We start from the raw sequence: 122,433 nt of genomic DNA, 5'->3' as shown, positions 1-122,433 counted from the left end.
AGGGGCGTCTGCCATTGGGCTAAGGGGCAACAAGGAATGGGCCGGCAAAGGTCTCTGAAGAGAGGGGCCAGCAGCACACAGGCCCCACCTGTCTAGTGGGGCTGTGTGGGGACAGAAACGGGGCAGCGGGGCGGGGCAAGAGCAGCAAGCTAGAAAGTGGGGTAATCAAGCAGGCAGGGTCTGCAGCCCTGGGCAGCAGCAGGACAGGCCCCATAAGCTCTGAGAAAGCTTTGGCCTCAGTGAAGAGCAGGTGGCAGAAGGACCCACTGGCAGCGCTGTGATCCTGCTAGGGGACGGGCAGGGGGAAGCAGTGGGGAAGTGGACGTGACTGGGTTCCAAGGCCCTTGCCAAGATGGACAAGCTCCTAACAGCTGTCCCAGGGAGGGCTCCACATTGCCACCCTGTGGCCTCCCCTGGGCCTCGGTGCCTCCTCCCACTGCAAACGTCCCCCAGTCCCTGGCTTCCACGGACTGGCCAGATGCCCGGGACCGGGTTGGGGCGAGGGTGCTGGGCTGGGACTTAGACGTGGAGTGTGACCCAGGGTCCTGCACAGACCCCGCCTCTTCTCTGGAGTGCAGCCTTTTTTCCAATGGGGAACGCACGTCTGGAGAATGAGCTGGTTGAAGGGCCATCACAGACATTTTAATGAGTGCTACTTACACCAGGTGCTGGTTTTGTGGGTTGACATTTTGTTTTTTCTTTTTCCTTTCACAAACCTACATCTGTGTGCCAATGATTGCTGCACAAGATAGACAAGGCCTTGGGGGAGGGAGGCAGATAAGTAAAGGATGCTGTAGCTCATGAGAAAAGGAAATCAGGGGAGGGGGGAGGGAGGAGGCGGTGGGGCGGGACGGGGCTTGGGTGCCGGGGTGGCAGCAGCAAGGAGGCGGGCATGGAGGCGAGCCTGGGAGATAGTCGAAGAGGTCAGCAGGTAACAGAGGACCCTGCAAGGGGCAGCCAGCTCTGCTTTGCCTTTGCAAGCATGGCCTGGCTGCCTCTCCATTGTAAGGGGGGAGAGGGGACAAAGGGTGGGCCAGCCAGGGAGCGTGGGAGGAAAGATGGCGAGGTGGCCAGTGGTATTCCCCTCCCACGCCCCCACCCCGGCGGCACGGGGACAGTAGAGCAGGTTTCAGGTTGCCCAGGAAATTGGGGTGGCTGCGAACTCGCTCTTGACTAGAAGCCGGACGGCGGTGGTGCGGGTTGGAATTCAGGATCCCTTACAGCGGACAGGCGCGGGTACTGGGTATGGGGCAGAAATGAGGCACCTGGAGTCTCACAGAGGCAGCTCCTGGGCGGGTCTCTTCTCATTCATTCAACAAATATTTATTGAGGGCCTACTATGTGCCAGGCCCTTTTTGCAGCAGTAGGTGAGCCACGATCCAGTGGGGGTGACCAGGCGTACAGGGACATCATTTCAGAAAGACGTGAGAATAAGCAAAAGTGCTGGGAATGCTGGGAGGCAGCTCCCGGGGTGGGGGACGCAGCACAGCCTTGGCCCTGGCTTCCCTGGCCCGCTCCCACCCCAATCCCACACATTGTCTCCCCAAATTGAGGCCTCTGGCACCAATGCACAAGGCAGGTCTTGGAGGATGTTTGCTGTGTTTGTCAGGTTATGCCCTGGAGCCTGGGGACCCTGACCTCATCCTATGCATCCCCCCACCGCCTGCCCCATTCTGCAGATGGGGGGCGTGTTCACATGAGGAATCTGCTGCAAAGCCAAACTTGGGGGAAAAGCCCCTCAGCAAGGGGCTTCCAGGGCAGGAATGGAGGCCGGGCCAGCAGCGGGGCCTCTCTCTGAGGAGGGCGTTGGGGGGAGACTCTGTTACTTAGAAGAAGGCTCTGGGCCAGCCCCTAAATGAGCACCCCACGGCTGCTCTCTTCTCGATGTCCCCACCCAGGGGAACATGGAGCTTTCCCAGCACAGACCCAAGTGGAAAGTCAAGACTAGAGTCTCTCCTGCCTGGGAGGGGCTATGGTTCCCTCTGGGCACCCGGGCTGGAGCCCCAGGAAGCAGAGGGCAAGGCGGCTGGGTACGGGGTGGGGGGTGGGGGCGGCGGATTCAGCAGACTGGCCAGAGGCAGGCAGGAGCATGGAGCCCGGGCTCTCCAGAGCCCTGGGAAGCCCAGTGGGCGTCCTAGCCCAGAGGGCTGGGGTTTGCTCGAGCCTGGGGGGCAGGAACCCTAGGAGAGGGAGCCAGGCTGCTCAGGGCAGTAACTTGAAATGCCCCACCCCGCCCCAGGCAACTGGGATAGGGAAGAGAGCCCAGGCTCACATGGGCGTGGCATGGGCATGACACATCCATCAAGGGGGCAGCGCCCCAGCTGCCAGGCAGTCACTCAAAAGAGTAAAGTGGAGCTGGGCATTTGGAGCAGTGGTTAAGACTCCACTTGGGACATCCACATCCCACATCTGAGTGCCCAGGTTCGAGTCCAGGCTCCGCTTCACTTTCAGCTTCTACCAGCGCCGACCCTGGGAGGCAGTGGCCATAGCTCAGGTGTTTGGGTTTCTGGCACCCACTGGGTTCCTGGTTCCTGGCTTCAGGCTGGCCCAGCCATGATGTTTTGGGCATTTTGGGGGTGAACCGGGGGATGGAAGATTTCTGTGTTTCAATTAAAATTGAAAATAACTTTTAGAAGTATTTCCAATATCCTGAGGTGATGGCTATGCCAATCACCCTTTTCTGATGAATACACACTCACACTGTGCCCCACAAACATGTACAAGTGTGCCAATTAAAATCGTTTAATTAAAACAAGATAAGTTTGGAAAAAAACAATTGAGATCAGAGACATAAATTTAGATTAAGTGATCACAATGTAGTATGAGACAAAAATAGATTAAAAAATATAATCAGCATAGCTGTACACCGAGCAATTTTTTAAAAATAAAAAGGATCCAGTTTTTAAAGGTATTTTAAATAGATGAGGGGGGCCGGCACTGCAGTTCACTAGGCTAATCCTCCACCTGCGGCGCTGGCACCCCAGGTTCTAGTCCCGAGGTGCCGGATTCTGGCCCGGTTGCCCCTCTTCCAGTCCAGCTCTCTGCTGTGGCCTGGGAGTGCAATGAAGGATGGCCCAGGTCCTTGGGTCCTGCACCCACATGGGAGACCAGAAGAAGCACCTGGCTCCTGGCTTCGGATCAGCGAGGTACGCTGGCCGCAGCGCGCTGCTGGAATGGCCATTGAGGGGTGAACCAACGGAAAAGGAAGAAGTTTCTCCCTGTCTCTCTCTCTCTCACTGTCCACTCTGCCTGTCAAAAAAAAAAAAAAAAAATAGATGAGGGGAAAGCCGCTGCCCAGCTGCCAGCCTGGAGTGGGGAACCTCCCCCTCCCCTTCCTCCCAGGCCCCAGCGCAGCTGCTGAACCAAGAAATCAGAGAGCAGGTGAAAAGCAGTTTTATTTGGATGCAGAATAGATTTGCTAGAGACAGAAGGCGGCGGCACCAACTCCCCGCCAAGGTCTGGCGTTTTCCTACCGCGTGGGTCTGTGTGGCCGAGCATTCTCCGGAGTGATAGGAAGAGTTGAGGGCATGGTGGCAAACTTCTCAGACCTGCAAGTGGCCCCTTTCTCAGCTTTCGCAAGCTCGTGTCAGATTCCTGGAAACTGCTCCCCACAGTAAGATCTCCAGAATAGGATTCTTGCTCTCTTTAACCATTCTGTAGCCATTTTGATTGTTCTGTTATCACAGAGGGAGCTATTAAATCCCACTTGGAGACTGCAGCTGGTTCAGTTCCTGGGCCCCGCAATCTTGGGCGTGGGTCTCTCCTGGTCCCCAAGGTGGAACCCTGGCAGGAGGCTGATGGCCAGCAGAGGCACAGCCTCAAACACATCAGGACCCTTCGGGGCTGCAGCTTTGATGGGGGCCCCGGTCAGCAGCTAGACTGCAACTTGTGGTGGTAACCTTTGATGCCAGGTGCACTCCCTAGCTTCCGGGGGCCCACAGCCGAGCCCAGCCCAGCCACGGGAGGGGGGGCAGGAGGGGCCAAGCCCCCAACAAAGTCCCCATTCAGGGCTTCAGGATCCACATTTGCATCTTAAAGGCAGCCTGCCCCACACCCTCTAGCCGTGTTCCCCTTTGTTTCCCCTTCAAGGCTGAAAAACAGTGCATGGGCCCCTACTGACCTGTTCATCCCAAACCTGGGCTCCGGCCTAGGCTGGAGCCAAGGCTTTGGTTTAAAGCACTTTAGCCCTTCCCAAATGTTAACCCTCCGGCCAGCTTCCCTCCTCAGAACTGGGGGGCTGGCAGCAGGACCTGGGGCCCCATTTCCTCCTCCCCTCAGCCCTCCACTACCCCCCCTCCACCCGCCCAGGCCACCCGTGCTCCTGTGCATACGCCCCTTCTGCCGATGGCAACACTGAGGCCCACAGAGGCTCAGGAGCCAGTTCAGAGCCCAAAGCTTGGGCATCCCAGTCCTGGACTTCCCACCCTGCCAGGCTTTCCTCCAGCCAGGCTGGGCCCCGGGTTGTCTGCGGGCCGGCTTCCTCTGCTCAGGTGCTCAGAATCAGCGCTGAAGTGTCACTCAAACTCCATACATCCAGCCCTTGCACAAGTTGGGAAACTGAGACTGGGCATCCCAGCTCCACACCTGGAGCCCCCTTCTGGGGAACTTTACAAATGGAGGGTGGGCAGTTGAGAAAGGGACTGGATCACCCAGTGGCTTGTAGAGGGTGCAGAGGCCCAGCAAGCCAAGGAGCAACCAAGCAAACAGAGGGTCAGCCTGGGGGTGAGCGTCAGGCACAGAGGTGGAGACCCCGCATATCATATATGAGTACGGAGTGGGAGTGGAGCTGCTACCCTGTACTGTGGGAGGCTTGGCCACTGGCTGCAGCCTGGCCCAGTTCCAGCTGTTGAGGGCATTTGAGGAGTGAACCAGCAGATGGAAATTCTCTTTTCAATAAATATTTTAAACAAAAAATGAAAACCAAAAGGAGTTAGGTGAGGATATTGGTAGCTTTGGGATCCACAAGGAGGGAAGGCCTATACTTCCGGGAATGGAGAGTCCCTACCCGCACTTCTGGGGAAGAAAAGTCCTTGTCAAGGTCCCCACAGGTGCCTAAAGGTCAACCAATGAGGATCAGACCCGCCTCAACCTTTAACCCCCAAGCCCTGTATCTATAAAAGGAGCCCTCCCAGCCTCTGTTGGGACCGGGGAACCTTGCCCGAGAGCGGAATACCAATAAAAGCTTGTGAATTAATTGATTCGTCTGCCTGGGAAGATTTGTTACGTGCTGGACACCTTGCACTGCTGCCCACGGCAGGGACAGGACAGGAGCGGGCACCGGCAGAGGCAGCCCCCTGGGCAGGACAGTGCATAGCGTCTGGAGCCCCAGGACTGGACAAGCTCGCCTTGGGGCAGAGGACCCAGCGACAGCCAGGCAGCCAGACGCTATGCAGAGCAGGCCCAGGGCCCCATCTGCCAGGCGGCCACTTCCCATGCCCCCCACACCTTTGTTTTGCCATTGTTGGCTACATGGCTACATGGAGCCCCGGGGTTCCTTGGTGGGGGAGGGACAGCAGCAGTGCCGGTTGGGAGGCATCCTTGAAGGGCAGACTCCTGTCCAGCTGGGCAAAGCCACAAACCTCCTCCCACAGGCCTCAGTGCCTCCTCTGTATACTGAGAGCAGAGGGTGCCACCCACCTTCCCAAGCTGAGCCCTGCTCCACAAGCATTAACCTCTGGGCAAAAGCACACCGGCACTTGGAGCTGTGCGGAGCCCCATCTCCTGTGTCCTCCTTCATGCTTCGGGCCACCTGCCTGTGCCCCCTCCGCCAGTCATGGCCAGGCCTTGTCCCCAGGGCAGGAGAGCCCTCCTGCCCCTCACTGAGCAGGTGCTGGGGGTGTTGGGTGCAGGCCCCTGCCTCCTCGACAAACCCTCACATGTCCCATGGGGAAACGTGAAACCTGGTCTGCATTTTTTCCCTCAGTCACATGGACTTGCGGGGGCCTTGGCTAGGCTTTGGTGGCCCGATCGATACCCGGTGCCTGTCCAGCTCTGCCACCTCTGTGAGAGCCAGGGGCCATGTGACCAGCCCTTCTTTCTTGAAACTCTCTCCTCGTCAGCTTCCCCCAGGACACCTGGCTCCCTCCTTGCTCTCTGACTCTTCCTCCTGTGCCCACCGAGCACCTGCCCTTCCCTGCTCCAGGAGCCCCGTGCACCCTGGCTACCGCTGCTGGACTCCATCAGGGCGGCACCCTCTTCCCACGCCCTCTGCCTGGCACAGAGCCCACCTAGTTCCCAGGGGGCTCTCTTCTGGGTCTCCCTCTTCCCATCCCATCTCTATGTGTGCTGGCCCAGGCCCGCCCCAGAGTGGCCACACCCCCCTTGCGTCCCTGGGAGGTGCTGTTCTGGGGAGCCCTCCCAGACTGGGCCACTTACACCACTTTGGCTCCGCGGGCAGGGGTGGGCAGTGGGGTGGCCTTTCAGAAACCTGTTCCCCAGGGTACAGGAAATGGGGATGAGATGGTCTTGGGTCTGTGGTCCAAGGCCCTCAAGGCTGTCCACTTGGCGGGCCTTCCTTTGCAGGGGTCTGGGCTGTCACCCACCTTCTCTTCTCTGTGCACCTATCACCCTGGGGCCTGAAGTTCATTCCTGGCTTTAAGACCCTGACACCCACCCCCAGCCCCACAAGAGGCTCAATCTGTCCAGCCTCAGCTTTCCCCACCAGCCTCGGCTCCCTCATCTCCAGGGCCTTCCTTACCAGTTTGTCAAGCGTGCAGAATGGGAGGGGTCTGTGACAGGGGTCAGCCAGAGAACCAGGCCTGACAGGGCTCCAACACACGCACCCACCCCCAACCTTCGGATCTCAGGGCTCCCAGCTTTCCTCACATGAAAATGCCCCTCTTTCGCCCTTGGCACCCCAGGTGGCTGGCGTGCTGCGCTCCTCATGGCCTTCTGCGTGCTGGGGTCTGCGGCGTCCACGGCCTGCACTCCAGATCACTCATTGCCCTCTCCAGCGTCTCCCCCACTCTCTGCCTTACCTAGGCGTTTTTGACCTTTTGGGGCACCTTCTGCACCCCCCAAGCGGGACTCGACAGAGCTTGGGACCGCAGACTTGCAGGAGCTTCCCCTGGAGGAATTCGCCGGTTGCCCCAAGACAGCGGCGCCCCAACGCGAGGGAAGCCCCTGCACAGGACCCACGCCCCTGCGCCCCTCCGCTGAGCTCCCTCCACAGGTTCCTTCCCGGATGGGAGATCAGCTCTCCCCCCCATCCCCACCCCCGTCTCCCGGGAACTCCTGGGTGGGGGGTCTCCACCACGCCCTGGCCCGCCCGCCACCCCCCGCTGTCGCGTGGCTCTGGGGAGCCCCGCAGCGTCTACGTTGCGAATCACTGGGAGCGTCGGCTGGAGGGGTGCGTCCAGACCACGTCCCCGCAGGAGCCCGGGCCGTCGTCCCGTTGCGCCCCGTGTGGTGCCCAGGTCCCCAGAGCACAAGAAGAGTTGCAGGCAGGGGCGAGAGGACGCCTCCCACCCTCCGTCCCCTGTGGGTCGGGCGGAGACCCCCTCGGGGACGTCCTGGGCGCTCCTCGCTGCCCCGGCCGACCGCGTGAGGGCGTGCCCTGTGTTAGTTGGGACAAATTAAAGCTCGTCCTGCGGCCAGGCCTGGGGCCCCTGGGCCGGGCCAGGGCTTGGGTGCCCGTGGCACACTCTTGGCTGCCGCCTGCAAAGCTCGTGTCGGTGCGGCCTCGCCCGGGGCCTGTGCTATTCGCTCCCAAAAGGGGTGCCCCCCTCCTCGCGCGCTCCCGCAGCCCGGGGTGCGCCGCTCCGTCCCCTTCTGCCGAGCCCTCCCTGGGCGCAGGACGCCTCTGCCGGGCGCCGTGGGCTCGGGCCCCGTCCGGGGCGCACCGCCGAGCGCATCACGGGGCCGTGGAGGCGCAGTCCGGGAAGCCAGTGGCCGAGAAAGGGGCTCGAAGAAGCACAAGTTGGCGCTGGCTCCGGACCAGGCTGTTGTTGTTCTCAACGTGGTCCGCCAGCGAGCTATAAAAGCGGAGCAGAGCGCCCTCGTCGCCAGAGCGCAGCGCGCGCGCCTGGCGAGCTCCTCCAGCGGCAGCAGCAGCGGCTCGGCGCCTTCCATCTTCGGCTCGGCGACCCTCTCCGGCCCCAGCTCGGACCCTCACCCCGGCCCCAGGCTCGCCCCCCCCCCCCCCGGCTCGCCCCGCTCCGCATCGCTCCGGCCCGGCCCGGCCCCCACCCCAGCCCTGCCGCCCGGCCCCAGGCCCGGCCGCGGCCGCTCCCGCCTGGAGCCGCCGCGCGCCCCCAGCCCCCCGGCGCCCCCTCGGCCCCTCGCCTTCCTCTTCCCGGCGCGGCCCCCCGGCTTCCGCGCCCCGCCCGCCACCAACCCGCTCGCCACCATGTCCGTGGAGCTAGAGGAGGCCCTGCCGCCCACGACCGCCGAGGGGGCGGCCAAGAAGGCGGCCAAGGCCGGCGGCTCGGCGGCGCTGTCCCCGTCGAAGAAGAGGAAGAACAGCAAGAAGAAGAACCAGCCGGGCAAGTACAGCCAGCTGGTGGTGGAGACGATCCGCAGGCTGGGCGAGCGCAACGGCTCGTCGCTGGCCAGGATCTACGCCGAGGCCAAGAAGGTGCCGTGGTTCGACCAGCAGAACGGGCGCACCTACCTCAAGTACTCGATCAAGGCGCTGGTGCAGAACGACACGCTGCTGCAGGTGAAGGGCACGGGCGCCAACGGCTCGTTCAAGCTGAACCGCAAGAAGCTGGAGGGCAGCGGGGAGCGGCGCGGGGCCGCGGCCGGGGCCCCGCCGCCCGCCGCGCACAAGGCCAAGAAGGCGGCCGCGGGCGCCGCAGCCCCGCGGCGCGCGGACAGGAAGCCCGCCAAGGGCGCCAAGCCGGAGAAGCGCTCGCACAAGAAGGGCGCCGCCTCCAAGCAGGACAAAGGCAGCAAGGCCAAGAAGGCGGCGGCCGCCGCGGGCAAGAAGGTGAAGAAGGCGGCCAAGCCCAGCGTCCCCAAAGTGCCCAAGGGCCGCAAGTGAGCGCGCCCCTCTAGCCCGCCAGCGGCCGCTGCAGCCCGGCCCGGCCCGGGCCGCTCCATCTCGGCCCCGGGCCTCCCCTCCCCCACCGGCGTAGCGGTTTTTTTTTTTTTTTCCGTTGTTTGCTTTAGGTTTTTGAAACAGCCCTGGCGACGCCCCCATTGGCTCTCGCCCTTGGCAACGGCCGTCGTTATGGTTACCGGCCCCTGGGCGCCAATGGCCGCGGCCGCCGCCCTCCCGCTCGGGCGCAAGCGCTGGGCGGCCCGGGCCGGGCTCGCTGGGCGGCGGCGCGCGCCCCGGCTGCCTGCGCCCCCGCCTGCGGGTGCGGCGGGCGGGCGGTGGCCAGCGGCTCGGGGCTGCGCGGCGCCTCTCGTCCCCGGGGGCCTTTTTGCGGGGCACAATAAATTGTCTGAACCTTTGAGCCACGCTCGTTTTCTTGCAGTGTGTGTGTTGGGGGGGTCGCACCCCGCGTGCTGCGTGACGTGGGACCCGGGGGGCGAGGGGCGGGCTCGCGGGACGATGCGGAAGGTCCCGGCAGCCCCGGGCCGACGCTGGGGTGGACGCCAGGGTGTGGGCGGCCTCGGGAGGCGCGGCGCGCAGGGCGGTTGGCCTCGGCCTCTCCGCGCACTCCAGCCCGCGTTCACCCTCTGGCTGGCTTTCGGTTGTTGGTCTGAGATGGGCAGAGACGCCCTGGCGTCCATTACAGGAGCTGGTGGTCTTTCCAGTGGACATTAGGCGGAGGTCTCTTCTGCAGCCGGCCAGCCAGCCCTGGGGTCAGTGGGAGCAGGGGAAGGTTCTCTCCTGGTGGGGTCGCTCTTGTCCAGGCCGGGCAAGTCTGGGTGAAAGGCTGCCTGCTTGCTGGTGCCCCTCACCTGCCCCTGGCCTAAGTGTGGTCCCAAGACAGACCTCTCAGCCACCTGGGCAAGGGGTCACTGCCCTCCAGACAGACGTCACACCCGGCTGGGGGCTGCTTCCTCTCGGCAATGCACGGCTGGGCACCAAGCCCGCAGCAGTGGGGGACAACCTTGCCCTGGAGATGGGCTTCCAGAGAGCTGCTTGAGAGCCAGCTGGGACCCTGGAGCCTGACAGGGGCGGGAGACACCAGCAAGAAGGCACAGCTACACTGGGCAGCGGCCATTTGGGGTCTGAGGGCTTCTGGGTACCCAGGAGAGAGGCCTAGGTTGGAGCCAGGCTGTTTCCTGCCAGCCCCATCTGCTTGCAGTTCTGACGGGGCGGCAGTGGGCCTGGTATCTTCCTGCGGGTGCTGAGCCAGTCCAAGCTCTTTGGGGCGAGGCAGTAGGAGCAGCAGCTAGTGGGTACGAGAGGCCTTGGCCTACACAGGATTCTGTGGGAATGGTGCTACTGACCAGCCCAATGTGATGCCTCAGATTACATCTTCCAGCCCTAAACCAGAAGCACTTGGAGACTTTGTTCCAATCCCAACTAGGCTCACCCCAGTTGTCGGCACTCTGGGGCTGGGGCCTGGGAATTGGCTTTGTGAGCAGCTCCACAAGTGGTTCTGAGAGAGACAGACTTGGGGAGCGCCACTTGCCGCAGCCAGCCTTCTGACCACACACTGTCAGTGGCCACTGCTTCCTGCCCGGGTGTTCACTGGACACTCAGGGACCACTTAGCCTCATGCCTGCTTCTCTGCGTACTCCCAGAACTCCTTCCCCAGACCAAAGCCCCCCACCCTGTTGATCATCTGTCCTTTGGGAACATTCCGGTGCACTCCAGGGCCCCAAGGTGCCCTGCAGGCTGTCCTTATTCCTAACTGCCTTTCCACATTTCTCACTGAATTACCCCTCGCTGTTGGCGTCATCTGCCTGCACCGCTGGCCTCTCGATCTGAAGCCGCTGCCTCCCTGCCGCCTGCTGCCCTCTCTCCCCCAGCTGGCCGACTTCTCCCCAGGAGCCTGGCGTGCTTCCTGAGCACCTGAGAACGAAGCAGACCAGGCCTGCCCTTCTGCTAACAGCACTGTACTGTTTGTTCCTCTGGGCATCCAGTCTCAGGCCACAGCACAGGGCTCTGAGGATCTGGCTTCTCCAGCCCCAGGGTCTGCTGTGGGACCAGAGTGAGTGTTCACTCAGGAGTCCACTCGGCCACGGAGAGTGGGTCACTGCAGGGACTTTTCCCCAGAACTGCTGAGAAACAGGTGCCCTTTCCTCCAGGCCACTAAACGGAGGGGCCCGGGGCCAGGAGCTTCCCGGGAGCCGGGGAATGGACAGGTGCCCGAGAACAAAACAGAGCTTCTGGATGCAGCCATTCCTGAAGCTCGGGCCTGACGGCCATGTGTTCTGACACCTGCTGTCAGGCTCGTTTGAATTGGGGGGCTCTCTGGCTTTATGTAAACCTCCGGGGGGTGGAGATAGGGTGGGTTCCATGTCCCTGAGGGGTGTCCCAGGCTGCAGCCTTGTTGACTCTACCGTCACCCATGAGCAGGTGCTCTGCAAGAGACTGCGTGGGCCTCATCTCAGCCTCGCAGGGGATGTCACAAGGCAATGTTGAGTGGCTGCCAGGAGAACCAGGTCAGGCTCTTCTGCCTGGACGCCATACTCTGGGCTGCAGGGTCCAGGACTCTGGATCTGACCTCAGGGAGCCTCAGCTGCAGCTGACCAAAGAGGGCCCCTGAGCCTGTGCCCTGAGGGGGCACAGAACTCGCCTGTGACACAGCCCCAGCCTCAGCGCCTCTCTGCACTCTGCATCCCCCCCCCCACCTCATCGCCACCCCGCGGATGGGGTGGAGATTCTGGGCCCAGGTCCATTGTGGTCTTTTGGTCTGGGGCAAGACTGTTCTCGCCTCACACCTCAGTTTCCTCATCTGTAAATGGAGCCAAGGAGGATGCCTTTGACTCACCCAGCGGCTGGCCAGGCTGCCCAGCACCCCTCCTCATCCCTGCGGGGAGCACTCTCCATGTCACCAGGCTCGCTCTCCTGACACCCCCTGCCCCGGGCAGCTGCCCTGCCAGGTGGGAGACAGCAAAGAGGTCCTGCTTCTTGGCATGGCAACTACTGGCATGTGCAGAATGGGGGCAGTGGAACACGTTAAGGTCTTGTCCATGGTCTTTCATAGCACCCACTGGCTGGGCCAGCCTGAGGCCAGGCGCGCCGAGGTAGGGAAAGGTGCTAGGTCCTGCGTGGAAGGAGACAGAAAGCAGCAGCTTCGATTCAGCACTAGCACAGCCCTGGCGCCCGGAAGACGTTTGGAGAATGGAGAGAACAGCAGGTGACTGACAGAGGCCAGTGTTGCCAGGGCTGACACAGAGAAGCAGAGCCAGAGAGGACCCAGGAGGCACGTACAGGATGCGGCGGTTTGCTCTGCCATGGAGAATGGGCCCACGTCGCCACCGCACCGAGGAAGCCGTTCCTGGGGGCTGTATCGCCCTGACTGGTAGAGCTTCAAGTCCACGGGCAGGTGTTCAGCAGGGAGGCTCCCAAGAAAGGCTGACCACCTCCCGGCACTGAGGACAGATCGAAACCCATGTCTGCTCTTGCTGTCCGCAGGAGCTGAGCTCCAGCCACGGAGCTCAACAGGTACACGCCTGACCCCTATGTCAGAGAAACCGAAGCAAGGTGCTGCTTCCCAAGGCAGTGAGGCAGGCGGTCAGCTTCCTTCTTGGTCTGGCAGGAACCGGCCTTGTGGAAGCACACAGGTAAATGAGACCTGGGAAATGTAGTTTTGCCTGGCCACCCCAGATCCCTAGGTAGAAAAGGTGTGTGGGGGCGGGGTGTGTGTGTGTGTGAAGAAGGCCAGGTGTCTCCAACACACACCCACAGCTGTCAGGCCAACCAGAAGGCACAAATCCCTCCTGAAGAGGGGTCGCAGCTACCCAGATTCTGCCGCTGATCTGCTGAATCGCAACACAGCCAAACTTAGGCCATGTCGGAAGCACTGGGCTGAGTGTTTGGCACAGTGGTTAAGTTACTGGTTGGGACCCCCAACCACTGCATGGTTTCTTTTACATGAGGTACCTGGAGGAGTCCAAACTGCAGATGAAAAGGGACAGGTGCTTGGTGTAGCGGTTAAGATGCTGCGTGGAGTGCCTGATCCAAGTCCCAGCTGCTTTCTGATGTAGCTTCCTGCTGAAGTGCACCCTGGGAGGCAGTGGTGTTGGCGCTAGTAATTTGGTCCTTGCTACCCACATGGGAGACCCGGATTGAGTTCCTGGCTCCTAGCTCTGGCCAGTCTCAGATGTTGCAGGCATCTGGGGAATGGACCAGTGGACAGGAGTGCTCTCTCTGACCCTTCGAAGTAAGTAGAATGGCCGTTGTCAAGGGCTGAGCGGAGGGGAAATGGGACCTGCTTCTTAGGTGTTTGGCAAGATGAAAAAATTCCAGAGACTGCACAGCCATGTGAACAAACACTATTGAATTGTACAATTAAAAGTGGCTAAGATGGCAAATATTATGTGTATTTCTCCACAATTATAATATCACACAGGCAAAAATCAACGTTTTAGCTGAATGCGGTCTACAGTTCCCCACCTTTGTGATTCTTCAACTCAGTCTCCTATGTGGACCCTTCCAGCCACTTGACAAGAAGCCACACGTGGCAGTGTCCTGGAGGAGACTGAGCCAAAGGAAGCCATAAGCCAGTGGAACCCAGGGTGCACCTGCTGGGGTGCAGTGTCTGTACTTCTCACTAGGATTCGAGAGCTCTGCCCAGTGCACTTCCCAAGGGGTCCCTTTTCTGCCAACTTCTTTCCTCCTGCAGCCCCCATTCTTCTAGTGTCTTAGGGCCTAGAAATGTGGGATTGGACCCAGCCCCAACCTGGCTGCCCTCTAAAACCTCCTGAGGTGGACACTGTGGCACAGCCGTTTAAGCCATGGCTTATAACATCCACATCCCATATTGGAGCACACATTGGAGTTCAGCTGCTCCATTTACAATTCACCTCCCTGCTGATGTATCCTGGGAAGCAGTGGATACTGGCTGGAGTATTGGGTATCTGCCACCCATGTGGGAGACCTGCCTGTTGTAGGCATTTGGGAAGTGCACCAGCGGTTGGAAGACCCCTCTCTGTCACTTTGCCTTTCAAGCAGATGAAAATATTTTTTAAAAAATGAAACCACCTGCCGGTGCCGTGGCTCAACAGGCTAATCCTCCGCCTAGCGGCGCCAGCACACCGGGTTCTAGTCCCAGTCGAGGCACCGGATTCTGTCCTGGTTGCCCCTCTTCCAGGCCAGCTCTCTGCTGTGGCCAGGGAGTACAGAGGAGGATGGCCCAAGTGCTTGGGCCCTGCACCCCATGGGAGACCAGGAGAAGCACCTGGCTCCTGCCTTTGGATCAGTGCGGTACGCCGGCCGCAGCGCGCCAGCCGCGGCGGCCATTGGAGGGTGAACCAACGGCAAAAAGGAAGACCTTTCTCTCTCTCTCTCTCTCTCACTGTCCACTCTGCCTGTCAAAAAAAAAAAACCACCTGTGTTATGCAGTTTGATTTCCAACCCTTTCACTGATGCCCCAGTTCCTTCAGTCCTGTGGCTTCTGTTGCCCACTGGGAATGCTGCCTGCTAGAGCCTAAAAGCAAGCTTTTCCTTTTTGGAACCCTAGGATGGAAGCACACCAAGCAGAGATCCACGTCCACACAAGGAACACCAGGACAGGGGTGGGTCTTAGGTTCCCCTGAATAACCAGCATGTGCTGCCCGGGGCTCCTCGGTGTTTGAGTGTGAGCACCCACCCTCTTGATTGAGAGACAGCCAGACCAAGTCCCAGAGAGGATGCAATCATTTGGCATGTTCTGACTCTGCAGGGGTACGGGGTTCTTCCCTTTGCATCCCTCCCTGCTCACGCTGGCTGAGACAGAGGGAGGATGTGCAGGCTCAAGTGGGAATCTTGGGGACTGAGGCTTCTCCTACAGTCTCTAGTTCCCACCAAAACACCCGTCCTCCATGCCCTTATTGGCAACAGCAGGATCTTGTCCAAAATCTCCAAGCTGAGCCACTCCTCCCAGGATGGGAGTCCCTCACATGTTTTCCCAACTTCCTGTTCTGAAGAGTGTGCTCTCAGCCAGCTTTGTCCCTTGCCTGGGTCTGTTTCAGTCCCAACACAAGGCAGAGCTGGGGTTCAAACACAACAGCAGCATGTGGCAGTGGATCCAGGTGCACTGGAGCCAGGACTGGGGCAGTCACCTGCAGTGATCAGAACCATGCATCCCTGAGCCCTCAGCTGCCTCTAAGCTGCAGGGCAGGGAAGCCCACAAGCCCTGGAGCCCAGCCTGGCCACTGACAGAGGTTGCCAAGGACAGGGAGGGCTGCCATCTGAGAGCCCAGGGGGCTAGACAGCCACACTCTAGGGCTGTCCTCACTGGCACCAGAGAATTCGGGCCTGGCTGTACCTGGCCACACCCAGACAGGCAGGTGAGGGCAAGCTGGTCCCTGAGATTTAGTTACAAACCAAGGACAGAAGATGCTCTCCTGCTCCATCAGGTGGATTAAGTACTGGTGGAGAGGTAGGGAAAACAGGGATTTAGAAACCCCTGAAGTGTCCATGGCCAATTAGGCTGATGACTCAGAAAAAAAGATGGAGAATGAAATGCCCAATAAAAACCATTTATGAAAGCGTGCAACACAAAACGTAGTTCTCAGATATCAACACATGCTCTTAACATCACGTTTATAAGACAGTTCAAAAACTTGAAATGGAAAGGATACACGTCCATGCAGTGTCTTTTACAGACATGAAAAGAACCCACCAAGCTCACCTGCAACCAAGGAACAGCAGGAGGTGCCAATGAGAAGCAGAGAATTTTGTCATTACTGAAGTTGAAGCAAACACAACACCCAGGGTGCACTGTGACAGGAAACTACCTCAAGTTACAGCACTGAACATTCCTAGAAACTTATCTGAATTAAAAAAAATTACTTAACAACCAAACCTACACAAACCGGCCCCAAACCGGAAGGCCTCCGCCTTCACGGCGGCGCTCCAGTGCGTCACCAGCACGACCCTGTCCCACCCTTGCACCGGGAACACAGGGCGCTGGAAAGCGGAATGCAGACCAGATTGGCGGCTGGGCCCCGCGAGCTGCCAGCCCCCCACCTCTCCCAAGACCGGCGCAGCTCATGCCTATTAGCAGCCCCGGGGTCGAAGCTTCACTCTGATTGGCGGAAATTCCGATCCCTAATTTGCGTAGGGCTTGGGGCCAGTACCCGCGCAAGCACAGCTTCATGGGAACCTGTGGCCAGCGCGGCTTGAGGGTCCCAGTTCCCAGCGCCTCCCAGTCCTCTCCCTGTCGTCCAGCCGGCTCCCTTCCGGGCGCCTGGGGCAGCGTCTTGCGGACCCCTTCTTCCTGGACGTCCCGAAGAGGCCAGAGCAGAACCGGCCTGGTGTTCAGACTCTTCCGCTCCGCCCCCCACCCCGCCCCCAGCCTTTCGGTGGCGGCGGCAGCAGTCCCGGCCCCGGGCCCCGGGCCGGAAGGGGTGCGGGAGCGGCACTGCGGGGCAGTCCCAGCTGCTACAGTTCTGGGCCACTTTGCAGGACACAAAAGTACTTAATTGCGTGTTGTGGTGCCTGGCAATTAACGTGTCAGACCCTGCTGTAGCAAAGGACTGGGCACACAGGAAGTGTTCAAATCCATGGAACAAAGAATTTTTTTTGGAAAAGATTTATTTATTTGAAAGGCAGAGTTAGAGAAGGAGAGAGAAGAGACAAAGAGGTCTTCCATCTGCTGGTTCACTCCCCAAGTGGTCCCAAGGAGCGGGGTTGGGCCAGGCCAAAGCCAGAGCCCGGGGCACCTTCCGGGTTTCCCACGTTGGTGTGAGGGCCCAGGGACTTGGGGTACCTTCCACTGCTTTCCCAGGCCATCAGCAGGGAGCTGGATGGGAAATGGGGCAGCCAGGACTGGAACCAGCCCCATATGGGATGCTAGTGCTGTAGATGGCAGCTTCACTCGCTGTGCCACAGCGCTGGACCCATGTAACAAATATTTGCACACCAATTATTAACACTGGGGGAAAACGGCAAAAAGGCAGTTCTTGATTTCATGGAACTAATGGTCCAGATGGGATGAGGGACAACAGAAGAGAAAATAAGTACCGAATTAGCCGTAAAGTGCCTCTGCGTCCAGAGGAAAGACAGGGGAGCCCGCAGAGCAGTCGCTGGGGCTCTGGCCAGGCTGGAGCAGGTGGGCAGTTTCTCCCACAGCCTCAGATCCTCGTCCTCAGAATGCAGCCCCCTGTTCCCTATGCCAAGGAGGTCTTGGCCTCTGTGTGACAGGCACTCAACTCGGGCTGGTTTTCAGCTAAAGGATTCAGACAACTTCCAAGTATTAAGAGAGAAGAGACCCAACAAGAACCCTCCCCAAAGCTTCTTTTTTATTTTTATTTTTTGACAGACAGAGTGGACAGTGAGAGAGACAGAAAGGTCTTCCTTTGCCGTTGGTTCACCCCACAATGGCTGCTGCAGCCAGCGCACCACGCTGATCCGAAGGCAGGAGCCAGGTGCTTCTCCTGGTCTCCCATGCGGGTGCAGGGCCCAAGCACTTGGGCCATCCTCCACTGCTCTCCCGGGCCACAGCACCCAAAGCTTCTTTAGTTTTATTCCTCACCAAGCCCCAGTGTACCATGTGTGAAAGAATCTATTCCTTAAGACTTATGCCAGAAGACTGGGTAAGATCTGGAACTCGACCCGCTCGCCCGCCAGCATCATTTTCCATAATGTAGGTAGAGGTTTACCAAATAGAATTTATTCTGATAAAAACATTTCAAGAACTTAATTGTAGAACACAGAGAGAGACCAGAGGCTGAGCAGAGAACAGCCTGCTGCTAGAGGCCCCAGACGAGGGCTAAGCACCCCGAAAGAGACCTGCTTGGAGGAAGGCTCTGCTAGCCCTAGCAGGAAAAGGCAGCCCAGGGGGCCCAGAGGTTCAGTGATGGCAGCTGCCCAACAGCCTCCCTGGGGTGCCTCGTCACAGCCAGGTTAGCCACTTCCTCATGAGCCCACAACCATCAATTAACACAAAGAAGCACACAATGCAAGAACCTGTTACCAGCAGTAGTATTTAGTGCTGGCTATGAGGCCGCTTAGCCACGGGCTGCTCCTCCTCCTCCTGCTTCAGCCATCGCTCCAGGGCCCCTGCACCGTCTCTCCTGAGGGGGAATGAGGACTTTGCTGCTCTGCCTCTCTTGGTGGGGAATGAGGCCTTTGGTAGGAACTGGCTGGACCACTGGGGCACCTCCGATTCCTCCTTTTCAGGTGTTTTTGGTTCTTCCTTTTTGGGTGAATTTGAGGCCAGCCACTGCAACATCTTCTGGCTGTTGCCTTTGGCCTTGATCTCCTAGGAAAAGTGGAAAAGACTCAGCTAAACTTTTAGAAAAAGCCCACTCAAAGGGAAGAACCTGGGGAAGAGGTACCAGCTGCTGGCCCTGGGCTGGAAGATGCAGCCAAGCGCCAACTGGGCCCTGCAACACGAGTGGGCAGCAGGGAGTGTGCTTTAAGGGCAGGGAGCAGTTCCAAAAAGCAAGCAAAGAAGGCAGTTCAGGAAGAATGCTAGCAAGTAAGGCTGCAGGTGTGCGAGAGCTTCCAACAGCCACCGACCATGACAGGGATTTGCTGGCTTATGGTCTCCTCTTTGGTCTGTCTGTACAACTGTCCACTGCTACTCCCTCTCGTGGCTTTCCTTACACCTGTACCTCCACGCTGAACTGAAGGGTCCTCAGTGTACTGACACCTCTCCAGAACACTACTTCCCCACGTAAGGACCATGGTGGAAATAGGGCAATAGCTCGTGTAGAAGGAACATAGTCACATGTCTAGGCATGTAATGAAAAAAAAATATTAAGAGTTGCAGGAGTTTGTGGAAAACTAAGACAAAAGAAACAAAAGGAAAACTGAGACAAAAAGACACCGACTACAGACATGGAAAGCAAAGAAAACTGAGGCACGGGATGGCTGCTCTTGCAATCACCCTCACTGACATGCTCAGGCATCATTTGATGCCTATTCTTGGAACACTGTGAGCATGTCCTATTTCACATCCTTCCAAGCCACCAGTGCTAGCTGCCAACAACCCCTACTCCTAAACCCTTACCCCAGAATGTCCGTGGGGGCCAGCCTCCCCACTGCAGACCTTTTGCCTGTTCACCCTCCCTTCAAATCACACCCTATAGATCCTTGCCAATTCTAAGAAACTAGTTTGTGACAAGAACGTTGTCAAGCCCTTCTAAAGAGACAGAGGACTGGCATGCCTCCAACATACAGCTGGGAAAACGGAGGTACCGAAAGTTACCATCCAACATCATGGCTGGTTAGGAGCAGAGATACAATACCGTCAAGAGCTCCTTTGTCTTGGCCGGCGCTGCGGCTCAATAGGCTAATCCTCTGGCTGCGGTGCTGGTACCCCGGGGTCTAGTCCCAGTCAGGGCGCCAGATTCTGTCCCGGTCACTCCTCTTCTAGGCCAGCTCTCTGCTGTGGCCAGGGAGTGCAGTGGAGGATGGCCCAAGTCCTTGGGCCCTGCACCCCATGGGAGACAAGGAGAAGCACCTGGCTCCTGGCTTTGGATCAGCGCAGTGCACTGGCCGCAGCGGCCATTGTGGGGTGAACTAACGGAAAAGGAAGACCTTTCTCTCTGTCTCTCTCTCTCTCTCACTGTCCACTCTGTCAAAAAAAAAAAAAAAAGAACTCCTTTGTCTCATCCTCACCCTCTAGATAAGGAGTCCTCCAAATGGCTTATCAGGTTCACCAACAAAGTTCCCACTGTAAAAGGTCGGATCCTACAAGCAGGGGCCACCCTGACAGAGTTGGAAAGGACTGTAATAGTCCCAGGTCCCTACCTTTTTCATCACCAAGTGGAGAGGAGCCAGACACTCGGGAGTGTTGTTCCGTGAGTTGCTGACCACAGAAGACACTGGATGGAAGGTGATGTTCTCTGTTGGATGGATTAACTTCAGAGCTTCCTCAGTTGAGACCTCACCAAAGTCAAGCCATTTAGAGACTGCTTCGTCCCCGTCCAATATAGCTGGCATCCTAGCGGGAAATGGAGATAGAGGTTGGGAGAGGTAGAGAGAGGGGAAGGAGAGAAGCAGGAAGAGATATGAGCCAGCTGATGGCTCAAATCAGCACAAGGAGCAGCTCCCTCTTTATCTGCACCTGCCATGTATATGTTCCCTGAACAAGACTTGGTAAGGATGCTAGATTCAGTACTTGGAAAGCCATGTTATAATGTTTTGTGGCAAAGGTAGTTAGGGGTGAGTGCTGTGTATGGATCTAGTATAGTACGCTCCAGTATATCCTCTAGCCAATGTTCAATTTTCCATAATGGCACAAACTACAATTAAACATAAAACAGATTTGGAAAACTTGTCTGCCAACAATGTCCAGCCTCAACCACTGGTGAAAGGCTTAATGGAAGAAACCACTAGTCACCTTATTGTGAACACAGGAAACTAAGCCTTAGAAAAGCAGAGGCTACCAAAGATGTTGGGAAAAGACTATATGTCTACTGTCACTTTTGTGTCCTATGCCAATGCACAACATGATACATACTTCATCAGTGTATGGTACAACTGATTTCAGGAAACAAAAGTGTGAACTTCTATATGAATGGTTTAATTCTATTCAACAAATAAAACATGTATTTTAAAAATATTTTAAGGGAAGGTATTGTGGCACAGTAGGTTGAGCTGCCTTCTTAGGACACTGCATTCCATGTCAGAATCCCTGGTTCAAATCTCAGCTGCTCCATTCTATTTCTGCTTCATCTGGGGAGTGAACCAGCAGATGGAAGACCTCTCTTTCTCTACCTCTGCCTCTCTGTAACTTTGCCTTTCAAATAAAAAAAATTTTTTTTTTTTTAAAAGTCCTAGCTGCTCTGCTTCTGTTTCTGGGTAGAAGATGATGGCTCAAGTGCTTGGGACCCTGCCACCCATGTAAGAGACCTAGATGGAGTTCTGAGTACCTTTTCAGCCTGGTCTAGCTCTAGCTGTTTAATGTATATGAGGAGTCAACCAGCACATAGAGGGTCTTGGTGTATGTCACTCTGCCTTACAAGTAGATGAAAAACAGAAATATTTAAAGGTTCACAGAAAACGTGTACTATGGGGATTGGTGTAGTGGTATAGCAGGTTAAGTCACTGCCTGTGTCTCAGCTGGTCTGTTTCTGATCCAGCTACCTGCTAATGCACCTGGGATAGCAGTGGAAGATGGTCCAAGTACTGTCATCCACATGGGAAACTCATAAATAAATCTTTTTTAAAAAATAAAATGAAACAAAATATGTAGGAGAAAAGTGTGCATGAATTTCAAAAATCTTTTTTCACAAAAACAAACTTATCTTTTAATTCCATTTTTCATGAAATTTTTGAAGCTCCTCATAGTTTAATTGGCCATAATTCACAGAGCTTTACCTAACAACAGATAAAATAACAGTACATTTTAAAATTAGTAGTGTTTTAGATGATCTAAGATAGAGGAATTTATTTTCAGATTAACTAGCAACTAACTAACTTTCATGTATCACATGAAAGCATATTTTCCCAGATACAGCTTAGGAGAAAGCTAAATAAAGTGGGTAATTCTGATAGGTATAGTACTACATTCTTTTCAGTAGAACACCAAAAAAGTCACTTCAGAGTATGCTTATGCAGCAAAAACTGTGAAGGTGTTAAACAAGTACAGTCAGTTCTGCTAATGCTTGTTTTAAAAATATTTGTTCCAATGCGACTGATACATCAGAGAGCAACTGGAGCATAACAAAAATTCTGTGCTTGCTTTGCACAATTTCATCTGTAAGAGCCAGGAGGATGGACACAGACAACTGCCCCCTGCTGCTCGGAGCCATGTAGGAATACACACAATGTACATCTGCACCCACCTTGAATGCTGACAGCTACCTTGACTCATGGCACATTATCCTACAAAACTGGGTTTTACTCTTCGTTTGCACTTGTGAATTTTTCTATATATAGTAAAATAACACATGTTTAAGCCCCCTGGTTCAAAAAATGGCAGGCAATACATGAAAACGGAAATGTTTTAAACACTGAAGAGCTTGAAACAATACAGCATCTTGAAAGAAAAATGAGAATGTGGTTATCCTGAGCAGCAACATTTATAAAGGATTCCACATCAGTGACATGCTGCAAAAATAAAACGTCCATGGTTGAAACAAAGTCAAAAAGTGCCATGAAGCCAATACCAACCAGACCTAAAACAACAGAGGCAATGGAAAGATGGTTAGGAGCCAGTGCTGTGGCGCAGTAGGTAAAGCTGTTGCCATGGTGCCGGCATCTCTTATGGGTACCAATTTGAGTCCTGGTTGCTCCATTTTTTTTTTAATTTATTTGAAAGAGTTACACAGAAAGGAGGAGAGAGAGAAAGAGAGGTCTTCCATCCACTGGTTCATTCCCCAAATGGTGGCAATGGCCGTAGCTGTGCCAATCCGAAGCCAGGAGGAAGTCTTCCATGCGGGTGCAGGGACCCAAGGGCTTGGGCCATCATCCACTGCTTTCCCAGGCCATAGCAGAGAGTTGGATTGGAAGTAGAGTGGCCAGGTCTCGAACTGGTGCCCATATGGGATGCTGGCACTGCAGATGGCAGCTTTACCTGCTATGCCACAGCACCAGCCCTTTTTAGTACTAGTAGCAGGTAGTGGTTTTGTATGTTGCTACAACTTGCAAAGCTTTCTCCTGTCAGAAGAAGCCCGACAGAAGAAAATGCTGCCGAAAGAACTTACAGCAATGATACAGACGTTAACTGAGAGAAGCAGCAAAATATTGGATCAAATGCTCAATTTGATTACACAGGCAACTGTTATAAACACTTGCTTCAAAGGAACAACTTTTTCAAAGACTGAAAAACATGCCTCAGGACTTCAGAATTCAAGATCACAAACTGTGTATAACCTCCCTCCTGACACTACATAGTAACTCATGAGTTATTGTTCTGCCTTTTTTTTTTTTTAACGATTTAATTTATTTGAAAGGCAGAGTTAGGGAGAGGTGAGAGGTGAGAGGAGAGAGAGGCGAGAGGGAGAGAAAATCTTCAATCTGCTGGTTCACTCCCCAAATGGCCACAATGGCTGGTGCTGGGCCAGGCCAAGCCAGGAGCTGAGAATTCCATCCAGGCTGCCCAAGTGGGTGGCAGGGATCCAAGTATTTGGACCATCTACTGCTGCTTTCCCAGGCACATTAGCAGGGATGCTGGAAATGAAATGGACCAGGTAGGACTTGAACTAGCGCCCATATGGGATCACAGGTTGGTAGCTTAACCCACTGAGCCACAATGCCGGCTCTGAGTGTAGTTCTTCTAACACCTCTTCCACAAGCAAACTTTAAGTCTTATTCAAGGTCAAGTGTGGCATTTGCATATTTCCTAATAACAGGAACAGAACTGGTTCTTAATAGGAATTAGGTTCCTGTTTTTTTATTTTTATTTTTTAAAGATTTATTTACTTGGAAGGTAGAGACAGAAAGAGATCTTCTGTCTACTGGTTCATTCTCCAAATGGCAGTGATGGTCCAGAAGGGTCAGGCTGATGCCAGGAGCCAGAAACTCCATCTGTTCTCCCACGTGAGTGGCAGGGGTTCATATACTGGGGCCAACCTTCTGCTGCCTCTCCTCGAGCAGGGGCACTTGGAAGTGGGGCAGCTGAGATTTGAACCAGCATCCAAATGGGATGCAGAGTTGCAGGTGCTGGTTTGATCTGCCGTGCTACAGACTACTCCCCTATTTTTTAATTTGACACTGGCAAAACTTTTTGAGTGTTGTCTCCTTAACCTCACTCTTGCATAAGTTATGTAGTTTTATTTATTAAATTTTATTTATTTAGAAGGCAGAGTTACAGAGAGGCAGAGAGAGAGGCGCAGAGAGAAGCAGACAGAGGGAGGTCTTCCATTTGCTAGTTCACTCCCCAGATGACCGCAATGGCTGGAGCTGTGCTGATCTGAAGCCAGGAGTCAGGAGTCTCTTCTGGGTCTCCCATGTGGGTGCAGGGACCCAAGAACTTGGGCCATCTTCTACTGCTTTCCCAGGCTGTAGCAGAGAGCTCGATTGGAAGTGGAGCAGCCAGGACTCAAACCGGCACCCATATGGGACACCAGCACTGCAGGCGGCAGCTTTACCTGCTACACCATAGCGCCGGCCTCAAGTTACATAGTTTTTACAGTTTCACATAGTGCAGTAATTTTTAGGAATGACATGTCATTTACAGCCAAACTCACTCTACCTGTACTTTGTGTAACAACTGCCCTTAATTTCTTATTCTCAAAAAGTCTGAAAGCACAAACTTTACTTGACTCCTTTAGGCTGCAGGGATGAGAACTGTGACTTGCCTGGGGTGGATGTCATTCAAGCCTTGGCAGGAATCTACTGTGATGATGGTATAGGAGTAGAGGAGGTCTCCTCCCTCTGGGGGCTCCCAGCAGTCGAAGATCCCAGCCATTGTCAGCAGCCTCCAGTTGTCCCAGACTTGCTCCCAGTCCTCAGAACTGTACGCAGCACCCATGCTGCCTGACTGAAAGCAGAAACCACAGGCAGGTAAGATGCACGCAGCAGTCCTTCTCCAAATGCAGCCTGGATACTACTGTAGACTCAACAACACAGGAATCGTTCTGGAAGTCATTCAGCCCGGGGCCAGCACCATAGCATAGAATGTTAAGCCCCTGCCTGCAGTTCTGGCTGCTCCACTTCCAATCCAGCACCCTACTAACATGCCTGGGAAAGTAGTGGAAGATGGCCCAAGTCTTTGAGCCCCTGCACTCACATAGAACACCTGGATGAAGCTCCTGGCTCCTGGCTTTGGCCTCATCTCAGCCATTGCCATTTTGACTATTTGGGGAGTGAATCAGCAGATGGAAGATTGATTGATCTCTCTCTGCCTTTCAAATAAATAATTTTTTAAAAAAATATTTATTTATTTATTTGAAAGTCAGAGTTATAGAGAGAGAGAGAAGGAGAGGCAGAGAGAGAGAGAGAGAGGTCTTCCATCTGCTGGTTCACTCCCCAGATGACTGCAATGGCTGGAGCTGCGCTGATACGAAGCCAGGAGCCAGGAGCCTCCTCTGGGTCTCCCACATGGGTTTAGGGGCACAAGCACTTGGGCCATCTTCTACTGCTTTCCCAGGCCGTAGCAGAGAGCTGGACTGGAAGTAGAGCAGCGGGGACTCAAATCGGTGCCCATATGGGATGCCAGCACTGCAAGCAGTGGCTTTACCTGCTATGCCACAGCGCTGGCCCATAAATAAATCTTTAAGAAAGAAAAGAAGTCATTCAGCCCATGACCTATTAACCCCTCTTAATGGTCACCAAAAGGAAGAGGTTTGGTGGTGAGTGCTCAGAGAAACTAGATTCATGGCTCCATAATATTTTCAGAATTTAACACCTTCACAGGGTGTTAAGGCCTTCCTTGGTCTATCCCATGATTCTAACTGTAGCCCACATTGCTAATTTGAACCCACACTGTCAGTAAATGAAGCTGTCATGTACTTCTATGTCCCTGTGTCTTAATAAGCAACTTCCTCTGCCCAAAATGTCCTTCCCACCCTTTCTCATCAATGCCACCTCCTACTTGCTATTCAAGATACAATTCAAGAACTAGAATATAGAAAGCTGCAAAGTATGTCACTTTATCCTAACAATTAGGACAAATATTGATAATCTACAACACCATAACTTTTTTATCTAACTTGGCAGATAGATAGATATAGGGAAAAAGAAACAGAGATTAACAGAGAAAGAAAGAAAGGAAGAAGGAAAGAAGGAAAAAATAAAGAGAAAGAGGCTGGCACCACGGTTCACTAGGCTAATCCTCCGCCAGTGGTGCCAGCACTCCGGGTTCTAGTCCTGGTTGGGGTGCTGGTTCTGTCCTGGTTGCTCCTCTTTCAGTCCAGCTATCTGCTGTGGCCCGGGAGTGCAGTGGAGGATGGCCCAGGTCCCTGGGTCCTACACCTGCATGGGAGACCAGGAGGAAGCACCTGGCTCCTGGCTTTGGATTGACGCAGCACCAGCTGTGGCGGCCATTTGGGGAGTGAACCAACGGAAAAGGAAGACCTTTCTCTCTCTCTCTCTCTCTGTCTAACTCTTCCTGTTAAAAAAAAAAAGAAAGACAGGTAGATCACTCCCCAAATGCCTGCAACAGTCGTGGCTGGACCAGGCTGAAGCTGGGGGCCAGTATTCTATCTAGTATGCATTAGCAGAATCAGGTGCAGAGATGGGAGTCTGACAGGGGATGTGGGCATCTGAAGTGGCGTCTTAACTGATGCACAACATACTCGTCATCAAAGCATAACTTTTTAAAAGTTTATTACAGAACTGAGGTTTCTGGGCAACCAATAAGCCTGAAATTTAAGGCAAGACAGGGACTTTCAAAAGGAGATGGGATACAAACACTGGCTAATTGGTGACAACAGAAGGAACACCGGGCCTTCATAGAAACCAGTAAGAATTCAAATTAAAATGATTATTACATTGCTAGAAGCAGAGTACAGCTAACACAAATGGTCACAAGAAGGAATGCGAGCAGGGCAGGAGGTGGGAGGTAGTCCTCCTTGTTTTGCATGGATAGAGGAGGGCAGTTCTCTGCTTCAGAAAAGGCAGGAAGCCTGGTCTGAGGACGTCAACCCTCAGAGACAAGACTCAAACTGTCATGCAAAGAGCAATGATCCATCAGCCCAAGGATACAAGCCAAGTCCTACTAACTCTACAGACAGGAAAAGGATAAACTCCCTGGAGGCGGCACTTGGTGCAGCCGTTACCACACCACCTGGGGCACCTGTGTACTATACTGCAGTGTGGGGGTACTGGCTCTGCTGTCGATTCCAGCCTCCTGATGATGCTCATCCCGAGAAGCAGCAGGTGATTGTCCAAGGATCTGGGTTCTTTTCCCTCATGTGGGGGACCCACATTCAGTTCCAGATTCTTGGTGTTAACCTGGCCAAACTTCTGCTGTTGGAGGTATTTTGAGACTGAATTAGCAGATGGAAGATGTATCTGTCTCTTTCAAATAAATAAATAAAAATTAGGGGAAAAAGAGAATAAAGTCCCCAAGCTCTGAGGAAGGTGCAGGATCACGTAGAAAGCTTGAAACATAGGTCTACCCACGACAGACAGATTCAAAAGAGAAGAATCTTCAGACTATCAAGCACCCAGTAACAACAGCAGTCCACAGGCAGAGCAGGCCGAGCCTCTTCACGGCTCAGCCTCACAGCAAAGTCCTGCAGCTACCAAGAAAAACACTCTAGAAAATCAATCCTTGGGGCTGGTGCTGTGGCATGGTGGTAAACCTGCCAGCAGTGCTGGCATCCCATATGGGCACCAGTTCGAGTCCTGGCTGCTCTACTTTTGATCCAGCTCCCTGCTGATGGTCTGGGAAAGCAGTAGAAGATGGCCCAAGTCCTTGGGTCCTTGCGCCTGTGTGGGAGACCTAGAAGAAGCTCTTGGCTTCTGGCTATGGATCAGCGCAGGTATGGCCATTGTGGCCATTTTGGGAGTGAACCTCCAGATGAAATACCTGTCTCCTGTCTCTCCCTTTGTCTGTAGCTTTGCCTCTCAAATAAATAAAATCTCACCCTAAACACTAGTAATCCCCAGAAAAACAGAAAGCCAGCAGTAAGCAAAGGTAATTTTATCAACAACGAAACCCCACATTTCCTTTAATTCCTGGTATGCTTAGCTCACTCTCACACATTACTGGCCTACTAGAAGAATTTCCAGCTGTAAGTATTATTTTTTAAAAGATTTATTTATTTAGGGCCGGGGCCACGGCTCAATAGGCTAACCCTCTGTATTGCGGTGCCAGCACACCAGGTTCTAGTCCTGGTCGGGGCGCCGGATTCTGTCCTGGTTGCTCCTCTTCCAGGCCAGCTTTCTGCTGTGGCCCGGGAGTACAGTGGAGGATGGCCCAAGTCTTTGGGCCCTGCACCCACATGGGAGACCAGGAGAAGTACCTGGCTCATGGCTTCGGATCAGCGCGATGTGCCGCCGCAGCGTGCCGGCCGCGGTGGCCGCGACGGCCATTGGAGGGTGAATCAACGGCAAAAGGAAGACCTTTCTCTCTATCTCTCTCTCTGTGTCTACTCTGCCTGTCAAAAAAAAAAAAAATTATTTATTTATTTGAAAGAGTTACAGAGAGAGGAGAGGCAAAGAGAGAGGGAAGTCTTCCATCAGATGGTCCACTCCCCAGATGGCCGCAACGGCCGGGGCTGCACTAATCCAAAGCCAGGAGCTCTCTCCCTGTCTCCCACGTGGGTGCAGGGGCCCAAGGACTTGGACCACTTTCCACTGATTTCCCAGGCCATAGCAGAGAGCTGGATCAGAAGAGGAGCAGCCAGGACTAGAACTGGTGCCCATATGGGATGCCGGCACTTCAGGCCAGGGCGTTAACCAGCTGCGCCACAGTGCCAGCCCCTATAAGTATTATTTTTCTCAGTTTTTGTCCTATTTACTATGTCTAGCCACAATAAAACTGTAAGACACACAAGCTGGAAAAAATAATCAATTGCCAAGAGATGTAGAAATCGACATAACTAATCTCGAGAGATTACATGTCTTAGATGTTGAAATCGAAGTCAAATATTAAAGACTGGGAACTTAGAGTATGTAGAATTAATATGTTAAAGGCTCTTGCAGAGGGGCCAGTGCTGTGGTGCAGGGGGTTAAGCTTCTGCTATTTTTAGAAAATGTCCAAAACATGCAAATTCACAGACAGGAAACAGATTGGTGGTTGCCAAGAGCTGGGAGGATTAAAGAGTGGAGGGTGAAGGGGCATGGAGTTTCTTTCTGGGGTAATGAAGATGTTCCAAAATTGGATAGTGGCAATGGCTACACAACCTGAAGTAGAACTTTAATGTAATCTATCAGTGAGTTGATGAATTTTATCCCAGTAATGCTGTTATTAAGAAAAAAAAACAAACTATGTGAGTTAAGGAAAAAATGTCCTTCTTTGGATTAATTTGCTCCCCTGTACCTTTCCAATACATTCTGTGAGTGTTAGTGATGATACCTTCTCTGTCTTGACTTGGGGGAAATAGATGAAGAATGGTTGCCTCTGATGTGTGCACCGATATCGCTGCCACTCATAGAATCCATCTGCTAAAACAACACAGCGCCTTCCCTTTCCCAGAGGGACCTGCGGGGAAATAAGAGCAAGGTACAGTTTGAGTGACACAAACTTCTGCTATTAACATGTCTTTGCAGAAATCTCAAGATTAACCTTAGAGTAGTTATTTAATTTCTCTGTATTTCCTTTTCTTATGCCTAAGGTCACCACTCAATTACAAATGTATTAAAAAGATTAAATAATGTATATAAATGCAATCAGCTCTTTTCTAACAAGTAAGTCCTAGTGGTAGCTAGTTTCCAAAGTTGGATGCTCAATGAACTACACTTTCCAGTATTCACCCCCTACCTAGTCCATCTCCTCCCATATTGAATTTGGTCTGGTTCTGTACAGCACATCTCAGAGCAGAAGGGATGCTGTAGGATTTGCCAATGCTAAGTCAAAGCCTTGCAGCCTCTGTTCAGCTCTCTTGTATCATGAGCTCTGGGTTGCGAGTTGCCATGGCACATTAACTACTCTGACATGCCCAATCTAGGCATGTGCAATGGCTTTCAGTTGTTCTAGCTATCCTAGCTAAAGGGTCAGATGTGGATGAAGAAGCCATCTTAGACATTCAGCTCCAGTTGCCATCTGATTACAACTACAAGAGACCCTTTAAGTGAAAAGTGCCCAACTGAGCCTGGACAATCCACAAAACATGAGCGATAATAACGGTTTTGTTTTAAATCACTAAGTTCGGGGGTGGTTTGTTTTAAGGCACTAATAAACAGCACAGCATCAACATTAACAACTGCAAACACTGGAACCTTATTTTAATTCTCAGGTATGGAAGGTACTAACAGCTCTGATGGAAAAAAGAATAGAGGATGTGCCTTTCCCCTAGATCAGTCACCTACCTTTCTTTTTTTCTGATACTTTTAAATGTTAATATGATAATACAAAGAGAATAGATTTAATGTACTTCATAGATTCAATTCTAAGAATATAATGGTATTCCCTTCCTCCCTCCTACCCTTCCCCTAGCCAACTACCTTGAATGACTTTTTCTCCATCATGGTATCACTACGACAGTTGAACATGCTGAGCTGTAACTTGGAAGGATCATTTTCTTTGAACCAAAATGGGACTAAGCCCCACCGCATGGGAGCAATGATACGCTCAGATGAGTCTGCATCCTGCCACAGAAAAAGGTTAGAATCTAGTGAGACAATGAAATTTAGAAAACCAAATTAGCCTATGCATTAATTTAGTTTTAAAATACAAAAAGTACAAATTATTAAAAGTGGAAAAGTCTACTTGAAAACACTTAGCATTTACTAGAATGTATGGCATTCTGTTTGAGTAGGATGGGGAACAAAGAGGTTTAGTTCCTATAAACCTGCAACTGTTGCTACTATGGAAGACAGTACTAGATCCTGCATTTCATGTGGTCTCAGTTCTCAAGAGGCAGGTAATGAGGTCCATGCCATTACCAAGGGACACACAGGGTGATTATGAGGCCATACAGGAATGCCTAATCTCAAAGGGATTGCACTTTTTTTTGAAAGATTCATTTATTTATTTGAAAGTCAGAATTACACAGAGAGAGGAGAGGCAGAAAGAGACAGAGAGATAGAGAGGGAAGTTTTCTGTCTGCTAGTTCACTCTCCAATTGGCCACAACGACCGGAGCTGTGTTGATCTGAAGCCAGGAGCCAGGAGCCTCCTGAGGGTCTCCCACATGGGTACAGGGGTTCAAGCACTTGGGCCATCTTCTGCTTTCTTAGGCCATAGCAGAGAGCTGGATTGGAAGTGGAGCAGCCGAGACTTGAACTGGTGCCCATATGGGATGCCAGCACTGCAGCCAGCAGCTTTACCCACTACGCCAAAGCGCAGGCCCCACGTAATGCATTTTAACCACACAGACCTGAAAATATTAAGCAGTAATCTAAGATTCTATGGGCCAGGGGCCGGCACGGTGGTGTAGCAGGTTAAGCCACCATCTACAGCGCCAGCACCCTATATGGGCAGGTTCGAATCCTGGCTGCTTCACTTCCAATCCAGCTCCCTGCTGATGTACCTGTAAAAGCACTGGAAGATGGCCCAAGTGCTTGGGCCCCTGTATCCAAGTGGGAGACCTGGATGAAATTCCTGGCTCCTGGCTTTGGCCTGGTTCAGCCTCAGCTGTAACGGCCATTTGGGGAGTGAATCAGTGGAAGGCAGATCTCTGTCTTTCCCTCTCTTTGTAATTCTCTCACATAAATAAATAAATCAAAAAAAATTCTACAGGCCAAAGGCCAGATACGTGGTACTCTTGAGTATCAAAGGAGAATGATCTGGGGCCGGAGCTGTGGCATAGCATGTAAAGCCACCTCCTGCAGTCCTGGCTGCTCCACTTCCAATGCAACTCTCTGCTATGGCCTAGGAAGCAGTAGAAGATGGCCCAAATCTTTGGTCCCCTGCACCCACATGGGAGACCCTGAGGAAGCTCCTGCCTCCTGGCTTTGGCTCGGTGCAGCTCTGGCCATTGTGGCCAACTGGGGAGTGAACCAGTGGATGGAACACCTCTCTCTTTTTCTCTCTCTCTGCTTCTCCTTTTCTCTGTAACTCTTACTTCCAAATAAGTAAATGAATCTTCAAAAAAAAAGAATGATCTGTAATAGATGGAATAAAGAAGTACCAGCTCCTGATCAGGGATGGCGCAAGGAGGCTGAGGGGCAATCCTTGAACTGTATCTCACAAGAGGGTTCTTTTTTTTTTTTTATTTTTTTTTTTTATTTTTATTTTTATTTATTTATTTTTTTTACAGGCAGAGTGGACAGTGAGAGAGAGAGAGACAGAGAGAAAGGTCTTCCTTTGCCGTTGGTTCACCCTCCAATGGCCGCCGCAGTTGGCGCGCTGCGGCCGGCGCACCGCGCTGATCTGATGGCAGGAGCCAGGTGCTTCTCCTGGTCTCCCATGGGGTGCAGGGCCCAAGGACTTGGGCCATCCTCCACTGTGCTCCCGGGCCACAGCAGAGAGCTGGCCTGGAAGAGGGGCATCCGGGACAGGACCGGTGCCCCTACCGGGACTAGAACCCGGTGTGCCGGCGCCGCAAGGTGGAGGATTAGCCTAGTGAGCCGCGGCGCCGGCCCACAAGAGGGTTCTGACAGGGAAGTGATGAGAGCGAAGATGAAATCAGATGACCAAAAAGGCATATCAGGAATGTCTAACATTACACATAACATTATACGTATCAGCAATGTGTAAACAAGTAACTTTGTGCAGAAGAGTTAATGTAGTAGGCCTTAGGATGCTACACAATTTTAGCAGACCTACTTAACAAAGCTGACCCTCGGTATTTTAGAACTTGGGTTTTCTTTTTTAAATTTTTTTTATTTATTTTTTTTTTTAAATTTTTGACAGCCAGAGTGGACAGTGAGAGAGAGAGAGAGGTCTTCCTTTGCTGTTGGTTCACCCTCTAATGGCCGCCGCGGCCGGCTCACCATGCTGATCCGAAGGCAGGAGCCAGGTGCTTCTCCTGGTCTCCCATGTGGGTGCAGGGCCCAAGCACTCCCGGGCCACAGCAGAAAGCTGGCCTGGAAGAGGAGCAACTGGGACAGAATCTGGCGCCCCGACCGGGACTAGAACCCAGTGTGCTGGCGCCGTAAAGTGGAGGATTAGCCTGTTGAGCCATGGTGCTGGCCTAGAACTTGGGTTTTCGACAGAGCTTCCACCTTTCCCTAACTGATAAGAGTGGTTTACCCTTGCTAATCTGCTTGTGTAAACAATGACATTCATGTTGAACACATGCTTTCTTTCTGTGAGTCTGGAATTTTAGTACTTGCTAGGCAGAGTGCCTCTGTGACCAACCTTTGCCCAATGAAAACCTTGGGCCCTGAATCTCTAAGGGGTTTCCATGGGCAGAAGCACTGTATACTTCTACCTCATGTCTCATTATTGCTAGACAAAGCAATAGGCTTGGTGTGTCCTCTCACAGGAAGAAGAGAACAGGAGGAAGCCTGTGCGTGAATTTTCCCAAACTCCTATTTGTGTCTTCTACCCTTGCTGATACTATGTCCCCTCAGTATAGTAAGCCTTAGCTACAATATGTGCAGTATGCTGAGTCTTTGAGTCTCCAAATACAGGCAAGGTCTGGGGATTCCCAATATACGTTGTCAAACATTTTTTGGGTAATGAGCCCCTTGAGAATTTGATGAAATCTACAGATCAAAATGTATTGACGCATTATCTGTATACTATGGTTATGAAGGGACCAATAAGCAGAGTCCGCCCTTTGGTTACTACTATAATGATCCTGGCGTGAGGATAAGATGGAACTGTTTAATAGCAGCTGATAATAAAAGTTACATCCAAAAGGAAGGGAAAAACAAAAACCCTATGATGTAAATGGATGTGCATGGTGAAACAGAAATGATTAAATTTTCAATCCCTGAAGAGTGAAATAATGATAGGACTAGTGAACAACAACAAAACTGGGAGAGGGGTTCAGTTTGGGCCAAGATCCCAAGCACACAAGGAATTTTTGATACTAGTGAGAAGTCTGTGGCAATTCGAAAAATGGCTGCAAAATCTTTGACACTTCTCTTGAGAGTTGGGAAGGTCTATGTTCTCTCCCCTTGAATTTGAACGGCCTTATAACTCACTTGTAAGCAACAGCATGTGGCACAAGTGACACTGCATGGTTCCTAAGGCTAAGTCTTCCTTGTTTGTCGGTGCTGCTTCTAGTGCCATGAGTTGCCTTACATAATCAGCTACCCTAAAACAGCCATGCTGTGAGAAGCTCAGGCAACATGGAAATACTCTGGTCAACAGTTCCAGTTGAGGGGCCAGCTTTATAGTATGGCGGGTTAAATTGCCGACATCCCATATGGGGACCAGTTTGAGTCCCCGCTGCTCCACTTCTAACTCAGTTCCTTGCTGATGCGCCTGGGAAGGCAGTTAAAGATATCCCAAGTACTGGGGACCCTGCACCCATGTGGGAGACACACATTAAATTCCTGGCACAGCCCTGGCTGTTACAACCTTTAAAATAAACAAATCTTTAAAAAAAAATAAATTAAAAAAAAAAAAACAAAAAAAAAACAAGTTCCAGTTAAAAGCCAACATCAACTGCCAGATAAGTGAGGATGCCTCTAGACTGGGGTTGGTGAACCTTTTTGTCAAAATCCAGATACAAAGTATTTTAGGCTCTGTAGACCTTACAGTATCTACTGCAATTCTACCATTACAATAGCAAAGCAGTCATGGCTAACACACAAATGAAGGGGTTACTGGTTTCTTAAAATTTCATTTACAAAAACAAGTGGAAGGCCCAAGTTTTCTGACCCTTGCTCTAGATGATCCTAGCTACAGATGCCAAGTTTTCCCAGTTGAAGGCCAATACATTGAGGAGACAAACCATACCAACCATGCTCTCCATCCTAACTCCTCACTGGTACAAAATAAAAACTACGTCCAATAAGCACTCAGAGACATAGAATGAAATCTTAGCGGAGGAGCTGACATGTGGTACGGCAGGTGAAGCTGCCACCTTCATTGCTGGCATCCCGTGTTGCAGTGCTGGTTCAGTCCCAGATGCTCTGCTTCCAGTCCAGCTCCCTGCTGATTTTGCCTGGGAAAGCAGAGGATATGGCCCAAGCACTTGGGCCCCTGACATCCATGTGGGAGACCTAGAACGTGTTACAGGCTCCTGGTTTCAGTCAGTCCCAGACCTAGCCATTGTAGCTATTTGGGGGAAAGAACCAGTGTAAGGAAGATCTTTTTGTCTGTCTCTTCCTGTCACTTTTTCAAATAAATCTTTAAAAAAAAAAAAAAAAAACTTAGGAAAGTGGCAGCATATTAAACAGAAAGGGTCAAGAAACTTCTGTCGATGGCCAGCACTGTGGCTCAACAGGCTAATCCTCCGCCTAGCGGCGCCGGCACACCAGGTTCGAGTCCCGGTCAGGGCGCCGGATTCTGTCCCGGTTGCCCCTCTTCCAGGCCAGCTCTCTGCTGTGGCCCGGGAGCACAGTGGAGGATGGCCCAAGTCCTTGGGCCCTGCACCCCATGGGAGACCAGGAGAAGCACCTGGTTCCTGCCTTTGGATCAACGCGGTGTGCCAGATGCAGCATGCCGGCCGCGGCGGCCATTGGAGGGTGAACCAACAGCAAAGGAAGACCTTTCTCTCTGTCTCTCTCTCACTGTCCACTCTGCCTGTCAAAAAAAAAAAAAAAAAAAAAAAAAAAAAAGGCCGGAGCCGCGGCTCACTAGGCTAATCCTCCACCTTGCGGCGCCAGCACACCAGGTTCTAGTCCTGGTCGGGGCACCGATCCTGTCCCGGTTGCCCCTCTTCCAGGCCAGCTCTCTGCTGTGGCCAGGGAGTGCAGTGGAGGATGGCCCAAGTCCTTGGGCCCTGCACCCCATGGGAGACCAGGAGAAGCACCTGGCTCCTGCCATCGGATCAGCGCGGTGCGCCAGCCGCAGCGCGCCTACCGCGGCGGCCATTGGAGGGTGAACCAACGGCAAAAGGAAGACCTTTCTCTCTGTCTCTCACTGTCTACTCTGCCTGTCAAAAATTAAAAAAAAAAAAAGAAATTTCTGTCGAGGCCAGTGCTATGGCTCAGTGGGTTAAAGTCTTGGCCTGCAGCAGTAGCTTCCTATATGGGCACCGGTTCCAGTCCTGACTGCTCCACTTCCAATCCAACTCCCTGCTAATGCGCCTGGGAAAGCAGGAATCTCCATGGTTCAAGTGCTTGGGGCCCTACACGCATATGGGAAATGCAGAAGAAGCTCCTGGCTCCTGGCTTTGGATCGGCTCAGCTTCAGCCATTGCAGCCATATGGGACTGAATCAGAGGATGGAGGACCTCTCTCTCTGTCTCCACCACTCTCTGTAACTCTGTCTTTCAAATATTTATATAATTTTTTTTTTTTAAAAAGAAACTTCTGTCACTGTTGGTAGCATGAAGAGGGGCAAAGAACATTTACACGGATGAGCATGGTGGCTCATTTATAGCAGCAGTCCATTAGCACTGCTATAAAATACAATAGACTGGGTAGTTTATAGAACAAAGAAATGTATTTCTCACAGATCTGGAGGCTGGGAAGTTCAAGACAAAGGCACCAACAGATTCGGTGTCTGGTAAGGACCCACCCTCTGGTTCACAGAGGGCACTTTCTCACTGAGTCCTCACATGGGTTCTCTTTTTTAAGTGCACTAATCCCATTCATGAAGCCTTGAAGCTTATGACCAAATCACATCCATAATACTATCACCTTGAGGTTAGGATTTCAATATGAACTTTTCAGGGAACAAACATGCAGCTGTGGTCTAACAAGACTTTATTTGTAACTGCCAGGGGTGGCCTAGGCTGAAGCCAGGAGCCTGGAACTCTATCTGGGTCTCCTATGGTCCAAGCACTTGGACCATGTTCTGTTCCTTTCCCAGGTGCATGAGCAGGGATGTGGATGCAAAGGGGAGCAGCTGGGACTCGAGCAAACATGGGATACTGGGGTGGGAGGTCACAGCTCAAACTGCTGCATCACAAAAGGGGCCATGCAACTGCAGTACTGATTTGGGAGGTTACAAATATTCAACATGTTAGTGATTTTGTAAATATGGAAATCTAAGAATAATGATTTCTTGTGTGTGAAAGAGCAAGAGTGGCCTGCGCTGTGGCTTAACAGGCTAATCCTCCACCTTGCGGCGCCGGCACACCGGGTTCTAGTCCCGGTTGGGGCGCTGGATTCTATCCCGGTTGCCACTCTTCCAGGCCAGCTCTCTGCTATGGCCCGGGAAGGCAGTGGAGGATGGCCCAAGTCCTTGGGTCCTGCACCCGCATGGGAGACCAGGAGAAGCACCTGGCTCCTGGCTTCGGATCAGCACAATGCGCCGGCCGAAGCGGCCACTGGAGGGTGAACCAACGGCAAAGGAAGACCTTTCTCTCTGTCTCTCTCTCTCTCTCACTATCCCACTCTGCCTGTCAAAGAAAAAAAAAAAAAAAAAAAAAGACAATCTCACTCTCTCTCTCTGCTTAACTCTTTAAAATGAGGAAAATGAGGTTTTTTTTTGTTTTTGTTTTTTGTTTTTTTTTTTTTTGGACAGGCAGAGTGGACAGTGAGAGAGATAGAGAAGGTTCTTCCTTTTCCATTGGTTCACCCTCCAATGGCCGATGTGGCTGGCGTACTGCTGCCGGCGCACTGCGCTGATCCCAAGCCAGGAGCCAGGTGCTTCTCTTGGTCTCCCATGCAGGTGCAGGGCCCAAGGACTTGGGCCATCCTCCACTGCACTCCCGGGCCACAGCAGAGAGCTGAACTGGAAGAGGAGCAACCGGGACGGAACCAGCGCCCCGACTGGGACTAGAACTCGGGGTGCCTGCACCGCAAGCAGACGCAGCCGTGGCCCGGCCACAAATAAGTAAATCTTTAAAATAAAAAAATATTTTAAAAAAATCCTCCTTTCCACAATCAAATGTGCCTTCCAAGCACAACAACCCTCCACCCAGAGCATAAACGAGAACAGGAGAGACATCACCACCTTACAGCCAACTATATTACTCTGGTTAGAAATATGAAAGACGGCCGGCGCCGCGGCTCACTAGGCTAATCCTCCGCCTTGTGGCGCCGGCACACCGGGTTCTAGTCCCGGTCGGGGCACCGATCCTGTCCCGGTTGCCCCTCTTCCAGGCCAGCTCTCTGCTGTGGCCAGGGAGTGCAGTGGAGGATGGCCCAAGTTCTTGGGCCCTGCACCCCATGGGAGACCAGGAGAAGCACCTGGCTCCTGCCATCGGATCAGCGCGGTGCGCTGGCCGCAGCGCGCTACCGCGGCGGCCATTGGAGGGTGAACCAACGGCAAAAGGAAGACCTTTCTCTCTGTCTCTCTCTCACTATCCACTCTGCCTGTCAAAAATTTAAAAAAAAAAAAAAAGAAATATGAAAGACAACAATACTCTACATCTGAGGTTCTCAATATGAGCTGACTCCAACACATCCCTTCCCATTGCCCAGAGACTTCTGGCAGTATCAGAAGGTATCTTCCAAAGTCATGACACAGAAACGGCAGTGGGGTATACTACTGGCATCTACTGGGTAGAAGCCAAGGACACTGCTAAACATTCTACAGTGCATAAGACAGCTACCCACACGATCAATCACCCTCTCAAACATTTCAATAGTGCCAAGGTTGAGAAATCCCACTCTCACAAAGTCTATAGATCATGTGTTCACTGGACAATTACAACCCAAACCCAAATGGAGGACAAATAGAAAGTAGCTGAGAAGCCAAAATACTGCTCAGTATTAGTCATCTTTTCCTCTCCATTTTAGGACTTCTGAACTGGACAGCTGGTGGCAATGGGTGAGTGAATCAAAGAGGAAGTAATCTGCAAATCAGTGGTTTCAAATGCAAATGCTGCAATCTATACATACATGCTGGCCGTTGATGATTTGGATGAATTAACGGCTGGTTCTAATTTTGCTTTATAATTTAAAGGTTTGAGGAAAATGAAATACCAAATATTTATAAAACTAAGAAATCCTAGCAGTCTTAACTACACTTAGTAGAGATGTGCAGTCCGGCACTCCATCAGTAAACGTGTATCAGTGATTCAGAGGACGACCGTATGGGTGAGAGGTTCCGCCTAACCCATTCCTGGTTCAAAGATGCATTCACTAAAATGGGGACAGTGATCTGGATTTAGGTTCCAGCTCTGACCATCACCAGTTAGTCACAATCTTTATATCTGTTAAACTTTTTTTTCCAGTTAACATTCATTCTATAAATCTAAAGAACTGGTATAAAGACAATTAAGGTTAAAAAAGAGTAAGGTTCACATATGCACTTAAGCCTGTGTCCTCACTTGAAATTATGGCTTCCTTTGAAACATGTTTTATCTTTTCCCCTTCAAGATTGCTTAGGATGTTTATTTTATCTTGATTTCTTCCCCATTTTATTTAAAAAGATCCCAGGCAGTGGCTTAACCTACTGCACCACTCTATCCACCCCAATTTCTTTCTTTCACAATCACTCTTGTGGTACAAGGAGTTATGCTATTACTTACAACTACTTGAGCCAAGGCCTGTTCCCAGGGTGTGCACTAGCAGGAGGCTGGAATGGATGGAAGAGCTGGGACTCTAAACCCAGGCACTCCAATACTGGATGCTGGTGTCCCAAGCTGCATCTTAACCACTGTGGCCCACACCGTCCCCAAGAATAAACTATTTCGTGTTGGGGCAGGTGTTTGGTACAGTAGTTGGGATGTCACTTGGGCTGTCCATATCCCACACTGGAATGTCTGCTGGGATTTCAGCTTTCTGTTAATGTGCACCATGGGAGGGCAGCAGGCGATGGCTCAAGTACTTGAGTCTCCGGCACCCATGCAGGAGTTGTGGGTGAGTTCCTGGCTCCTGGCTTCAGCCTTGCCCAGCCCAAGTCATTGTAGGCATTTGGAGAATTAATCAGCAGAGAGAATATCTGTTTTTCTTTCAGATAAATAAAAATAAATAAAAAATTTTTAAAATTTACTGTTTCAAGTAAATTGCTTCATTCAAGCCCAAAAAAATCAATGTTATTTGGTATTTTTTCAAAATAATGTGACCCCTGGAATAAGGGAATGAGTCCTTTCTATCATTTATGATTTGAGTTTTGAAAAGTATGTATCAGGGGCTGGCGCTGTGGCATGGTGGGTAAAGCCACCACCTGCATTGCTGGCACCCCATGTGGGTGCCAGTTCAAGTCCTGGTTGCTCCAGTTTCGGGTCCACCTCTTTGCTACGGCTTGGAAAAGTAGAGGAAGATGGCCCAAGCACTTGGGCCCCTGCACCTGTGTGGGAGACGTGCAAGAAACTCGTGGCTTCAGAATGGCCTAGCTCCAGCCACTGAAGCCATCTGAGGAGTGAATCAGCAGATTGAAGACCTTTCTCTGCCTGTATATATATCAAATATATAAATTTATATATCTGAATAAATTAATAATAAATAAAATTTTTTTTAAAAGTTCAGTGCTTTAAAAGAATAAGGAAAAGTATGTACCACAGGTTTCCAGGAAGTAAACAATCCTGATTTTTAAAAATATGATCAAAGGCATTTCAAACTTACCTCCTGGAACAAAGCATTTTTATCTCTTTCTCACACACACACTTTCAAGAGATAAAACAATTAAAATATGATTGTAAGTGATGTGTCATACCACACTAAAGGGATTAATACACAATGAGTATGATTAAACTTTAGATAATAGCAGCCAGCATTGTGGTGTGGTGGGTAAAGCAGCCACCTGTTTGTGCCCTGGCTGCTCCACTTCTGATCCAGCTCCCTGCTAATAATGGCCTGGGAAAGCAGCAAACGATGGCCCAAGTGGTTGGCCCCCTGCCACCCATGTGGGAGAGGGGACAGGGATGAACCTCCTGGCCTCAGACTGGTCCAGTGTTGGCTGCTTTGGCCATCTGAGAGTGAACCAATGGATGGAAGAGCTCTCCTCTCTCCCTCTGTAACTCTTTCAAAATAAATGAACTATTTAAAAAAAACAACACTTCAGATAACCAAAACAATTATGTGTTTCTAGCTTCAGTTAAACACAGATATAAAATAATAAAAACACATGCAGAAACAATACAAACTTTTCAATGTTCATGAAGAATCAGAAGGGTTTTAGATCAGCTGGTCTGTCCTAGGTTTGGAGATTTTAATTCAGCTGGTGTGGTAAGGGGCATGGAAAATTTTTTTAATATACTCAAAAGAAAAAAAAAGTACTCAAATTGAATGACACTGATCATCAGCTAGGTTTGAAGCCTGCTCTCAAAGAAATATTCAAATATAAGGCTCTTATACATTTCACATGCATTAAGACTAGAGTGCTTTATATACCAAACCCACTTAAATTGAGTTAAGGAAGACTGGGTCATCCTCTAAGGTCAGGTGGCGGTGGGCTAGGTCAGAGTACATGACTAAGGGTTGGCTTTTAATGTCATCCCAGAGGCTCATCCCAGCTACATGGCCATCACAATGCCGGGCCGGAAGCCGGTGGGGAGCAGTTGGTTACCTTCTCAAAGTGCAGCCGAGACAGGAGCACGGGGCTGTGGGACTGCGGGCTCTTGTTGTAGGAGGGGCAATACTTGTCCGATTCTCTCCACTCGGGGAGCCTGGGCCGGCCCCTCCGGTCGCGATAGGCACAAGCTCTGGTGAGAACGTCCAGAGGCAAGTGGCAGGAGGTTCGCCCACACATGTTCCGCACGGCCTCTCACAACCTCTGACGGCCAAACACGGAGAAACGTTAGGGCTCATTCCTTTACAGGCAGCGTCCTCTCCCGACCCCGCAGGCTTAGTGCTGCCCAGAGCACCGACGGTGGCGCACAGCCCTGTCCAGCACCACCCGATCTCTTCGCTCCGTGCAAGACATTATTAAATAAAGCCTCAGCAGGTGCTCCAGCAATGTTCCTGAATGCAAGAAAACGGGTCCCCGAGCGGCAAGAGAAGGTATCTCCGGGCACTCCGGGAGCCGCCAGCTCCTTCCTCCGAGCGACTTTCGGTCCCCGCACTCCCCGGGCCTCCCCGCCTGCTGGGGCCTGGGCCTCACGCCGGCGAGCACCCTCCAACCGGAGGACGCGGGCGGGCGAACGGAGCGCGGCCTCCCGCCCCGACGGCAGGGCTCCTCACCGCCCGCCAAGGTCCGACAGGCCCGCCCCGCACACCTGCGGGCCGCCGCCTGCGCTCCGGAAGCCAGCGACGCTGCTCGGGGAGCGGGCAGCCCCACGGCCGCCGGTGACGCTGCCCGCTCGGCCGCCCCGCGTCAACTCCCACCTCTCCCCTCGGCCCAGGCCCAGTCCCGGCAGCCCCGCGTTTCCTCGCCTCGCACAGGCCCGGACCACCGAGGCGGTCTCCCTTCCCCTCAGCCCCGGCACCACGACGGGCGCCGGCGTTGCCTTGCCTCACCTCACCTCACCGCACCTCCCAACGTCCGCGCGCCCCCCTCCCGGCGTCGCCGCGGTTTCTTATAGCGGGCGCGCGGGCCCAGGCCCCGCCCCCTGCGCGCAGCCTGGCCCCGCCCCCAGCGGGGCGCCCTCCCCGAGCGTAGCCTGGCCCCGCCCCCAGCAGAGCGTCCTCCCGCAGCGTTCTTCGGATCGCGGCGGGCGGGGCCTCCTCCCGGGCAGGACGAATTCCCCGGAAGTTCCTCGAGCTGCAGTGACCGCCTCGGGAACCGCCCGAACCCCCGCTTTTTCGGAGCTCTGCTTTCCTCCAGCCTGGCCGGTTCCCGGCGGCATTAACGTCCCCGCCCCGGGACAGCAGGCCGATGACGGGTGAAATCAGGAAACCCTGGTAGTCTCGTCGCAGTCCTAACTGCCTCACACCGTGGGGAACTTAAGGGGTCCCGCAAATCACTCCAGCGTTGGTGGGCACCGAAGTGAGGCCTCCCGGGGTCGCCTCCATCTGAATCCCGAAGGATTTCTAAAAACAGGCATTACAGGTCTTCTTGCCACAGGTGGCAAAACCACCTGGCTTGAGTTAAAAGCCTGCTCCCTTGGGACATAAACCCGGGCTCCCCTCCTCCGTGGCTAACGGAGGACGCTCTCAAAGTCTGTCCTTCCTCTCTCCATCCCTGAACTGGGAGCAGAAAACCCAGGGCCCACCCGTCAGACCCAGACCCTCCCAGCTCCCATCTAACAGCAGAGTGGTTGTGAGTTAGCTGTTGGCATTCCCCAGGCACACCTGCACCTGGTCCGGTCCCTGGGCTTGGCGCCGGGCCAGGGAATGAGCGGGAGAGGGTTGTGCCTTGTGCGCACAGTGGCCAAGCGGTGCAGAGGGGACAGCGCAGATGCTCTGACTGGGTGATGTGCTACACATGAGCCTGCAGAAGTAGTCTTTCAATAAATACATGCTGATTTATTATAGGCATAAGATGGTTTCTTTGGGGATAAATTCAAGAGCAGGTACCAACATTTTATTCATTTGCAACGTTCTTTTCCTGGCTCTCAGGACAGCGAGACCTAGGACAAGTCAAAATCATCCCCTAGTTAAAAAAAAAAAGTTACCCCCAGCAGTTGTGAGTGGGGTGGAATTTAAAAAAAAACCTGCAAAATGATTCCTAATTGTTTCTATACAGAAGCTTGTGAAGCGGTTTTCACCAGTTTCATGGGGAAGGTGTGACTTCTTAGTGTTGGGGGGAAAGGATTAGAAAAGGGCCTATGCAGGCAGGTCCCTTAGCCCACAGATGCCAAGACGATGTCTACTGGGAGCTCCTCTGAACTTCTGGCTGTCACCTGCATTGTCACTGTGTCCAAAAGCAGCAGCCGAGAGCGCACCAGGATGTCATGACCACCCCGGAACACACCTAGAAGGGAGAGAAGTGCAGGTAGGTGAGGCATATGGGACTGCAGGAACGAGCTGAGGGTCACACTTGCAGCAGCCGATCAAGGCGGCTGTGGTGCGGTGAAGTCAGTAAGGGGTGAGCAGAGATCCCCGAGGCTTGTGCACATCATCTATGTTCCTGAGCGTCAGAATTCTCAACTACAGGCCAGTGCTGTGGCTCAACAGGCTAATCCTCCACCTAGCGGCACCGGCACACCAGGTTCCAGTCCCGGTTGGTGTGCCGGATTCTGTCCCGGTTGCCCCTCTTCCAGGCCAGCTCTCTGCTATGGCCTGGGGAGTGCAGTGGAGGATGGCCCAAGTGCTTGGGCCCTGCACCCCACGGGAGACCAGGAGAAGCACCTGGCTCCTGCCTTTGGATAGCGCGGTGCGCCGGCCGTAGCGCGCCGGCCACGGCAGCCACTAGAGGGTGAACCAATGGCAAAGGAAGACCTTTCTCTCTCTCTGTCACTGTCCACTCTGCCTGTCAAAATAAATAAATAAATAAATAAATCTCAACTACAAAGTAGAGGGGTGATAATACTAACGGCTTCCGCCAAGCTCATGTGAATTAACGGCCATGGAAGGCTCACACCTGATGTCACAGAGGCTCTCACGTGCTGCTTGAATCTGGGAGCACAGAAGTGGGGGACAGCCCTACCCAGAGGAAACCACAAAGCAGATGTCTGCAGGACCCAGGAGACTGGGTTGCTTCATTGTGGCCAGAAATGAGGTCTTGGGGGCTGTCAGCCGTGAGCAAGGCACTGAAGCAGAGCATCCTCCCAACCCTCAAGTCCTGTTTCCTTTTGTTAACTGTTTTTGGTGTAACTGTATTGCTTTGCTATGTTAAATACAGAGTCCTAATCTCATAGAAATGTACAGATACAGAATCATTTACATCTAAAATGCTCTATCTGGAATCTGCATGAAAATAATCTGGGTGAGTGTGGGTACAGGTGCTGCTGGTTGCTCTACTGGAAGATGAGAATGTAGGATTCGTTATACTGTTCAATTTTTGTATATGTTTGAAATTTTCCAATGATACACTGTTTAAATACCCATACCTATTAGAAACCAACCCAGTGGAAAATTAGACAAAAGATATGAAAACAATTAAGAGAAAACAGAAATGAAAATGACTCTTCAATATTTAAGATGTTTAAATTCATTCAAAATATAACAAATGTGAATCAAAACTACACTAAGATACCATTTTTTTCAGATAGAATGGCAAAGATCTCAGAGTTTGATAACATTCTGTATTGTCCGAAAGGAAAGGCTCAGAATCCTTCTGAATGGCTTGTTGCAGTTAGGGATTTATCAAAATGAGAAATGAAAATTTGAGAAATGTATCCTACAGATATCCTCAGTGCATACATGCCAGGTAAAGTGTGTGCACACAGTAGCACTGTCTGTAATAACAGAAAATTGGAAATCTGAATGTTTATCAATAATGCTTGTTCCATAAAATATAGTATACCCACACTGTGGGATAGGATATGAAACAGCTATAAACAAGAAAAACAAGGACTCGATTTGGGATAAGATTCTGGAGGTGGATGGCAGTGATGGTTACATAACAATGTATAATTTCACTGAACTGTTCTATATGGCTAAGGTGACACTTGGATACACTTTGGATGCATCCAAAGCTGGAGTGTCTGGGTTCAAGTCCTGGCTCTGCTCTCCTTTCCAGCTTCCTGCTAATGTGCACCTTGGGAGGCAATGGCTCAAATACTTGGGTCCCTGCCGCTGACATGGGAGACCAGGATAGAGTTTCCAGCATTAGGGGCTGAACCAGCAAATGGGAGAGCTCTCTCTCTTCTCTCTACTTCTCTGCCTTTCAAATAAACAAAAATCTTTTTAAAAGTTAAATTTTGTTACATATATTTTATTGTAACTAAAAGAAAAATGAGGAAACTATATATTGACAGCAAAGATCTCCAAGATGCACTGTATAGTGACAAGCAAATTGCAGAATAATGTAATTATACAAATAAAAATGAATTAAGAAATGGAAATGTTAGCTTTTCTGGCTATAAAGTAACTGGAGGATATACAGGCATGGTTTGTAACCGTAACACTGGATGCTGGAAGGACAACTGGATAGCTGGCAGCAAGCTGGGAGGGGGATTCACTGTCCTCTCTTTATACTTAGTGAATTTTAAATGTATGTTTATTTTTCATCTTCTTGAAAGGCATAGTGTGTGCGATGGGGGTGGGAGAGATCTCATTCTCTGGTTCACTTCCAAGGCTAGGAGTACAGAACTCCATTTGGGTCTCCCATGTGGGTGACAGAGGCCAAACACTTGAGCCATCATCTGCCGCCTCCTAGGAGGCATTAGCAGGCAGCTAGTTTGGAAGTACAGATACTGGAACTCTGAGCAGCACTCTTGATGTGGAACATGCGCAACCCAAGCAGTGGTTTTAACATTGCCACGATGCCCTGCCCTGCCCCTCCTTCCCCTGGCATACCTTGTGAATTCTAAAGCTGTGGATTTTGACTCTTCCTGTTCCCAGTGTAGTCGTTAGCCCAGGATCCAATCATCCCCCATGTAAACGACCTATGCCCTTGCCACTTGGAAATGCTGCTTACCGGCCAGAAGCAACGTGTGGGTGTTCTTGTTATCCGGTACTTTGTCTGATCTCTCACAAGGGTGCATTCCCAAGAACTTCACGATATTGCCCACAGCCTCTGCAGAGAGAAATCCCAGTACTGTTAAGCCATTTATCTTGTCTCCCCTGTGTGCCACCACCCGCTCTGTGCTCTGAAGGGCTTTTGGTGAAGTGGCATTTGATGTGTTCTAGCTATGGCCCTGGATCCTTAGAGGAAAAAAGGGAAGGGCACTTTAACAGCACCCAAGGGTCTTGCAAGGCAAGCAGGCCAGAAAGAGCATCCCCAGGATCTTACCTTCGAGAGTCTTGATGGTAGACAAGGTGAATGTTTCCTCCTTTTCAAACTCATCCCCTACCTCATCCCAGGCTGCTTCAAAGTTCAGTTTCATGACTTTTTGGATGTGATCAGCTACAGTGACTTCTAGATCCTCTAGCTGGAGATATGGAGGTGGAGATTAGGTACCCACAGGGGATACTCCCATGGACCTCTGCTCTGAACTCATCCATTCATCTCCTCCTGCAGCTTGTTCAGAAAGTGCTTGCTGGGTTCTGAGGATGTGCTAGGCCTGCAGACCTGTCCTCAAGGTTCTTATAACCCCACCATGGAAAACATCCCGACATCAGGTATCAATCTACCAATACTTTTCACCCTGGAGTTGTCATCTGTGAGATCCTTTCTTTTTCCTTTTTTAAAGATTTACTTATTTTTTGAAAGAGTTACAATGAGAGAGGGAGACAGAGAGAGAGAGACCTTCCTTCTACTGATTCACTCTTCTGATGGCTGCAGCAGCCAGGCCAAAGCCAGGAGGCTGGAGCTTCTTCCAGGTCTCCCGTGTGGACAGCAGGGTCCCAGGCACTTGGGCCATCTCCTACTGCTTTTCCCAGGCCTTTAGCAGGGAGCTAGTTTGGAAGTGGAGCAACTGGAACTTTTCCTGGCACCCACATGGGATGCTGGTTGGTGCAGGTGGCAGTCCTACCTGCTATGTCACAACACTGGCCTCACAATATCCTTTTTTTTTTTTTTTATGCAGAAGATCAATTTAGCATATATTAAGTAAAGATTTCAACAGTTTGCACCCACACAGAACATAAAGTGTAAAATACTGTTTGAGTACTAGTTGCAGCATTAATTTACAATGAACAACACATTAAGGACAGAGGTCCTACATGAGGATTAAGTGCACAGTGACTCCTGTTGTTGACTTAACAAATTGACACTCTTGTTTATGGCGTCAGTAATCTCCCTAGGCTCTTGTCATGAGTTGCCAAGGCTATGGAAGCCTTTTGAGTTCGCTGACTTCGATCTTATTTAGACAAGGTCATAGTCAAAGTGGAGGTTCACTCCTACCTTCAGAGAAAGGTACCTCCTTCTTTGATGGCCCGTTCTTTCCGCTGGGATCTCACTCACAGAGATCTTTCATTTAGGTTGTTTTTTTTTTTTTTTTGCCAGAGTGTCTTGGCTTTCTATGCTTAAAATACTCTCATGGGCTCTTTAGCCAGATCCAAATGCCTTAAGGGCTGATTCTGAGGCCAGAGTGCTGTTTAGGACATCTGCCATTCTATGAGTCTGCTGTGTATCCCGCTTCCCATGTTGGATCATTCTCTCCCTTTTTTATTCTCTCAGTTAGTATTAGCAGACACTAGTCTTGTTTATGTGATCCCTTTGACTCTTAATCCTATCATTATGATCAAGCCAAAATTTTTAAATAGGGGGATTTCACAGCAAGTTTCCAGCTACTTGTGAAAGAAGGGTAATCCACTTGTTCTCGGCAGCTTCTCACCATCCAGGTCTGGTGCAAGGGTTCTGTCTCTGCTGGGGGGGGCCAGTGTATGACCCAGTAATAACTCTAATTATCACAATATCCTTTCTAAGTGGCACCAGATTCAGTCCCAGCTGCTCCATTTCTGATCCAGCTCTCTGCTATGGTCTGTGAAAGCAGTAGAAGATGGCCCAAGTCTTTGGGCCCCTGCAAGTGCATGGGAGACCTGGAAGAAGTCCTTGACTCCTGGCTTCAGATCGGTGCAGCTCTGGCCGTTGTGGCCAATTGGGGAGTGAACCAGCAGATGGAAGAACTCTCTCTCTCTGCCTCACCTCCTCTCTCTATGTGTAACTCTGACTTTCAAATAAATAAGTAAATCTTAAATAAATAAATAAATAAATGTTTGTCCCAGGCCAGTGCTGTGGTGTAGTAGGCCAATCTCTGCCTATGGCGCCGGCATTCAATATGGGCATCGGTTCGTGTCCCAACTGCTTGACTTCCAATCCAGCTTACTGCTTATGGCCTGGGAAAGTAGTGGAAGGTGGGCCAAGTGTTTGGGCCCCTGTACCCGCATGGGAGACCCAGAAGAAGCTCTTGGCTCCTGGTTTGTGGTCAGCCCAGCCTTGAAGCCATTTGGGGAGTGAACCAGGAGATGGAACATCTCTGTCTCCCCCTCTGTCTATAACTCAACCTCTCAAATAAATAAATAAAATCAAGAATTAAAAAAAAAAATGCACGTCCCCAAGCAGATGGCACTGAGTAACCACCCCACGTTCAGACTCCAGAAGGAGCCTGTACTCTGTTCCAACCAAGCTCTGGGAGGAGGTTCAAGGGCTATTTTACTGCACCAGAGGACCTCCCAGCACAGAAAATGGATCCAACTTAGCGAGAGAGCAATCTGATAACAGGAGTCATCTAAAAATCATGCTTATTCTTTCACCCAGTTATCTCCTTCTAGTAATCTATCCTGAGGAAATAATCTGAAATAAAGATTAAAATTTACACCAAAAGGGGTGTTTAATGTACCATTATAAATAATACTGAAAATGTGGAAACCCAAATAGTGAGAATTTGGAAACCTAAATGCCCAACATTAAAGGAACAAAAAGGTCAGATGACTTATGATCTATCTATAAAATGAGATAGTTTAAAGCCATTAAAAATTGTGTTTATGAAGTATTTGCAATGCTAATGGAAAACAAACTATGACTTTTAGTTAAAAGAGCAAGATCTATAATGTACTGAATGATCTCAACTATACAACTACCCCTAAAAGTACACCTACCAAAAATTATTTATAATCTGTCTATACTTTGTTTTATACTACACTTTTGTGTTTCTTAAGTATTCTTTTATACATGAGCATGTCTATTTATAAGTTAAAAGTTCTTTGAAAGAAGAGCTATAAACAGCAAGAAAAGGATTTACTCTGGTTGTCAGCTTCTGGAAAGAGCAGCCTCAGTAAAAAATTGAGCCTCCTTTGACTGGCTTCTTACCACATACTCATCCTCATAGCCTTCATCATCAGTCTCCCCAGTGGTGGGGTCGCAGTCCTTGACAGTGAACTTCATCATGCAGCTGAACGTGCAGGCCACTGTGGAAAACAAAGTCTGTGTGGTCAGGAGATCCCCAGTCTGCAGGGGCAGCTCTTCTCCTCCACAGGGCAGATGGGCACAGTATACCTTGAGGCCTCTGCTACATTATTAGTAGCCATCCAACCCCCCCAAGATAGACAGGGGGCACCACCTTGTAGAAGGATAGGAAAGTTAAGTCCTGGGTCCAAGGGGAGGAAGAGAGAATAAAACAGACAATGCAGGATGTCTACATCCATGCAACAGCAGCCACGTCTGGTCTACTGTCCCACATCTGGAAAAAGACACCGTGGTTTCACTGGAGGAATGGATATGAGATGTCTGAGTGTTTATGCCTGTCTCTGGGAGACAACAAGGTGTAATCAGAGAGCCTGCGTTCTGCTGCCATGTGAGCTTAGGTCACATAACCCAAGCCTCAGTTTCCTCACCTAAATGAACAGGGAGAGCAGTCCTTATCCCCATAGATTTGCTATGTGGATGAAATAGTATATGAGAGTAGCTGGCACTTGGCCATTATTATTCTCAGGCCTGAAATCAAGGAGATAAAGCTCTACTAGACAAATACCTGGTGCTCAGCTGCCCACCCCAACCTCATCCCATGGGCTCCAAAAGGCCAGACTGGTATTTGGAGAGAGTCTCACCAGCTGTGGGGTCTTCCTTGGGCAGTGCCACCAGTGTGTAGCAGGTCCCAGGCTGGTTGTAGGGCAGGCTCCGGGCTGGCACATAACAGAGCACCTCATAGGCCTCGGTGGGCTCCATCTGCACGGTGACATTCTCCAAGGTCTGGTCGTTCAGTGTGTTTGTGCAGTCAAACTGCACAAGGGAGGAGAGAAGAGCTTAGATACTGCTCTAGATCCGAGCCAGGCTACAGAGGGAGAACCAGGAGGTCCCACTTTTCCCTGGGAGCCAAGCTGACTCCCATCCAGTCCCCATGCCCTAATTTCCCTGTCTCTGTGCTGTCACTCAGGAGCCAGAGAGGTCCTTAGTAAAGAGGTCCTTGTTTGCTGGGAACTGATAGTGTTATTAAATTGGCTCCCAGTGCTGGGGTGCCATGACCCTACAGGACCCAACAGGAAGGGAACCACTCCCTGGGTACAAGCCCCAGCAGGGCATCAGCCCACCTGCTCACCTGAAACACCATGTGGTCAGTGAAGGTGTGTTTGGTACAGCGGATGACATACTCTGTCTCTGACTCAGTGAGGGCCACGGGCTCAGGCGAGGACTTGAACAGGGGCCCCAGTCCATGGAACTCTGGCACTGCCGCCAACTGCTCTGAAACCCACAAGGCCACATTCACTCAGCTTCCAATCCCCAGACCAACTGGTTTCTAATAAACCTATGACCAAGCCTCAAGGTCTTCCACCCTACCTGAGACAGATGGACGTGTACATATGAGTGGCTACTCACCATTATCTGAATACATTTGTGCCTTATTTCCCTTACTTTGCTCACGTTGTACCATTTCCAAAGAATAATCTCCTCCCCTCTGTCCAGCAACAAATTGACAGGGAGATCCCAATATCCTAGCCTTAAATCCATTTACAGACACGTTATTTTTAAAATTTTATTTGAAAGGCAGAGAGAGACAGAAAGAGAAGAGCTGGGTGAAGTGGTGAGCTTAGAACAGGAGAGCTTCACGAAGAGGGACATTTGTTAGTTCTCAAAGTAAGAACTCAGTGGAGAAAAAGGTCTAGCAATTCCATACACAGCCCTCCTTTTAAAAAATGCAAAACTGGGGAGGGCATGTAGTGCAGTGGGCAAGATGCCACTTGGAATGTCCACATCCCATACTGGAGTGCTGGAGTCTGAGTCCTGGCTCTGCTTCCCATTCCATTCTAGCTTCCTGCTAATGCCATATCCTGGGAGGCTGCAGGTGATGGCTCAAGTATTTGGATCGCAGGGCTGGGGAGCGCTATGGCATAGCAGGTTAAGCTGCCATTTGCAGCACCAGCATCCCATATGAGTGCTAGTTCAAGCCTTGCTGCTCCACTTCTGATCCAGCTCCCTGCTAATGGGAAAGCAGTAGATGGCCCAAGCACTTGGTCCCCTGTATCCTCATGGAAGACCTGGATGAAGCTCCTGATACCTGGCTTTGGTCTGGCCCAGGCTTGCCCGTTGGGGCCATTTGGGGAGTGAACCAACAGATCGAAGACTTCTCTCTCTGCCTCTGCCTCCCTCTATAACTCTGCCTTTCAAATAAATAAATGAATCTTTTCCCCCACAGGCAGAGTTAGACAGTGAGAGAGAGAGAGAGAGAGAGAGAGAGAGAGAGAGAGAGAGAGAGAGAGAGAGAGAGAGAGAAAGGTCTTCCTTCTGTTGGTTTACCCCCCTAATGGCCGCTATGGCTGGTGCTGCTGCGCCAATCCGAAGTCAGGAGCCAGGTGCTTCCTCCTGGTCTCCCATGCGGGTGCAAGGCCCAAAGCACTTGGGCCATCCTCCACTGCCTTCTCGGGTCACAGCAGAGAGCTGGACTGGAAGAGGAGCAACCGGGACAGAACCGGCGCCCCAACTAGGACTAGAACCTGGAGTGCTGGCGCCGCAGGCAGTGGATTAGCCTAGTAAGCCACAGTGCCGGTCAATAAATCTTAAAAAAAAAAAAAAAAAAAAAAAAAAAGTACTTGGGTCCCTGCCACCTTCATGGATTGAGGTAAGGGTTCCTTATTCAGTCCTGGCCATTGAGGGTTTTTGGGGAGATAAGAGGATGTTTGTTCTTTGTTTGTTCTCTGCTTGTCTTTCTGTCTTTCAAATAAAACAGAAAGAAAAACTGAACAATACAAGACTAAAAGCACAGATGGAAGCCTAAACAAAACCTTACAAGTTGATGAGGAATGAATACAACATGGACCAAGAAAACGTACCAGTGTCTCTGAACCCTAGTTGTGTTCCATCAGATATCCTGAACCACCTGGGCTCCAGGGATCTAAGCTCTCAGAAGCACAGTTCAATGGCAGCTCTGAGCCAGTTCTGAGCTGATTGTTAATTCCAGCCCCTCCACTTTCTGTCTGTGCAACCTCGGACAAACTACTTTCTAAACTTCTAATTCCTCAGATACCAAAGGACCTAGCAACCTCTAAGTAAGAGTCAAATGTGATGATCTAAAGCACTCTCTGGGGCCCAGCACTCAGGAGAAACACAATAAAAACAGTTCTTGTTTTTAATTCCCCTGAAGAGACCAAGTCCAGCTCTCTTATGCCCACCCAGCCATTACTCACCCTGGAAGATCTCCTGTCGGGTGGCTGCCACTTTCTCAGGCTGTTTGACTGCTGTGATGGGGGTACTCTCTGCAGGAGCAAATGTACATGGTGACTGACGGCTCCAGTCAGGGGCAGTGTGGGTGTAGGCCCAGTGCCATTATTTAGGGATTTTAAACCCAAACCCTCCCCAGAGTGTGAGGTTCAGAACTTGTAAACAAGAACAGCAAACATCTTGGAGTGTCTCCATTCCCTGGGCCCGGAGGTAGAAAGGATTCCCTCCCAACACAACCCTATCTGTCCTGGCTAGGTTATTAGCTTACCAACCAAGGCAGATCCCTCGAACAGAGGCCTGGATGTGAGGGCCTGTGGCAGGCCATACCTGTTCTCTGCTCTGCCATGGGCGTGGTGGCCAAGGGCACAGACTTGAGGTCAAAAGGTTTTTCCGATGGTTCTAGAGTGTATTGCTGCAGAGCCCTCTCCAGACCAGGGATGGACACAGTCAGACCTGGAGGTCAGAGAAACAGAGGTCATTCTGTCTGGAAGGCACAAGAAAATGTGCACCAGGAACCCCCTATAGAAAGACTGAGGCCTAGGATCCTCCAATGACAAATCCTGCGTGATATGATCCTGAGAAAATCACGTAACTTCCTGAGCCTCTGCATTCTCAGACACCTTTCTCCCACAGGATTGGTGAAAGGAGTAAACACAGATACAAAATGACAGACAAAAGGTAAAGTATTATGAAAACACAAGTTTTTATCAATGACTTCCGTTCGATTCCCTGGGCTGTTCCTACCCACACTGGTATGATCTGGGGAGGCTGCCATGAAAGACCAGCCAAGAGTGATTTGCCGCTGACTTCCCCTGTCCAGGCATTTTCCCCTATCTGCTCTGGAGTGATGAGAAGGTCCACAGCTCCGGTAAAGCGCGGGCTCAGAGACAGCCAGGGAAAGACTCACCATTTAAGATGTAGCCTGCATTGAGGGCCTTCTGCTTCTGCTCCAGGACATTCAGATAGAAGGTGGCTCGGTCCCTTACTTCATTGTCATCGTCCATCACACACCTGCAGCAGGGACACAGAGTGCTCCTGACTGGGGCCTAGTGGGCGTGGCCATGTAGGGTTTCGTCAGTGGGTGAAAGGAGGAAGCAGGTGTCTTAAAGCTCTGGGAACAAGTGGCACCCAAGCAGATCTTAAAACAGTGGCATCAAAAAGCACAGAGGGGCCCATGAAACTCTAATGACAGGCCAGGAGGTGGGCATATTCATGCTCTCTATATCCTCTCCCAGAAGCCTAGCCAGTCAGCTTACTCAATAGCATGTAAAAAACATTGAACATGACCCATAAATTCTACTCCCAGGTATATGGCCAAGAGACAGGAAAATATATACACATAGAAAAACTTGTACTTGAGTATTTATAACTCAAATGTCTGTCAACTGATAAGTGGATAAACAAAAGATGGTATATCCATGCAAAGAAATACATTCGGCAATATACAGGAATAAAGTACTGTTGCACTTGTATAGTATGGATAAGCCTTAGGAACACCGTGCAAGAAGCCAATCCAACAGAAAGGCTACATATGTTATGACTGCATTTATATGAAATGTCCAGAAAAGGCAAATCTGAAATGATAAAAATATTCATTGTTGCCTGGGACCAGAAGGGGTGGATGGAGTGGGAAGTACCTAACAGATACAAGATGGGTTTCTTTTTGGGGCAACCAACATGTTTTAGAGTGTGGTGACGATTCTACAACTCCATGAATATATTAAAAACCAATGAATCATACATTTTGAATACTGAATTGCACGGTATATAAATTATACAAATTCAACATTGGTCACATCTGGGTGATGGGCTGTGCATGATACTATTTTCCATGCTCTTCTATCCTTTTCTATTTTGCTACAATCAACAGCTGTATAACTTTTCTCCTCCTTTTTAGCAGAAAGAGATAAAGGAAAGTCACCTGGGCTGGAGAGAACACTATCATACACCAGGATCCTTGGGCCTACACTCACCTCTTCAGCAATACCAAGATGCTGGGTAACATCTCCTCGTTCTGGGCTCCAAACTTGGCCAGAGCACTCACAGCACCTGCAATTATGAAGCAAATATGATTTACCCAACATATGCCAAGAGCTTATCACCTGAGTATTTCCAGTGGGTTTTCATTCAGGCAGAAGAGACCCAGAGAATAGCAGTCTCAAGCCAGGAGGCCCAAAGTCACCACAAACACAATGAGTGGTTTTGGCTGGATCTTAGCACCACCTAGAACCCAACTTCCCTGTCTAGTTAATGGAGAAGGGAGCCAAATCAGATTGGTGGCTCCCATTCAAGGGCTCTAGGAAGCTTTTTAAAAAAATTCTATCCACGGGGCTGGCGTTGTGGCATAGCAGGTTGGGCCACTGCCTACAGTGCCAGCATCCCATATGGGCACCGGTTCAAGTTCCAACTGCTCCATTTCCAGTCCAGCTCCCTGGTAGTATACCTGGGAAAGTGGCAGAGGATGGCACAGGTGCTGGGGCCCCTGCACCCATGTGGGAAACCAGGAGGAAGCTCTTGGATCCTGGCTTCAGTCTGGCCCAGCCCCAGCCATTGTGATGATTTGGGGAATGAATGAGCAGATGGAAGACCTCTCTTTCTCTAACTCTGCATTCCAAACAAATAAAACTGCATAAAAAAAGAATTCTACCCTTTAGATTTATGTATTTATACTTGTTGAAAAGGCAGAGAGACAGAAGATGCTCCATCCACTGGTTCACTCTTCAAATGTCCACAATAGCCTGGCATTGTGCCAGGTGGAAGCCAGAAGCCTGGAACTCCATCTGCTTCTCCTACATGAGTGGCAGCAGCCCTGGTACTTGAACCATTATCCACTGCCTTCCACATACTTTAGCAGGGAGTTAGATCAGAAGTGGAGCAGCTGGGACTCGAACTCATACTCTGATGTTGCAAGCAATGTGTTAACTTGCCGGGCCACAAAGCCAGGCCCACATGCAGCTTCTTAACTTTTGTGCCAAATGCCCACACCAAGAATAGAAACTTTAAAAAGTGAAGAACAAGACAGATGTTCACTGAATTGTACACTTACATAAAAAGATGAATTTTATGGTATGTGAATTTTATCTCAACAAAACTTATTGAAGAAAAACCCCTCAACACTAACAAACAGTGAAACTTAAAAAAAAAAAAAATCAACAACTTATAGAGGTACAGAACCACTGAACTAGATGACATTTAAGGCCCTTCTAAATATTACAAAGAGCAGCTTATGAGGGAAAAACACTGCTTTCAATGACCCCACTGGGGGTTCAACCGTTTTGCTGGGACACTGACTAAAACAAACTAACAGCCCAAGGTCAAATCTGGCTCAGACCTACCTGCCCGAACCTCCTCATGCTCCAAGACCACGCGGTTATAGATGAAGCGGATATACTTGGAGGGGTTGTTGGTCTTGGGCCCTTCCTGGCCCAGGAGATGCAGGATGCGAGTGGCCAGCACAGTGAACTCACAGTCCTCGATGAACTCACACAGGTGTGACAGCCCTGTCTCCTTGCTCTCTGAGTTCTCCTCAATGATGCTGATGATGCAGTCCACGATGGCGCGCTTGTACTCAAAGCCGCCCTGCAGCAGGAGGGGTCGAGCTGAGCAGGACCAGTGACAATGGTGCAAACACAGGAACTGGAGGCATAGCACCTGGCTCCCTAGGGCTCTACCTCTTTTCCACGCAAAACAAAAGGCTTGGACTGAAAGCTTGCAGAAGCTTATTTTTAAATTTTTTTAAAGATGTATTTATTTGAAAGTCAGAGGTACAAAGAGAGGGAAGACAGAGATCTTACATCTGCTGGTTTACTACCCCAATGGCCACTGAGCCAGGGCTGGGCCAGTCTGAAGCCAGGAGCCTTGAACTCCATCTGGGTCTCCGACATGGGTAGCAGGGGCCCAAGCACTTGACCCCATATTCTATTGCCTTCTCAGGCACATTAGCAGGGAGCTGGATCAGAAGCAGAGCAACAGGGACTCGAACCAAGGCTAATAACAGATGTCAATGTTGCAGGTGGCAGCTTAACCCACTGCGCCACAATGCTGGCCCCAGCAGTCCAGTTCTAATAATTGAAAGTTTAATAAAAACATTTTAGGTTCTACTTTCCTTTCCATCCTTTCCAATTCAGAGGAAAGACAAAAGACAGAATAGGTGGGACAGCCATTATGGAAAAGAGAATGGTGACTCCTTAAAATATTAAACATGGATTACCATATGATACAACATTCCTTTTCTGCATATATACCCAAACAAATTAAAAGCAGGGTCCAAAGAGCTATCTGTACACTCATGCTCACAATGACAGCATTCACAATAGCTAAAAGGAAGTAGCAACCTAAGAGTTTATTATTTATTTATTTGAAAGGCAGAGAGACATTTTCAGAAAGACAGACTGATCTCCCTTTCTGCTGGTTCATCCCCCAAATGCCTGCCATAGCATGAGCTAAAGCTGGGAGGTGGGAATACAATCCCGATCTCCCACATGGTGGCAGGGATCCAACTACTTGAGTCATCACTGCCACCTCCCAGGGTCTGGAGTTAGGAACTGAATCCTAGTTCTCCAAAATGTGGGATGCGGGCATCCTAACCAGTGTCATAACCGCTAGGATAAATGCCTATCCCACTAAATGTTTACTGACAGAGGAATGGAAAAAACAAAATGTGGTTTATCCATACACAAGTATGATTCTTCAATCTTTAAAAGGGAGAAAATTCTGATATATGCCACAACATGGATAAACCTTTAGGACATTATGCTAAGTAAAATCAGCCAGTCAGAAATAGATAAACACTGTATGATTCCACTCATAAGAGATACCCACTCTGGGCCTGGGGGAAGGGGTACCACGTATCTGGGGGCTCAACCTGCTCCTGGAACATTTGCTTGTGCTCCTGTGAAATTAACCAGTTTTGTTGAGTCATCCAAAGAAAGGTGACATAAATGAATTAATAGTTATCAGGAACAAAAATAGAAACAATGTTGCACTGTTAGGACAGTTTTATAAGAAAATGCCCCTTGAGCTCCTGGAATGAGCCAGAATATTTCTGCGCTAGACTCTAGCAGCACAGAACACATGTTTTCCCATCTTCTGCATAAGCATCACCTCAGGGCATCTGCTGTGTTTTGCATGCGAGCTGGTGAGTCATGCAGTTATTACTGAAATCACCAGTAATTGGTGTGTGTTTACATCGTGTGTCTACAAGGAGTTTAAAGGGCTGCAGGCACCAGGAAAGCTAGCTGGTTAACAGGCTGACTAAGCACACCTACGAAGAGGAGGCTGTTGGCTCTGAGCCGAGCCTACAGTCAGCTGCCAGTCACTCCCTGAACCAGACCTGGCATGTCCCAAATGCCCCTACTCTTACCTCTTCCCGCAGCATGGTGAACAGGAAGTTCATGAGGACAGCGTGTTTTCGAGGATATTTCTGACACAGGGCACTGATGGCCTGGACAACCACCACCTGAGTCAAACAGAAAGGTGTGAGCAGCAGCCCCTGCCACCAGGGCTGAGTGACTCCGTTCTCAAACGCCAGCTCAGTCCATCTCAGACCAGGCCACCCACACCCTGGACACAACACAAGGGCAAGGAACTTCACCCTCAGGCTCAGGATCATGTAATCCTTGGGCTCACCCAGCGCAGATGGCACACACGGCACTCTCAATGGCCTCCGAGTCAGACTCTGGTTACACACTCTGCTTTTCTACCCAGACCTCACAGTGAGTCTCTAGGCCCCTCCACTTCACTTGTCCAGCCCCTTTCCCTAGTCACTTCCACAATTCAACCCTTCACCTGTCTGGTTTCCTCTTTCTTTCTTTCTTTCTTTTTTTTTTTTTTTTTTTTGGACAGGCAGAGTGGACAGTGAGAGAGAGACAGAGAGAAAGGTCTTCCTTTTGCCGTTGGTTCACCCTCCAATGGCTGCCGCGGTAGGCGCACTGCGGCCGGCGCACCGCGCTGATCCGATGGCAGGAGCCAGGTGCTTCTCCTGGTCTCCCATGGGGTGCAGGGCCCAAGGACTTGGGCCATCCTCCACTGCACTCCCTGGCCACAGCAGAGAGCTGGCCTGGAAGAGGGGCAACCGGGACAGGATCGGTGCCCTGACCGGGACTAGAACCCGGTGTGCCGGCGCCGCAAGGTGGAGGATTAGCCTAGTGAGCCGCAGCGCCGGCCTGGTTTCCTCTTTCATCCAGCCTGCTGCTTCATTATTCTGTCCTCAGTCCTCTTCTTCAGCAAACTTACATTCCCTCATGGCTTTCACCAGGATGCCAACGACCCCCAAACCTTATCTCCTGCCTGGAGGTCTAGACCTGCATTTCCAACTGTCTACCAGACACCTTCCCCAGGCCTGCAGTCCCTAACTCAGTGCTGCTGCAGTCAGTCATCACCTTCCCCTTTCCTGAGGCCTGATCCTCTCCTCCTTCGCCAGGCAGGTCAACAGCACCACCATCATCCCAAAATCGAAATGGCTTCACCTTTGCCAGCATTCACCCTCTCAGCTCTCACACTACGCCCTGCCAACCAGCTCTGTTCCTTGAATAACTCGCACTATCCCTGCTTTCCCACTCCTGGGCCTGATACACGCACCTTCATCTCCTTCTGAATTCATGCAGCTGTCTCCTCACCCAGTTAGCTCTCCACACTGCTCTCGAAGGATCTTTCTTTACTTTTTTTTTTTTTTTTAAATAAACTAGCACTCTATTTATTTATTTTGATAGGCAGAGTGGATAGTGAGAGAGAGAGACAGAGAGAAAGGTCTTCCTTTTTTTTGCCGTTGGTTCACCCTCCAGTGGCCGCTGTGGCCGGCACATCTCACTGCTCCGAAGCCAGGAGCCAGGTGCTTCTCCTGGTCTCCCATGGGGTGCAGGGCCCAAGCACTTGGGCCATCCTCCACTGCCTTCCCGGGCCACAGCGGAGAGCTAGGGCCTGGAAGAGGGGCAACCGGGATAGAATCCGGCGCCCCGACCAGGACTAGAACCCGGTGTGCCGGCGCCGCAAGGCGGAGGATTAGCCTGTTAAGCCACGGCGCCGGCCTACTTTTTAAAAACTTACTTTTAGGCCGGCACTGCGGCTCAACAGGCTAATCCTCCGCCTTGCGGTGCCGGCACACCGGGTTCTAGTCCCAGTCGGGGCGCCGGATTCTGTCCCAGTTGCCCCTCTTCCAGGCCAGCTCTCCGCTATGGCCTGGGAGTGCAGTGGAGGATGGCCCAAGTCCTTGGGCCCTGCACCCCATGGGAGACCAGGAAAAGCACCTGGCTCCTGCTATCGGATCAGCGCGGTGCGCTGGCTGCAGGACGCCAGCCACGGCGGCCATTGGAGGGTGAACCTATGGCTAAAGGAAGACCTGTCTCTCTCTTTCTCTCACTGTCCACTCTGCCTGTCAAAAAAAAAAAAAAAGAAAAAAGCCTTACTTTTATTTGAAAGGCAGAGCAAAAGAGAGAGAGAAAGAATATTCCATCTGCTGGTTCACTGCTCCAAATGCCTGCAATGGTTGAGGTTGGGTCAGGTTGTAGTCAGGAGCCAAGAACTCCATTTAGGTCTCCAACATAAGTGGGAGGGACCCAAGCACTTGGCCATTAACTGCTGCCTCCCAGAACGCACATCAACTAGAAGCTAGATTCGAAGCAGAGTTAGGACTCAATCCCAGGCATCCTGATAGTGCATGTGGGCATCCCAAGTGGCAGCTTAACACGGTGCCCCATTGCTGCAACAATGCCTGCCCCTAGAAGGATCTTTCCAATGTACAAATCTCACTGTAGGGGCCGGTGCTGTGGCATAGCAGGTTAAAGCCTTGGCCTGCAGTGCCGGCATTCCATATGGGGGCCAGTTCAAGTCCTGGCTGCTGCACTTCTGATCCAGCTCTCTGCCATGGCCTGGGAAGGCAGCAGAGGATGGCCCAAGTGCTTGGGCCCCTGCATCAGCATGGGAGATCAGGAAGAGGCTCCTGGCTTCAGATCAGTTCAGCTCAGCCACTGTGGCCATTTAGGGAGTGAACCAGCAGATGGAAGACCTCTCTCTTTCTCTCCCTACCTCTCTCTGTAACTGTCTTCCAAATAAACAAAAATAAATATAAAAAAAAAAAAAAAACTCACTGTGTCATTTCAGCCTACAAAGCATTCTGAGAACCCAGGTAGAGGTAACTTCTGCCTACTTTGCATAATTCACACTGCAGAACTCACCACACTAATTATTCTTATTATCTGCTCTAGATCATACTACATGACTCTACTTATGTAACACTGTGAAACAACATAATTAGAGGAATTGAGAACAGGGATTAGGGCCAGTGGGTAGAAATGCATGTGGCTGTACAGCTAACACAGGAGATTCTTCTGTTGATGGTTCAGTGGAGTGCTTTGATTGCAGAAGCAGTTTTGAAAGGCTACCTTTGTGCCACACTGCACATGGCTTCACACACACACACACACACACACAGTAACTGTGGATTCTGGCTAAGCTCCATGGATTGTGCCTATGTCATTTTCTTGTATAACAACTTTCAGTGGCTGCATGGGATGCTGGCACTGGGAGAGGGGGTTGATGGTGTGATGTTCAGGACTTTTTAGTACATTTCTTTGCAAACTTCTCTGAGTTGTTTCAAAATAAAAATTTAAAAAGTACTACTAAAAACTACCTCTCCAATGTCTTCTTTACAGTCAAAACCCTAAATCATGACATGTAATGCCCCACATGGGGTCTTGCTTCATCCACTATGACCTCACTGCTTATGCTAGCCCCAAAGTTCTCATGGCTGGCTCAACCCCTCATAATGGTCTTCCAGTTCACGTCCCTACAGCAACTTCTGCTGCATTGCTACATTTACTGTATCCTATGTATACCTGTACGGCCCATGCCTGAAATTGTCCCATCCACTCACTCACTTGTTTACCATCTATCTCCCCTTGCAAGTAAAAAGGCTGCACGAGAGCAGTTACCTATCATGTTCATTGCTCTGTTGCCTCACCTGAAACTCCACCAACAGACAGCAAGTATTCCATAAATACCTGAGTACTATTGCTCCTGCAGTACCAAGGGACAAGTGGATGAAGGGCTGGAGGCAGAGCTGGGCACAACCCCCAGGGTCAAGCCCCCTGATGGGTGATGTGACCACCTGCACTGAGCCCTCCAGGCTGACCTGGCCCCCTCAGATATATCCTGGCCCAAGGATTCTGGACAGCAGGTACACAGCTGCTGAGGGTCATGTGGGTCATGACTCTGAGGGTCAAGAGCAAGCAGGGTGTTGGGTACCTTGAATTCATCGGAGATCTCTGACATGAAGGAGGAGATCTGCTTCATGAGGCGGTCGATACTGCTCTCACTACCTGTCTTGAGGAGGGTGGTGATGGCCAGTGTGGCAATGCTGCGATTTGAGTCTGTGACCAGGTTCTCCAGGTCCAGATTGCAGGCTGTCACTGCTGATGGGTGCTTCATGGCAACCTGTTTTGGGAGGACAGAGAGGAGAGCAGGACCCAATTCTGTCACTACATTTGATGAGTTTGGCCCTGACCTTTGGATGAACTTCATCATCCTGAATAATTAACTGTGACTGGGGTACCCCCTTTCCAGCCAGTCAGGGGCCAGGAAACACCTCCAGCTGAATCAGGCCCACTTCCCCCAACCCTCCCAACTCCCATCCCCGGATTCTGACCTTATTGAGGGTGCGGACAGCAGCATACCGGAGAGCGGCCTTGGGTGAGCTGCAGAAAAGTTGGAGCACTGTGGGGAAAGAGATGCCACAGGCTAGTTTGCCTCAGTGCTGGGCAGCTGGGAGAATCTGGGGAAAAGCCTCCCAGAGAAGAGCATGGCATCAAGGGCTCCAAGGCTGCTCAGACTGAAACCCTCTGCTTAGCTCATTTCCTGCTGACATCCCCAGGCACACTAGGTTGAGCAGCTGGCAAGTCTCACCAAATCCTCACAATCATGGGAAATCAGTGATTGCCATCAGCCCCATTTTACAGACAAAGAGACCGAGGCACAATGGGGTAGAGCCCCTGAAGTTAACTTTAGGTTATCGGCCAGTAAGCAGCAGAAGCAGGACTGGCATGCAGGACTGGCTGCACCTGCAGCCTGAGTTCTCAGCACTGTGAAGAGCCCCACTGCTCACTCCTGTTTCTCTGAGGGTGGGAAACAAAGTCCTCTCAGCAACAACTGGTTTACTTTCTACCACTAGCTGAGATCTAGGTCAGGTACCACCACTTCCTTCCTCTGTCTTATTGCCAGGAAGCTCAGAGCTAAATTCTGCACTTGGACTGGAATATCCATGTCTCTAATGTGGCTTTTGTATTTTTTCAAAGAATTTTTTTTCTTAAAATAACTCATTTTGAAGACGCTACATTTTCCATTATTCTGAAAATAAGGAGGATATAATAAGAATGAAAGCATATCTGATTCACTGAACGAATTCTTTACGTGTTTTTTTCTGCTGTCACTGGTCATGCCTTGTTTAGAACACTCTCTTGTCTCTCTCTCTCTCTTTGAATCCAGGTTTCCGACTCCTCACAGCCTCTCCTTTCCTAACCTCTCAACATACCATGTTCCAGCACCAACCACTTGGAACCACATCACATGAGATCCCAATAACCAGCACGGGGTCTACCCAGATGAGGCTGTGAAGGCTCAATGACTGAGCCTGAAACAATTCCAGGCTGCTGAATTCCCCCTAACAACAGCAAAGAACACAGGCTGCATTCACTATGGTGCTGAGCACCACTCTAGGCAGCATGTACAGATCACACGTGATTACTGTCTACCAAAACCCTATGCAATAGGCATGGGCATTATCTACATTTCAGAGGAAAAAGGAGGCCAAGAAAGGATGGGTGACCACTGAGACTCACCCAGCTGGTAAAGGGCAGAGCCAGGATTCAAACCCAGGTACAGGGCTCCAATGCCCAGGCTCAGGACAATCCCTGTACTTCTTTCTCTCACTTGGGACAGCTAAGCCCCAGCCAGGACACAGTGGCTTCACAGATCCCAGGTTCCTCCACCAGGTCTTCATCCTTGGCTGACCAGTCCAAAGGGCTCCAGAATGGACCTGAACTTCATTTAAGCCTCTTTAATGGCAAGATGGAACTAAAAGTAGCCCACCCCAGAATGTAACACCTGTGAGAGGCTCCAGCAGTACCCAGCACAGAGCAGGGACTGTCTGGGTACTGACCACTTCACACCAGATCATGGCCTACATGAGGGCATTTTCTTCTTGCCCCTGACCCCAACCCAGAGCCTAGATCCTAACAAACAAAAAATGCGTGCAGCTGAGTGAAGGAACACCTAGTGACCTGACACAGCCGGGGCCAGCTCCTTGGCACTGCAGCCGGGCAGATTGACGATGGCTGAAGCAGCTTCATACACCACCATCTCGTGCTTGTTGCGCAAGCAGCTCTCGATGAAGTCAAACAGAGGGCTGTCACGGCTACGAAAGAACACAGGGTGGCAAGAAGCTGAGGACGGTCCTGCAGGCAGGATGAATGAGGCATCATCTGGCTGGTGAGAGACCAGAGCCATTACCTGCCATCCTCCTCTTCCAGCTGCTTGCTGGCCACCCGGATCATCATGCAGTAGGCAAAGGGAGACTTCAGGCCATGCCGGGTGAACTTGCTGATCATCTTATTGACGGCCAGGCGATCATTCTTACGCACATGATACAGGAGCCCCAGCGCATGGTACTGGAGGACAGGAAACAGCCATGGAGATAGAAACGGGAAGCTCAGGTCCATTGTCTGTGTGGCCCTGCCTCTCGCTATATCTCTTTGAGTTTTTTAGCCTTCTCAGTTTTTTCTTTTTTCTAAGATTTACTTACTTATTTTGAAAGTCAGAGTAACAGAGAGAGGAAGACACACACACACACACACACAGGCAGAGAAGGAGATACCTTCTATCTGCTGGTTCACTCCCTAGTTGCCTGGAATGGCTGGTACTGGGCCTCATTTGGGCCTCCCACTTGAATGGCAGGGGTCCAAACATTTGTGGACCATCTTCCACTGTTTTTCCCAGACCATTAGCAAGGAACTGGATCAGAAGTGGGGCAGATGTAACGATGCCATCCAGCTCCCTGCTAACAGCCTGTGAAACCAGTGTAATATAGCCCAAGTGCATGGGCCCCTGCATCCACGTGGGAGACCTAAAGAAGCTCCTGGCTCCTAGCTTCAGATTGGCCCAGCTCCAACCACTGTGGCCAAATGGGGAGTGAACCAGCAGATGGAAGACCTCTCTTTATCTCTCCCTCTCTCTCTATTAGGTAAATAAATAAATCTTAAAAAAAAAAAAAATCCATAATATTTCCCACCCTCCTCCTTACTTCCTTTTCATTTTTAAAAAAGATTTATTTACTTATTTATTTGAAAAGCAGAGTTACAGAGAGGCAGAGGCAGAGAGAGAGAGAAAGAGGTCTTCATCTGCTGGTTCACTCCCCAGACAGCTGTAACCTGGAGCTGCACCAATCCAAAGCCAGGAGCCAGGAGCCTCTTCAGGGTCTCCCACACGAGTGCAGGGGCCCAAGGACCAGGGCCCTCTTCTACTGCTTTCCCAGGCCATAGCAGAGAGCTGGACAGGAAATGGAGCAGCCAGGACTCAAACCAGCACCCATATGGGATGCCAGCACTGCAGGCGGCGGCTTTATCCGCTACACCACAGTGCTGGCCCCCTTACTTTTAATTTTTGCAATGACATAGGTGCAATTTTCATTATAATCATAAGCATAATACCCACCACATGAAGAATTCAACAAGTAGTAAGTAAAAAAGCCATTGTTCCTCAGGAATATAGACGGGGACTATAAATAATAATCAAATCTCAAAATATCAACTTCACTCATATACCTCTTTTGGTATTCTGTGTATTAGTCACCACAAATCAGAGAAAACACAGTATTTGTCTTTTTGGGACTGGGGTGATGGTCTCCAACTCATTCATTATGTTGTGAAAGCCACATGGCTGAATAGTATTCTATCATGTATATATGCCACACTTCCTTTATCATTAGTTTATGGACAGGCCTAAGCCAAATGCCTGCCCCTGCCTAAGTATTTTAAATAATACTCCCTGCTCACATCTCACCTGGACCATGATGTTATCACTGGATGCCGCCTCCTGGGCCTCGTTCACCCAGCGCTTGACCACATCAAAGCTGCACTTCAGCAGGTGCTGTGGACGACAGGGCACGTTAAGGGGCAGGCAGGAGAGATGCTTTTCCCGTCACACTTGCTGGGCTCGGCTCTCGAGCTTCCCTCAGATTCAGCTCAGGGCCTTACCACTGTCTGGCCTTGAAATTGTGAACAAATTCAATATGACACCTACTCCTAGTCTCACTGTTCTGGCAGATTTCCTGCCAGATCCAAATTCCAACAGCCTTTCACCCCAAGGGACATTAAGGCCATTCACCTGGGCCCCTCCGCAATCAACCCAGAGTTCCCTGGCTCTCTTCACTGAGAAGGTGGGCAGGACCCTCAGACTTGAGAACACAAAACCATGTTTGTTTTCCCTAAGGGAAACTGACTCTGACATTTTCCTCAATTTTCCACCCCATCCCCAGCAGGCACTCAGCAGCAGCTACACACCAGGGAAGACACCAGGGCAGAGCTGGAGACGCTGGGCACCTTGTCCACGATGGCCTGTTTCATGTAGCGCTCAATAGCCTGCAGCATGGTGCTCTGTGGGGACAAGCAGATGGTGGGAGGCAATGTAACGAACCCTCAGCAACACTAATGATGCAGACAGTGAGGTGTGGGGGGAGTGTGGGAGTAAAGTTTTTCCACCTCCCCCTCACCTCCTGGCTCAGTGAAATGGGGGACAACCTGAAGTGTGCAAACGATCCGGCCAACGCCTTGACCAAGCGGCCAGGAAGCAGGCAAAGGCAGCAGTACTCACGTCAGTGATCTGGCAGAGGGCTCGCACGGCAGGGCCCCTGTAGTTGTCCTCCTTCCCGGTCATGTCTTTTGTCAGGCTGCAAGGGAGAAGGTGCTGTCAACACATGTGGAACTTGGCCCTGCCCATTCCTCTGCAGTTCCTGTCGCCACACTCGCCTGCATGACCACACAGGTCTCCTCTGTGTTCTCCTCCAAATTCCACATAGCACCTGGTGGGATCTTTATAAAACTCAAAATCGGCCAGGTCACTCCCCTGTTTTCACCAAAACATTCCCATGTCTTCCTACTGCTAGTGACTGCAAGCAGAACGGGAGACAGACAAAGGCCCCCACAAGCCATGCTCTCTCCTCTCTAGGCCTTAGAGCTCTTTCATCAGCTTGGAGCACTCTTTACCTGTCACTTCCATTTTTGTCCTGCAACTGCTTACTGGTCCTTCAGGTTCTCCTCGGACTCTTGTTTTGGGAGGTTGTCCCAAGTCCAGATCCAAGCTGAGTGCCCTTCTAGTCTGTCCTCCCACTCTGTAATACTTCCTGGGATAAACTGCATTACACAGATCTCGATGGTCTGGCCATTTCTCTGTAAATTCAAGGGCCCTGTACAGGTCGTAACTGTCAAGTTTGTTGCTATATCCCCAGAGCTACACACAAGGACTGATACACAGTATTTTCTAAACAAATCTACAATGTCTGACATCCCTTCCAAACTGTGGCAAGAAGAAATAAGAAAATGGAATCCCAGTTCTAAAGGGCAGGGAATTACACATACATCCTGAATCACTCAGCTTGTTACAGAAACCAGTACTTAGGACGCAAGCCTGTTCACTCACCTCCTGCATTCTCTACACCTATTTTTCTAGTGTTTTCTGTGTACTCACTGAAGTCTTTGAGAAAGTTCCAGGCTGGCTCTGTTGACTAGCAGTAACTAGGGAAATAATATTTGTGTATAAAACAAGGCCAGAGAAGTCAAAGGGAAAAGGCTCACTCTGGAGGGCTGCCATGGGGGAGCCAGCGTTAACTAAACAGTGACGGAGACAGAAAGGGAAAGGGCAGCTGGCAATATGCAAATGAAAATCTCACTGCCGACACACAGGAGGAAGATGGCCTCTGTCAATGGAAACCATCAGAGGAGCCAAGCACAGGCTCCAGACTCACCTGCTGGTGACAATGATGACATCTTCTGCGATGCAAGACATCTCCTTGATGGTCAGGTAACACATCCGACGCAGTGTGGGCTGGGGAGGAGACGGGAAAAGTCCTATCAGTCCTGGTTCAGTGAAAGGGCCAACGTCAGAAGAATTCTCCAATCTACACAAATGTACCCCACACTGATGGGTGTGGCCAGTTTCCCTTGGCCTTCCCACTCCCCGTCCATCTGGCACCTCTCCAGGAAAGCTGGGGTTGGGGCACTTACATCGTTGGACTGAAAGAGTTTGGTCATGGCGAAGAAGGCTTCAGTGGCTTCAGTGGTCCCCAAGTGCTCCCCCTGCAGTAATCGAGAAAGAAGTCTCAGGGGCTGGCACTGTGGTGCAGTGGATTAAGTCACTGCTTGAGATACTGGCATCCCTTATTGGAGTATGCAGGTTCGGGACCTGGCTGCTCCACTTCTGATCCAGCTCTCTGTTAATTTGTTACCCACGTGGGAGACCCACATGGAATTCCTGACTCCTGACGTCAGCCTAGCCCAGCTCTGGCTGTTGCAGGCATTTGGGGAGTGAACCAAGCCAGTGGCAGATTTTTCTATCTCTCTGTTTCTATCACTCTGCTTTTCTAGTAAACAAATAAATAAACCTCAGCTTGGAACAGAGGGACCACACGGTACTTCCTGCTGGACCAGCCCAGGCCAGATCCTCAGACCTGCAGAAGCTCCACTAAAAACAACACATCAGAGTTGGACACTGAGGGGCCCCAGAGCTGGGCCACTGGCTACAACCACACAGAGGCTGTCAAACAGCCTAATGGTAACAACAAGCTGTGCATCCCTCCCAACATCATCCACCCCCAACCTCACCCCATTACCTGGTTTATGAGGTAAAGGATCTTGGTGAGGATGTGGGCACATTTCCGAGGGTTGATGGGAGTTTCATTGAATACACGGGCCTAAGAAGCAACAGCAGATATTACCTGCACATTCAAAGTCTGACAAGTCCCAAGGTCAATAAACACACTTGCCGAGACAAGCTCATTTTCATAAGGAAAGAATTTTTTTAACTCATCTAATAATAATTCCTGAAATCCTCTCTTAATACTAGTTAGGGATGAACTATAAACATGGTTACCTAGAAAGAGAAATGAACAAGAACAAAAACAGCAGCATAACAAACAGAGCTGCCCTGCCCTTCCACACACAGGTTTCCTCTCCTATTGCTGTTAAACCAGCACTATGACCATGACAGTGAGTCGCCCGCCTGGACGGTGAACCCCCATGATGGGACAGACAGGGGCACATGACACTTGCCTCCTGGAGCACGGCACTCTTCTCAAGATGCTGGAAGGGGTTGGAGCCTCCACCTACAGTCAAGAAGAGTGGAGACACATGAAACGCATGACATCTGTATACCTTCAATAAAATTCAAAAGAAGAATTGATAAGACATGTTGCTACCCCGAATTTCAAAACTCTCCAGGAGATAGGGAAGCGAGAGATGTCCCTATTATTTATCTAGTAGAGTTCCAACCCCTCAGGAATGGCAACCAGGGCTCCACAGTCTGTCTAGAGATCCTACTCTCAAGGGGACAGGCGCTCTACTCTAAGCTGCCAATCACCAGCAGCCCTGGTATAGTCCTGTGTCTCTCATTCATGCAATTTAACTGACTCCCTATGCCTCACAACCACATTTCCTCCAAAGCACCTTACGTTTATCATTAACCGTATTGTGATTATCTGGCTGCTGTCAGCCTTCTCCACTCTGCCTACTCCCATCCCAATAGTCCCAGCGCAGGCAGGACAGTCCCCTTGTTCCCTGCAGTACCAGGACACGGTCCAGTGCCCGCCGGACGTGTGCTTGTGGTATCAATGAATGAAAGGGTCAGGACAGGGTCTCTGACGACTACGCCTCATCGTAGCCAGCCCCAGTGCAGGCCTGGCGATTCCTTGGACGGAGCAAGTAAAAGGAGAGCATCTGACCAGTGCCCTCTTCTGACATAACAGGGAAACTGAGGCCCACGGAGGGGCAGGACCTGCCCAAGCTGCCCAAGCCTACGAGCGTGGGTTGGAAGGAAGGGTAGCAGAGGATACTCGGGGTCTGCAGAGGCCCGCGGATGGCCCATTGCAGACCTCTGCACAAGCCCCCGCCCCCAAGGGACCTCGTCGGCCTTAGGGTCAGCACCTAGGCCCGGGAGGACTCCCAGAAAAGGGTCCCAAGAGCTTGAGCGGAGGCCCGGCCTCTCTCAGGCCTCCGCCTCGGCTAGCTCACCCGATTCCTCGTCCTTTTTGTCGAACTTCTTCAACATGGTGGTGCCGGGGTAGACGCCACGCAGCAGCCAAAACTTGGACAGGCTCGCTTTGGAGCGAAGGTCCGACGGCAGTTCCACACGGACCACTTCCGGGCTCCGGCCGGCCACGTCGCCCGGCGGCCTGCGCAGGCGCGCTCCGCGCCCTGCGCATGCGCATCTGCGGGCCGCCGCCGTCGCGGCCGGCGTTAACCCTATCCCGGCCGGGGCGGAGTGGGCCGGGGCGGGGGGCGGGCCGGCTTTGACCGAGACCCGCCGGCGCGACGGCTCTGCGCCTCACACCTTCCTCCTTTGTGCGACGGGAGTTGGCGGAGCAGTCCCTGCCCGAGTGCGTTAAATGTGAGGTCCGTAGCACGCAGGCCCGCAGTGACTGACAACCGTTGTTACTGTGGTCCCCGCGGAGGCCTCCGGGCCGCCCCTCACGTCGGTCCCCTTCCCTTGCCCGAGTGCCCTGCGCAGCCGGCACCACCGTCCCGCACCCTCTGATTTTATTCACTGCAGCGGCGAAGGCCGGCGCACGGTAGTTGCTAAGCCCCTGTGGAATGATTGAACGGGGCCCGGCTTTGCAGCTGGGACTCCTACCCGCCCCTCTCTCCCCGTCACGTCCGCTCCCGGTGCAAACTGGTGTGCGCTTGATGCGCTTTCAGGGCTCGAACTTAAAGTCAGGGGTCAGCATGGAACTCCAGGGTTGCTTTTTGGCTCCTTTGGGTGTTCCCCGGCTCGATGTGCCCCCCCACCCCCACCCCAGTACCGGGGTGACAGGGGACGGGAAGGGGAAACGACACCTCAGCCACCACGACCTACGCCGGACGCCGGGAGGCTGAGGTAAGCGCCCCGCGCGCCCGGGGAGCAAACTGCATTCGCACCGCGGGGAGTTGGGGTCCTCGGAGTGTGGGGTGGGGCGGAGCAGGTGGAGGAGGTGAGAGTGACAGCCAAGCAGGGGCGAGGCCGAGAGACAGCAGGGTCCTTAGGGTCCAGCTTTGCAGAGGCTGGGGTTAGGGGCGAGCAGATCTTGAGCCAGGGTGAAATTGTGCAGAGCTAACAAGACGACCCAGATCTTTAACCAGTAACCCCAGCCCCTGATCCGGAGGCACTCGCCCCAGAGAAGGAAGAAAAGTTGCCTGCTGCCGCAGTTTGCAGTGAGAGCAACCAGCAGGACTGATTGAGGAAATATTCTGCACCCTTTAAAAGGGATCATTCTGATAGCGTGGGAGGCAGTGTTCAGATTTCTTGTAATAATTAAAATATTAAAAGAGAAGAGTAAGGTGCAAAAGTGTTCAAAATTAAAATGAAATAACAATGCTTGATGGTTTAAAAAAAAAGAACCCCAGAGATTGACATTTTTGTGTTAAGATGATGAAATGTGGATGAATTGTGTTGGGTTTAAAGTACCACTTTATGCTATCATATTAATTTTATAAAGCTATATACTAATGACAATTTTTGTAATGCCTTTCTGAGAATAAGAATTATGGATTGTGGATTTAGTGCTAAGTAAGTGCTTATATAATTGTAGGATTTTTTATTATTATTATCATTTTTAAAGGCTTATTTTTCCTTGAAATTGGGGGCAGGGCCGGCGTTGTGGCCTAATAGGTTAAGCCTCTGCCTGCAGTGCTGGCATCCCATGTGGGTGCCGGTTCCAGTCGCAGTTGCTCCACTTCTGATCCAGCTACCTGCAAATGGCCTCGGGAAGCAAAGTGGGCCTGTGCACCCACGTTGAGACCTGCAAGAAGCCCCTGGCTCCTGGCTTCGGATGGCCCAACTCTGGCCATTGTGGCCATTTAGAGATTAAACCAGTGGAAGGAAGACCTCTATCTCTGTCTCTACCTCTCTCTGAACTCTGCCTCTCAAATAAATAAAAATAAATCTTAAAAAAAAAAAGAAAAGAAAAGAAAAGGAAGAGAGAGGGAGAGACAGAGAGAGAGAGAGACAGAGACAGAGAGAGATCTTCTAGCCACTGATTGACTCCCTCAATGGCTGCAACAGCCAGAGCTGGTCTAGGCCAAAGGGAGCCTGAAATTCCATCCAGGTCTCCCATATGGATGGCAGGAGTCCAGATACTTGGGCCATCTTCCACTGCTTTCCCAGACACTTTAACAGATCCTGCATCAGAAGAGGAGCAACCGGGATTCCAACAGGCACCCATATGGGATGGCAGCGTTGCTTAACCTGCTGTGCCACAGTGCTACCTCTTTATTATTTTTAAATGTAATATACAATTCTCCTTGATAATTGCTAAGAAACAGTACTGAAAGTGTAGGCAAATCCAAATAAGATTGGTAGATTATATTAATCTCAATATCCTGATTTTGATATTTAATATTTTTAGAAGATTGATTAATTTAAAGGCAGAGTGACAGAGACCTGGAGGGAAGAGAGAGATCTATCCACTGGTTCACTTTCCTAATGGCTACCATGGGCAGCGTTGAGCCAAGCTAAAGCCAGGAATCAGGAACTCCATTTGGATCTCCTACATGGGTGGCAGGGACCGAAATATTTGTGTCATCCTCCCAGGTGCAAGGAGCTGGGTTGGAAGCAGAGCAACTGGGACTTGAACTGTCATTCCAATATGGGATGCTTATGTTGCAAGTAGTGGTATAACCTGTTGCGGCTACAACATTGGCCCTTGGTTATGATATTTTAAAATTGACTCTATTAGTTTTTAAAAATTGAAATATAAGTCACATACCCTGAAATTCACCTTTTTAAAAAGAAGGTTTATTTATTTGAAAGACAGCGTCACAGGGAGGCAGAGAGAGAGAAAGCTCTTCCATCTGCTGGTTCACTCCCCAAATGGCCTCAATGGCCTGAGCTGTGCCAATCCAAAGCCAGGAGCCAGGAGCTTCTTCTGGGTCCCTCACATGCATGCAGGGGCCCAACCACCTGAGCCATCCTCTACTGCTTTCCCAGGCCATAGTAGAGAGCTGAATCAGAAGTCTCAAACCAGCCATGTCTCGAACTTGTGCCCACATGGGATGCAGGCACTGCAGACAGCTTGCTATGCCACAGTGCCGGCAAAATTCATGTTTTAAAAAATAAAGATTTATTTATTTGTTGGAGAGGCACAGTTAGAGAGAGGGAGGGAAAAAGAGAGAGAGTTGTCCATCTACTGGTTCACTCCTCAATTGGCCATAATGGTTGGGTCTGGACCAGTCTGCAGCTAGGAGCCAGGAACTTCATCCAGATCTCCCTTGTGGGTAGCAGGTGCCCAAGCATTTGGTTATCTTCCACTGCCTTCCCATGCACATTAGTAGGGAATTGGATCTTAAGTAGAGCAGCTGGCACATGAACCTGAGCTAATGTGGGTCTCTGCCATTTCAGGCAGCAGCTTACTACAACACCAGCCCCAAAAATTCACTTTTTAAAATTTAAAAATATTTTTCATTTTATTTGAAAAGACAGAGGACCACCGTTGTGGTGTAGTGGGTAAAGCCACTGTTTGCATTGCTGCCATACCATATGGGAACCAGTTCGAGTCTCAGCTGCTCCATTTCTGATCCAGCTCACTACTAATGTGCCTAGAAAAGAAAACAGTGGAGGATGGCGCAAGGGCTTGAGCTCCTGCACCCATCTGGGAAACCTGGAAAAGCTCTGGGCTCCAGGCTTCTGCCTGGCACAGCCCTGGCTGTTGCAGCCATTTAGGGAGTGAACCAGCGTAAGGAAGATCTCTTTCTCTCTTTTTATCTTCCCTCTATCTTTCTAACTCTACCTTTTAAATAAATTGAAAAAAAAATTTAAACCACGATAATAATGAAGTAAGATCATTACAAAAAAAAAACAACGAAGAAAAAAAGAGAGAGAGAGAGAGATAAAGAATGCTATTCATCTGCTGGTTCATTCCCTAAATGCCCACAGCAGCTGGGGCTGGGCCAGACCAAAGCCATGAGCCCAGAACTCAAACCAGTCTCCCACACTGGTGTCAGGGACCCAAGTACTTGAACCCAGGCACATAAGAGATTCAGGAATTCCAAGAGGTTTCTTTCTAAAAAATATTTATTTATTTACTTACTTATTTATTTTTGTGAAAGGCAGAGTTACAGAGAGGGAGAGACAGGGAGAAAGAGAGTGAGGTCTTCCGTCTGCTGGTTCACTCCCCAGATGGCCTCAACAGCCAGAGCTGGACCAGGCTGAAACCAGGAGCATGCAACTCCATCCAGGTCTCCTGCATGGGTGGCAGGGGCCCAAACACTTGGGCCATCTTCTGCTGCCTTCCCAGGTACACTGGCAGGAAGCTGAATGGGAAATGGAGCAACTGGGACTTGAACCAGTGCCTGTATGAATTGCTCGCATTGTAGGTGGTGGTTTAACACAACAGTGGCCCAACAAGTGGTTTGTTAACTTCTGAGCCAAAAGCTCACCCCTCACCTTTTTAAAGTGTGCAGTTAAAGGGTGCACATTTGGCCTAGTGCACCAGCCACTGGCCACCAATAATCTACTTTCTGTGCCTATATTTTCATATTCTGGATATTTAACATAAATAACATAATAATACGCAGCTTGTTCTGTATATGGCTTCTTTCCTTTACCTATGTGTTTCCAAGATCCAGCCATGTAGCAGCATCAATCAGTAATTCATCATGATGGCTACTCCACATTTTGTTTGTTGCTCAGCTGACAATCATTTGACTTGTTTCTACTTTATGGCTCTTGTGAATGGTGCTGCTGTGAACATGCATGTGCCAAGTTTTTGTGCAGATACATGTTTTCCTTTTCCTTGGGTATAGCAAAGTGGACTTGCTAGGTAATATGGCAACTACGTTGAACTTTTTGAGAACTGCCTAACTTTTGCCAAAGCAAGTGCTCCACTTACTTTCCCACAGTAATAAGTGAGGGTCCCGATTTCTCCACATCCTGGCCAACACTGTGTCTTTTTTTTTTTTTGACAGGCACAGTTAGACAGTGAGAGAGAAAGAGAGAGAGGGAGGGAGAGACAGAGAGAAAGGTCTTCCTTCCATTGGTTCACCCCCCAAATGGCCACTATGGCTGGCGTGCTGCACTGATCCGAAGCCAGGAGCCAGGTGCTTCTTCCTAGTCTCCCTATGTGGGTGCAGGGCCCAAGCACTTGGGCCATCCTCCACTGCCTTCCCGGGCCATAGCAGAGAGCTGGACTGGAAGAGGAGCAACCAGGACAGAATCTGGTGCCCCAGCTGAGACTAGAACCCGGGGTGCTGGCACCGCAGGCGGAGGACTAACCAAGTGAGCCGCAGCGCCAGCCAGTTAGTGTCTTTTTTGATTGTAGGCATCCTAGTGGGTATGAAGAGGCTTTGATGTACAATTCTGTGATGGTTACTGGTGTTGAAGATCTTTTCATGTGTTTAATGGCCACTTGCATATCTTCTATGATAAAATGTTTATTCAACTCCTTTGCCCATTTTCAAGTTGTAAGACTTCTTTATATCTTCTATATATTAGACCCTTATTGGATACAATAATTTATAAATATTTTCTCCTGCTTTGTGAATTGTCTTTTTTCTTTCTTGATAGAGTCTTTTCAAACACAAAAGTTTTTACTTTTGATAAAGTTCATTTTTTCCGCTTTTCTTGCTTGGGCTTTTGGTTTCATGTCTAAGATATCATTGCTTGAACTGAGGTCATAAAGATTTGCCCCTACTTTTTTCAAAGAGTTTTTTCTTTATGTCCCAATTTTTTTAAACTTTCATTTAATGAATATAAATTTCCAAAGTACAGCTTATGGATTACAATGGCTCCCCCCCTTTTCAAAGAGTTTTATATTTTTTCTTGTTAGATTTAAATCTTTGATCCATTTTGAGTTGGTTTTTGTATATGGTATGAGGTCACAGTCCAGCTTTACTCTTTTGTTTGTGAATGCTAATTTTCCCAGCACACTGTGCTAAACACTTTTCTTTCCCTTATTGAATTCTGTGGCACCCTTGCTGAAAATTCATTGACAATAAATGTATATTTCTGAACTCTTGATTCTGTTTTGTTGCACTGTGTACTATAGTTTTGCAGTGTGTACTGTTGGGGGAAATTAGGCAATGGATGCAAAAGAACTCTGTTATTTCTTACACACGTGAGTTTTCAACTATTTCAATAAAAATTTAATTTTATCTTGAGAGTTTTATCTAAGAAATACATGAATTTTGTTCTGTCTATATTAATAAAAACTAAAAAACAAAAAATTTAATTTTTAAATGATTGGGATTATTTTTATGACACAATCCCAGTCCCTTCTCCAACTAAAAATAACTAAGATTTTTTTAACAATGCCCTCTCTGCCCTCCAGGTGGCACCAATTCTCTCTTTTCATTTGTTACTGCGAAGTCAGGGCAGGAAGAGGCTGGAAATTCTGGTTGTCCACCAGAATGACCCAGACAGTTTCAAAGTCTGTAAGCCTAACCTGAACATCCCTGCATATAACAGGAAGAAGCAGGTCCAGCCTAACTTTAAGAGCAGCTCCTGTATCGTGAGTTCTGCTGTTTTGATAGTCACCCATTTCTTCTCGGCTCACATCCATGTTTGAAACCATTCATTAATTCAGCATTTCTATTACACAATTTTTTTTTGACAGGCAGAGTGGACAGTAAGAGAGACAGAGAGTAAGGTCTTTCTTTACCGTTGGTTCACCCTCCAATGGCCGCTGCGGCCGGCGCACTGTGGCTGGCGCACCACACTGATCTGAAGCCAGGAGCCAGGTGCTTCTGGTCTCCCATGTGGGTGCAGGGCCCAAGGACTTGGGAAATCCTCCACTGCCTTCCTGGGCCACAGCAGAGAGCTGGCCTGGAAGAGGGGCAACCAGGACAGAATCCGGCGCCCCGACCGGGACTAGAACCTGGGGTGCTGGCGCCGCAGGCGGAATATTAGCCTATTGAGCCGCGGCACTGGCCACATAATGTTTTTAAAACATAGCAGGGGGCTGGAGCCCTGGCTTTACAGGCTAATCCTCTGCCTTGTGGCGCCGGCACACCAGATTCTAGTCCTGGTCGGGGCACCGGATTCTGTCCCGGTTGCCCCTCTTCCAGGCCAGCTCTCTTCTGTGGCCAGGGAGTGCAGTGGAGGATGGCCCAAGTCCTTGGGCCCTGCACCCCATGGAAGACCAGGATAAGTACCTGGCTCCTGCCATCCGATCAGCGCGGTGCGCTGGCCGCAGCATGCCAGCCGTGGCGGCCATTGGAGGGTGAACCAACAGCAAAGGAAGACCTTTCTCTCTGTCTCTCTCTCTCACTGTCTACTCTGCCTGTCAAAAATTAATTAATTAATTAATTAAAAAAAACATAGCAGGGGCCATCATTGTGGTGCTGTGACATAGTGGGTAAAGCTGCCACCCCAGTGCTGGCATCCCATGTGGATGCCAGTTCATGTCCCAGCTGCTCCACTTGTGATCCAGCTCCCTGCTAATGTGCCTGGGACAGCAGTGGAAGATGGCTCAAGTGCTTGGGTCTCTGCACCTATGTAGGAGACCCAAAAGAAGCTCCTGGCTCCTGGCTTTGGCCTGGCCCAGCTTTTCCCATTGTGACCATTTAGGGAGTAAACCAGGGGATGGAAGATCTCTGTCTCTCCCTCTCTCTCTCTCTCTAACTCTGCCTTTCAAACAAATAAATCTTTTTTCTTTTTTCAAAAAGGCATAGCAAGTACTCTATATGTGTAAATTATTATTAATAAATCAACTTTATTAAGATGGGATAATGAATATATTATAATTCCCCCATCCTTTGTAAACATAAACTACGTTGTAACAAGGTGTGAGCATTGGCCGGTGCCGCGGCTCAATAGGTTAATCCTCCACCTGTGGTACTGGCACACCGGGTTCTAGTCCCGGTCGGGGTGCCGGATTCTATCCCGGTTGCCCCTCTTCTAGTCCAGCTCTCTGCTATGGCCCGGGAAGGCAGTGGAGGATGGCCTAAGTTCTTGGGCCCTATACCTGCATGGGAGACCAGGAGAAGCACCTGGCTCCTGGCTTCAGATCAGCGTGGCGTGCCAGCGTGGCGGCCATTGGAGGGTTAACCGACGGCAAAAAAGGAAGACCTTTCTCTCTTTCACTGTCCACTCTGCCTGTCAAAAAAAAAAAAAAAAAAAGATGTGAGTGCTATTGGGGCAGCAGATCAGGATACAAGTGCTGGAATTTATGTAGGACTCACCAGGAAACAGACATTTCATGTACATTATTCTTAACCCACCCAACAAAAATTCAAAGAAAATATCACTATGCTTTTAGTGTCAGGAAAACTGAGTCTCAGAGAGGTCATGTGTATTGCTGAAGGGCAATTACTGATGACAGAACTGGGGTTCAAACTTAAGTTCCTAGGTTTCCAAAATAGTTTTGTGTTGAACTCACGCCATCAACTCAGAGAAAAGCTCAGGGTGAAGTCACCTTCCGGAAGGTTTGACCTGGCTGCATGGTTTTGAGATGAGCAGGGATCCAGTCAACCTCTGAAATAAAATATACTTTTTTTAAAAATCATTTTGTCTAAATAGATGCATATAGTTGTTCATAAATGAATTTAGCAAGAAGCATTTCTTAGATAATTTATTTCATTTTTCCCCAGATAATTTATTAAAGTAAAAAGTAGAAAATCATCCATTGTTTTTTTCTTTTAGTACATGTTTATATTTTATGCATTCCAAAGAATACTATATGTCATATATGTGTAAGTGTTAGAGAATATTATTTCCATGAACACCCATGAATTCACCTTTCAAATACAGATTGTGATTGTTACCAATAGCTGGAGCTCCTCCTCTGTGCTTCCTGGCTTCCCTCTTCCAGAGGAAATCCTACATCTTCGATTTCTAGATCATTGACTCCTTGCCTTTTGAAAACAGATACACCTGCACACATGTTTAACTGATGAATTTTGTAGGTTTTTTTTTAACTGGGTTTAAATTTTTTTTTTAATTCATTGTATTTGTTTGAAAAGCAGAATTACAGAGAGAGAGATTGTCCATCCACTGGTTTACTCCCCAAATGGCTGCAATGGCTGCAGCTGGGCCAAGTTGGAGCCAGGAGCCTGCAAGTCCATCTGGGTCTCCCATGTGGGTGAGAGAGTCATGTACTTGGGCCATCTTCTGCTGCTTTTCCAGGTGTGTTAGCAGGGAGCTGAATAGGAAGTGGTGCAGCTGGGACTTAACCCGGTGATCATATGGGATGCCACTGTCACAGTCAGCAGCTTAACCTACTGTGCCACGATGCTGACCAACTTAACCCACTGTGCCACAAAGCTGACACCTAATTTTTTTAAAAAAACTTTGAGAGATATATAGAAAGGAGAAGAGAGAGAAGGAGAGAGAGTTAGAGTTCTCATCTACTGGTTGGTTCACTGCTAAAATGCCCACAAGAGCCATGACTGGGCTGAGTCAAAGCTGGGAGCCAATCTAAGTCCTCCCATGTGGGTAGCAGAAACCCAACCTTTTGAGCTATCACTGTTGCCTCCCAGGGTCTACATTATTTTTAAAGATTTATTTATTTAAAAGTCAGAGTTTGAGGGAGGGGATGAGGGAGTGAGGGGGAGAGAGAGAGAGAGAGACAAAGAGAATCTGTTGTCTGCTGGTTCATTCCCCAGATGGCTGCAATGGTTGGGGCTGAGCCAGGCCGAAGCAAGGATCCAGGTGCCTCATCCAGGTATCTCACATGGGTTGCAGGGACCCAAACACTTGGGTCATCTTCCATTGCCTTTCCAGCCCCTCCCAGGGTCCACATTAACAGGAAGCTGGAATTGGAGTATTAGAATTAGGTAGGGCCGGTGCCGTGGCACAGTAGGTTAATCCTCTGCCTGTGGCACTGGCTTCCCATATGGGTGCCAATTCTAGTCCCAGCTGCTCCTCTTTCAATCCATCTCTCTGCTGTGGCCTGGGAAAGCAGTAGAAGATGACCCAAGTCCTTGGGCCTCTGGACCCACATGGGAGACCGGGAAGAAGCTCCTGGCTCCTGGCTTCAGATTGGTGCAGTTCTGGCTATTATGGCCATTTGGGGAGTAAACCAATGGAAAGAAGACCTTTCTCTCTGTCTCTCCCTCTCACTGTCTGTAACTGTACCTCTTAAATAAATAAATAAAATCTTAAAAACAAAACAAAACAAAAAAAACACAACTAGGCAAGTATCTAACCTAAGCACTCTGATATGGGATGTGGGCCTATTAACTTCTAGGCAAAGGCTGGCACTGTGGCTCACTAGGCTAATCCTCCACCTGCGGCGCCAGCACCCCGGGTTCTAGTCCCTGTTGGGGCACCAGATTCTGTCCCGGTTGCCCCTCTTCCAGTCCAGCTCTCTGCTGTGGCCTGGGAAGGCAGTGGAGGATGGCCCAAGTGCTTGGGCCTCTGGACCCACATGGGAGACCGGGAAGAAGCTCCTGGCTCCTGGCTTCAGATTGGTGCAGTTCTGGCTATTATGGCCATTTGGGGAGTAAACCAATGGAAAGAAGACCTTTCTCTCTGTCTCTCCCTCTCACTGTCTGTAACTGTACCTCTTAAATAAATAAATAAAATCTTAAAAACAAAACAAAACAAAAAAAACACAACTAGGCAAGTATCTAACCTAAGCACTCTGATATGGGATGTGGGCCTATTAACTTCTAGGCAAAGGCTGGCACTGTGGCTCACTAGGCTAATCCTCCACCTGCGGCGCCAGCACCCCGGGTTCTAGTCCCTGTTGGGGCACCAGATTCTGTCCCGGTTGCCCCTCTTCCAGTCCAGCTCTCTGCTGTGGCCTGGGAAGGCAGTGGAGGATGGCCCAAGTGCTTGGGCCCTGCACCCGCATGGGAGACCGGGAGAAAGCAACTGGCTCCTGGCTTTGTATCGACACACCGCGCCGGCCGCAGCGGCCATTTAGGGGGTGAACCAATGGAAAGAAGACCTTTCTCTCTGTCTCTCTCTCACTGTCTAACTCTGCCTGTCAAAAAAAAAAAAAAAAAAAAAAAGAATGTGTGGAAACTGAAACTCTGAAACTATCATACACCGTCAGTGAGGATGTAAAATGGGTGCAGCTGCTATGGAAAACAGTGTGATGGCTCCTTGAAAAATTAGGCATAGAGCTGTGAGATGATGCAACAGTGCCTCGTCGGGGTGTGTGCTCAAAAGTATGGAAAGCAGTATTTCAGGGAGGTATTTGTACACTCATGTTCACAATAGAATTATTCACAATAGAGAAAATGTGGAAGCCACCCAACTGTCCATCAATGAGTAAATGCATCAGCAAAATGTGGTATAAATGTGTACACACAGGAGAACGAGAAAATCTTGTCACATACTACAATGTGAATGATACACCCCGAGGATATCATGCCAAGTGAAGTAAGTCACTCATAAAAAATCCTGTATGATTTTATTTATGTGAGGTATCTAAAATGGTCAAATTCATAGACGCAGAAAGTGGGATGGTGGTTGTCAGGAGTTGGGGAGGAGAACTAGGAAGTTCATGAGTACAGAGTTTCACTTGCAAGCTGAGAAGTCCTTGAGCTCATTGCACAATGTGAAGACAGCAAACACTTAAATATACTCCTTTTTATTATAATTTTTAAATTTAAGAGACAGAATGAGAAACAGACATTGAGAGAGAGAGAGAGAGAGAGAGAGAGAGAGAGAGCGCTCCTATCTGCTAGCTCCTCATCAAATGCCTCCCAAAGCCAAAGCTGGGCCAAGGTTGAAGCCTGAAGCCTGAAGCCTGGAATTCAGTCCCAGTCTCACATGTGAGTGCCAAGGATGCAATTACTTGAGGTGTCACCTGCCACCTCCCACTATTGGCATTAGAAAGAAACTGGACTCAAACTCATATACTTAAAAAAAGGTTTTATTTATTTATTGCAATTAGAGAGGGAGAGAGAGAGATATCTTCAGTCTGTTTGTTCACTCCCCAAGTGACCACAATAGCCAGGGCTGGGCCAGGCCAAAGCCAGAAGCCAGGAGCTTCATCTGGGTCTCCTAGATTGGTGAGAGGGGCCATCATCTGCTGCCTTACCAGGTGCACTAGCAGGAAGCTGAATAAGTAGAGCAGGGACCAGCAATGTGGCACAGCGGGTTAAAACCCCAGCCTGCAGCGCCAGCATCCCATATGGGCGCAGGTTCATGTCCCGGCTGCTCCTCTTCTGATCCAACTCTCTGCTGTAGCCTGGGAAGGCAGTGGAAGATGGCTCAAGTCCTTGGGCTCCTGCACCTACGTGAGAGACCTGGAGGAGGCTTCTGACTCCTGACTTTGGATCAGCTCAGCTCTGGCCATTGCAGTTATTTGGGGAGTGAACCAGCGGAATAGAGGTCTGTCTCTCTCTCTCTCTCTCTCTCTCTCTCTCTCTTTCTCGCTCTGCCTCTCTCTGTAATTGTCTTTAAAATAAATAAAATAAATATTTAAACAAAAAGACAGAAGTAGAGCAGCTAGGACTCAAACAAGGATGCCAGTGCAGCATTGCAATCCCAGCTTAACTCACTGCACCATCATGCCAGTTCCTCAGACCCATATGCCCTGAAAAAAGAGAAAGATATTTTAACCTGGATCTTAACCATCAGGCCAAACACCATTCTCTGAAGTGTACTATTCAAGATAGTTAAAATGGTGGGGGCAGGCATTTGGAGAAGCTGCTAGGTTGCTGTTTGGGAGGCCCACATCCTGTACTGGAATACCTGGTACCAGTCCTGGATACTCCACTTCCTGCTGTTGTGCACCCTGGGAGGTAGCACATGATTTCACAAATGCTTGAGTCTCTGTCATTCATGTGGGAGATCCAGATTAAGTTTAGGGTTCCTGGCTTTGGCCTGGCCCAGCCCAGCTCTGATTGTAGTTGGCATCTGGGAAATGAACCAGTAGATGGACGATCTTTCTTCATCTGTGTCTCTGTCTCTCTCTATGTGTCTATTCCAAAAATAGAATGAAAATAAATAATTTTTAAAAGTAAGGTGGAGGGGCCAATGTTGTGTTATAGTAGGTAAAGCCGCCACCTATGATACCAGCATCCCATGTGGATGCCAGTTTGGGTCCCAGCTGCTCCACTTCCAATCCAGATCCCTGCTAATGGCCTGGGAAAAGCAGCAGAAGGTGGTCCAAGTGGTTGGAAATTGGAAAGTGGTCTCCATGTGGGAGACCCAGATGAAACTCCTGGCATATGGCTCAGCACTGGCCATTGTGGCCATTTGAGAGTGAACCAGCAGATGGAAGGTCTCTATTCTCTCTCTCTCTCTCTCTCTCTCTCTCTCTCTCTCTCTCTCTCTTTAACTCTGCCTTCCAAAATAAATAAATCTTTTTAGAAACGAAGGTGATAAATTTCATGTTATATGCAATACTAAAAAGCACATATTTATTACCTTATAATTTGTATGGTTCAATAATCCAGGTATACCTTAGCATAGGAGAGTGAGGACCCCATCCAAAAGAGAGAGATGTGGATTCATACCAAGTATCAGGAGCCAGCCACGTGGAGGAGCATGTAGGCCAGGAAGCATGGCGCGGGTGGCCCGAAGGTATAGGACAGCACGGGCCTGCAATGGCAAAAGGAAGAACGTGCTTCCAGATCTTTTATGAAGCTACACAAGGGCTGAGATCCCCTCTGAAGACTCACCTCCGGGGAGATGCCTTTCTCCTATTGTGGCTGATGGCAGGACTCAGTTCCTCATGTGCTGTGAGCCTCACTCACTCACTGGCTGTTACCAGAAGCTGCTGCTATCCCTCAGCGTGGGGGCTTCTCCTACATGTTGACTTGCTTCTTCCAAATGTGCCAGCCAGGAAAGCCAAAGGGAGAATCTACTAACAATAGGGAAGTCATAATTTGTTTAAAAAGATTTATTTATTTGAAAGGCAGAATTATAGAGAAAGAGGGAGAGACAGACAGGTCTTTTCTCCACTGGATCACTCTCCTAATGGCAACAGTGACCAGGCTAGTCCATCTTCACTGTTTTCATGGGCACATTAGCAGAGAGCTGAATCAGAAGTGTAGCTACTGGGACTTGACCCCACATCCATGTGGGATGCAAGCATCACAGACTTAACTTGCCATGCCACAGTGCTGGGTCCTCGGAAGTCATAATTTTTGGTAACCTCATCACACAGTGATATACCATTATCTTTAAATTCTGTACTTTCTTTTTACTGATTTGAAAGACGGAGAGAGAGAGACAGAGAAAGATCTTCCATCCACTGGTTCCCCCAAGCTGCAACAGCCAGGGCTGGGTCAGCCCAAAGCCAGGAGCCTGGAACTCAGTTCAGGTATCCCATGTGGGTGCCAAGGATCCAAGCCTCCCAGGCTGCACATTGACAGGAAGCTGGAAATGTAAGCAGAGCCAAGACTTGAACCCAGGCATTCCAATATGGGATGCAGGCCTCCCAAGCGGGGTCTGAGTGGCTGCAAACACCTGCCTCCACCCCCATAACCTTTTTTTATTTTATTTATTTAAAATATTTATTTATTTATTTGAAAGTCAGAGTTACACAAAGAGAGAAGGAGAAGCAGAGAGGGAGAGGTCTTCCATCCTCTGGTTCACTCTCCAGATGACTGCAATGGCCGGAGCTTTGCTGATCCGAAGCCAGGAGCCAGGAGCTTCTTCCGGGTCTCCCTTGTGGGTGCAGGGGCCCAGGTACTTGGGCCATCTTCTACTGCTTTCCCAGGCCATAGCAGGGAGCTGGATCAGAAGTGGAGCAGCCGGGACTGGAACCAGTGCCTATATGGGATGCCGGTGCTTCAGGCCAGGGCATTAACCTGCACCACAGCGCTGGCCCCAAATAATAAATCTTTAGAAAAATAAATAAAAAGAAGATGAAAATGAAGAAAGAAATGTGTGCTCTACCATTTTCTTAAGAAATGCATGACTGGAGCCAGTACTGTGGCATAGTGGGTAAGGCTGCCACCTGCGGCACCGGCATCCCATATGGGCGCCCATTCATGTTTCAGCTGCTCCACTTCAATCCAGCTTTCTGCTCTGGCTGGGAAAGCAGTAGGAAAAGAAATGGGTGACTGTCTCGGTCTTTTGTTTCCCCATTGTTGAGGGTAAACTGATAATTCAGTGCATCTGACTATAGGCATGCAGGAATTCAGGCCCTGAATGGGCCAGTCCTCAGATTTTCCAGGGAAATTAGAAATAGATATTCCAAAAGAAATACCCTGATTTTTCACTTTTGGCAACTAACTCCAAGTGTTTTAAAATATCATTCATGCCAAGATTAAAAGCACACTCCAGCCCACTCACCCACTTCTCTTTCTCCTCAGCTCTCCAGTGGGGTCACCCAGCCCTGGTTTCCCACTTACCTTTTTTGGATGCTGCTTCTCACCTGTTTTGCTGGATCTTTCTTTTGATTTCCCATTAGATGTTGACGTTGCTGATGGCTCTGCCCTACATCTTCTCTTCTCATGGGCAGACTTCCCTGGGGATCTCAATTACCCTTAGATTTAAGTTACCGTGGAGGTGCTGACAGTGCCTTAGTCTAGATCCACCACCCAAACGTGAACTCCAGACCTAATGCAATGGAAGAACTGACTTCCCAACTCCACATTTCCCTAACCTGATCATGTGTCACCCTGTCCCCAGTCCACCCAGACCGGCTCGTATCTCAGTGGCACCACCCAATTGCACAATCCGGAAGCCTAGAGGCATCTTGGACATCTCCTTTCCCTTTGAGCCCCACGTCCAATCCATGTACGTTTTTTGTCTCTTCAGCAACTAGTCATGGAATTCTTCCTGAGGACCAGGCTTGTGTAGGATTCTGGGAAGCAGCAACAAAGAGGGCAGGCATCTCTCTGCCCTCATGGTACCCACAGACTGGCTAAGGTGATGGTTTATGACCAGTCTTTACAATTAATGTAAAGAAGAATTACTCAACAGAGGTTGGTAAATGAGGACTAAATGAGATACTATGACATAGGATGCTTAGAACAGTGTCTGGGCCGGTGCCACGGCTCACTAGGCTAATCCTCTGCCTTCAGCGCCAGCACCCAGGGTTCTAGTCCCGGTCAGGGTGCCAGTTCTGTGCCAGTTGCTCCTTTTCCAGTCCAGCTCTCTGCTGTGGCCCAGGAAGGCAGTGGAGGATGGCCCAGGTGCTTGGGCCCCTGCACCTACATGGGAGACCAGGAGGAAGTACCTGGCTTCTGGCTTCAGATCAGCAGCCATTTGGAGGGTGAACCAACAGAAGGAAGACCTTTCTCTCTGTCTCTCTCTCTCACTGTCTAACTCTGCCTGTCAAAAACAAACAAACAAAACCAGTTTCTGGCCCACAGCAGTTGCTCAGTAAGTGCTAGTTGTTATTGTTAGAGAAAGTAAGCAAACCCACAAAAGCAAAAAGCAGAAGCTATTGGAGAGTACAAGAGAGGGAACCTCTTCCCTCCAGGGTGGTCCTTGAAGGTGTCTCTGAGGGACCACATAGAGAATGACACCTTGGGGCCAGCGCTGTGGAATAGCAAGTAAAGTCATCACCTGCAGTGCCGGCATCCCATATGAGCACCGGTTTGAGTCCCAGCTGTTCCACTTCCAATCCGGCTCCCTGATAATATGCCTAGGAAAGCAATGGAAGATGGCCCAAGTCCTTGGGCTCCTGCACACACATGGGAGACCTGGAAGAGGCTCCTGGCTCCTGGCTTCAGATCAGCGCAGCTCTGGCCGTTGTGGCCATTTTGGGAGTGAACCAGCAGATGGAAGACCTCTCTCTCTCTCTGCCTCTCCTTCTCTCTCTGTGTAACTCTGACTTTCAAATAAATAAATATTTTTTTTTAAAGAAAGAGATAGCTAAAGAGAATGCAGGCATGCGATAGAGAAGGAGAGGGAGAGAGAGAGAGACAGAGAGAGAATGACTCTTCAGGGATGAGGAGAAACCTCAGGTAGGCTCTGGGGAGAGATCAAAAGGTGGTGCCAGTCTGGGCCAGGGTGGAAGAACACAGAGCATCCACCCATGTCAGCCATACTTCAGAAGTAGAGCCAATGAGATTTGCTGGAGGTGGATGAAGCAGGGGGCAGAAGGAATAAGAGGTGACTGCTGTGTTCCTGGCTTTACTAAGCCAGTATCATTTATTGAAATGGGGAAGTCTAGGGCAGCACCAGCTGGGAGGAGCACCTGCTGGGAGGTGATGCCCAGCAGCCCATTTCCTCTGGTCACTTGAATCCACATTGGCCTTTCCTTCCCTGCCACCCCCAGGCCAGGCTGCCAGCCTGTCTCCTTGGGCTCCTATGACGGCCTCCACTCTGCTGGCTCCTCACCAGTCCTCCCTGCACTCTGCAAATAGGGTAGCCTTGTCTATACAAATCTTTTCTGTCACCTCTGGCAAGCAACTGAGTGCTTAGTCCATGTGTTCAATAGGTGCCTATTGACTTACAGCCTTACAGGGTATTGCAGGCAGAAGAGATTCAGATTCTCGGTCAAGTGGTCTTTCTACTTCCCTTGCACTCACTGCCTGACGTATTTTTTTTTTAAGATTTTATTTATTTATTTGAGAGGTAGAGTTATAGACAGAGAAAGGGAGAGACAGAAAAGTCTTCCATCCCCTGGTTCACTCTCCAGATGGCCCCAGCAGCCAGAGCTGATCTGACTGAAGCCAGGAGCCAGGAACGTCCTCCAGGTCTCCCACACTGATGCAGAGGCCCAAGCACTTGGGCCACCTTCCACTGCTTTCCCAGGCCATAAGAGAGTTGGATTGGAATAGAGGCAGCCGGGACTTAAACCAGAGCCCATATGGGATTCCAGCGCCACAGGTGGAGGCTTAGCCCACCATGCTACAGCACTGGCCCCAGCGTGCTGCATTCTTATGAGATGCATGGTGGCAGCAGCCAGGACTTTAAATTGAAGAGGATGGGGCCAACACCATGGCTCACTTGGTTAATCCTTGGCCTGCGGCAGCGGCACCCCATATGGGCTCCGGGTTCTAGTCCCGGCTGCCCCTATTCCAGTCCAGCTCTCTGCTGTGGCCCGGGAAGGCAGTGGAGGATGGCCCAAGTGCTTGGGCCCTGCACCTGCATGGGAGACCGGGAGGAAGCACCTGGCTCCTGGCTTCAGATTGGCGTAGCGCCGGCTGCAGTGGCCATTTGGGGGTGAACCAACGGAAGGAAGACCTTTCTCTCTGTTTCTCTCTCACACTGTCTATAACTCTACCTGTCAAATAAAAAAAAAAAATTCAAGAGAGTGCATTCTGCTCAGGTAGTTACTTCAGTCCGGGGCCCTAGCACACTTTGTTTCCTTTTTAATTGGCATGTTGGGGGTCCCTAAAACTATCTTCAGGTGCAGTGATTTGCTAGGAGGACTCAGAACTCAGAAAAGCTTCTGTATCCATGGTTACAGTTTATTACAGCAAAAGGATATGGATTAAAATCAGCAAAGGATAAAGTGCATAGGGCCAAGTTAGAAGAGAACAGGAAGAGCTTCCAAGCTTCCTGCTGTCTACAGCAGAGGAGTTGGATGGACAGTGTTTAATTCTGCCTGCTGTAATGTGTTGCTCACAGGAAGCCCACCCGGTCCCAGGGTTTTATTGAGGGTCTGTCACACGTGCATGGGGCACCCATATGATTGATCTTAGCTTTTCAGTCTTGAAACCCTCCCCCACAAAAGTAGGTCAAATTGGGATGTGTGGCCCAGGAACACAAAAGCCAGACATTTAGCGTAAATCACACAAGCACAAGCTATTTGGCATGGCCCAAGGCTCCAGACACACATACACTCTCATCAGGCTGGACATCCCAAGGGTTTATTATTTTTTAAATTATTTTTTTTGACAGGCAGAGTTAGTGAGAAAGAGAGACAGAGAGTTATAAACAGTGAGAGAGACAGAGAGAAAGGTCTTCCCTTTGTTGGTTCACTCCCTCAATGGCCGCCACGGCCGGCGCTGCGCCAATCTGAAGCCAGGAGCCGGGTTCTTCCTCCTGGTCTCCCATGCGGCAGCAGGGACCCAAGCACTTGGGCTATCCTCTGCTGCTCTCCCGGGCCACAGCAGAGAGCTGGACTAGAAGAGGAGCAACTGGGACCAGTACCCGGTGCCCCAACCAGGACTAGAACCCGGGTGTGCTGGTACCGCAGGCGGAGAATCAGCTTAGTGAGCCATGGCGCTGGCCCATCTCAAGGGTTTAGAGGTTATCTCCCAGGAGCCTGTCAGGGGATAAGCCCTTCTTTGGAAGTGTAAGGTTTGAGCATCCCAAGCTTACTGTTTCCCTTTGGTGCATAGTTGGTCTGAACAATGATCAAGTTTATCAGCAAATTGAAACTACTGCAAGTATGTAAAAGAAAGAGAACTGAATACAAGGAATTGGCTCTGAGAGTGATGGAACAGCTAGGAAGCTAAGCAGGAGGCGGGGAGGGAACTGAAGATCAGCAACAAGGAAGGACAGGAAGTCTCTCCTGCTTCTAGGATGGATGTCGTGTCACCAGAGCCCTGAGACTGGAGACTTCCATGGGAAGCAAAGCCTTGGTGGAGCACCTGCTGGGCTCTGGGGCCACAAAGGGTGGGAGTTTCCTATTAGGAGCCACAACTACACAGGAGAGTCGGGGGGCCCACCCTCACCCACAAGAGAAAGAGACAGAAATACTGGGCAAATGGCTTCCTGTTGGCTGAGCCCCGCTGAAAGATTTCCCATTGGCTGAACTCAGCTGAAAGGTTTTCCCCTTGGCTGAACCCAGGAAGGACCTTGGGAAAGGTAGTTTCCACAAGGGCAGGGCTCCCCTGGAAATGATGAGACAACTTTCTCTTGGGGCCTGTTACAATGTGGCTGACACTGGGCCAGACCCTTCACCCTCACCATCCCACTGAGCCCTGCCTGGGATTTGCCCTGCTAGCAGATGTTACCATGTCCATTTTATGGAGGAAGCATTTTAGGGACTCAGATCAAGAACAACAATGTGTTAAGGGCAGAGAGGAAAAGGGGGCTGGACGCTTCCCCTAGTCCCAAAATGCACAGAAAGTTTATGCAGAACTCTGCAGGGCAGGAAGGAGCCCCTTGTAGCCACCAGAGCCTGCCAGGTAGGAAGAGTAGGGCAATATTACAGCACGTTTGTTATTAATTCACACAGCAGAGAATTTCCTCCTGCCTGGAGCCTCATTTCCTTCCTCAGTCATATCGCTGCCACTCAGCCCTCCCCCCGGGAAGACGTGGGCTCATTCACAGCAGATGTGCCTGCATGGAATCTTTCCTGTCTGTCATGCTTGCTAGGGTGGCTTGTGGCTGCAGTTTGCTTTGCCTCTCAAAGACCCGTTCACTTTATTTCTCACCTCATTTTCGTGCTGTTGATCAGTTATGCCCTCCCAAGGCTGCCTAATGCACAGGCAATTAATTACACATGCTCAGAATCCAGGCCGCTCAGGGCCTCCCATAAGGGGCTTTAAGCACATCTTTGAACCATGCTGACTTTCTGGTCTACAAGGAGAACCAGCACTTTCGTTCCCACCCCCTGTTTTTGACCCAGCATCCTGGCTGACTTCCCTGTGCTCCCAGATAGGAAGTGGAGATAAGGGTGTTATTTCTTCACCCTCAAGCTCTGTGTCCAAAGATTCTGTCTAAATAAAATTTTCTTTGGTGTGACAATGCTAGGGTGGTTATGTACAAGAATTGAAATCAGTTCTAATTCTTTGAGGAAAGCACACACAGTGAATGTATAATTTATTAAGTTTTTTTTAAAGATTTAATTTTTTTATTTGAAAGGCAGAGTGACAGAGGGAGAGAGGGAGAAACTTCCATCCACTGGCTCACTTCTCAAATGGCCACAAGAGCCAGAGCTGGGCTAGGTTGAAGCCAGGAGCCTGGAACTCCATCTGGGTCTCCTGTTGGTGGCAGAAGCCAAGTTCTTGAACCATCTTTTGCTGTATTAGTAAGGAACTAGATCAGAACCAGCCCTCTGATATATGATTCTTAACCTGCTGTGCCAGAACACCAACTCCATATTAACAAGTTTTGAATCTTTTAACTTTTCCTTATGCTTTTTTAACAAAAAGATTATTTTATTTATTTGAAAGATAGAGTTACAGAGAGAGATAGAGACACATCCATCCACTAGTTCACTCCTCAAACGGCCACAGTGGCTGGAGCTGAGCTGATCTGAATCCTGGAGCCAGAAGCTTCTTCTGGGTCTCCCACGTGTGTGCAGGGCCCCAAGGACTTGAACCATCTTCTACTGCTTTCCCAGGCCATAGCAGAGAGCTGGATTGGGAGTGGAGCAGCCAGTACTCAATTGGCACCCATATGGGATGCCAGCACTGCAGGAGGAGGCAGCTTTACCCACTAGGCTACAGTGCTAACTCCCCTTCCCCAACCACCTTGCTGTGGCCCGGGAGTGCAGTGGAGGATGGCCCAAGTGTTTGGGCTCTGCACCCCATGGGAGACCAGGATAAGCACCTGGCTCCTGCCATCGGAACAGCGCGGTGCGCCGGCGGCAGCGCACCTACCGCGGCGGCCATTGGAGGGTGAACCAACGGCAAAAGGAAGACCTTTCTCTCTGTCTCTCTCTCACTGTCCACTCTGCCTGTCAAAAAAAAAAAAAAAAAAAAGGGAGCTAAAACATTTATTTTTTATTTATTTTTATTTGAAAGGCAGAGAGACAGATCGACACACACACACACACACACACAGCTCATTTGCCAGTTCACTCCCCAGATGGCTGCAACAGCCCTGTCTAGGCCAGGCCAAACCAGGAGCCAGAAATTCCATCTGGTCTCCCACATGAGTGGCAGGGGCCCAAGTACTTGGGCGATCTTCTGCCTTCCTAGAGACACTGGTAGGAAGCTAGATCAGAACTGGAGCAGCCAGGACTCAAACTGGCACTCCAGTATGGGATGTGGGCATCCCAAGCAGTGGCTTAACCCACTCTGCCACAATGCCGCCTCTGACCCCCCCCCCTTTTTTTTTTTTTTTTAGGTATGGAGAGAGAGAGAAAGAGAGCTCTCATCTGCTGTTTCACTTTCTAAATGTCTAGAGCCAAAAAATCAATCCAGGTCTCCTACATAGGTGGCAAGAATCCAATTACTTGAGCCATCACTGTTGCTGCCCAGGGTCTGTGTTAGCAGGAAGCTGGAGTTAGGAGCTCAGGCTGGACATTGAACCCAAGTATTCTGATGTGGGATGTGGACATACTACACATGTCTTAAGTGCTAGGCTAACTGTCTGCTTCTATCTACGTATTTTTGAATCTTGTAAAGAGATTTATTTCTTTATTTTGAAAGGCAGAGTTACAGAGGGTGGGGGGAGAGAGAAAGAGAGAGACAGAGAGAAAGAGAGAGATCTTCCATCCACCAGTTCACTCCCCAAATGGCTGCAAAGGCTGAGGCTGGGCCAGGCTGAAGCCAGGAACCAGGAACTTCTTCCAGGTCTCCTATGTCAGTGGCAGGAGCCCAGTCACTTGGACCACCTTCTGCTGCTTTCCCAGGCACGTTAGCAAGGAGCTAGATGGGAAGTGGAACAGCTTGGACTTGAATTGTTGCCCAAATGGGATGCTGACATCACAGGTGGTGGTTTAACCCCCTACACCATGACACCGGCCCCTAATTTTTTTTTTTTCATTTTCATTTTATTTCTGAAGCAGAGAGATAGAGAGTAACACAGAAAGCTCTTCCATCCTCTGTTTCATTCCTCAAATGCACACAACAGCCAGGGCTGGGCCAGGCCAAAGCCAGGAGCCAGGAACTCTCTCCAGGTCTCCCACATGGGAGGCAGAAGCTCAGCTAGTTAAACCACTGCCTGCTACCTCCCAGCCTGTACAAGAAGCTGGAACTGGAAGCAGAGCTGGTACTCAAACCCAAGCACTCTGATACAAGTTGTGAGCATCCCAGTTGGCATTTTAACTACTGTGCTAAATGCTCGCCCCGATTTATTTTTTAATTTTTTTTAGTATTTATTTTTAATTATAAATCATTTTTTATTCTCATATAATCAATCATACCTTCTAATCTACTTGAGACAAAGTGTCATCTCTTTGAAATTACCTCATTATATCCAGGAAAAATTTTTAAAAGGAAGAAAAAAATAAGATTTTCTGCTTAAAGTTGAGTTTGTATATAGTAGGGTTTTGTTTTTTAAAACATGAATGAGCTTCAAGGTTAGACAGACTTGTCTTATTCTCCCCCCCCTCCCCCCCCCACCGAAGGGCAGCTGGTGCTGTGGAAACAGAAGCCAAGGAAGGTGGGCAGTGTCCCTGCCCAGGGCCCAGGCATGAGGGATTGTATACCTTAAACCCAAGAGACAGCAGAGAGCCCAACTTTGAGATCTGCAGGAAGCTTGCTCCTCTTAGCCTGGTTGTGGAGGTCCATAACAAGCTATGTGATCAGGGACAAACCACAAGATGACCCTGCTACTACCTTACAAGATGGCCTTAACGATCACATGTGAAAATGACTGAAATCGCTCTGCCAGCTTCCCTGCTGCTTTAAGACGGCAGTCAGGACCTTGCTGATGTTCAGCTTAGGAGCCAGTCCCCACATGAGGAAGCCACCCAGCAGCCTGCCCCATCTCTGTCCTCTCAGGGCACCCACAGACCCTTGCTTCTGAAACCTCTGGACCCTGACGTTCATCTTCTGTGCTGAGACAGCTGCAATGGCAGTTGGGTGTGATCTCCGACCGAACAGCCTTGTGAAGTGTCTAGGGAGTGAACCTTCACTTCCTCTTTTCATATCCTTCCCCATCCCTGACACATATACACAACTAACCACAAACAAGCAGCATGGAGAGTACCACATCAAGGAGCTCAATAAATCTTTGAATGAATTATTGACTTAAAGCAGACTGTCGGATTGTTTAATCTGTGCAGCATGTGAGACAAAGTGGGGAGTACAAAGATAATTATATTTGCAATACTTTGCCTTCAGCTTAGTGGAGGAAGACATAAACAATAATTTATAATGTAATGCAAACTGGTGTCTTAGCTACTTACTGCTATATAATGAACAATATACACATTAGTATCTTTTTAGAATATTTATTTATTATTTGAAAAGGAGAAAGAGAGGATAGAGAGAGATACTGTGCATCTGCTGGTTCACTCCTCATATGTCTGCAACAGCTGGGACTAGATCAGGCTACGCTGAAGCCAGGACCAGGAACTCCATCTGTGTTTCCCACATGGGCAGCAGGAACCCGATTACATGGGCTTCCATCTGCTGCCATCCAGGTACATTAGCAGGAAGCTGGATGGGAAGCACAAAGCAGCCAGGACTTAAACCAGCATTCCAGCATGGAATGTAGACACCCCACGCGGCAGCTTAGCTCTCTGCACCACCATGCCTGCCCCTAACTTAGTGTCTTTAATGATTTGTTTAAAATGTATCTTTTAAAAAATATTTATTTATTTGAAAGGCAGAGTTACAGATAGAGGCAGAGGCAGAGAGAGAGAGAGAGAGAGAGAGAGAGAGAGAGGGAGAGAGAGAGAGAGAAGTCTTCCTTCCGCTAGTTCACTCCCCAAATGACTGCCATGGCTGGAGCTGGGCCAATTCGAAGCCAGGACCCAGGAGCTTCTTCCAGGTCTTTCCATGCTGGTGCAGGAGCCCAAGGACTTTTTATCAGAGACCACTCATGTAACCACCTACCTCAGCTAAGATAAGTGCTGTACACAGAAACAAACTGCTGTGGACCACTGAGAACAAAGCAACTCGTTCTGCTATAAAGATGTGATAAAGGGGGCCCAGCACCATGGTGCAGTGGCTCAAGCTGCTGCTTGTAACAGCAGCATCCTATATGCCTGCGAATTTGAGTCCCAGCTGCTCCACTTCTGATCCAGGTCCCTGCTAATGCACCTGGAAAGCAGTGAAACATTACCCAAGTACTTAGGACCCTGCCACCTACATGGGAGATCCAGATGGAGTTCCAGGCTTCTGGTTTTGGCCTTGCCCAGCCCTGGCCATGTGGCCATCTGGGGACTGAAGCAGCAGATGGAAGATTCTCTCTCTCTCTCTCTCTCCCTGCCTTTCAAATACATCCTTGATTAAAAAAAAAAAAAAAAGGATTTCATAAAGGCTTTTGCTCATTTATTCATGTTACAACTATGTACTGAGCATATAGTTGCTCAGGGTTCAGCATAGATGAGATAGGTGAGCTACTATGGAGTATAGCTGTGGTTTGAACATGGTTCATTCCCTTGGAAACTCATACGGAAGTCTGACTGCCACTGTGGTGGTATTGGAAGGTGAGGCCTTTAAGAGGTGAATAGATCATTGTGAAAGATCGTCTGTCTGTCTTTCTTTCTTTCTCTTTTTTTGTTTGATTAATGTCTTTTTTGCATCATTGAGTTTCTTTCCACAGCATTGTTATAAAGCAAGGTGGCCCCTTGTGTTTTGTGCCTGCTTGCCCTTTATGGTCATATTGTTTTTTTGTTTGTTTGTTTGTTTTTGTTTTTGTTTTTTTGCAGAGTGGACAGTGAGAGAGAGACAGAGAGAAAGGTCTTCCATTTGCTGTTGGTTCACCCTCTAATGGCCACCGTGGCCGACGCACTGTAGCCGACGCACTGCGGCCGGCGCACCACGCTGATCCGAAGCCAGGAGCCAGGTGCTTCTCCTGGTCTCCCATGGGGTGCAGGGCCCAAAGACTTGGGCCATCCTCCACTGCACTCCTGGGCCATAGCAGAGAGCTGGCCTGGAAGAGGGGCAACTGGGACAGAATCCGGCGCCCCGACCAGAACTGGAACCCGGTGTGCCGGCACCACAGGCGGAGGATTAGCCTAGTGAGCCGCGGCGCCAGCCACCCTTTATGGTCATATTGTAACACAGCAAGAGGATGCCCAATCTTCCCAGTTGTGACCTAACCATGGACTTCCACCCTTCAGAATTGCAAGTTAAATAAATTTCTTTCATTTATAAATATCAACAAACTGACAAAGACAGGTGTCAAAAAATTCATACAGAGCATTGTTGTTCAGTGGGACACCCACATCCCACATTACAGTCTGGTTCCTCAGCATCTATTCCAGCTTCCTACTAATACACAACCTGGAAGGTAGCAGGTGATGGCCCAAGTACTTGGGGCCCTGCCACCCATGTGGGAGACCCAGATGGAGTTCCTGGCTCCCAGCTTCAGCCTGGCCCAGCCCTGGCTGTTGCAGGCATTTGGGGAGTGAACTAGCATTTGCAAGATCTCTCTCTCACTCTCGCTGTCTCACACTGGCTCTCTTTCTGTCATTCTGGCTTTTAAACAAACTTTTTTTTTTTTTTGAATGAGGTTAAAAAGTATAGTATTTGAGGACTAACATCCCATCACAGATACTCCCAACCCCACATACACAGAGACGTTATGTGTTGACTTAGACTCAGCGCCCTGTTGCCCATTTCTAATTATAACTAACATTTGTTTTCACATACATCATCCAGTGTAATCCTCACACCCAGCCAAGAAGAGCCAGTCCAAGGAAGCAAACATTTGGGCAGCCTACACACTAAATTTGTGCTAGGGGCTTTCCTATGCATTATCTCAGTTAATCTTCCCCCACAACACTGTGAAGAAGGTTGTGTCACTATCTTGATCTTGCCGTGGAAGGTATAGGGTCAAAGTCAGTACAATAAAGGGCAGAAGTCCAGTTCCAGCCTGAATCCTTTGATTCCAAGTCGCAGACTCCATCCACTCCCTGCAGCTCTGCCCTTCCAAAAGCAGGGCCTGCCATGGGCAGGGGGCCAGGCTGCACATTCTCCAGCAGTTCATTTCCATACAAGGGTGTGCATGAGTCAGAGATGCTTTGGCAGGACTAAAAGAAGATGCTTATCATATTACCTTGAATTTGTCTTCCTTTTTCAAACAAGAACACCTGGCATGTACCATGAGTAGAGAAAAATACATATAAAATTTCCCTGTGTATTTACCTAGGTTTTCAAACTTACCAGTTAGCTCATTCCTTTAAAATTTCAAGATGCTTTACCTGAAAAGGTGGCTAGGGATTAAAGAAAAAATATTGAGCATGTTAATTGAAAATGCAACTAATATACTACTTAAAAATAAGCTTATCATATTTTCCAGCTTAATATATGTATATATATTTCATAATTATTCTTAAAATAGTTAGTCTTAGAATAACCCTATGATAAGTTTAGTATTTGTGTGTTGGAAGTGTTAATTAGAAGTAAGTATTTATAATATACCACAGTTTGTAAACTTGATTTGATACTTCTTCATATTCATTAAAGCAAATTAGAAGTGGTGCAAGTCTCTCTCAACCTCTGAGAGGCCCTGCTCCGGCTGACTTGAACCACATCGAATCTAGGACTGACTTGCTTTCTAAAATTGCAGGGAAGTGATCTGCTTGGATCATGTTCAGCTTGCTGCCTATGTTGAGCCCTGACAAAACACAGTGGACAGTTCTTGGCTGGCCGGGGAGTCCTGCTGAGGAAGTCCTATGGCTTCCTTCCCGCCCAGCCTGCCGCAGGTCTTCCAGTGTCCAGAGCACAGGGGCTGTCAGCACGTCCCAGTAACCCCGCTGGCCCCAGGCTAGGGCTGGAACTGAGCAAGAGGCTGTCTGAAATAACTCTCTCGGTGGCTGAGCCTGATTACAATTCTTTCTCAATATAGTCTCTGATTTGCTTTCCAAAGGTCAGCAGCTTGAGTTAATGTGTTTCATGGACAACCTGATCAGTGTGTATTTAAAAGAGGGGATTTTTGTGAGAGCACTTCAAAAAAGTTTGTGGAAAAATGAAAGTACAAGTGTATTTTAGTACAGAGTTATTTAATTTATGTATAGTTTTTCACAATACACTTTTTTTTTTTTTTGACAGGCTGAGTTAGACAGTGAGAGAGAGAAACAGAGATAAAGTCTTCCTTCCGTTGGTTCACTCCCCAAATGGCCGCTATGGCCAGTACACTGTGGCCGGCACGCTGCGCCGATCCGAAGCCAGGAGCCAGGTGCTTCCTCCTGGTCTCCCATGCGGGTGCAGGGCCCAAGGACTTGGGCCATCCTCCACTGCCTTCCCAGGCCACAGCAGAGAGCTGAACTGGAAGAGGAGCAACAGGGACAGAATCCGGCACCCCAACCAGGTCTAGAACCCGGGGTGCAGGTGCCGCAGGCAGAGGATTAGCCAAGTGAGCCCTGGCGCCGGCCCGCAGTACATTTTCATGCACTTTTGGAAGGCCCATGTATGCATGAATCTCAAAATTGGTTTTCACCAAAATAAAGTTAACTTTCTATTTCCCACCAACTCTTGGGAATACCTTTGTAGGATTTGAAAAAGAGAATAGAGCTTCAGGAAACTGAGAAAACACCAATTAGAAGTTCCTTTCCCTCATTCTTGATCTGTACTTTTCGCAACATAACTGTAAAGAAAATAAAAACTAGAAAATCCTCCATGATCTCAGCATTCCTCCTCCAGGCCTTATCCTTACAGGGCTATCTGACAAATCTGTAACTGATACAAATTTGTGTTCTGTCTTTTCTCCTAATGTCATGGGCTCCAGCAGAAGCAAACCTATTTGCTTAGAGGCAGAGGCTTTGCTTTTTACCCTAGAGTGTGATATCATAGAAAGTTTGAGGAAGTTGAAAAATGTGTTTATAAGCCTGTCACCCTCACTGAACAACTTCATTGTTACATGTTCTAGGTCTGTTTTGTCCTCTGTGTCCATAGTTTACACATTTCACAATAGTATGTGTTTAAAATTACTGCATACTCTTAGCACTCAAAATAACTCTGAAAATCTTTTACGTTCTCCTTACCAGTCCTATCCACTCACATACTTCATTTTTATATTTTATATTTTATATTTCATTTCATTAAAGCAGAAATTCCATTTAATGATTGTGTTCTGTCGCTTTATATTATGAACATTTAGTATTTCCTTATATTCTTTGTCATTTTTTTTCCCTTGAATTTTCCTCTAAGACTTGAAAGCGGGGAAGGTGTCTGGCATGACAGTTTACCAGCACTTGGGAAGTTCACATCCCATATTGGAGTACCTGGGTTTTAGTCCTGGCTCAGCTGCCATTTCCAGCTTCCTGCTAACGTTCACCCTGAGCTGTTGCAGCCACCAGATGGAAGTTCTCTTTATGTCTGTGTCTATGGCTCTACCTTTTTTTTTTTTTTCCTTAAGAACTACTTATTTATTTGAAAGTTACAGAGAGAAAAGGAGAGGGAGAGAGATCTTGCATCTGCTGGTTCACTCCCCACATGGCTGCAATAGCTAGGGTTGGACCAAACTGAAGCCAGGAGCTTGGAATTCCATCTGGGTCGCCCACATGGGTGGCAAGGGCTCGAGCATTCAGGCTGTCTTCTGCTGCCTTCTCAAGCAGGGAGCTGGATCAGAAGTGGAACAGTGCTCATATGGGATGCTGGTGTTCCAGGCGGTGGCTTAGCCCTCTGTGCCACAATACCAGCTACTCTGCCTTTCAAAGAAATAAAATTTTAGGAGCCAGCGCTGTGGCATAGTGGGTAAAGCCATTGTCTGCAGTGCCAGCATCCCATATGGGTTCAGGTTCAAGACCTGACTGCTCCACTTCTGATCCAGCTTTCTGCTATGGCCTGGGAAGTAGAAGATGGCCCAAGGCCTTGGGCCCCTGCACCTATGTGGGAGACCCAGAAGATGCTCCTGGCTCCTGGCTCCTGGCTCCTGGCTCCTGGCTTTGGATCGGCGCAGCTGTGGTCAATGTGGCCAATTGGGAAGTAAACCAATGGATGGAAGACCTCTCTCTCTCTCTATCTCTGCCTCTCTGCCTCTCTTTCTCTCTGTGTAACTCTGACTTTCAAATAAATAAATAAATCTTTAAGAAAAATTTTAAAAAGGTCTTCAAAGAATTACAAAATAATTAATGCTTATTTGTTACAAGCAAAATAACCCAAAAATTATATGAAAGAAAAATTATATGTGCCCACAAGCTATTCCAACCCTGAAGTAATAATATCAGTGGTCTCAAGTACCCAACTCCGTATCTTTCTATTTATCTTTCATACATTAAAAAGTAAGCAAATATAAGCCGGTGCCGTGGCTCACTAGGCTAATCCTCCGCCTTGCGGCGCCGGCACACCGGGTTCTAGTCCCGGTCGGGGCACCGATCCTGTCCCGGTTGCCCCTCTTCCAGGCCAGCTCTCTGCTGTGGCCAGGGAGTGCAGTGGAGGACAGCCCAAGTCCTTGGGCCCTGCACCCCATGGGACACCAGGAGAAGCACCTGGCTCCTGCCATCGGAACAGCGCGGTGCGCCGGCCGCAGCGCACTACCGCGGCGGCCATTGGAGGGTGAACCAACGGCAAAAGGAAGACCTTTCTCTCTGTCTCTCTCTCTCACTGTCCACTCTGCCTGTCAAAAATAAAATAAATAAATAAATAAATAAAAAATTAAAAAGTAAGCAAATATAGTCCCTGTGTCGAGGCACAGCAGCTTAAGCTGCCTACAATGCTGGCATCTTATATGGGTACTGATTCAAGTCCTGGCTGTTCCACTTCTGATCCATTTCCCTGCCAATAGGCCTGGGAAAGCAACAGAAGATGGCTCATATACTTGGGCCCTGCACCTACATGAGAGACCATGAGAGTTGGAAGTCCAGGCTTCTGGCTTCAACGTGGCCTAACCCTGGCTGTTGTAGCCAGTTGGAGAGTGAACCAGTAGATAGAAGATCTCTCTTTCTGTCTCTCGCTCTCTCTGTAACTGTTTCAAATAAAAAAATAAATCTAAAAAAAAAAAAATGGGATACTAGGGCTGGCACTGTGTCATAGTGTGTAAAGCCGCCGCTACCTGCAGTGCCAGCATCCCATATGGGCACAGGTTCCGGTCCTGGCTGCTCCACTTCCTATCCAGCTCCCTGCTAATGCCCTGGAGGGCTGAGGAAGATGGCCCAAATTCTTGGGGCCCTTTACTCATGTGGGAGACCCCAGGAAGCTCCTTGATCCTGATTGGCCCACCTCCAGCTATTGCAGTCATTTGGGGAGCCAGCCAGCAGATGGAAGATCTCTCTCTCTCTCTCTCTCTCTCTCTCTCTCTCTCTCTGTAACTCTGCCTTTCAGATAAATCAATCAATTAAAAAAGTGGGACACTGCATATTTCTTGCTAACTTGCGTTTTTTGGGGGGAGTATATGGCATATATATTACTCTAGGTCAGATGGTATAAATTTAACTTACTCTTTTAATCAGATTCATAATATTTGATAGTGAAGATCTACCATAAATTTCTAAACTGTTTGCTAATAACAAACTTTCCTGTTGTGTGCAGTTTTTGGTCTCTGCAAGTAATCCTGCAGTGAAATACCCAGGTGCATCTACCCGTCTGCTCTGCTGCTTTTGTTCTGTAAGTGGATTTGCTGAAATGGGATTGACAAGGTCAACAAATGTATGTATTTATTTGTAATTTTTTTTTCAAGATTGATTGGTTTAAAAGGCAAAATGACAGAGAGACAGTGATCTTCCTATCCTCTGGTTCACTCCCTAAATGGCCACAATAGCTGGTGCTAGGCCATCTGGAAGCCAGGAACCAGGAACTCCATCCTGGTCTCCCACATGGGTGACAGGGGCCCAAGTGGGTCATCTTCCACTGCCTTTGCAGTGCTTTAGCAGAGAGCTGGATTGGAAGAGGAAGAGCTGGGACTCAAACCTTTGCTCCTATATGGGGATGCCAGCATCACAGGCAGCAGCTGAACTCGCTGAACCCCAACGTAGGCCCTTGTATTTGTATTCTTGATAGTATCACATTACTTCCTGAGCCGGTTACAGCAGGTCACACTCCTAGCAGCAGTGGACAAGAACGCCTTTTTCTCTGAGTCTTTACAAGCACTGCACTTTATCTCCCTTTTTAGTTTAAGGTTCTCCTGACAGAACCAACTGTTGTGTTGCTAAGTCCACAGAATCCGCCTGAAGACCAGCCTCCTAGTGGCATCGCCTTATTGCCTGAATTTGTATTTCCCCGACAACTACAGTTTTCTCTTGAATGTTCTGTTATAAATTATCTGTACAGATAATCATTCACCGTTTTCTATTGGATTTTAATTTGCAGAAGCAATTGACTGAAAGATTAACTGAGGATGTTAACCGTTGTTGTAGATGTCACAACTTTTTTTCTGCTCTGTGCTTTGTTATCTGAATTAATGGTAGCTTTTGTCACAAATTTTAAAAAAATTACTTATTTATTTATTTATTTGAAAGGCAGACACACACACACACACACACGGAGAAAGAGAGATCTTGCATGCACCAGTTTACTCCCTAAATCGCTGCAATGGCTGCAGCTGGACCAGGATGAAACCGGGAGCCTGGAACTCCATCCAGGTGTCCTGCGTGGGTGGCAGGGGCCCATGTACTCTTCCACTGCCTTCCCAGGCTCATTAGCAGGAAGCTGAATGGGAAGCAGAGCAGCCAGGATTCAAACCGGCACTCATATGGGATACCGGCTTCGCAGGCAGGCATCTTAACCTGCTGTGCCATAACACTGGCCCATAATTTTCCATTTTGAATCAGAATATATATGTGCACATGGCCTTTTTTCCTACTGATTCAAGTAATTACTTTCAATAATTTCCCTGGAGAAAAGCCCTGGGTTTTGAGTATATGGTGTAATTTAAAGACTTTACCAGTCATTTAAAGCAATGCCAGCGAATCATCAGTAATGACCTTAAAGTTGAGTACAAAACAGGCTCTATGGCTGGCGCCATGGCTTAACAGGCTAATCCTCTGCCTTGCGGCACTGGCACACCAGGTTCTAGTCCCGGTTGGGGCGCCGGATTCTATCCTGGTTGCCCCTCTTCCAGGCCAGCTCTCTGCTATGGCCTGGGAAGGCAGTGGAGGATGGCCCAAGTCCTTGGGCCCTGCACCCGCATGGGAGACCAGGAGAAGCACCTGGCTCCTGGCTTTGGATTAGCGCGATGTGCCGGCCGAAGCGGCCATTGGAGGGTGAACCAACGGCAAAAAGGAAGACCTTTCTCTCTGTCTCTCTCTCACTATCCACTCTGCCTGTCAAAAAAAAAAAAAAAAACCCTCTATAATAGACCCAGAGTTTCAAGAAATGCTCACATTAACCCCAAATATACCTAGACCCTAATGCTGCCTCTCGTTGTAGAGAAGCAACTGACCTTTGGCCTTATTCCTGCTGTGCTAGGCACTTTCCCTTATCTCATTCAGAGGCTTTCCTCTGCCCCCTACTTTCTTATCTCCTTTCTGCAGCTGAGTAAGCAAGCGCAGAGCTGAGTAGAGAAATCCAGGATTGCATCACACCCTCAGTGTGGCTCCAGAGCCCATGGGCTGTCCACACACTGTCCCTGAGCTAACATTTGTGAGCATGATCCAGACTACAGAGGCTCTTTTCCAGCCGTTCCAGCCACTCCCTGCTTGTTCTTCCTCTTAGGGCACACTTTTAGCCCAATAAATTCCTTCTCCTTCTTCAGGACTCACATGAAATGCTTTCTCGTCGGAGCAGCATTCCAGTTCTGTCTCTCTTGGGATGGTGACTCCTCTTTGTTTTAGATCACTTAAGTGTCAGTCTCCCTGATGGAAACAGCTCTGTGCCCCACTTTGGGTTATCAGTGGAGAAGTTTGGAACGTGCCTTTGCCAGCTGAGCCTGGTGAGGGTTCTAGTATGGTGAGCTCAGTGTTAAGGCAGGGTGGAGCTAGCATGGAGCTCGTAAGGCCAGGTAGGCTGAGTTGCTAAGAGCCTTGCTCACCATGCAAGAGACTAGATTCAATCCCATGGTCAGGGGTGGGGAAAGCCAGTTGAAAGGCTTAAATATGATCAGACTGGGGGAAGGCCTGGATGGATGACACAGCCCAGACAGTCGAGGTGCAGAACAGGCAGCTGGGATGGAAGAAAAGGGTGGATCTGGGCCAGCATTGTGGTATAGCAGGTATGCCACCACTTGCGACCTTAGCACCTCATACTGGGGTGCAGGTTCCGGTCCTGGCTACTCTGTTTCTGAACCAGCTTCCTGCTAATGTGCTTGGGAATTCAGAACAAGATGGCTCCAGTACTGGGGGCTCTGCCACTCCCATGGGGAGACCAAAATGGAGTTCCTGGCTCCTCTCCTTGACCTGACCCAGACCTGGCTGTTGCAGCAATCTGGAAAGTGAACCAGCAGATGGAAGGTTTTTCTCTCTCTGTCTTTCCCTCTCTTGCTATCACTCTGCCTGCCAACTAAATAGGTAAATAAAATCTTAAAAAACAAACAAACAAAAAAAAAACTTTAAATGCAAAAAAATTCAAAGAAACCTTAGAAAATAGACATTATAAAAGCTATTTAATGAAGTTATAATCATTCTACTAGCTTTGATACAATGATGTGGAAATGGAGGCAGCTTTTCAAATTACTTGTATTTATTATAGAATAACTCAAATAACAGATGATTGTTCAACATATAAGTATCTGATAGCTATGGGTTGAATGTGTCTCTCGAAGCTCACATGTTGGAAATTTAATTCCCAACAGCGTTTGCCTTCATGAATGGATTAACATCATTAGTGTGGGAGTGGGTTTCTTATCACAAGGAGGGGCTTATTATGAATGCCAGTTCATCTCCTGCTGGCTCTCTCGAGCTCTGTGGCCCTTCTGCTTCTGCCATGGGACAAAGAAGCCAAAAGGCCTTCACTGCATGCCTGCTCCATGCCTTTGGACTTCCCAACCTCCATACCACGAGCCAAATATGTTTCTGTTGTTTACCAGTTACCCAGTCTGTGATATTTCTGTTGTAACAACACAAAGCAGGGGCTGGTGTTGTGGGATAGCAGATTAAGCTGCTTCCTACAGTATCGGTGTCCCATACAGGCACCGGTTCGAGTCCTGGCTGTCCCACTTCCAAATCCAGCTCCATGCTAATGAGCCTGGGAAAGAGGATGGCCCATGTGTGTGGGCCCCTGCACCTATGTGGGAGACTAGAGGAAGCTCCTGGCCCCTGGCTTCAGCTTGGCCCAGCCTCAGCCATTGCAGCCACTGCAGCCATCTGGGGAGTGAAGTAGTGGATAGAAGATATCTTTCTGTGTGTCTTCTTCTCTCTGTGTAATCCTGACTTTCAAATAAATACATAAATCTTTTTTTTTTAATCAAAAAGTAATTAAGTATTTTTCTTCAAAATTATAAATGGTTAAAGAGCATTTCAATTTATTTACTGGCATGTGTATAAATAAATATTTATATAACATAAATGCATTTAAGTGTAATATTATTTATGTAGTCAGCACATGTATTGATATATTTACTTATACATATGCCAGTATATCAATCTGTATGTATGTATCTATCTAGAAACCAATTCCTTACTTTTAAACACTGAGATTGTTTGGTTTTTCAGTATTATAAAAGTCCTACGTGAGCATCCTTACAATTAAAGTATTTGTATGCATCACTGAATATTTCATTAGGGTAAATTCCCAGAAGTGAAATAGATGGGTTAAATTAAATACAATCTCAAATATTTTCTCCAGTTGTTATGTATTATATTTTAAATATCAAAGTGTTATCTCAAGCTGGCTTACGGTAGAATCAAGGAAAAGAACAGTATTAGAAGTATGCATTTGGCCGGAGCCGTGGCTTAACAGGCTAATCCTCCGCCTTGCAGCACCAGCACACCAGGTTCTAGTCCCGGTCAGGGCGCCGAATTCTGTCCCTGTTGCCCCTCTTCCAAGCCAGCTCTCTGCTATGGCCTGGGAAGGCAGTGGAGGATGGCCCAAGTCCTTGGGCCCTGCACCCGCATGGGAGACCAGGAGAAGCACCTGGCTCCTGGCTTTGGATCAGCACAATGCACCGGCCGAAGTGGCCATTGGAGGGTGAACCAACGGCAAAAAGGAAGACCTTTCTCTGTGTCTCTCTCTCACTATCCACTCTGCCTGTCAAAAAAAAAAAAAAGAAGAAGTATGCGTTTGATGTGTGTTTGTGGGATTCATCCAGGTTGCACCAGCTGTCCTGTTTAGTGAGTTTAATTGCTGTGCATTTTTGAGGACCATGACCCAGTGGTCTCAACTATACTGCAGGCTTTTCAGCTCTCACCGATGTCTCTTTTCTGGTCCAGGATCCCACATGGCACTCGCAGGATCCCACATGCCCTTGGTCCCTCCAATCTGTGACCCAGTTCTTCTGTCTTTCCTTGTCTTTCGTGGCCCTGACACTTTTGGAGAGGAGGGGCCAATTTTTTGAGGGGAGGTCCCTTATCTGGGTTTGTCTGCTATGTTCTCCTGATTAGACTGAAGACATACATGGGTGGGAAGGATTCCAGGAGTGCCGGGCATCACATGGGGGTGACATCACTGTGTCTCATGGATGGGGATGTTTACCTTGGTTGCTTGGACAGCCAAGGAGAAGTCTGCTGGGCTTCTCCACTGCAAAGTCACGACTTTGCCCTCTGTGATTACTAAGGACTTTGTAGGAGAGACTTTAAGGCTCTGTGGATCAGCTGTTTCTGCTTAAACTTTCTCTTCCGCTTTAGCATTGGGCGGTGAGGTTTGCCTGAGCAGTTGTTACCTGGAGCTCCTGCAGGAACTTCACATTTCTCTTGTTCCTGCCATGTTTGTTGGTTATTAGTTTTAGTCTGCAAGGAAGAGTTGGCCTTTCTCATCTGTCTGGTCATTCAGTCCTTTCTCTGTGTTGTGTGGGCTTATGGAGATTTATTTGCTTATTTTTTTAAAAAAGATTTATTTATTTAAAAGTCAGAGTTACATGGAGAGAGAAGGAGAGGCAGAGAGAGAGAGAGAGAGAGAGAGAGGTCTTCCATCCGCTGGTTCACTCCCCAATTGGCTGCAATGGTCAGAGCTGTGCCAATCTGAAACCAGGAGCTTCTTCTGGGTCTCCCATGGGGGTACAGGGGCCCAAGGACTTGGACCATCTTCTGTTTTTCCGGGCCATAGCAGAAGCCAGATTGGAATAAGAGCAGCCGAGACTCCAATGGGTACACATATGGAATGCCAGCACTGCAGGCAGCGGCTTTACCTGCTACACCACAGTGTCAGCAACTGTTACCTTTCTAACCAGAATTTCCTGACAGGGAACTTCAGCATGAGCGACTCCATTTTGAGTTTTAGCCTGCTCAGTTGGGACTCAATGTGGGAGCATAGTCCGAAACAATGGCTCTTGTAACTTTTCATTCACTCTTGTAATGGAAAATAATCTCGGAGACCCCAGTGCATCCACTCATCCTACAGACGAGAAGGCAGGGACACCCTAACTTACTAACTACTAGCTGGTGGCAGGGACACCCACTCCTGTGGCCTTCCTGCTGAGCACAGTGCATTTCTGGGGCTGGCCCTGCCTTTGTCTTCATCTGTGTGATTACTGAGCAGAAAGTCCTGGGCGAGCCCAGGTGACTCAGAGCTGAGAACCAAGAGGGCCAGGGTGGGGTGGCGCGTGGTGCAGAAGTGCTTGATTACTCACAGGAGGCAGAGACACTGTTGTTCAGGGACTGGAGAAGGTGTCGTGGCGTCGGGCCAGGACAAGCTGGGCCCGGGCCAGAAGCAGCCTAGAAGCTGTACAGGAAGGATCTGAGGAGGTGACCAGAAGAACAGTCTGGAGGGTGGAACAGAGCCAGCACAGGGCCTCGCCTGCCAGTCACAGGGCTGCAGTTTCCGTCCTGCAAAGCTGCAGAGACACTCAAGGGTTGGTTGGTTTCCTTTTTTGTTTTGGAGGTCGAATATATAGATCACAAAATTTGCCATTTTTTTTTTTCTTTTGACAGGCGGAGTGGACAGTTAGAGAGAGAGAGAGAGAAAGGTCTTCCTTTGCCGTTGGTTCACTCCCCAATGGCCACCGCGGCCAGCGTACTACGGCCGGTGCACCGCGCTCATCCAAAGCCAAGAGCCAGGTGCTTCTCCTGGCCTCCCATGGGGTGCAGGGCCCAAGCACTTGGGCCATCCTCCACTGCACTCCCTGGCCACAGCAGAGAGCTGGACTGGAAGAGGAGCAACCGAGACAGAATTCGGCGCCCTAACCGGGACTAGAACCTGGGGTGCCAGCGCCGCAGCGGAGAATTAGCCTATTGAGCCGCAGTGCTGGCCAAAATTTGCCATTTTAACCATCTCTGAGTGTGAAATTTAGTGGCATTAATTACAACAGTGTGCAACTATCACCACATCTGTTAATTATAGTAGTGTGCAAAATCACTCTTATTTTCAGAACTTTCCAGAAACTGTGTACCCATTAAGCAATAAATCACATTCTCCATCTCCCCCACTCCTGATAGTTTCATCTCTATGAACTTGCCTACTGTAGATATTTCATTTAAGTGCAATCATACCATGTTAAGTTTACAATTCAGTGGCATGGGGCCCGCATCTTGGCATAGTGGGTAAACTCACCATCTGTAAAACTGGCATCCCATATGGGTGTCAGTTTGAGTCCTGGCTGCTTTACTTCTTACCCAGCTCCCTGCTGATGTGCCTGGGAAAACAGCAGAGGATGGCCCAAGTGCTTTGGCCCCTGCACCCACATGGGAGGCCCGGAGGAAGCTCTTGGCTCCTGGCTTCAGACCAGCGCAGCTCCTGCTGTTGTGGCCGTTTGGAGTCTGAACCATCAGATGGATGATCTCTTTCTCTCTCTCTCTCTTCTCCTCTCTCTGTAATCTCTGCCTTTCAAATAAATAAATCAATCTTTGAAAAATAAATCAATAACATTAAAAAAAAAAACAAAATTCAATGGCATTAAGTATACTCGGATTGTGGCAAGCAGTCACCCCATCTCTTTTCATCTTTGTAAACTGAAACTTTGTACCCATTAAACACTAATTTCCCATCCCCCCCACCCCTAGTCCCTGACACCCGGAGTTTATCTCTACGAATTTGAGTAGCTAGCTACTTCATGTAAGTGGGATCAGCCAATATTTGACTTTCTCTGTCTCGCATTGTTCTCTTAGTATAATGTTTTCAAGGCTGGATACAAGTCCATTGTGTGTGCAACGATATTCTTTTCCACATTTTGTTTATCCGTTCATCTATTCTTGGGCATCTTGGTTATTTTCTACCTTTTGGCTATGGTGAGTAATGCTGCTGTAAACATTGATATACAAATATCTGTTCAACTTCCTGCTTTTTTTTAAACCTAATTTTTAAAAAAGATTTATTTATTTGTTTGTTTGAAAGGCAGAGTTGCAGAGAGAAGGCGAGACAGAGATTTTTCATCCACTGGTTTATTCTTCAAATGGCTGCAATGGCCAGGATTGGGCCAGGCTGTTAGGAGCCAGGAACTTCATATGGGTCTCCCATGTGTGTGCAGGGGTGCAAGCACTTGGGCCATCGTCTGCTGCTTTCCCAGGTTTATAAGTAGGGAGCTGGATCTCAAGCAGAGCAGCTGGGACTCAAACCAGCACATGTGGTAGGCAGTGGCTTTGCCCCCATGCCATGATACTGGCCCCAATTTCTTTTCTTTTCTTTCTTTTTTTTTTTAATGTTTACTTATTTATTTGAAAGGCAGAGTGACAAAGAAGGATAGAGGTCTTCCATCTGCTGGTTTACTCCCCATGTGGCTGCAACAGCCAAAGCCAGGAGCGTGGAACTCCATTTGAGTCTTCTGTATGAATGGCAGGAACCCAAGCACTTGAGCCATCATCTGCTGCCTCCTACGGTGCACATCACCAAGGAGCTGGAGCAGAAGCAGAGGTGGGACTTGAACCAGGCTCTCTGATATGGGATGTGGGTGTCCAACCTGCTGTGCCACAGTGCTCTCTTTTCAACTCTCTGCCTTTGATTCTTTTGGGTATATGTCTAGCACTGGGATTGCTGGGTCATATAGTTTAATTTTTTGAGAAACCACCAATCTGTTTTCCACAGGGGCTAGAGGATTTTCCAATTCCCCCCAACAATGTATGAGAGTTGCAGTTCCTCCACATCTCGACCGACTCTTGGTATTTTCTGTTTCCATTCCTTTTCAGGACTGAATAATATTCCATTGAATGTGTATGCCACATTTGTTTACCTGTTCATTTGTTGCTGGACACTTGGGTTGTTTTCACCTTTTGGCTGTTGTGAATGGTGCTCAATGAACACTGGTCTTTGAGTCCTTGTTTTAGTTCCTCTGGGTATATACTTGGGAGTGAAACTGTTGGATCATAGTGTAATTGTATGTTTAACCTTTGGAGAAATGGCCAAGCCATTTTCCACATTGTACATTCTTACCAGTAATACATGAGGGGCCCTGGAGGGTTTTGAGCAAGGCTGGAATGAGATACCCTCCCAAAGCCACTTCCCCTGTGGTATTACCCAGGAATTGGGAAACCACTTCTGGGTGAGCAGCCTGCTTCTGGTCTGTTGTGGCCCCACCCTGAGGGTTTTTTTCCCTTTTGGTGTCTGCATTCAGTTCTGAATTAATCACTTCATTCCTTAATTCTAATATTTCTCATCGTGTGAAAATTCTGAGTAAAATGATTAATCTCCCCATTCCAGCAAATTTCAGCTTTGTTATATATTTTCTCTTTGTCTTGAAAACTTTCTTCTCAGAACCTGTTGGATTTGGGAAGAGGGTTGGTGTCCTGGCTCTGTGACCATCAGCTTGCTGCCTTAGAGGGGACAGCTGAGGTGTTTGTTTTGTTTTGTTTTGTTTTGTTTTGTTTTCAGAAAATCATCTTTCTACTTCAGGAAAAGACAAAGATCCTGGTTATATAGTATATCTTCATAGTGCTTATGATATTCTCCATCTTGATGTTGAGCTTTTAAACTGAGATCATAATTATATTTAGTTTTATGCCAAAATCTCTAGTTTATGTTTTAAAACTTTTTTAAAGAGTCATTTATTTATTTGAAAGGCAGTTGAAAGGCAGAGCTATAGAGAGAGAAGGAAATAGGTATCTTCCATCCACTGATTCATTCCCCAGATGGCTGCAATGGCCAGGGCTGGGCCAGGCCAAAGCCACAGGAGCTTCATCCATGTCTCCCATGTGGGTGACTAGGATCCAAGCACTTGGGCCATCTTCCACAGCTTTCCTAGGCACATTAGCAGAGAGCTGGATTGGAAGTGGATCGGCCAGGACTTGAACCAGTGCTCACATGGGATGCTGGCATTGCAAGTGGTGGCTTAATCTGCTGTGCCACAGCACTGGCCCCTAAAACATTTTTTAAAATTTAATTTTTATTTGAAAGATACAGAGACAGAGAGAGAGGAAGTGACAAAGAGACAGATGCAGAGAAATCTTCCACCACTGGTTTCCTCCCTAAATGCTCACAAGAGCCAAGACTGGGCCAGGCTGAAGCCAGGAACTCAATCTGGGTGCACATTATGAGGAAGCTGGATCAGAAGCAGAGGAGCCAGGACTTGAGCCCAGGCACTCCAGTATGAGAAATGGGCATCTCAGGGACAGAAACGACTAACGTGCCAAATACCTACCCCTCTTCTTTTTTTAGAAAAAGATTGATTTATTTATTTATTTGAAAAGCAGTGCAACGGCCGGCGCCATGGCTTAACAGGCTAATCCTCCACCTTGCGGCGCCGGCACACCGGGTTCTAGTCCCGGTTGGGGCGCCGGATTCTATCCCAGTTGCCCTTCTTCCAGGCCAGCTCTCTGCTATGGCCCGGGAAGGCAGTGGAGGATGGCCCAAGTGCTTGGGCCCTGCACCCGCATGGGAGACCAGGAGGCTCCTGGCTTCGGATCAGCGAGATGCGCCGGCCGCAGCGGCCATTGGAGGGTGAACCAACGGTAAAAAGGAAGACCTTTCTCTCTGTCTCTCTCTCTCTCACTATCCACTCTGCCTGTCAAAAAAAAAAAAAAAAAAAAAGAAAAGCAGTGCAACAAAGAGAGGGAGAGAGATCTTCCAACCTCTGGTTCACTGCCCAAATGATTGCAATAGCAAAGTCTGGGCCAGGAGAAGCCAGGAGCCAGGAGCCAGGAACTCTATCCTAGTCTCCCACTATGATGGCTGGGGCCTAAGTACTTGGACCATCTTTGACTGCCTTCTGAAGTGGAGCAGCTGGGACTCAAACCAATGCTCTGACAAGGGATGCTGGCATCGTAAGAGGCAGCTTAATCCACTGTGCCACAATGCTGACCCCTTATTTTTTTTGCCTTAACTATAGTATATCTGGAATCATTCAAGTCCATCCTGCTCATGGTTTTGAAATATTGTTACTTTTAATTCATTTTTTAAAAGATTTATTTATTTATTTGGTAGGCAGAGTTACAGACAGAGAGAGGGAGAGACAGAGATAGAGGTCTTTGATCTGCTGGTTCATTCCTCAAATGGCTGCAGTGGCCGGAACTGTGCCGATCCGAAACCAGGAGCCAGGAGCTTTTTCCCAGTCTCCGATGTGGGTACAGGAGCCCAAGGACTTGGGCCATTTTCTACTGCTTTCCCAGGCCATAGCAGAGAGCTGAATCGGAAGTGGAGCAGCCATGTGGGATGCTGGTGCTTCAGGCCAGGGAGTTAACCCACTGCCTGGGGGTGGGGGGCACAATAGTTATCTTGAATTTAAGATAACAATAGCCTTCTCATCTTGAATATTCCCAGCAATGTTGATAAAGCCATTAACTTTTACTTTTCACAATTTAGACATTTAAAAGTAATCTCTTTTAAAAAATGTGTTTGGGAGGCATAGAGAGATAGAGACAGATAGGCAGGCAGAGCAAGCTTCCACCTACTGAGTTCAGTCTACAAATGTCTGCAATGGCCAGGGTGGAGCCAGGGTGGGGCCAGGAGCCAGGAACACAATCTAGGTCTACCATGTAAGTGGCAAGTACTCAAATATTTGAGCCATCACCTCTGCCTCCCACAGTCTTCATCCACAAGAAGTTGGAATCAGGAGCTGGAGCTGGGAATTGAACCCAGGTATTCAGATTTGGAACTTGGGCATTTTAACCCCTAAGCTATGCCTGCCCTGAGGGTGATCTTTACATTTGTTCAAAATCAGTAAATGGCCATGATATTTTACGTACATATGACTGTCAAATACATTATAGAAATACAGTGGAAGAACACAGTCTTTTTCTGATAATTGTTTTTTAGAGGTGTCAGCAATGACTGCTTTACTTCATCTTGATTAATTTACAACAGGAAGAGTTGATAGAATTAGTGTTCTTAGAAAATATCATGTGACAGATATACAGATAATATTAAAATAAAGCATCAAATATTTTATATATTGCTATTTTCTTATAGTCTACAGATTTCCTTGCACCCATTAATGCATATTTTTTAATAAAGAGTTACATAATACAATAAAATCTATGACCCTGAGATACTTTTTATATGGACTCTGCAGACTCATTGGTATTTATTTCTCAGAAACACAGTTCCAGAACATGGGCTGATTATCTGAGAGCCTACCGGATAAAGGAAAATATCTAAAAGCAAACAATGTTTATAGTTGCTCTGACTCAGCACAATTTAGATTCTCTTTTTGGCAAAGAAAACTAAACAATGCTCTGCTACTTCTCAGCGGTCAATAGGGAGAGCTTTGAGCTCCTTGTCCAAAGCATCATCATGGTTGCACAGGCAGCCTCTGGCGTTAGCGGCCAGGGCCCAGTGTCGCAGGCTGTGCTGGGGGCTTCTCTCCAGCTGTCTTGTCCCTTCTGGTCGCCTCCGTGCGCTTGTTGGCAACATCTGGGCTGAGCTGTGGTGTTGTTTTAATCTGAAACCCAGTGAACACATAACAATTCATACAGGGACTTCAGAAGGAAAGAAATTCTCATCTGTTCTACAGTATGGATGAACCTTGAGGACATCATGCTAAGTGAAATAAGCCAGACACAAGAAAACAAATACAAGGATTCCACTTGGGTGAGGTCCGCAGAGTAGTCAGATTCACAGAAAGAGGGCTGGGAGCTGGGGAATGGGGCATGAGTATAGGTGATGGTGCTAATGGTTGTATAAAGTGGGAATGTGCTGAACGTCACTGAACTGCACACTTAAAAGTGGCAGACATTATATTATTTGTATTTTATACCAGTAAAGGGTTCACATAGAAAATCTACCCCAAACCCACACAAGCTTCCTATATTTAGGCCCTGGCTTATAAGTAGAAATATATGTAGTCTTCCCTCACTGAACGCTGACCATTTCAAACAAACAAAAAATCAGTTTAAAATACAGTAAGGTAGAGATTTAAGGGTTTAAAAAAAAAAGCAGCAAATCCTTCCAGAGTAAAGTTCCAAGTCAGACTCAGCGTCAGATGTCATTCTGCCCTATTCTATGACATAGTTAGCAATGATGGTCCCAGTCTGCCTTTGTACACCCTGTTCCTTCCAACTTAACAATTGGCCCTACACCCTAGCCCTAGGCCAGCACTGGGGAAGGAGGAAAAAACTGTGACCCAGTCTGATCGCTAGGAGCAGACAGCCCAGTGGGGGAAGTGAACCTGGGTTTCTGTGGAGCCTTTCAGCCTGGTGCCCATGGCATACCTGATGGGATGGGAGGGTCCAGCCAGGGCTTCTCCTGCTGAGGGGTCTGCCATTTTTAAACCCGAGGATGAGTGATTCATCCAAGAGGTGGAGTGTGCGGTCTTCCAAGTAGAGTAGAAGCATGCGCAAGGGGCCGGCGCTGTGGCGTAGCAGGTAAAGCTGCCGGCTGCAGTGCCGACATCCCATATGGCCACCAGTTTGAGACCCAGCTGCTCCACTTCCAATTCAGCTCTCTGCTATGGTCTGGGAAAACAGTATAAAATGGCCCAAGTCCTTGGGCCTGGGAGACCTGGGGGAAGCTCCTGGCTCCCGGCTTCGGATTGGTGCAGCTCTTGCTGTTGCGGCCAACTGGGGAGTAAACCAGCGGAAGGAAGACCTCTCTCTGCCTCTCCTTCTCTCTCTGTATAACTCCAACTTTCAAATAAATAATAAATAAATCTTAAAAAAAAAAAAAAGCATGTGCAAGCACACACAATAAGGAAACCATCTAGAAAATGTCTAGCCAGTGTGGCTGGAGAAGAAGCTGGAACGAGCTGGAGGCCGTGGCTGCCCCCACTACAGAAGCCTGCACAGACCAAGGCCTCTCTCCTGGTGACTTGATGCACTCTTCTTCTGCAGGACCTACTCTTCTCAGTCTTTGTGTGGCCTGACCTCTGGTGACCCAGCGGCCTATGATACTGTCATGTAGTCGTTCTGCTAAGGCACAGCTCTGAGCTTTCCATGGTGGGAGGGAGGAACTCTGGTTTTCTGCCCACCTTGCTACATGGTCTTCTCCTTTCTTAAGTGTATGTGTGTTTGAGTTTTGGCAAAGCTCTTTCTAGACATACCCCTTGCAAGGTAAGCTCCATGAGAGCAAGGATCTTAGCCAGTACTGCTATCTCCAGTATCTAGAACATTCCTAGCACACAGTAGGTGCTCAATGAATGTTTGCTGAAGGAGCAGCAATCATGTGCCAGAGCTCTATTGCATTTGGTTCTGCTTTCTTCCTCTATTAGGTCATACCCAGTGGAATGGAGAATGTCTCTCAGTCAGCAGGATCCAGGAATTAAACAAATGCTGTTAAATGAATATATGTGGTGCCAGCGCCGTGGCTCATTGGGTTAATCCTTCGCCTGCGGCGCTGGCATCCTATTTGGGTACCAGGTTCTAGTCCTGGTTGCTCCTCTTCCAGTCCAGCTCTCTGCTGTGGCCTGGGAAGGCAGTGGAGGATGGCCCAAGTGCTTGGGTCCCTGCACCCGCATGGGAGTCCAGGAAGAAGCACCTGGCTCCTGGCTTCGGATCAGCATAGTTCTCGCCATGGAGGCCATTTGGAGGGTGAACCAATGGAAGGAAGACCTTTCTCTCTGTTTCTCTCTCTCACTGTCTAACTCCATCTGTCAAATTAAAAAAAAAATGTAATATAAGCAGACCTGGATTCAGGGCTAATGCAGAAATAAAGAATTTCTGCAGGCCGGCGCCGCGGCTCACTAGGCTAATCCTCCGCCTTGCGGCGCCGGCACACCGGGTTCTAGTCCCAGTCGGGGCACCGATCCTGTCCCGGTTGCCCCTCTTCCAGGCCAGCTCTCTGCTGTGGTCAGGGAGTGCAGTGGAGGATGGCCCAAGTACTTGGGCCCTGCACCCCATGGGAGACCAGGATAAGTACCTGGCTCCTGCCATCGGATCAGCGCGGTGCGCCGGCCGCAGCGCGCTACCGCGGCAGCCATTGGAGGGTGAACCAACGGCAAAAGGAAGACCTTTCTCTCTGTCTCTCTCTCTATCACTGTCCACTCTGCCTGTCAAAAAAAAAAAAAAAAGTTAAAAAAAAAAATAATTTCTGCTAATCTGACCTGGGCTATATATGTTTTTTACATTCATCTTCATGAAAAAAATTAGATTTTACTTTTTAATTCTAATCTTATTAAATTAATTATATAATTATTTAGTTTTTAAAGAAGTTTTAACTAAGATGTCCTATTTTTATGATTTTGATTATAGCATTGCCTCTTCATACCCATTCAAATTGTATATATCTCAGTGCCTCTCAGATTGAGAAGTGTGATGTCTATCTTAAAGCCTTTTCTGTTTTTTCGTGTAATAGAGGGCCAGGGGGGATGGAACTAATATTTATTCAGTGGCTACAAAGTACCAGGTTCCAGCTGGGCACTTTTACCTATGTTAACTCATTTCATTTAAGCCTCACAAAGCCATGTGAAGGGGCAGGCGCTGTGGTGCAGCAGGTTAAGACACTGCTTGCAACACTGGCATCCTGTGTCGGAGTGCCAATTTGAGTCTCAGCTGCTCTGCATCTGATCCAGATCCCTGCTAATACACCTGGGAAAGCAGCAGAAGATGGCCCAAGTGCTTAGGCTCCTGCCACACATGTGGGAGACTAGCATGGAGTTCTTGGCTCCTGGCTTTAACTTGGCCCACCCACGGCTGTGGCCACCTGAGGAGTGAACCAATGGATGGAAGCTCTCTCTCTCTCTCTCTCTCTCTCTCTCTCTCTCTCTGTAACTCTGACTTCTAAACAACCAACCAACCAACCAAACAGATGGGAAGGATAGGAGTCCAGGCTGGATGTGGAAGCCCAGGATGACCCCAACCTGCAGGGTCAGCCCTGAGCCCTGTTTTCTGATAGTTCTCATCCTTTAAAACTTAAACATCATCTCTTCTGTTAAACTTTCTGCCACCAGCACATTGTGTCACCAAATTATTTTACATCAGATTATATCATAGCGTAGCCAGAATTGCTTCAATTTACACTACTGCAAGTAAGTTTTAACTGAAAATAGGTAAAAAGGATTTAAGATAGCTGCATCCCCGAAAGAACTGAAAACCTGTTCACACAAAAACTTTACACAAATGTTCATAGAAGCATTATTTATAATAGCCCCAATGTGGAGACAACCCAAATGTTTGTCAATTGACAAACAATAAATATTTATGCAATGGGAGATGATTCAGCCATAAAAAGGAATGCAGTACTTGGCACAAGCATTTGGTGCAGTGGTTAGGATGGCACATGATGTGCCTACATCCCATATCACAGGTCCAGGGTTAAATCCCAGCACTGCTGTGCTTCCAGCTTCCTGCTAATGTACCTTATAGGTCTCTGCCACCCACATGAGAGACCCGCAAGGAGTCCCGGGCTCCTGGCTTCCGCTTGGCCCAGCTTCGACTGTTGCAGGCATTTGAGGAGTGAACCGGTAGATGAAAGATCTCGCTGTCTCTCTGGTTTAAAAAAAAATTAAAAATTAAATAAATACTTTTTTAAAAAAAATAAAGGATGAAATACTGATACATGCTGGGACATGGAGGAACTTTCAGAGTCTTATGCTACATGGTCACATATTCTATGAGTCCACTGGTATGAAATGTCTAGAATAGGCAAATCCATGGAGACAGAAAGTGAGCAAGTGCTTGCACAGGGATGGGGGCATAAGGGAAATGTAAAGTGATTGCTAATAGATAAATGTTTCTTTTTGGGGGTAATTAAAATTAAAAACTTATGTTTTGCAAAAGATACTCTTGAGAAAATGAGAAGATAAGGCACAGACTGGGAGAAAATATTGCAAAAACATATATCTAATAAAGAACTGTTAATCCAAAATATACCACAAGTTCTAACTAAATAAAAAGAAAATGAACAACCTAGTTAAAAAATGAGCAAGAGATTTGAAAAGATCCCTCACCAAAGAAGATACACAGATGGCAGTTATGCCTAAGAGAAGATACTCAAACAGCATGTATAATTAAGGAATTGAACTTAAAAACAATAATGAGATACCGCTACACATATGTCAGATGGCCAAAATCCCACACACTGACACCACCCAATGCTGACAAGGATGTAGAACCACAGGACCTCTCATGCATCACTTCTTGGAAAGCAAAGCAGTTTGGCCACATTGGAAGATAGTTTGGTTTCTTACAAAAATTAGACATACAGTACCTATATGAACTGGCAGTCCTGCTTCTTGGTCTTTACCCAAAGAACTGAAAACTTCTGATCACACAAAAACCTGCACACAGATGTTTACAGCAGTTATGTCCATGATTGTCAAAACCCAGAAGCAATCAAGTTATCCTTCAGCAGGTGAATGGATAAATAAAATGTCGTCCACCCAGACGGCAGAATATCATTCAGTGATAAAAGGAAATCAGCTAGCAAGCCACGAAAAGACATGGAGGAACTACAGATGCATGTTATTAAGTGAAACAAGCCAATCTGAAATGGCTACATCTGTATGAGTCTGGCTACACAGCACTCTGGAGAAGGCAAAGTATAGAGAGAATGGAAGAAATCAGGGGTGTCCAGGAGTGAGGGGGAGAGGGAGGGATGAATAGGTGGAATGCAGAGATTTGGGGAGAGGTCGCAGTGAAACAACAATGTGTGATACTACAGTGGTGGCTGTGTGTCACTCTACATTTGTGCAAGCCCATCAAATGTCCGACACCCAGAGAGCACCCTGCATAAAGTACGAACTTTGGGTGATAAAGATGTGTAGATATAGATTCACACTGGCTACTGATAGTTGGGGGAGGGGACTGGCACTGTGGTGCAGCAGTTTAAAGCCCCGGCCTGCAGCACTGGCAGCCGATATGGACACCGGTTCAAGTCTTGGCTGCTCCACTTCTGATTCAGCTCTCTGCTATGGCCTGGGAAGACGGTGGAGGATGGCCCAAGTCTTTGGGCCCCTGTGCTTTCATGGGAGACCTGGAGGAAGCTTCTGGCTCCTGACTTCAGATCAGCTCAGCTCTGGCTGTTGCAGCCAGTTAGGAGAGTGAACCAGCAGATGGAAGACCTCTCTTTCTCTCTCTGGCTCTACCTCTCTCTGTAACTGTCTTTCAAATAAATAAATAAAATAAATCTTTAAAAAAAATAGTGGAGGAGGTAGACAGGAAATGCATGGGAACTCCGTACTTTCTACTCAATTTTTCTATAAAACTACTACAAAATGTTCTAGAATTAGATGGCTGTGATGGTTGCATGGCTCAGTGAATATACTGAAACCTACTGAATTATATACTTTAAAAGGATAATTTTATGGTATAACAATTATGTCTCAATAAAAGTATTATTTCAAAAGGTATCTATTTCACAAGGCTGTGGTGCCGATCGAATGAGGTCACATGGCATCTTACACACGCCTGTTATAAAACTTAGCAAACACCGTTTTGTGAGTGCTTTTCTGGTTTGCACAGACATAAACCCTCCAAAGCCTGGGCTTCATCTTTTCCATTTTGCACCATCAGTGCTTTGCTCGATTCCTGGCACTCAGAACACACTCAGGAAATGCTTAAGGAATCGCAGGTGCAAGATAAAGCAGATGAAGGACCACCGCTAACTCCAGGGCTTCTCATTTGGACAGATGGGTTGTGGCTGACAGAGGCTTTAAAGTGGGCAGCAGGTTTGGTTTTGTTAATTTGTATGTTGAATAAAGTATATTCTGGTTTAGGCAAGTTGTATTTGAGTACTTTTTTTAGCATGCCTGTGTTTACTTATCCAAAGTTTAATTTAAAAAAAAAAAAATATATATATATAGGTCCCTGGGGTGGGTGTTATGGCACAGCAGGTTCAGCGGCCATTTTGGTGCCTGCATCCCATTTTGGAATGTTCGGTTCCAGGATAGCCACAGCTTCCAAAACAACTTGACGCAAATGCACCTGGAAGGCAACAGATGATGACCCAATTGCCTGGATCCTTGCCACCCATGTAGGATACCCAGATAAAGCTCCTGGCTCCTGGTCTCAGTCTGGTGTAGCACTGACTGGCTGTTGAAGGCATTTGGAAAGTGAGCCAGAAGATGGAAGATCTCTCTCTACCTTTATAAATAAATGAATGAATAAATAAATAAATCTTTAAAAAATATGGGTCTCAAGCTCAAAAAATAGGGGTGAAGTGAAGTTAGAAAATATGTAGACAGTCACAGGTTGTAAACCAGTGGCCTGGGGGCCAAACCTTTGCTACTAATGGGCTTCACTTGACCAGAACAGGTTTTCTTTTTTTTTTGGTAAGTTGTCAATGACTGAAAATTAGATTCCTCAACAACATAAAAAATTTAAACTTGTGTAGAAACATCAGGCATCTGGCAACCTTAATCCCATGTTCTCCAAAGGCAACAATGAGCTGGAGCAGGTTTTGTTCCAGTCATTTACATTCTACTGTACCTGAAGTTATTTCCATTGCCTCCTTTCATTTGAGATAGTCGGTCATTGCAATAGGGAGATTATGTAAAGGTGAGGACAGAGATGGGCCAAGGACAGACCCATCAAGAACAAGAACAATTAAACATTAAGAGGTCAGGGTGGGCGTTTCATCCCATATTGAAGTGCCTGGGTTCAATTCCCTTCTCCAGCTCCTGACTCCAGCTTCCTGCCAATGCAGACTCTGGGAGGCAGCAGGGGTGGTTCAAGTGATTGAGTTCCTGCCACCCACATGGGAGACCTGGACTGGGTTCCTGGCTCCTGGCTCTGGTCCCAGCCCAGCACTGGCTATTGGGGGAGTTTGGGGAGTGAACCAGTGTATCGGAACTCTCTGTTTCTCTCTCAAATAAAAAAATAAAAAAACAAATTGGTCTGGCCCCAGTTAAAAACAACACACACACCTGGAGACAGGCATGGCAGCAGGTCTCTGTTAGCTGGTCCTTCTACTCTCTGCCCTTTTCTATCTCCCTAAGGGCTGATTAGCTTGACTTCTTGTCTTGTGTCTTTATCAAGAGGCTAATCATAGTTAGCCTTGAAGGAAGACCCTTGTACCTGGAACTCTTTCCCACACTCCTTTTATTCTTTATCAGCACAAAGTTCTTAGAAACCGGAAATTCAAAGTAACTATTCTCATTCATTCTGATGAAAGTCTTGAATGTAAGGGTGATTAAGATAAGACGTCTTGAGACATTTTACCAAAATTAACTGACCAAAAATGCTGGAGAACCATTGCTCTGTCACATAGGGTAAATATGACTGAAGTATGATTATTCCTTCTAAGGTCTTATTTTCTGATATAACCATTACAATATATGAATAACACCTCACCATATTAAAAAGTACTTGATATATACATTATGATAACTATCTCATGAGGAAGTGTCAACCCTCTCATTGCATGGTGGTTTCATTTAAAAACTGTCCCTATGAACATCCACCCTGCAGATTCTGGGTCCTGTTTACAGTATCATTGCAAATGCCAGCACAAAGCACAAGCCAACTGCTGTCACAAGCAAATCAGGAAAAAGCCTATAGAAAATGCCTTGTCTTAGCGACTCTTGAGTGCAGTGTGATAAACGCTGGGTGTCAGGATGATGAACAAATTGAGTGATCTCAGGTGTGATGCTGAGAGGGAAAAAGAAATGTTCATTCGTTCAGTGATAACTCATTGAAGGCTTATGTTCAGGTACTCTGTTAGATAACAAGAGTACGAAAATTGGTAAGTCCTTGTCTACCCTGGACTTTGTAGGGTCTGGTCTGCAGATTAGAATCATATAATTAGGGACCAGTGTTGTGGCTTAGCCAGTAAAGCCACTGCCTACAATGCCAGCATCCCATATGGGCACCGGTTCATGTCCCAGCCACTTCACTTCCAATCCAGCTCCCTGATAATGGCCAGGAAAACAGCAGAAGATGGCTCAAGGTCTCCCTACAGGGGAGACCTAGAAACTCTGGGCTTCTGGCTTCAGCCTGGCCCAGCCTTGGCCGTTACAGCCATTTGGAGAGTGAACCAGTGGATGGAAGATGTTTCTCTCTCTCTCTCTCTCTCCCTCCCTCTCTGTAACTCTGACTTTCAAATAAGTAAATCTTTAAAACAATGATGAAATGATGATATTTGCTTTCAAAGGCTTCACTATAGTTTTCATTTTCAGAGTTACAATTTTTTCTTAATGTAGATCTTAAAATATACTTTTGTCTGTTTTAAAACATTTATTTATTTATTTATTAAGATTTATTTATTTGAAAGTCAGAGTTACACAGAGAGAGAAGGAGAGACACACACACACAGAGAGAGAGAGAAGTCTTCCACCAGCTGGTTCACTCTCAATTGGCCACAATAGCCAGAGCTGTGCTGATCCGAAGCCAGCAGCCAGGAGCTTCTTCCAGGTCTCCCATGTGGGTGCAGGGGCCCAAGAACTTGGGCCATCTTCTACTGCTTTCCCAGGCTATAGCAGAGAGCTGGATCAGAAGTGAAACAGCCGGGTCTTGAACTGGCGCCCATATGGGATGCTGGTGCTTCAGGCCAGGGCATTAACATGCTGTGCCACAGTGCAGCCCCCTATTTATTTATTCAACAGTCATAGTTACAGACTGAGAGAGGAAGAGACACAGAGAGAGGTCTTCCATCCACTGGTTCACTCCCCAAATGGCCACAATGTCTGGGGCTGGGCTGATCCAAAGTCAAGAGCCAGGAGCTTCTTGGGGTCTCCCATGTGGGTGCAGGGGCCCAAGCACTTGGGTCATCTTCCACTGCTTTCCCAGACCTTTAGCAGGGAGCTGGATTGGAAGTGGAGCAGCTGGGACTTGAACTGGTGCCTATATGGACTTCAACCGGTGCCCAAATGGGATACCAGAACCATAGGCAGAGGCTCAACCTACTACGCCACAGCACCTG

General features: G+C 49.0%; 3 protein-coding genes and 1 long non-coding RNA gene across 7 annotated transcripts; 2 read left to right on the top strand and 2 right to left on the bottom strand.

The window, feature by feature from the left end:
• The first annotated feature begins 8,256 nt into the window (after positions 1–8,256).
• LOC133766430 (histone H1.10) lies at positions 8,257–9,253 on the top strand. The gene has a single exon (XM_062200091.1). The coding sequence runs from the start codon at positions 8,348–8,350 to the stop codon at positions 8,981–8,983; it is 636 nt and encodes a 211-aa protein (XP_062056075.1). The 5' UTR covers positions 8,257–8,347; the 3' UTR covers positions 8,984–9,253.
• Positions 9,254–16,393: 7,140 nt separating this feature from the next.
• Positions 16,394–41,940, bottom strand: HMCES (5-hydroxymethylcytosine binding, ES cell specific). 3 transcript variants are annotated; one of them, XM_062200560.1, is made up of 7 exons: positions 41,860–41,940; positions 40,970–41,176; positions 30,005–30,148; positions 28,917–29,042; positions 24,250–24,431; positions 19,754–19,946; positions 16,394–18,257 (listed from the first exon to the last, which is right to left on the bottom strand). In XM_062200560.1, the coding sequence occupies exons 2-7, from the start codon at positions 41,150–41,152 to the stop codon at positions 17,982–17,984; spliced, it is 1,104 nt and encodes a 367-aa protein (XP_062056544.1). In that variant the 5' UTR covers positions 41,153–41,176; positions 41,860–41,940; the 3' UTR covers positions 16,394–17,981. The 3 variants fall into 3 exon arrangements, with proteins under 3 accessions (XP_062056544.1, XP_062056545.1, XP_062056546.1); XM_062200561.1 differs by having other exon boundaries at positions 41,865–41,940; XM_062200562.1 differs by having other exon boundaries at positions 41,850–41,873.
• Positions 41,941–42,781: 841 nt separating this feature from the next.
• Positions 42,782–69,905, bottom strand: COPG1 (COPI coat complex subunit gamma 1). 2 transcript variants are annotated; one of them, XM_062200558.1, is made up of 24 exons: positions 69,751–69,905; positions 68,794–68,846; positions 68,355–68,435; positions 67,750–67,821; positions 67,491–67,570; positions 66,341–66,416; positions 66,031–66,123; positions 65,531–65,617; positions 63,983–64,140; positions 63,754–63,887; positions 62,124–62,191; positions 61,724–61,912; positions 57,846–57,941; positions 55,819–56,062; positions 54,457–54,532; positions 53,391–53,494; positions 52,811–52,936; positions 52,450–52,518; positions 50,367–50,509; positions 49,879–50,050; positions 49,142–49,239; positions 46,181–46,319; positions 45,866–45,964; positions 42,782–43,255 (listed from the first exon to the last, which is right to left on the bottom strand). In XM_062200558.1, the coding sequence occupies exons 1-24, from the start codon at positions 69,785–69,787 to the stop codon at positions 43,125–43,127; spliced, it is 2,625 nt and encodes an 874-aa protein (XP_062056542.1). In that variant the 5' UTR covers positions 69,788–69,905; the 3' UTR covers positions 42,782–43,124. The 2 variants fall into 2 exon arrangements, with proteins under 2 accessions (XP_062056542.1, XP_062056543.1); XM_062200559.1 differs by lacking the exons at positions 68,355–68,435; positions 68,794–68,846; positions 69,751–69,905 and having other exon boundaries at positions 67,491–67,602; positions 67,750–67,796.
• A 105-nt stretch (positions 69,906–70,010) lies between these two features.
• Positions 70,011–107,405, top strand: LOC133766429 (uncharacterized). Its single transcript, XR_009866708.1, has 3 exons — positions 70,011–70,612; positions 100,783–100,857; positions 107,211–107,405. It is a non-coding gene; the product is annotated as an uncharacterized LOC133766429 (long non-coding RNA).
• The last annotated feature ends 15,028 nt before the right edge of the window (positions 107,406–122,433 follow it).

The sequence above is a fragment of the Lepus europaeus genome, chromosome 9 (genome assembly GCF_033115175.1).
Source record: "Lepus europaeus isolate LE1 chromosome 9, mLepTim1.pri, whole genome shotgun sequence".
NCBI classification, from domain to species: domain Eukaryota; kingdom Metazoa; phylum Chordata; class Mammalia; order Lagomorpha; family Leporidae; genus Lepus; species Lepus europaeus.
Note: the sequence above shows the minus strand (reverse complement) of the source record. Positions and strands in the feature narration are given on the sequence as shown.

Excerpts from the sequence above, each read along its gene's own strand:
- LOC133766430 (XM_062200091.1), top strand. The coding sequence starts at position 8,348 with ATGTCCGTGGAGCTAGAGGAGGCCCTGCCGCCCACGACCGCCGAGGGG.
- HMCES (XM_062200560.1), bottom strand. The coding sequence starts at position 41,152 with ATGTGTGGGCGAACCTCCTGCCACTTGCCTCTGGACGTTCTCACCAGA. Across the intron at positions 29,043-30,004 it reads TGGAGAAAAAGTCATTCAAG|GTCCCTCTGGGAAAGGGAAG; the intron begins GTAGTTGGCTAG and ends ATTTCCCCGCAG. Across the intron at positions 24,432-28,916 it reads CCCAAGTCAAGACAGAGAAG|TCAGGCAGCATGGGTGCTGC; the intron begins GTATCATCACTA and ends TTCTGCTTTCAG.
- COPG1 (XM_062200558.1), bottom strand. The coding sequence starts at position 69,787 with ATGTTGAAGAAGTTCGACAAAAAGGACGAGGAATCGG. Across the intron at positions 67,822-68,354 it reads TCCTTTACCTCATAAACCAG|GGGGAGCACTTGGGGACCAC; the intron begins GTAATGGGGTGA and ends CGATTACTGCAG. Across the intron at positions 49,240-49,878 it reads CAAGGAAGACCCCACAGCTG|TGGCCTGCACGTTCAGCTGC; the intron begins GTGAGACTCTCT and ends TGTTTTCCACAG.